Genomic DNA, 132,692 nt, shown 5'->3' with positions numbered 1-132,692 from the left:
AGGAGAGAACCATATCTCACAAGTTGTGCTGTGGCCCCACACATACGATAGATAGATAGATAGATAGATAGATAGATAGATAGATAGATAAAAATAGCATAGTAGGAAACCCTGTAGGCAAAGAGGAAGACTGAACCCCATACCTACCACTACTGGCCAAGGCCAGCTAGAACTGGTGAGAGCCACTGGAGTAGATGCTGGGACACTCGAGAGCATCTGAATATGACCTCTGACTTGTTAAAAACTGCATGTGAGAGAGCATTCGTGAGAAAGCTCATGCTACAAAAATAACTTCCTCAAAGCACACTCTGTGTGTACTGGCTGGTTTTGTTTTGTTTTGTCAAGATAAGCTAGAGTCATCTGAAAAGAAGGAACTGCAATAGAGAAAATGTTTCTGTAGGACTGGCCTGTAGGCAACCCTGTTTTCTTAATGATTAAGTGATGTGGGCTCTATTCATAATAGCCAGAAACTGGAAACAACCTAGATATCCCTAAACAGAAGGATCAATAAAGAAAAAGTGGTTCTTTTAAACAATGGAATAAAAGCACTCATCCATTTAAAAAAAATACATCATGAAATTCACAAATAATAGATAAAACTAGAGAAAAATCATCCTGAGTGAGATATCCCAAACCTAGAAAGTCAAAATTGGTAAGTATTGCTTATATGTGGGTATTAGCTGTTAAGTCAATGATCAAGCTACAACCTGTAGAACCACAGAGAGTGGGTACAGAGTAAGGGAGTAGGGGTTGACAGCTTAGACCCATTGAGAAAGGGAAACAGACGAGTTATGAACGGACAGAGGTACTGGAATGGGAGAATCAAGTGGGGAGGGGGAGAAGAGGGGGATGAGGGAAAGAATGTAGAGAGAGACAGCTAAAACTCAGGGCAATTTGAGAGCAGTATTGAAACCTAATACAGTAGAAGCTCCCTAAAATATATACAAAATATGAAGGTGATCTAAATGAAATCACCAAATAATGGGGAAGACAGAGTCCCAACAGGCCATCTCTTGTCACTAAATAAAGTTTCCAGTGCAGGGATTGGGTTGCATCTAATTGAGTTGTTGGCCAAAGGGGTGTCATGGGACTCCCCGAACAACCCAGGCTGTTGCCAGGACTGTAAGTTGCTCTCCACTAACTGACAGCAAGGCCTCAATACCTACAGAACTCATTGAACATGGAGAAGTTGAGTTGCCGTCTACAGAGGTATCCACCCCTACGTCTGGCATCTTTGGTACGGGAAGATACTCTGCACACCACCAAAAGAGAAACACAAACCCCAAGTCAGCCACAACCTTTTGATCTACACTGGTGTCCTGTAGTGTGCAGAGATACGCTAGGGCAATGGTGGCACAAAGCTTGTGGGGGTCACCAACCAATATCTGATTTGGCATAAGGCCCACTCCACGAGATGGAACCCATACCTTGCATTGCTTGGGTGACCAATAACCAGAGACTAGATAGCCTGGGGTATGTATTTGTCCAGGTTAAAACCAAATACTAATGTTCTAACAACAACAACAACAACAACAAGACAGCAATACAATGACTTCTAATAATATTCTGCTATGCTTACAGAGCAGTACCTTGCTCAGCCATTAACAGAGAATCTTTCTTCTGCAGCAGATGGGAACCAATACAGAGACCCACAAACAGACATTATGCAGAGAGTGAAAGAACTTGAAACACCCACTCCTAAATGGGATGTCTCTATCAAATCTTTCTTCTTAGGACTCAGAGAATCCTGAGAAAAAAAGAGGCAGGAAGAGTGTAAAAGTCAGAGGGGATGGAGGATACCAAGAAAGCAAGGCCCTCTAAATCAGCATGATCAAACGAATAAGAACTCACAGAGACCGAGGCAGCATGCATGGGGCCTGTGTATGTATACACAGGTCTTTTGTGTATCTATTACGGCTTTCAGTTTAGTATTTTTATGGGATTCCTGAGTGTGCAAATGAGTGGATCTCAGATTCTTGTGCCTTCTATTGGGCTCTTTTCCTTCTGTTTGTCTTGTCCAACTCTGAGGTGACAGTTTTTGTTTTATCTGATTATATTTTATTTTGTTATATTTTATTGTCCTTTAGAAACCTGCTTGCTTTCTAATGAGAGACAGAAAGGGATTAGCTCTGGATAGGAGGGCAGTGAGAAGGAACAGGGGTGGGGGTATTATGCGTAGAAAGCAATCTATTTTCAATAAAAGGAAAAAATGGCCTGTAGGCAAGCCTGTTTTCTTAATGAGTGATTGATGCAGAGGGCCGGGCCCATTATATATAGTGCTACCCCTGAGCAGGTGTGAAGTAATAGGGGCGGCAGGGCTGCGTTCCCAGCACCCCGGCCGCCTGCTCGGCTAGCTTATGCCCCGAAATAACAACATACAAACTGTATTCATTTAATCACTGCTTGGCCCTTTAGCCCTAGCACTTACAGGCTAATTCTCACATCCCGATCAACCCATCTCTAATAATCTGTGAGAACCGGTCTTACCGGGAAGATTCTAGCCTAGTCCATCCTGGGTCGGAGCTTCATGCCGGGAGCGGGGCATGGTGTCTCTCTCAGGCGTCTGCTCCCAAGAGAGCTGTGTAGTCTCTGACCTCACTTCCTCTTCCTCCCAGTGTTCTGTCCTGTTTTCTCCTCCCACCTATCCTCTAACCAATAAAATGGGCCAGGGCAGTGCCTTTATTAGCCAATGACCTTCCTCCATCATTTCCCCTTTTTCGGTTTAAACAAAAAAAAAGGCTTTAACTTTAACATAGCAAAATTACATATAACAAAACAGTTATCAAGTAAAAGTTACAATAATCTTTATCATAACTAAGGAAAACTATAACTATAACTAACTATTCTTAACTCCATCAAAGACTCCAGAAAGATATAATATTACCTAAGTAAACAAGAACTAAGAAACTTCAAACTCTAGAAATGACAAAGACATCTCGCTGCCTGGACAGTCACCCAAAGTTCTTTTGTACCGTTGGGGCATCCATCTTCAGCCTTCAGGCCCATGGTATCCAGCAGACATTTCCATAAAGCAGGAAAATTCAAAGTCAGTTCAGTCACTATCTGTTGTGTCCTGCAGAATGTCTCGCAGACTCTTTCATGAATCAGGAACCCCAAAAGATCATCTCACCTTAGGCAAGTTCAGTAGTCCTCTCTCTGTGGGTTCTCTGTGTCCAGTTTATGCAATAGTCCAGGCAAGAGCAGTTTCTTGCCCAAATGGCTATCAAACTCCATAACGAGCCTCTTTGATGCCCATCTTCCTCTTGAAGTAGATTGGTGCTGCCAGGAGCAGAGTGTCTCATTGTCATGAAAAGTCCTCAGTTATTAAAACATTAAATGTCCTATTCTGTAATCTTTGAAAGACATGAAGAATGTCTATCTAACTGAAATACATCTCTATATATCTAGAAAATCTAACTAACATGACTACAAGCTTTACTATTATCGATGATTATCCATTAACAACCTATATTTCTTAATTATATAGTACATATTTAAATGAACTACACAATCACAATACCTTAATCAAAATCAGAAACACTTATACATATAACAAAATTGACCTTAAATCTCTATCAATAAAGCAAAATCTATACTAATGCAAATTATTCATATCTATATCATATCCCCCTTTAAATGTAAAAGAACGTTTATAAACCATATTTGGGAATATGGGCGTAGTTATTTCTCTCCAAACTGCTTCCTGCTGAATGGGGGCGTCTTTAATTAGGTCTTTCATGGTATAACCTGTGTGCTAGCTTCATCTCAGTTGGCAGTTGAGCGAAGCAATTTTTTGAAGGCGTGCACAGGAACCATTCAGGAGGACGTGGTCCATCATACCAAATCGGAATAGAAGAAATGAACAGCGTCTCATCCTCTGTGAAAACAAAATAAGAAACTCCTTTCCAAAGTATCATATCCTTAGATCCAAATTCATAATATCTATGTTGGATTAGTTCAGCAGTATTTATAAATAAATATCTTTTAGCAGTTGTTTGTCCTTCCTCAGCATTCAAACAATTCAAAGAGAGCATAATAGCATACAGTATCAAAATTCTCTGTGTATTTTCCATCTTTGTGCAGCTGTGTTTTAACCTCTATTTTGTTTATTTTTACTTTTAACTCTTTGCTTTTTGAGGCAGGTTCTCTGTATCTTTGACCTGAAGTAACTCTGTAGACCAGGCTGTCTTTGAACTCTCAGAGATCCGCCTGTCTCTGCCTCCCAGGCCTTCAGGATTAAAGGTGTACACTACTACACCTTGAACTCACAGAGATCTCTTTGTCTCTGCCTTCTAGGCACTGGGATTAAAGGCGTGTGCTACCACACATAACAACTCTCTTCCTTTTTTTTGTTTTTTACTTTAAGAACTTCAACTTTTTGTCTGCATATATTTTTAACACACTTTAAACCATTCAGAAATTTTCTTTGTCTTTGAATCTCTCTTTACTGTATATCTCTCTTTTTCTGACCACACGAGCCTTTAAATTACTGAGCAATATGGGTAGGATTAAAGGCGTGGCTTTGCCAGCTAGATCCAGTCCATTCCTTAGCTTTCCAGCCTCATGGCGGATATACAGGCTGTAGCCATGTTTACTGCAACAACTGTATGGCATTTCAAGGTCCCTGCCAGCAAGTGAGCTACAACAGACAACACTCAAGTCCTCTCTCGGTAGCCGGCCCTCCTGCCTCAAACAGTCAGAGTTTGCCCTGGCAGGATGGCCCAGAAAGCCGGCATTTTTAAACGGCACAGCTTTTTTCCTGCTACGGCTGAAAACCGAAAAGCATGCGTTCAGCTTTTCGTCAACACCGTTCAAGTGTTTCGTGGCAGGACCTCTTAATGAGCTGCAGGCTTTGCAGCTAAAGCTGAGTCAGGAAGCTTCTCTTAGAAGAAAGCGCATGCTTGCCTCTAACAAGCAGAGCAGACCCGAGAACACAGCAGAACACAGCGAGTCTAGTTGCCATCAAACAAATCGTAGCACTTACTCCAAAAGCTCTATTCAAAAGCTCTGTCTCCCGCAGGAGCCAGACAGAGATCGCAATGGCGGCACAGCCCCAGGAAGTCACGCTTTAAAAAGACACAGCGTTTTTTCTGCTACTGTTGCCGAATCAGGAAATCTCTCTACAGCACGCCACCAACAAACAGCAAAAATCTGTGTTAAACTCTCGCTCCCTTATTTTTAAGTCTTCTCAGGTTTTTTAAGTGGGTTTAGTCCATCACGTGGGGCGCCATATGAAGTAATAGGGGCGGCAGGGCTGCGTTCCCAGCACCCCGGCCGCCTGCTCGGCTAGCTTATGCCCCGAAATAACAACATACAAACTGTATTCATTTAATCACTGCTTGGCCCTTTAGCCCTAGCACTTACAGGCTAATTCTCACATCCCGATCAACCCATCTCTAATAATCTGTGAGAACCGGTCTTACCGGGAAGATTCTAGCCTAGTCCATCCTGGGTCGGAGCTTCATGCCGGGAGCGGGGCATGGTGTCTCTCTCAGGCGTCTGCTCCCAAGAGAGCTGTGTAGTCTCTGACCTCACTTCCTCTTCCTCCCAGTGTTCTGTCCTGTTTTCTCCTCCGACCTATCCTCTAACCAATAAAATGGGCCAGGGCAGTGCCTTTATTAGCCAATGACCTTCCTCCATCACAGGTGGTCCTGGGGTATAGAAGAAAGCAAGCTAAGCAAGCCGTGGAAAGCAGGCCACTGACTTTCCTCAGCGACAGAGTATGGCCTGAGGGCTATGAGATGAAATGCACCTTCTCCCCAGATGGGTTTTGATTGTGGTGTTTTATTACAGCAATAGAAACCCCAGCGGGGACTCTATGCAAATGACCCCAAAAGCCCGTGTGTGCCATCTCTGTTTGAGCTCCCCAACTTCCTCCGTGTACCAGCCTGCTTTACGTCTTTTGGAAATGGATCATTTCTGAATAAATTCTCTTGCTCTGCTTGCTGCTATCCACATGTCTCTGTCCAACTCCTTGTTTGGGAGACCTGGAACCCCTTCAGAAATGCTGTTAAACTCAACAACATTTTGGCAAGCCATCCAAGAGGCAAGTCTTATGTGTCTAACCTCTCTGAACATGTTATTCATCCTAGAGGTATCTGAGAGGAGCCACCCCAACTGTGGGTATGGGTCGAGGAATTACACGCTACACCTGAAGACTCCCGTGACAGGATAATGTCATCGTGAGCCGCGGTTGTGCGCCAGGACGCTGTGAAACCACAGCAGCTTCCTGCTAAGAGTCGTAACTTGAAAGGAGCCTAAAATGGCTACCATTCTCTCTCTCCTCTACTTTGAGGAGACAAAAAGGACAAAAACAAAGGTGCGTTTGAACCCTCACTCTCTAACAATAAGACCTTGACTGCTTGGAGCCTAAACCAGCCCGCTAGTCAAGCGACCACAGCCTAACTCCTAATGAAGGCTGACCCCTCATACTGAATGGCTTGTCTCTGGAGGGGCAAATGACATCACAAAAGTACCTACCCAAGAAGATACTGAGTTGCCCTCTTCTGAGCAGTTTGCATGTGATCTCCACACTGCCCAAGAGGCAAGGCCAAGTCACTTTCTTAACTGCTATAAAGGGACCCAGTTCCTCCAGGGATTAGGTGGTAATTATCTCTTGAGAATTTCCTCATTGTGATGGACTCCATGGCGTCCGACCTTTACCACACTTCATGTGTCAGTTCTGCCTTTAGTAAAACCTCTGTTCCTTGGGCTCCTACTTTTCAGAATATTTTGGCAGCCTCCTTGGGGGGGGGGTCTCACCCCATGCCTTGATTCTTTAGACGCTGATGTTTGTGGTGGCCAGCTCAGCTGTTCACATGTAATTGGAGACCTGTGTGTGTCTGGGTCACGTCTTCGGTGGTGTGGAAGCTTCTGTATTGTGACTTTGGCCTGCTATCACCCACCAAGGTATTAGCTAAAAAGTTACTTTGACCCCCTGTGGAAAGTTTTTCTTTTTTGCCATTGACAGATCCTGAGTGCTTTGGCAGAACCTGAAGCAGGTCAAGACATTGTAGTCTGTAAGGGCAAGGACTACTTTTTTTCCCTTCTAAAAGTTCCCTCACCCGAAATTTGCGGAACAGGGCGGATGGCATCCAGCTAGAGCAGTGGCTCTCAACCTGCCCAATGCTGTGACCCTTTAGTACAGTTCCTCATGTTGTGGTGACCCCCAGCCATAAAATTATTTTCATTGCTACTTCACAACTACAATTTTGCTACTGTTATGAATCGTGATGTAAATATCTGTTTTCTGATAGTCTTAGGTGACCCCCGTGAAAGGGTTGTTCAATCCCCAAAGGGATTACAACTCACAAGTTGAGAACCACCTCCCTAGAGTGATGTCCACATGTTTTGAGGACCCATTCATTTCTCTCTCCTCGTGGTCCTTTCCTCACCCCGGCATTTGCCCCACCCTTCAGAACAGAAGGGAGCAGAATGGCGGAGGTGTCTGAGCCTGCTGTCTCCTTCCCAGACAAACTGGTTGACTTCTGGCTTCACCAGGGTTTAATTTCTCCAGGATAGCGAGAGTCCCTCCCCTCACCACAGCTATGTGGACAAGTACACTTTGTGATTGTTCCTTTGAGGCTGGTCCAGTCTGATCAACTGAAGGTTTGCCTCTGGAGTGAAATTGGGTTTTACCTCCTTGGGGGAGTGTCAGTATTCAGTTTTGCATGGGTTCATGGAAGAAATTGGGTTACTCCAGTGTAGACCACGTGGCGGGTCACTCAGTCTAGGGGTGTAACCCGCCTGGCAGGGTCAGTTATTCCAGTGTCCCAGAGAGGCGCTATCTGGAAGATATGGGCGGGAGAGAAGAAGAAGGCCAGGCAGATTTGTCGAAGCCTCTGTTTATTAGAGTCATGGTTACAGCTTATATAGGATGAGGAATTTGGGGGGCAGGGGCATGGGCTCTTGCTGCGTGGTCCACGCTGGTCACGTAGGCCAGGAGGTTATGATTGGTCAGGTCACGATTCCTTAGCTAGGAGTTCACAAGTTGACACACCTAGTTCTCTAGATAATTGGAGTGTGGGGTGGGTTCCACTAACAGATAGCTCTCTATTAACAGATAATTGGGTGTGGGGTAGGCTCTGCCAATAAAATAATTCTCAATACAATTGGGAAGTGGGGTTCTCTGCAAATTCCTTAGGACAATGGTTCCTGCAATAATTTTGGGGAGAAATTGGCTCCTGACACTCCAGAATGAATTTTGGCTTAGCAGCACCAGGGAAAAGTTTCTGGTGAACCGACTGCCATTGCTTTGCAAAAGATTATTATTATTATTATACAATTTACACCTTAACAAGACAATTTCCGCATACTAAAACCTCTTATCTGAAAACTTCCCCATCAAGGAAACAAATGCCAAAGCAATTCTCAGTAGCTAGGCCTCTTGGTTATCCAGGTTTTCTCACAGGCAACTTTCCAGAGGCCTTAAACCCTTCAGGAAGAAATCAGGTAAGATTCAAACTCTTCAAACAAAAGGTAGCGATCTCAGAAGTTAAAGGTTGCAAAGGTAACAGTTGCTGAAAGGTAACAATAGTAAAAGGTAACAGTCACAAAAAGTAACAGTCATGAAAGATAGCAGTACCAAAAGGTAACATAGTAGCAAAAGGTAACAGTCATAAAAGGCAATCCAAAGCCCAGGTGCTAACTTGGGAATTCAAGCCAGCTGCAATGCTCTGCAGGCTCTCCCGCTACAGGGGAAGGCCCTTTTCTCCTTGGGGGATACCCAGGAAGAAGACATCTATGATCTATGCGTACCCTCTGAATCAGTACGCATAGATCAACCCACTGCTGTAAGGGATGCATTCAGGGTCTGTGCTCAACCCCTGGTAAGATCATGTTGGTCTCATGATGGCCATCTCCTCCACAGGCGCCCGTGCAGCATATCCTAAGAACTGCTCTGTTTGAGCCTCAGACTCTCAAGTTATTTTCCCTTGTAACAAATTGATTCTTTATATCCACTCTTAGACCAAGAATGCTGCTAGCCTAATGTCTCATTAAGCTATAATTGAGTCTTGCAATTAGACCTCTTTTTCTCATAATTTCAAAAGACTGTGAGACTCCCATGTCCAAACCTTCATGGCCTTGTCACAGGGATGTCATGTTCTGTGGGAGGGATTTTATGTCTCACCAGATTCTCTTACGTCAGCTCCTTTCCCAGAGGACGAGCATCACAATCCATCCAGCCACACTTCCACTTAGCAACTCTGATCCCACATACCCTCTCCCCCTCCTCCTCCTCCCCAACCTCTTCTCCATCTGTTTTTTACTAAACTCAGGTCCTGGACTATTCTGGACAATCCATCTGACTTCTTCACTGCCAAGATAGGGCTTTTGTAGTCTGCACCTCTGCGGATGGCCTTGGATAAGCCTAAACGTGATAGGGAACCACATTACTTTCGTCTGGATACTGGAGCTACTGTTTCCACCCTGGCAACTCTGGCTCATCCTTTCACTCCCCATTCTCCTCGCTGTTGTTTCTGGAAAGCCAGAACTAGCCCAGATGAACCCCCTTGTATGTATATGACAGACACATCTTCTCATTCATCCCTTTCTGCTACTGCCTTGTTGCCCCACCCATTCCCAAGTAGAGATACCATCTCTAAATTTCAGGTCGATTTTTAAAACCCCATAGGCTCTTGTGACATTCCTATTATCAAGTTCCCTGTCCCATGGTGGCCAAGAGACACCTGGAGCCTCAAGTGTCTTTCCTATAGTCTCTACCGTAGATGCCTACTCACCCGACAAGTGACACTGAAGTATGGGGCCTCCATTCCTGGACATTACTGTCACAATTTTTGACAAATTCCCATCACAATTACTTTTTTTTTTTGAGACAGTGTTTCTCTGTGTAGCCTTGACTGTTCTGGAACTCACGCTGTAGATCAAGCTAGACTTGAACTCAAGAGATCCACCTGCCTCTGCCTTCTGAGTACTGAGATTAAAGGTGTGCACCACCATTGCTCGGCCAACAATTACTCTTAAGGGCTCTAACAGTTTTCCTCAAAGACACCCAATATAGTTTAAAGGCAGGCTTAGCCTCTCAATAACTTCTGGTTACTGAGCTAAGGCACATATGTAACCCTCTAAACGCAGTACCCCTATTTTGGCATAAAGAAATCAAATGGATCTTCCAGAATGGTCCAGGACCAAACAACAGTAAATGAAGCTGTGTGGTTCTAACCCATCTTATAGTCTGAAATCCTTTAGTGCTCTGGGATAGATACCTTCCTTCTGTGCTGATCAGTTTTTGTCAGCTTGGGAGGAGGTAATCCAGCTGAAGGATTGCCTCCAGCGGATTGACCTGGGATTATGTCTGTGGGACACTTTTCACATTGCTAGTTATGTGGAAGGGTCCAACCTGCTGTGGACAGTGACTCTCCTGGGCAGCTGAGCAAATCATGGGGAGTAGGTCAGTAAAACAGTGTTCTTCCATGGCTTCTGCTTCAGTTCCTTCAGGTTTCTGTCATGGTGTCCATCAGTGCAAGACAGCAGAAACTAGGGTGTCCTCCAGTCCCCCTGAGTCACAATGTTAGCTGTTGAGGATGCTTTGTGTTCTCAGCCAGCTAGACTTTCAGTTCCTATTTGCTTTCAAATGGTGGGACCTGTAGCGTGTTTCTAATTGGTCTTAATAATAAAAACCCAGATTCAGATACAGGTGTTAATGCTGAAAGATCAGAGAAGCAGAGCAGCTAGCCACTAGTTCTTCTGTCTACTGAATTCTCAGACTACAGGGATGATCCTGGCCATACGAATCCTCAGACTGAACGTCTTGAGCTCCTGTCTCCTCCTGCCTTATATTCCTCTCTCTGCTCAGCTGTATCCCTTTCTGCCTCCATCTCGCTAGTCCTAGGATTAAAGGTGTGTGATTTTAATTCCAAGTACTAGGATTAAAGATGTGAGCCACCACTGCCTGGCTCTGATTCTCCTTTAGACTGATCTTGTGTAGCCCAGGATGGCCTTGAACTCACAAATCCATTTGCCTCTACCTCCCAAGTGCTGGGATTAAAGGTGTGTGCCACCGCTGCTGCCTGGCCTCTATGGCTAACTAGTGACTAGCTCTGCACTCTGATCATCAGGCAAGCTTTATTTATTAAAGCACAAACAAAATATCACCACAAGGACCCCCTCCATCCAGAACACTGAACAGTTTGTCTGGTCTGTCTCACCTTAGGGCTTTGGGTATTACCCACCTTTTTAGATTTTCTCCCCACCTTTTTGGATAGACCCTAGTCCAGGCCCTGTCTTCCCTTCAGTCCTCCTGGAAGCAGCCCCCCTCAGTACATAACGATTTATTAAATCTGCAGACCAGACAAATCCATGTCAAAGGTATCTGCATCATGGAAAAGCTACCCCAATGCAGGACTCAGGAAGGTTGCATTCCTAAAACTCCGCATGTAGCCTCTTGGCAGCAAGGCTGCCCAGCCACCTCAGTGGTTCTGTGACCTCAGGAAGGGGTCCAGACGGCCTTTGCTGCCCCTTTCCCAGCCATGTGAAGTTTACTTCCTGGTGTTTCGGCTTGGAGGAGACTGCCATCCAGCACTAACCCCCTGCTTCTTGTAACATACTTCCCCACAGTGATGATGGATAGGACCCTGGGCTGCTGGCAGAAACAGAGTCTCCCTTCCAAAGCTGATGCTGTAAAGGTACTTTATTATAGCAACAGGAAAGTTACTGAGACCCCGGCTTCTGCTTGGTTAGCCTTCCAGCATGTTTGGTACCTGCGGATTATAGGCCATTAAGCTCTAGCTAGGATTGTCTCAGGGATATCGACTACTATCTACACTGATACTGTGCTCCTCAACTGAGGACCTCTTGACCCCTGGAATGATGTCACAGGTGACCTTCAACCTCCTGTGATAACTATCCAGTGCTTTCTCAAATATGCAGCCCGGTCTCTTCGTGCCTTATGATCCTTCTCTGTCAGGAAGGCAGCATCCAGGTCTCCTAGACCCCAATCAGTTCCAGATAGGAGAGCTTTACTCTTCAATAATTTAACCTTGTTGATCTGTCGGGGGGAGGGGGATGTAGAGATAAAAAAGCCAAAACCAAAATGTGACACCCCCCCCCATGCCCCATTCTCTAAAGATCATATCCAGTGGCTTGTGATGTCTTAAAGGATTAGTTCTCTCCTCCTAAGGGCCCCTGTGCCTTGCCTCAGTTTCTGTCCTAAGAAGATAATGAGCTACGATGGCCTTATCTTTCCAGATTCAACCCCACACGAGAGCTCAAGCTGCTGGTCACACTTTCTGTATGTTGTGTCCTTCCTGTCCATTTACTGCGGACAGTCCCATCTCTGAGGGCGTGCATTTGTTTATTGCTCCCAGGTAATAGGATGCACACTGGAGCAAGAGGTCCAGGAAAGAAAATGAAACAAAACCCTCCCTAACTCAGAGTGGGGAGTGTTTTTGTTGCTTTGTTTGTAATTTTGATTTGCCCAGCAAGATGTGCCCACAGGTGCAATGGTGGCAGGATTGCCATGGCGATTAACTAACTGCCTTCTGATTGGATCTGAGGCCTGTTCTACAGGAAGAAGTTTTATGGCTGGTACTGTGATCCTGGTCAAAAACCCATGACTGGGGAAGTCATGGGTCCTGGGCAGAATCCCCGTTACTTTGCTAATTGGCCATGCCGCCTAAATATTTATGTTGTACCCACAGTAGTGGGATGGTTTCAACTTTGTGTCTGTCTTTAAGGTCTAAGCCCTCTTTATTTCTATTAAAGTCTTCAAAAGAGTAGGTTTTGGATTAAATATCACTCAGTGCTGTGGAAGAAATAATCACATCAACAGTCTAAGTTAAAAACTGGCAAAGGATGAGTCGAAAGCTAAAAAACCTTTGGGGCTTAAATCTGTATATGTAGCCATGTGTGGATATGTGTTGTCTACATATGTTAGGTTTGTATGTTGTTTACATGGTACCCAAGTGGCTTATAAATAAGTGGTCACATGAACTGAAAACTTTCCTTTTAGTGCACAGAGTAAATGGAGTTCTAGTCCAAAATCCTGGTTGGCAGCCTCAAATGAAATGATGGAAAAGAACAGAAAAAAAGAGGTTCAATCAACACGACCCTGTTGGAAAAAAAACCAAACTGAGTAACAGCCCCAGGTCCATATTTAGATACAATTTTAAATTTAAATAAAAAAATAAAACAGAGAGTCAGAGATACACATAATTGGTCAAGGTATTATTTGATCATTGTCTCAATTCTGGTCCCAGAAAATGGTCTCCCCAAAACTCCTATTGCTCCGGGTATGGATTGATTCTCGGGAGATTGTTGCTCCTGGGGGTTCAACTTTGCCATCATCACCTAACTGTCCTAATGCGGGAGGTGCTCCTGCTAGGGACTTGCCCTGTGTTGGTTTAATAATAGGGAGTCCTCACTCAAAAGCTCGGGGACATTTCTTGACCCATGATATGTGAAGACCTAGATGCTTAGAAGCTATAGCAGCCAAAGCAACGCAAAAGACAAGCCTTGACCAGGAGGTAAATATCTTCTGATGTTTATTGGGATCTTCTCAGAGTGGGGAGATGCCTTCTCCACCTAGACTAACAAGGTTAATCACTAGAATACAATTTCTCTCCTCTGGGTCTCTCTGATTTTAAGACCATCTTGAAGGCCACTTATACCTGAAAACTTAAAATTAAACATTTCCTTTAATCAAGAAAATGTATTTTTTTATTCTAAAAATATATCTTTTAAATGTAAAGATGTCTGGTTAATACATCTGGCTAGCATATGTTAACAGCCCTGCCTTGATATTATTTTTCTTTTGGCACTATTCATGTAATACACGCTCAGTGATTACAACATCAGCTGTTTTCCTTTTAATCTGTTTCACAATTGTATTTCTTCTTAGAATTACTTTTTTCTTCCCCACCAGTATTCTGTTTTAAAGCAGCCCAAAGATATAGCCCAGGAGCACACTGGACAAGGATGGCTCCCCTGGGACAAAACACAGTCATAGCTTTCCTGGCTCTTGCCCCATTAGGGATCATTAGTGGGCACTTTGGATCTTATGTTCTTAACCTTGCTATAAAATTTGAGTCTTCTAGGAGAATACAGAAGTTTCAGAGTAAACTCATTGTGAGATGGGGATTTCAGAAAATTTCCTACTACATGGGGTCCAAATCTCTCCAGTCACTGACTGGAACAGGGAATTTGGTGGATCCTCTTAGGTAGAGATTGTGCCCTTCACAGCAGGAAATACTTACTGAAAGATATTAAAAGATGTATCATTGTCCTCCAGCTCTCCCCCAAAGATTTCTGGGACCACTGCTGTGGGATGGTCTTTCTGTACTCTGTGAATATTGGTTGATAAATAAACTGCTCCAGCCTATGGCAAGTCAGGATAGAACTGGGCAGAAAATTCAAGCCAAGATATAAGAGGAAAAGGGCAGGGTCTGGGAGAGGCTGTTAGCCACTGAGGAAGCAAGACATGAAAAAAAAAAATAAGGTAACAAGCCACGAACCAAGTGACAAGCATAGATAATATGGGTTAATTTAAATGTAAGAGCTAGCTAGTAATTAGTCTGAGTCATCAGTCAAGCATTTGTAACCAATATAAGCCTTTGAACGATTATTTGGAAGCGACTGTGGAACAGGGTGGGACAGAGAAACCTTTGATTACAGACCACAGCTCTCAGGAAGGAGTCCAGGTGGGAGAGTTGGCTACAGTGGGAGATCTAAGAAGACCTTACCAAAAACAAACAAACAAACAAAAGGATGCATAGCTAGAATATGAGAAATACCTGTTGGCATAAACAAAGATGGCTAGAACTGCTCACCCACCACCAAGCCTGACTAGAACTGGCTGAAGGTACTGGGATAGGGGTAGAGTTGTTCCAGAACGCTCAAAAGTGAGGTGTAACTCATTATGAGCAACATGTAACAGGGTGCAGGAAATCCCATACTATACAAATGAACCACAAAGTAGGTGCTATGCAAATGAACCCCCTAAAACCCACCCTAGTGATACCAGTGCCCCAGTCCAATGCTTTGTGATTGGACTACACTAAGTTTCTAAACTTTCCTTCTGCTCCAGCACATTTCTCCCTTGGAGGCACATTAAGACATTCATTTACATTATTACTATCTGTGTGTTTCTGTCCAATTTCTTGTTTTGGCATGTAAGAACCTGGACCCTCTCTAGATGTACCCACCACACCCCAATACCCACTGTCATCACTGGTCCACCAATTCAAGAAACAAACAGTAATGCAAGGTCGGAAATGTAATCACTGTGGCTGCAGTAGAAAGAGGAGCAGACATGAGGATCTCCCAAGTCCTCTTTGGGAATACTGACATGAGCTTTAGGTTAAAACAGAGAACGGGTGCAGGAGAAATGGAACTACGTATAATGAAATAAACCCGGCCAAGGAGCAGCCTCATTCTCGTAGATCATTGCCCTCCTCTGGGGAAAAAAAAAAAAAAAAAAAAAAAAAGGCCTCTCCTGGGAGACTTTGTTGCTCCTAGAATCCAAGGTGACCTCAGGTCAGGACAACGATTTTTCTCTGAGATTTCAGCCTTGAAGGTGGATGAGATAGGTTCACCAGTACACCAAACAAGGCAGAGATGCCAAGGTCTCAATCCTGGGGTTTGTGGCTTTGTGGGTCCAAGTGAGGAATCTGTGCTACTCAGCAAAAGTCTCCAAGAACCTGTTATGGCCTCAGCTGTACAGGGACATCTGGGGTAGGGCCAGGGAGGCTGTGCCTCTGCAGCCTGTCCCAGCCCTGAGAGTATGGAAGCCCAAGTTTGCCAATATAGATACTGTTCACCCGAAGGGCAGCTCCCCAGAGGCCTCAGATGGTAGCAGTAACCATGATTACCACCTAAGCACTAATTTCCTGGTTAGTTTTCAGTAGTTCTGTGAGCAGACACTGGCCAGCTTCAGCTGTTCTTACTTCTTGCTCCCACAGCTTGCCTGGGCCATTGGAGGCTGATCCATTTGTGAGTGATCAAGAGGCTCCTGCCCTACCCCCACCCCCACCCCACCCCCACCCCTAGTCCAGCAGCTCATATCCAGGGAGAGGAGAGAAGCTTCCTGCCCTGCATCTGTCCCCTTAGGTGAGAACCGAGAAAACTTTAGGACTTGACCTTATTACCTGGACTCCCTGTTGTGGCTACCCCAGAATAAGATCCTCCTGGAGTGCTCAGGCCAAAACCAGTGCTGGGGGACACGGTTCAGTCCCCACCTGACACAGGTGTGAAATGGGCCCCCCTCCGCAGGCGACCGCTGTGGGCCAGAGGGGGCCAGATGGCATGTCGCACTATCTTCCCAGCTGAGCATGACTCCAGGCTTCTAGGCAGGCCCGAGAGATAGGGACAGAAAATGTATTTGCTTTCCAGGGTTCCTTAAAGCAACCAACCCAAGGACCAGGCTGGATGAACCCCAGCCGGGACGCTGCCTTTGCAATAGAGTCAAACACTACCTACATTGGTGCCTGTGGAACTGCAGGCCCCAGTCCCTCTGTCTTTGTGACATTGTCAGTCCAAATAGGGGACTAAAGTCACCCAAATGATCACCACATTACTGAAAAAAAAAAAAAAAGTAAGGCCAGGGCAGCTGTGCCTCCAATCAGGGGAAAGCGTTACTTAGCAGTCTGTGGCTTGCTATGCATGCACAACTGCCGGCCTTGGGACCTGGGACCTGGAAAAGGACAAACAACCAGCATGGCCCTTCGTGACAGAGGTGATTGTGTCAGGAGAGTAGGGCAGAGAGGTAGGCCTGCATTAGTGTTTTAAAGAAATCCTATTGGTAGAAAAAACTTGAACCTATCCCGTCCAAGACCAACTCATAGCAGATCCTCAAAGAGTGCACTGGCACTATTGAGCTTCTGACCTTTCTTCAAACTCTGGCCCACCTTTTCCCCAAAAGGAGCTTTCTTCCTTAATAAACTGTCTCTGCTTCTACTGCTATTCACACGTCCCTGTGCCATTTCTTTTCCCAGGAAACAAGAACCTGGAAATCCCAGTGAGCGCTGATCACATTTCAGTATCTGTCAGTAGCGTGATGGTCCTGTTACCAGTACCAATGCTCATCAGCAAAGACCACTCAGGAGGTCTTAGCAGCAACAATGCCTTGCTGACGGAGGTATCTGAACATGGTCGAAGGGTCCTGGCCGGCTGGAGAGATGAGCCCGAGGTGCCGCTGACAGAGGAGCTGGCAAAGTCTCTACCATTGAGCCACACTCTAGCTGTGTGAGGCCATTAAAGTCTGAGGAAACTGGTTTCTGCTCTGGACTGAGCACCAGAGTAGGGCTGTTGGATGGCAGGTACTCTGGGGTCTTTGTTGAGCAGGGGGAATGAAGGGACGTTCGAACCAATAAAGAACAGAGGGGTATAGTTATTCCTGTGGGTCAGAGTGGGTGCTGTCTGTGTGTTGTTAACCTTTTAAACGTGATCCCATTGCATGCTGAGGCGGCCTGGGAGGGGAAGTGAAGATTAGGACCACCTCAGGCAAATGGGGAGGGAGCGTCTATCTGGCATGTCAGCTTCCCACAGTGAGATCTGTGCTCTTCCTGGGACCCTGACCGGGTGCTCACCCGTTATCCTCTTGGGTTAGTGTGAGATCACTGGCCCACAAGTCTGCAGACCAGTTGCTTTGGTTCTGGCAGCAGCTTGCCAGGCCGGGGGTCTCTATCAGCACTGGCCAACCTTTTCTGTAGAGGGCCAGATAGGAAAACATCTTGTCTCCTTTGTAACTAGTCGGCTTTGTGCTTGCAGACTGAGAACATTAGTCACAAATCAACAGATGCCTTTGAGATCCAACAGACAGCAACTTGCAAAGGAAGCCAGGAGGAGTCCCCGGGCCGGTCCCAAGGTCCACCGGAGACATCAGGCAGATACCTTTCAGCAGGTCATGGGCTCTTCTACTTCTATTTTAGTGCTGCCAAGAGGTCAAGTTCCTGGTTGCTAAAAAAAGACAAGGCCAAGCCCTGCCTTTATGCAGAACAGCTTGACAAGGGTAAGGGAGGATCAGGCTTGCAGAGAATTTGACCCCTAATGAGGTATGGGATGGGCCTATACAAATTTCACTACTCTTTGGACTGAGGCTAGCACAGGTGAGCTCCTTATCCTAATAACCTCGGCTCTAGAACACAGCTAGGATCAACAGCACATGTTTTGCCCATAGAGGGCAAGTTCAAAGTGTCTTCAATAGAGAGACTGTGTGGAAATAAGAGGTGAGGGGAATCTATGCACGGGCCGTGAACTGTGGGCAGGACAACCTTGATCAGCAAGCTACGTCCATCCCAGGGAGGACAGTGGTGATACTTAGGAAAGAAAAGGCCCTGGGGCATGGGGATGCCTTGGGGGAAGCCAGCCTATAGCACAGGGACAACATGGGAAGGGTTTGGGGGCCCCTGTGCTCTGTGAGCCATGGACCCTCAGATAGCAGCTACCTACTCCCAGCAAGAACTGCTAAGGTCAGGTGCTCTCCAGCTCTTGCCTTGTTAGGGACACCTGAAGGAAGAAAGGAGTCCAGATATGAGTCTCAGCAGGCAGAGGCGTGGGGGAGCTGCAGGGATGTGGGTCTCATAACCTCAGTTACACTTTCTGAAAAGACGGCAAGGTAGCAGTGTCTACAGGTAAGCAGAGGCAAGTGGGTGACTGTGGAGGACAAGGAAGCAGTGATGTCCAGGCCATGACAAGCAGCTTGACCGGCAAATCTGGAGGCCAGAGGCTGAGGCCACAGCCAGTTTAGCCCCGTCGCTCTGGGTTGTACTGTACATTGAACACAGAGAAGTGAGAAAACAGGTGTGGATAGAGTTGGAGGGGGATCGAAAAGATACCTCTCTTGATGGGGGAGGGGAGGCCACCAGTAGCATCAGGGCCTCCCTAGTGGGTCCTTCTTGTGTCCATGATGCTCCTCATGCCTTTAAACCCCAATTCACCCATGTGGGAGCATCAGCGTTATTAGATTTGAGGCTTCACCAGCACCTCCAGAACACGATGCACTGAAACCATTCCCTCGGCGTTAGAGATGAACAATCCTGAGAAGGTATTTAGCCCATGGGATAGAGACAGCTGGGAAGTCTGGGTTCCAAGTAAAATCAAACAAAGGAATGACACCAAGGCAGGCTGGTGGCTCCTCGGATGCCAGGAGCTCAGTGGAGATGGCAGCAAAAGCCTGGCTCAGAATTAAAAAACCAAACCCTTGTTCTGGCAGCTGGGATGTAAGGGCATGTTGTGTTGTGAAGCCCACCAGGATGAGGTGTGGTTTCAGAAGGAAGGGTTTTCTCAGACAGCATAGGGCAACAGAGAACTGTCAGTGGGCTTTGGAGGAACTGCAGTAGCATTTCTCCGTAGTGCTAGAATCTTCCACACGACACTCAAGCCTGTGGCCAAAGTCCTGGAGGAAATGACCAGTCTGTCTTCCCAGGATAGAATATCTGTTCTAAATTGATGGTAGCTCCAGTCAGGTAGTCTCAGTGACCAAACGACAGTGTGAGGCATCATCTCTACAGCAGGGAACTGGGAGAAGCATGCAGACCCCCTCACTCAGAGGCTACTGTCCCTGAGTAATCATTCAGGGAGAAGGGAATGTTCTTCCCACTGATGCGGACTTGGTCCCTCTTGATGTCAAATTCTGACCGCAATGAGCTTATGCAAGACTGTGTCCAGTCTTACGATAGCCTTACCTAACAACAGTATGGAGAAGGTGGACAGCACTCAGGGCGGCATGGCCAGCCAGCAGGGTTTCTCTGTTCTTGTCACTGGACCACAGCGTTAGCCTTGCCTGAGAGGAAGCAGAATTCTAAACGGTCCGCTGTGGGCAGTTGTAACTGTCAGTGGGTGTGGCCAAGCATCGCTAAAGGTGAGAGTGGTGGAAGGGTTAGTGAGGTCATGGGTGGGGGTGAGAGCTGGGTATCTAAAGCCAGGAATGGGCAGAGGTTTGGGAGGCAAAGCACACAGAGCAGGCAAGGACAATCAAAATCTTGGAAAATCTTGGGTGCAGGGCTGGCTGAGAAGGGGTGATCCAACTTGGGAACATCCTGGTGGCCCTGTCCTACCCATAGGAATACCCTGAAGTGTGTTTAGTAACCCTGGCTCTGAGAGCTGTCACTCAAGTGGGAGAGACCAGATGCCACTCAAGAACTCACCCAAGATGAAGTTCAGGATAAAGACCGAGGAAGCAGGGGCTGGAGAGATGGCTCAGTGGTTAAGAGCATTGCCTGCTCTTCCAAAGGTTCTGAGTTCAATTCCCAGCAACCACATGGTGGCTCACAACCATCTTTAATGAGGTCTGGTGCCCTCTTCTGGCCTACAGACATACACACAGACAGAATATTGTATACATAATAAATAAATAAATAAATAAATAAATATTTAAAAAAAAAGACCGAGGAAGCAAAGCCCATGGCCATACCTCCTGGAGTCACCAACGTGCCAGTAACAGGGAATTTTATCATGCTCCCCAAACCTTTACCACACACACCTGATCATGTACATACTAGTCTTGTGTCAGGGGTGAGCCCATCGCTTGCTCCACACGCCCCATGCAGTCATGTCTGCAGCATCCCTAACTGGTCCCAAGGGGAAGAGCCATCACAGCTCACTCAGGACTCCCCTCCAGACAAGCTGCATTTGGAGTTGCTGTCTGCAGATCTAGGGTTCCACCTCGCTTTAGAGTACATGTGTGTAATCACCCCATGTTCCTCCATGACAGCCTTAGGAAGTCAAGTTAGGGGAAAGACATAGTTGGTTTATGAGAGTGGGGACTTCTGGGTCAGTGGACACTCTCCAAACCACTCACACTATAGAAATCAAATAGAACACTAATAGAATTCATATTTATTTTTAAGATTTATTTATTTTTGCCTGGCAATCTTGTCTGCTTCCAGTTTCCATGAGGATCTATATATGTTTTTCTGGGTTCGCCTTATTACTTAGGTTCTCTAGGATCACAAACTATAGGCTCAATGTCCTTTGTTTATGGCTAGAATTCACTAATGAGTGAGTACATACCATATTCATATTTTTGGGTCTGGGTTATCTCATTCAGGATAGTGTTTTCTATTTCCAGGCAAAAGTTGGGAGCATGCCGGGCGGTGGTGGCACACACCTTTAATCCCAGCACTCGGGAGGCAGAGGCAGGCGGATCTCTGGGAGTTCGAGGCCAGCCTGGTCTACAAGAGCTAGTTATGGGACGGGCGCCAAAGCTACAGAGAAACCCTGTCTCGAAAAACCAAATAAAAAAAAAAAGTTGGGAGCATGCACATCTTCTATCTCAACACTTGGGAGGTAGAGAAGCAGGAGGATCAGAGAAGTTCAATGTCACCTTCAGCTATGTTGTAAGTTCAAGGCCAGCCTGGATCATATGAGGTCCACTCTAAAAAAACAAAGCATTTCATATAATGTAAAATAATCCATCAGACAATACCCTAAAGTCATCCTTTTCAGAACTCCATGGAAAGCCTGCATAGCTGCTTAGACCAGAGCAATAAATAAGCAAACAAAACATCAAAATGACAAAACCAAGTTCTCCAAGTTCTCCTTGAGCTTCCTGTTACTTTGTTATACTTATCAGCAACCACAAAATGACATAATCACCCCTTCCAAATAGCATAACATTTAATTTCTAAGAGTCCTATCTAAATTACCCAGCATGCCTAAATACAGAATGCTGTCCTAAAATGATCTGTTAGATTGACTGAGCCATAAAAACTAAAAGGGAAGAACGAGCATTCATTGAGCAGAGAGAGTTGTCCTGCTGTGACTCTAGAGTTCGGCAGTGGGCTTCCTGAAGGACGGGCTCTCTGGAAGAGGAGGTGACACTCTTCTGTGGACAGACCGTGTGGACAGGTCTCTGCTCTCCAGAGTAGGATCTGAACAGAAGAGTCTTGGGGTCATCTGAGAGGGAGGATGAAAAGAGGGGGTGCAGTGGCCAAGCCTTGGCGGCAGGTGAAGGAGGTCAGTATGCGTGGTGAGCCTCAGTTGGTCAAGAGAGATGCCAGACCTTGGACTACTGGTTGGAGTGGTTCCCCGGGGGGCTATGGAGAAGAACGAAACAATCCAAATAGTTGAGAGTTCCTACCTGCCAGTTCTCTCCCAGAGGGAGAGGGAGGAAGGAAGAGAGAAAGAGAGAGAGGTGCACTGAGGTGTCTCTCCTAAAGGGTGACATCGACAGAATTTTCACTAGTATTTTCCACTTTCAAGGAGGCACGGGTGACATAGATGGGTGCCACAGTCTCATCTGTTCCGTTGTCCTTTTCCAAATCCTTCCCACCACGTGCACTTTAATGCCTCGTGGCTCTCCTCTTCGTGTCTCATGGACCCATGCTACCTTGCACCCCATGGTTGGTGGATAATAGCTCATATGGACCTAACCCCAGGTCTCTCATCTCAGAAATCATTGCCTCCTGGATGGCACCGACGCCGCTGTTGGCAATACGGGTGATGCCGTCAGGACAGATGGCCTCCATACTGGTGGTAAGAAAGGCTAAGTAGTGGCATTATTGCAGCCTTCCAAACTTGCCCCATTGTCTGGAGGCAAGGTTCCTCCACCCAGGGCTTCCCTTCTTAACCCGGTGAGCCTTGCTAGTTTTGACAGATGGCCGCCCTTTATGAAGCTCTTTGGGTACTCATAGCAGGCACATTTCTTCCCACCTGTGCATGTGTGTTTCTGTCTCTTCAGCTCATCTGGATGTGCCGAGGGCTTCCCACAGCATGGCCAGGAACACGCAAACATGTCTCTTTGCTACGTGCCAGCTCCACGGTCCCGGAGGTAGGAGGTCTTGCCATATTCTTTGGCTCACCCCAAGGCGGCAAATGTGTGGTCTGTGAAGGCGTAAGTCACAAACAATGCCACACCAATTCGGGGTTATGATTATTAGGGTGGTATTTATTTAAAGGGGAAAAAACTTACAGATCACTGTCCCAGGCAACAGCCCTCTACGCAACCAGGAAAGGAGTCTAGTAGCAGGCGGAGCAGGAAGTGAAGAGAGCGAGGAGAGGGAAGTGGCCGCTTTTTTAAAGGGAGAGAAACCACGCCCCAGTGGGCTGGTACCTCAGCGGTGATAGGCTGGAGGAGTGGGAGGACCTCCCGCAACACCTCCCCCTTTTGTTTAAATAAGAGAGTTCTAAACCTACTATGAAATTATATACAATAAGTACAAATATCCTATTCTAACTAGCTTAGGTCTTGTATAATAAATAACTTGGCCAAGTCATGAGAGAAAGTAACTACATTTATATAGTCTTCAACCCCATCGAAGTTCTGAGAAGGGAAATAATGTTACCTGGGTAATTAGGAAGTTCAGTAAAACAACTTCCAAAACATGCAACAAATTACAGAGACAACTGGCTACCTGGGCAATCACCCAAAGTTACATTAGCATCGTTGAAGCAACCAACTTTGGCTAAGGCCTAACATAACTGACATACCATTTTCTAAGGCAAGCAACTTTTCAAAACTATCTTACCCTGTCTTGGCAGGATATGACAGTCCTGTTTTATCCATTGATGCATGCTCTGTATCTTTGTCAGTTGTTGAGGTATGGGCATTTCTTTGCCCAAACGCCAGTTCTGCCAAAAAGAAAGGCTCCAGGTGGAGTGTCTTTGGTGCTCAACATTCTCTCGGGAATAGAGTGGTGTTGCCAGGAGCAATTGTGTCTCACTACCACAAAACTCTGAGTTAGATTAAAGGCCATTTTCTACAGCTCTTTGAAGAAGTTGAAGATTATCTATCTATACTGAGTATAATCTCTATATATCTAAAGAACCTGATTAGTCTATTATAAATGACAAACTTAGATGACTATTAGTCTATATAATTCTCAATATCTATCTAACTTAAAGACTAAGACAATAAACGACTGTGAAACAAATGAGGACAATGACCTCCAAATATAAACAATGTACAAATATACATTGCAGTAGGTAAATATATATCAATACACAATCATTATATAAGTATCTTAATCAGAGGTAGAAATGTACACTGCAATATGGTAAATATATACAATATATATATATATCAATACAATATATGTCAATACATAAAAAATGTTTTAAACAGAGGTAGAAACATGCATGCGTACAATAGTCAATATAATTTAACTTTGTATCAATATACAAGAATCTATACCAATGTATTTGTCTAAAAACAGTAACTCACAATTACAAATCTATTATCCCATCATCCCTCTTTTTTTTTTTTCAAAATGATCCCTGAGCGTATAAAATTCCTCCCCCAACCCTCAATCGTATACTAATTATAATCAACCCCTAAATGATGTCCCTAAACCCAAGGGCAAGTTTTACTGGGAAAGGGGACGTCGTCCTCTAGAATTACTTCCAGCTGTCATGGGGGCGACATTATTTCTGGGGGATCCTGTGAAAGTGAAATGATGGTTAAATTTCAAGATCAATGTCTTTTAAAATTGCCAATAGTCTCTGAGTATTTTGTGCAGGTCTGGCCCCACGTTGGGCGCCAAAATAAAGGCGTAAGTCACAAACAATGCCACACCAATTCGGGGTTATGATTATTAGGGTGGTATTTATTTAAAGGGGAAAAAACTTACAGATCACTGTCCCAGGCAACAGCCCTCTACGCAACCAGGAAAGGAGTCTAGTAGCAGGCAGAGCAGGAAGTGAAGAGAGCGAGGAGAGGGAAGTGGCCGCTTTTTTAAAGGGAGAGAAACCACGCCCCAGTGGGCTGGTACCTCAGCGGTGATAGGCTGGAGGAGTGGGAGGACCTCCCGCAACAGGTCTGTTTTTGTGCCAGGCTCTCCAGAGTCCCTCCCTCTGCTGTCTTTATAGTAGGGACAGACACCCATGTCGCACTGGGTCCTCTGCCCAGCTTGGGAATAGGAATTAGGGCTGTTCTCTTTCCCACCTGATGTCTCCTTATGTGTTCCATCTATCACCCACCAGATTCATGGAGGTCAAGGTGAGCTCTGTGATGAACTGGGACGTTTTCGATAGTCAGCGCAGGCTGGGAGATGGTTCTGCTTCCCCACAGTACCCCAGACTGAAGTTAATCACCCGGAGGTTTGATGTGAAGGGGAACTGGACAGAATTCACACTGACCAGGCAGTTAAGGCAGTGGGTTTCTGGGTGATCTTGCTGTTGCTATTCTGCTCCAAGTAAAGACCCTGCGTTGGAGCCAAGGTGATTGTCTGAGCATTGGGTTCTAAACTTGGAGATTTTGCATGGGGGGGCGGGGTTCTGCTAACTGACACATCTCTTGACTCTCAACTATTGGTGTCTCAAAGTTGGAGGTTCTGAAAAGTTTCCCAGGGAAATAGCTTGAGTTGTGAAGGTCTGCCCTGATGGTGGGCTGCTTGGGGGTCCTGAAGAGCTGTCGCCCCCTAAACTAGCTGAGGGGAGTGGGGTTTGTTTTTACTGTGTCTGCAGGGTTCACTCCCTCTTTTGGCTGACTCCCTTGCAATGAGCGTCCCAATGTCTGGTTCTCCCATATGTTCCCATGTGTTCAGGTCATCAGGCTCCTGTAGCCCACTGACCTGGAGCATCTGGCGTTGAGAGCTGGTCCCTGATTAAACTGCGTCACTTACGTGTTGCTGGTGGTAGTGGTTGCTGAGTGCCTATCGACTTTGGTACAAAAGGAGCTGGAACTAGCATATGAAGACAGTGAGATGGCAGAACCAATGGAAGTCCCTGAGGTGACATGCTGTGGGCTGCTCTCCTGGGATCCGAACCTGCCGATCGTGACCGCCTGAGAACTGGGAGTCTGGGGAGTCAAGGTACCCTCTGAAATGCTGCTGACAGAGTAGCGAAATAACGCTTCCATTCAGGGCCACTGGTCCCCTGGTCACATACGGAGTCTGTCTGAGAGCGCTTCATTAGCCAGGCCTTGGAGGGGGACGGGACTGGCACAGCAGCGGTGATGCCCCATTTCCTTGATTCCTAGTCACCCTTTGGTTTGCAGCTGGTATGATCTTCATTTGACCAGACCCATCCTGCTGCACTTGGGCCTCGATGGCAGCAAACTGCAGCTGCCGGCTGTCAGCGCAGGAACCGTGGGATGACTTTATACTGAATATTTAGTCATCACTCTGGGTAGACCTGCCAGGACTCGCTACTTCTATAAGCCGGAGGTGGCAGGCACAGCACACTGCCCACCAGACACTGCGATTCTCGGAAGGCTCACTGCCATTGCTGCTGTTGGTACCTGTTGCCACTGTTTCTTGGGGGTCAGGAGTGGCCTCAGAAGAGTAAGAGGTGATCTGTCAGTCGTTGGCACCCTGTGAAAGTTGAGAGGCCGTGAGGTCAGGTTCACCTGTGCCTCTGACTGACCAGATCCTGGGAGTTGTTGTTTGTACTGGATGGTTCAGTTCCGCTGCAGGTTGCTGCCAACAGAACCAAAGATGGCTGGGACTCCTGCACGCTGTCCCCCACCATCGCTGCTACGTGAGCCCGAGGAGAAGGTGCCACCATGGCCACCAACACCTTTTCCCAATCTTCAACACCACAGTGACTTCTTTGATAGAGTGACCTTGGATGTTCATGGTGACAGCTGAAGGGTGAGTTCAAGAGGGTTGATCCAGAGGGAGGGGGTAGTGCTGATGAGGCAAGTCAACTTGTACCCCATTTCAGGAGGGGTGCTAAGCAGGAGGGAGCAACATGCCCAGATGAGACTTTAAAAAAAAAAGGAAGGGATGAGCTGAAAGCTCTGCCTTGGTACCCACTGTGCTGCCTGTAATGTCTCTGTAGAGAAATCTCCAGACAAACTCTGATGTCCATAATTAATAAAACTTCCAGTAAACTAGTCCCGGCGGGGGGGGGGGGGCTCTGTCAACTTGACCAAAGGCATCTATAGAAACCCTAGCACATGCTGGTGATGGAGCAAGGACTTAACAAAGGTCAGGTCAGGAGTGAGGACCAAAGTTCAGTTCCCAGCACCCATACCAGGCAGCCCCCAAGGCCACAGCCCCAACTTCTGGGGATCCAACACTAATCTCTGTGGGGACCTGCATGCATGTGCACAAACCCATACACAGGCATGTAATGAAAACAAAATAAAAATCTTAGATGTGCGGCATCTCCTTATACTGTTTATAATGATGCAAAGATGTGTTGCTTTCTTTCATGTTGCATTTGTTTAACTCTGTAAAGCTGTGTTGCTTTGCCTGTCTAAAACACCTGATTGGTCCAATAAAGAGCTGAATGTCCAATTCAAGGCAGGAGAAAAGGATAGGTGGGACTGGGAGGCAGAGAGAATAACTAGGAGAAAAAGAGAAGACCAAGAAGCGAGAAAAGAAGGGGCCAATCACCCAGTCACACAGCCAGACAGAATAACAAGGAAAGAAAAGTTTTACAGAAAAAGAGAAAGATAAAAAGCCCAGAGGCAAAAGATTGATGAGATAATTTAAGAAAAGCTGGTTGGAAATAAGCCAAGCTAAGGCCAGGCATTCATAGGAAAGAAGAAGACTCTGTGTGTATTTATTTGGGAGCTGGGTGGCGGGCCCCGCAAAGAGCAAAACAACCGACAACACCTACTCTTTGAGTTCCCTAACTTTGACCTCAGTGGGGCCCCGAAAGCTTTTGTCTCTGGGATTGCTGGGGGCCCAGGCAGGTAGGTGTCCCACCTCCATCTGACCCTTCATTCTCTCTATTCCCTTTACACTGGCTCCCCTTTCTGGAGCTGTAGCGGTGTCTTGGGGAACATTGACCAGATCTCCGGCTGATTTCTTTTTTTTTTTTTTTTATCATGGCAACAATTTTTGGAAATGTCTTTTCTGTGGCTGGGGACATGTTATGTCTGGACCTACTTCACCCTTCTCTCAGGACTGGCGTGTGGGGAGGGAGCTGCTTGACCTGCCCTGAAGACACCCCCAGCATCTCCTCTGAATACATACTCATCCTCTTGTTCCATTAGTGTCCCTGTGGTCTCCTATGGCAACCCTCCACCCTAGGACCGTGACCTCTAGCCTTTATGCTTTGCAGCTTGACCAGGGCCCAGCACAGAGTCCCCACAGTGTCCCCAGTTCCTCTGATTCCTCTAGTCCCGAGAGCCATAGCCCACCATATGGCCCCAGGAACATACCTGTCCACAGTGAAAGGGCAGGGTACTGTGTAGGGCACTGTCCCCAGCAGGTAGCACCATGTCCTAATCCTGGTCCAACACATTCTGGGGCAGGTAGCACCATGTCCTCATCCTGGTCCAACACATTCTGGGGTCTGTAGGAAGCAGCAATGCTTCTCAGTCAATCATTTTGTCAAGAATTTCCTCTAGGTCTTTCTTTACACGGCCAGTCAGGAAAACCAGAAAGCACAGCAAAGTGACCCACCTTTGTAGTTCTAGTGTCCTGAAGCCAAAAGCTCCCCACCAGTTTCCTGTGTACGTGTGTGAGGATGGGAGAGGGGGGACCTGGTCCATACAGCAGATCCCAGTAGGGCAGCTACTTCTCAGCTAATTCCAGGAGCAGGAGACAGTATGCTCCCAGCTCTAAGGGACCTTCCCAGGAGTGGACATAGTACAGTCGCAGGGAGATGAGGGGCAAGGTGGGGACAATGCAGACATTGGGGAGAGGTGTTTGTGGTCCTGGTGCCAAGACTCTGGTGTGAGTCACAGACCTCCTGGTGGCTTTGAAGAAAGTGGCCTGTCTCCAGAGCCCCAGACTAGTGAGAGAGGGAAGTGGGGACAGGGTGTCTCAGACCGAGGAGAATACCAAGCAGGGCGGGTCCCCTGTGGGTGTTCCTTGTAGCACTTGGCTTTATGGTGTCAGTTGTGAGGGGCACAGGTGTGGTGTTCCCAGGAGCCAGGTGCATTCTCGTACAGCTCCTCTGTCCTTGGACTGCGGGGCCAGCCAGTCTCCCACACGTCACCAGGTCCTAGCTCAGCAGAACTCCCTGTAGGTCCCAGAGTGATGGCCAGTCTGAACGTATCCCTCTGTTTCTTTTTTACCACCTGTGCCCTGTGTGAGGTGGCGAGAAGGGCATCTAAAGCCCTGCTCCCAGCAGGCACCTATGCTAACTTTTCCCGGGAGGCAGTGGGAGCAGCCCAGCTGGCAGCCTGCTGCCTCGAGTTGCGAGTGTTGGTGGAACTTGGCCCCTGGGCCGGGGGCTTCGGGCCCGACCTGTTGCTGACCCTGGTCTTCCTGCTCTTCGTGGTGCACGGGGTCACCTTTGATGGGGCCTCTGCCAACCCCACTGTGGCCTTACAGGAGTTCCTCATGGCCGAGGCATCACTGCCCAACACCCTGCTGAAAGTGGTGGCCCAGGTCCTGGGTGCCCAGGCCGCCTGTGCCCTGACCCAGCACTGCTGGACCTGGGAGCTCAGTGAACTACATTTGCTGCAGAGCCTCATGGCTGTGGACTGCAGCTCCACCCTGCGCACATCCGTGCTGCAGGGTACACTGGTGGAGGGTGCCTGCACCTTCTTCTTCCATCTGAGCCTCCTCCACCTGCAGCACAGCCTTCTCGTCTACAGGGTGCCTGCCCTGGCCCTGCTGGTTACTTTCATGGCCTACACAGGTAAGACGGGCTCCACTTTCAGGACCTCAGCACCTTCATTGGTACCCTAAGGGGGGGGGGTCTGCTGACCGAGGGGCCCACAAGTCCTTGTAGGCACTTGTTGGGCTCCCCAACAAGGGGGTAGGGGCTGGGAGGCTAGGCCTTGTACCATGCATGTCTCCGTAGCTCCCAACTGTGTTCATTACATCTGGGGCAGCTGAAGCAATTACACCGTTCATGGCTTGGTCCCGGCTGTGCTCTGGATGCTCCTGAGCCCTCGATCACCCCAAAAAGGGCAACAAGTCTTATGATTTCTTTCTCCTTGGGTCATCACACCCTCCTCACTCAGGCCCGGGACAGCAGCAGCCCCACACGCCTGTGATCTCTGCTGTGGTCATGCTGGCATCCTGACTAGGTTTTTGTGGTCCCTCATGTTCTTTCAAGGGGTTCTCTGGGCCCACTTCAGGCTGATTCAAGGCTCCCAGATCTCACTTATCAGCCTAGGGATCTTCCTGGAGGGAGACATCCCTAGATGGGGTCCCAGGACAGGGAACACTACAGGCTGTTGACCTGCTGCTCCTGAGAGCTGCGGGCTCTATGGATGCTGCATCATGACGGATGCTGAGGCTGCTTTTTCCTTCCTTTTTAAAAAAGATTTATTTATTTATTTCTTATTTATTTATTTATTTTGAATGCAGTATTCTATCTGCATGTATGCCTGCAGGCCGGAAGAGGGTGCCAGATCTCATTACAGATGGTTGTGAGCCACCACATGGTTGGTGGAAATCGACCTCTGGAAGAGCAGTCAGTGCTCTTAGCCTCTGAACCATCTCTCCAGCCCCAGAGCTGAGATTTCTAAAGGCTTGTTCCAGAAGGCCAAGAACCCAACACGAGCCAATGCTGAGCCAAGTCAGCCCAACACTTGGTGACCCTAGCAAGACCGTGGTCACCTCCAGCACCCTGGTCAGAGGCGATGAGCTGAGGCCAGAAGCACAGAGAATGCGGGAGGGTGGTGACCTACAGCAGAGCACACAGGAGCAGCTGTACCTTACCCTACCCTGCAGGCCAGGCTTCCCAGCTCCCACCCAAGTCTAGGTCCACAGGGCGCTTGCTCTTCCTGAGCCATTGTCCAGCTTCTTGGCATGGCTTGAAAGGTCATAACTGGCTCAACTGCTCCCCTCACCCCACTTCTCTCCTGTGGCTACTCAGCAGGTGATTTCTCTGTAGTTCTCCCAAGGCCTGCAAGTGACATCTCTGTTTTTATCTCACTCTCCCTGTCTTGCTCTTGCCTCCCGCCCCACCCCCACCCTACCCTGGCTCCTTTCCTTGTTTTATTTTTTTTGTTTGTTTGTTTTGTATTCCCTTCTCTGGCTCTGGCCCTCTTCTTCTCTTTCCCTCTCCATATCCCCTGCTGTTTCTCCCCAATATCTCTGGGTCACCTCCCAGAAGTTGGGGGTGGGGGTTGGATCAGAGGACTCCTGATGTAGGAGTCTCACTCAGGGTGAGGGATGGGGGAGTGTGTCAGACATCCCTGGTACGACCTTGGTCCTAGCGCCTCTCCCGTGACCTTGTTTGGCCTTGTTCCTTTGTGCTCATCAGCCTGCAACAAGGAGAGCGGCTGTCCCCAGTCCCCTAGTGCCAAGAGCCCAATCTCATGTCTAGCAGCATGGTCTCAGCTTCAGTCAGAATCAGGCCATGAGGATTTGGTGCTTCTGTCCACAGCTGGGCCCTACACATCTGCCTTCTTCAATCCTGCCCTGGCTGCCTCTGTCACATTCCACTGCTCTGGGAACACCTTGCTGGAGTACGCTCATGTGTATTGCCTTGGTCCTGTGGCGGGTGAGTAGTGGGGGCGAGGTTGGCCTAGGTGGTGTCCATGGGCAGACACAGACACACAGGGCATTGCCGGCTACAGATTCATGATGCTGCCACCCTTCCTGGCTCCCTGGGACCTTGGGTGTTGGGGCAACAAGAGTTTGAGCTCAGTTCTCCTTCCTGGTGTCTGTAGTGTGGGCAGTTGGAGGAAGTGACTAAGATGGCTATGTCTCGGTTTGGATTGTCACAGAGGAGAGGGGACGGTGTTGGGTGGAAAGTGGGATGTGGAGAATCGGACCCTCCGAAACTCGGTGTGGGCAGCAGGGACAGGCTGCACAAGTTCACTTGTGACTGGGATTCCCTCCTCCCCAGGGCATCTTCACATACCTACTTAAAGCTGTCCTTCTGGGTTCTGCTGCCACAGGGTCTCTGGGGCGCAGAGGTCATGCTTGGATGATCTCATGTCTTTCAGGGCTGCAGCCCTGGGTGGTCAGGGCCTGTAGCTCCCGGTGGGTCTGCCCTGTGACTCCTTGAAGCACAAAGTGAACCCCCTCCAGTCATCCAAGTTCTGAAAGAGGAAGAGCAGTGGAAGTCCTTGGGCTAGAGTAACCCAGGGAAGGCCACCAGATGTCTCTGTCTCTCACTACAAGATCTGGGGAATTCCTCTCTGGCCCTGGGCCCAGGTACTAGGTCTCCCCACACCGTCCATGGCTTTACCAGATGACTGAGGCCCACTGGAACCTTGGAAACCTTCCACTCCTTTCAGGGTCCACACTTGGCAGGACTCAGGGTAGAGCCTCAACCCGAGGGGAACAGGAACAGGAACACAACCGTGGGATGAGGACTGAGATATGGGCTCACCACCTGTAACCTGGTTTCTTTCTTTCTTTTTTAAACTTTATTTAACTTTATTTCATGCACATTGGTATAACGATGTCAGATTCTCTGGAACTGGAGTTACAGATAGCTGCGAGTTGCCATGTGGGTGCTGGGAATTGAACCAGGGTCCTCTGGAGGAGCAGTCACTGCTCTTAACCACTGAGCCATCTCACCAGCCCTGTAACCTGGTTTCTTGTAAGGTGACTGTGGACTGCTTCCAATTTATGTCCTTGTCCCCAAATACACACTGCAGGGCTCCTCTATGACTTTATAGCTTTAACGTGTGTGTAGGTGTGCGTGCGTGCATGTACATATGTTCATGCATGTGAACACATGTGTGCATGTGTGTGGATGTGTTCATGTATGTGAACACACATGTTTGCATTGTGCGCTGTGTACATGTGTTCGTGCATGCGAACACACATGCATGTACATGTGTTCGTGCATACGAATGCATGTGTGTGCGTGTACATGTGTTCATGCATATGAACACACACGTGTGCATTGTGCGCTGTATACATGTGTTCGTGCATGCGAACACACATGCATGTACATGTGTTCACACATGTGAATGCATGTGTGTGCATGCGTGTGCATGTGTTCATGCATGTGAACACACACGCGTGCATTGCGTGCTGTGTACATGTGTTCGTGCATATGAATGCATGTGTGTGTGTGCGTGTACATGTGTTCATGTATGTGAATGAATGTGTGCATTGTGCACTATGTACATGTGTTTGTGCATGCGAACACACATGCATGTACATGTGTTCATGCATGTGAACACGTGTGTGAGCGTGCACGTGCATGTGTTCATATACATGAGTACGCATGTGTGTTCATGTATGTGAGTATACATTTGGGTGTGTGCACATGGAAGCCAGAGGTCAACCTTGAATGTCATTCCTTTGTTGTTGTTTTGTGTTGTTTTTGTTTTAGAGAGAGCTCTCTGATTAGGATAGACTGGCTGGCCAGCAAGCCCCAGGGATCTTATCTCTTTCTCCCCAGTGCTGGGATTACAAGCATGTACCACGACATCTTGCTTTTTTGGAGAGGGTGAGCTTGGGTCTCTCCATGAAGCCTGGCTGTTCTGGAACTCTTTATGTAGATCAGGTTGGCCTCAAACTCATAGAGGTCCTCCACCTGCCTCTGTCTCCTGAGTGTTGGGACTAAAGGTGTGTGCTATACCTGGCTTTTTTTTTACATATATACATAGGTGCTGGAGACCAAACAAGCCCTCGTACTTTTAAGACAAGCACCTTATAGGCCAAGACATCTCTTCAACCCTAATGTTTCAGTTTTTAACATAACTTGGGTAGGCTGCCTCCATGTTCATCCCCCACGATGTGGGGGTCACTTCTGGTCAGCTTGGCCTCAGACTTTGAGCCTCCTGCCTGGTGTGACAGAATGAAAGGCATGTGCCACCATGCCTAGCTCCAGTCACCATCTTCATCTAGAAGTCGCCAACACGAAAACAAAATTTACAAAGTTTAGTTAGAATTCAACGTTGAGGAGCTGGAGCGGTGGCTCTGTTCCGTAAAATGTTTTTGTTGAACACATGAGGAACTGAGATCAAGTCACCACAATCTTCATATGGCTGGGATGTAGAAACACACACACACAAACACACACACATACATAATACACACACACAGGAAAGGGGGAAAGAGAGAGACAGAGAGTCACCGTTAAGAACTAAGGTGAGTTGGCTTTAATCTCAGCACTCAGGAGGTAGAGGCAAGTAGATCTCCGTGAGTTCGAAGCTAGCCTGGTCTACAGAGCAAGTTCTAGGACAGCCAGTGCTACACAGAGAAACCCTGTCTCAAAAAAAACAAAACAGAACAAACAAACAAAAACAAAACAAGACACCTCCACCCCACCCCCGACCCCCAAAAAAAGAACAGGGCAGTTAGACATTAGGCGAAGCACAGGGAATCCTACTGAAGAGAGGGAGGAAGGATTGTAGAAACCAGAGGGGTCAAGGACATCATAAACAAACAAAACCCCACAGAATCAATTCTGGCTCTTAGGGGCTCACAGAGTCTGGACTGACAACCAGGGAGCCTAAATGATACTGACCTAGGCCCTCTGCGTTTTTGTTACAGTCCTGTAGCTTGGTCCATTTGTGGGACTCCTAACAGTTGGAGAAGGGGCTGTCTCTGGCTCTTTTGCCGGCTTTGGAGACTCTCTTTCTCCTCCTGTGTCCTTGCCCAGCCTTCATATAAGGAGAGGAGCTTTCTCTTACTGCAACTTGATATGCCGCGTTTTGATGGTATCCATGGGAGATCTGCTCCAGAGAGGAGGTGGGAGTGGACACTGCAGATTGAGGTCTCTCCTCCTTCCCCAGTCGGCTGGTCCCTCTTGCTCCCTAGTCCTTCCCAGGCTAGGTCTAACCTGTTTTAGGGCTACCATTGCTGTGATGAAACACCATGACCAAAGCACCTTGGGAAGAAAGGGTTTATTTGTCTTACACTTCCATATCACCTGCTTCAGAGTGACAGACACTTCGGAGAGCTGCAGGAGACAGGAAGTCTTTCTCAGCTGGACCTCTGGGCATGGAGGAAAATGGGGCTGGCCGGGGTTTTACTTTGTTTCATGTGCCCTCCTTCCCTCCTGCTTTTCAGCTCCAGGTGCTGTTCATCATCGAGGAATGTCAGGGCAGGAACTTAGCAGGAGAGGAAGGAGAGGAATTCACCCTTGGGATATAAAATAAATAAATGAATGAATAAATCAATAAGAAAAGAAAGAAGATGGGGGGGGCAGTTGTGAGGCAGCGCCCCCTGGTGGGGAAGATCAGAAAGCCATTGGAAGCAGGTCCTGCAGCCCCGGAGTCTCAGAGCAGGGGCTGTCTCTGCTTCTGGACCCAGAATAGCACCACCACACCTGCTTCAAGGGATGACCAAGGTCAGCAGTCGAATGTGGACAAGGCAGGTGTGGACAAGGCGAGTGTGGACCAGGCCATAGGAGACTATCTCTGATGGGAACTGAAGCAGATCACATGCCTGGGACCAAGGGAGTTCCTAGTAGGGAACACTACACAAGTTCAATACTTAAACAGAAAAATCAGACCACTCCTCCTTCCCTGGCTAGCTGGTCCCTCTGAGACCCTGGAGGAGGTGGGGACTGGGGATATCAGAAGAAAACTGAGACTGATCCAGCTGCCCACTCCCTAGTCCCTCCCAGCCGGGTTCAGCCCTGTGCTCCCCCCCCCCCCCGTTTTAGGATTATCATTGCTGTGACAAACACCATGACCAAAGCAAGTTGGGGAGGAAAGGGGCCAATCAGCTTACATTTCCACAACAGCATCGAAGGAAGTCACTACAGGAGCTCAAACAGGGCAGGAACCTGGAGGCAGGAGCTGACATAGAAGCCATGGAGGGGGTGCAGTTACTGGCTTGTTCCCTCTGGCTTGCTCAAGCCTGCTCTCTTTAAAAGAAAGCCAGGACCACCAGCCCACAGATCGCACCAGCCGCAGTTTGGGCTGGACCCTCTTCCATTAATTGTTAGTTAAGAAAATGCCCTATAGTTTTACCTACAGCCCACTCTTATGGAGGCTTTTATAAAAAATACGGGTTTCTCTGTGTAGTCCTGGCTGTCCTGGAACATGCTCTGTAGACCAGGCTGGCCTCGAACTCACAGAGATCCGTTTGCCTCTGCCTTCAAGTGCTGGACTTAAAGGTGTGCACTACCACCACCAGGTGGAGGCATTTTCTTAACTGAGGCTTCCTCCTCTAGATGACTTTAGCTTGTGACAAAAAAAAAAAAACTATCCAGCATATCCTCCCCCCAAACTTCTGCTAACTGAAAGCAGCCTGCCTGCTTCGCCACCCTTAGAAGCAACCTGAAAGAGAGGCTGTAGGAGGGCACTGAAAACTGGTGTGGGACATTTGCATGGGACACCTGAATCCTGAGTCCCCAGAGCACAATCTAGAAGCATCCCAACCTCCCATCTGTGCTCCAAAAGATCTAGGTAGCTTGTTCTCGGCACTAAGGGGCAAGACCCAGAGGAAGGATGTGGCCAGAGCCCAGGTAGAGCCTTGCAGGGAGGGCCTGGGCTCTTCTGTTGGGACTCTTCTACAACCCGACCCCATCTCTTACAGGTATGATCCTGGCTGTCCTACTCCATCAGGGCCACCTTCCCCGCCTTTTCCAGAGAAATCTCTTCTATCGGCAGAAAAACAAGTACCGAACTCCCAGAGGGAAGCTGTCCCCAGGTTCTGCGGCTACCCAGACGCCCACAAAGGAGTATAGTGGCAAAAAGCTGTAGATACTGGGGTCCAGCTGAGCTGTCTTGTTCACAAGGTTTCAGACCCCTCATGAGACTTTTGGGGCTCCCCTCCATGAATCCATTTGCCAATAAACCGTGTCTGTGACCCACCTGACTCCCTGGCCTGACAGAAGCTTCTGGAAGGACAGGTGAGTGTGAGTCCTTTTTACCTGACACATTCTTTCCTGATTCATGTTTACAGAGTGATAATAAAAAATTAAGATTACAAAGACTGGCAAAAGGCCCAGGGTGAGCTAACCTGGGCCTGGCTACCTGGTACATGCCTGGGAGCCCAGAGTCAAAAGAGGCCTAAGACTTTCTGGGGACCCCAAGGACAACTGTGGAACCTTCAGTGGAGTTCAGTGGATGTATTTCAGGGGTCCGGGCCCAGAGCAAGGAACCTAATGCTGCTATCTCTCACATTTCCTACCCTTAGAACACTGGCTCTTTATTCCCCAAAGCTAGGCCAACCCTTCTCCCAAGAAGTTCCTGGGTCAGTTGCTCTGTGATGGGGTAGGACCAGAGGACAAAGCAAGGGGATAGTCCGGGTTTCCTGGATACTGGTTAGGCCACAACAAGGAGAAGATGCTTTCAGACCCTTCCATGCCTGCCCCTTCACCTTCTCTAAGGCTCTTCTGCATACTCATTCTGGCAGAGGTCCCTGTCCGGAACACCTAGCCTCCTTCCCTTTGTTGGTGCGACCAACCTGGAAATGAGTGACAAGGACCCCAGTTCCCTGATTGCTCTTGGAAGGGGCTGGAGAGCCAGTTCTGTGTGGCCTCCTACTTTGGGATGGTGAGGACACAGAGGTGGTGATGTGGGGGCAGTGTGCATGCAATGGAAGGTGATAAGGGCCGTGTGCCTACCAGCACCCTGCAGGACTTTATAACTGCATCAGGCCTGCCGGTGGCATCATAATTGCCGCACCCAAGGCGGCATCCCAGGAACAGAGACAGCTCCTCACGGCCACACCGAACCCATGGAGGCTGGCAGCCTGGGGGCTTCATGGCCTGCCCGGACAGCTGGGACAGAAATCCTGCTGGGATTGAAGTGTCAGGGTCACAGTCTTTTGGCACAATGTGGCAGAACTTGGTCCAGATGTGGAAAGCGAAAAAATAATACATTATGTATAAGGTGGCTGTACGGGGTGATGTACATGGAGGATGTAAGAGCCACACGTGTCTGTGCCGTGGTGGTGAGAGGACAGCTTGGAGCTATTCTAGAAGCTGTGCAAGTGTTGCGTGCATACGCATGTACACACATGTGTGCACATCCACATGCATGGGGTAGAGGAGTGGATATCCACACACAGTTTTTGATAGGAATTTATCCCAGAATACGTTCCCAGTCTTTGGTGTTTGCTGCACCACTGTTTCCAACGCTTTTGAAAACTGACCGTTTTCACTATGGTATGTCTATGAAGCAATACATCGAGAAGTCTCTAAAACTCCATGAGTTAAGATTTGCTGACAAAACAAAATGCAGTGTTTTTATGAAAAATAAATCTATTTCTAGCAAAAAAATGCACACTTGTTTATCAGAATAGTTTCACTTTTGGTTTGGAAAAGCCAGAGCAACACTGATTTCCTCTGTATGGGAGAGGAGGTGGGTAAGGGATGCAGGCAGAGAGGAAGCCTGCCGGGTCTATGCTGGAGGAAGCTGAGTGGCCATGGACAATCTCCTCAGGAAGTACACCCGGCTGTCTGTGGGGACATTCCAACCTCAGAGCCTTCTGCAGAACTGTCTGTGGGGACAGTCCAACCCCAGCACCTTCTGCAGAACTGTGAAATCAGGACCTGAGCTTGGGAAGTGGCTGTTTCTGGCTGGGAGGTGCTCAGCCTGTGCAGTACTCTATCCTTCCGGAGTCTAGAGCCACTGGTCTCCCGGGTGGTACCCTGTGGGTCTTCCTCCTCCTGGGCCACAGCCCCTCCTGACTAGGCAATTCCCCAGCCCATGATGGCTCCTCAATGCAGGCCCCTGGTGGTCAGTCCTCTCAGGCCTTGTTTCTCTAACCCAGGGCATTGATTCTTGTTTCTCTAACCCAGGGCATCTGGCAGCAGACACTCATCTTAAATCAGAGGGAGGACACTGTCAGTCCTGAGTGTAAGGTCATCTTCCTTTTGCCCTGCACAAGTCTAGACTAAAACTTTCATAGCCTTTAGGATATTTGGGGCAGAAGAGCCTGGGATTACCACTCCCAAGCCCCAAGCTACTCAGGCCAACCCAACCAACCATAAGGGTTCCCCTGTCTGCCCCTGCTGGGCCCTTTGCCTTCTCCACAGCCCATGTTCTGCTATTCCAGAGCCTGCTTGGGCTGAAGAGAGCCTGGTCCCCCGAAGCTGGGTCCCAAGAGGGTCCTGCCACCCATCCTAAGCAGGAGCGGAGGGAGAGGAATTCACCCTTGGGATATAAAATAAATAAATGAATGAATAAATCAATAAGAAAAGAAAGAAGATTTGGGGGGGAGGGGCAGTTGTGAGGCAGCGCCCCCTGGTGGGGAAGATCAGAAAGCCATTGGAAGCTGGTCCTGCAGCCCGGGAGTCTCAGAGCAGGGGCTGTCTCTGCTTCTGGACCCAGAATAGCACCACCACACCTGCTTCAAGGGATGACCAAGGTCAGCAGTCGAATGTGGACAAGGCGGGTGTGGACAAGGCGAGTGTGGACCAGGCCGTAGGAGCCTATCTCTGATGGGAACTGAAGCAGATCACATGCCTGGGACCAAGGGAGTTCCTAGTAGGGAACACTACACAAGTTCAATACTTAAACAGAAAAATCAGACCACTCCTCCTTCCCTGGCTAGCTGGTCCCTCAAAGCTAGCCCTGCTCAGTCTAGAGCGACCCAGTCACAAGCTTTCCAGAGCCCGAGTGTCTCAGGGCCATGTTGCATCTCTGGGAATCTTGACCCCAACTTTGGAGCACCTGGTTAGGGATCCAGTCTCATTACACTGGGACACGCCCAGGCTGGCCAAGCCAAATGAACTCAGGGCTAGAATATAACTTAGCTCAGGAAGATGAAGGAAGGCTAGCCCATGCCCTCTGATGTTTTCGTGGTCTCCACAGACCGCAAGCCTAGAGCCTACCAGGCCTGAGACCCAAGACTCCCACTGAGGCAGCTGCTTCTCAGGCTGGGGCAATACCTTCTGCAGCCAGGGAGTGACACCACAGGAGACTCCAGGGCACATCTCTGCTCCCCAGGGCCCCAGCCAACCTGGTGTCCTTTGGAGGTAGCCAGTTAACACTTGGCAGCCATATAGATCCATCCTCCCATGACAAATGGAAGCAAAGACTGTTTTTCCTCTCAAAGGGCTAAATAAGACAGAACTCTACTTTAAAAAAAAATGTAAAGAAGCCACTTGGTAGAAATTCAAACTCCTACAGGACCAGCATTTCTTGAAATCAAAATATATGATAAGTTTCATTTCTTCCCAGAAGTTGTGCAGTTTGGTATTAGCCAATCGCCTAAGAATGTGAGGAAAAGTAATGACCACCAGAGCGAGGCACTGGGCTCTTGACTTGCCAATATGCTGTGGACTGTGTATTCATTTTCTTGAAGTCCGAGACTCATTTCTTATACTTCCGTGAATCACCAGTGCAGTGGGGACTCCAAACTCCCAGCCCATTGAAAGATCAGGACCCCGTGAGTGGGTGAGGCTCTCACATCAGGGAAAGTTCCCAGGCCCTGTGGGTCAGAGCCTTTGAGGCACCGCAACCCAAAAGGCTGCTGGGAAAAGGAGTGAGTAGCAGCTGCATAGAGCCCACTGCACACAGGTAGGGATGCCTGGAATATGTTCAGTCAGTCCTGAAGGAAGCAGACGGGCTCAGAGCTAGCACCCTCTTGCACCCCTCACCCCTCAAAGCCTCTGCCTCTCTGTCATCCAAGAAGCGGCCTCCTCCATTCCTTACCCCAGGGGGCCAGTACCACCTGTGAGCATGTCCAGTCGTAGCCAATAGACAGAGACAGAAGTGAATGGTTGTGTGTTGCATGAGAGCCACGTTTATTTCTTAATTGGACAGAGCCCTAAGAGCACACAAACAGTACAAGAGCCTACAGCTAACACTCAGGTGTAAACAGCAGGATACTAGTCATTACGTCGGATGGTTACGACACGGGGGCCAGGGGGTGCCCACGGCAATCACATATGTACAAGTCGGGGACACAGCCTCTGAGTTGCAGGGGGGCCCTCGGTATAGACAGACTACAGGAGGTCCAGGCTCAAGGAGAGACTCAGGTCAGCCACGGCATCTGTCCATCCTGGGGGACTGCATGGTTCCAATCCCACGGGTAAAGGAATGTGTCTCTTGAGGTTCCCACACTAGGTGGAGCAGAGAATCAACATATCTGTCACATCAGTCACATTCAGTAATCCCAAGACATTCAGGGGTCTCCAGGGACCAGGAGAGATAAGGAGAACAATTTAGTACAGCTGTTGTGTGTGTATGTGTGTATGCACGCGCGCGCACACACACACACACATACACACACACACACGGTTGGCATGATTCCTTAGAGCAGGACAGGAGGCCTTAGACGTGTTATCCAGGCAGTGGCAGGGTTTCACAGGAACCCAGCACTGGGCCGGGTTCTCCCAGGATGCAGAAGCAGCCCAAACTCTCCAGGAAAGATGATTATCCCAAATTAAACTGAGGTCACAGCCTGGGCAGCATCAAGTATCAAAACCAAACTGTCTGTGGAAGTGGTTTTCTGGATCCGTCTCTCTACACTTAGCAGCAAACAGAAAGATGTGCTTGTAGTTCAAGACATGAGTCCACCCCGTCTCCAAGTCAGCCCTCCCTGTCGGCTCAGATAAATGACCTTCAGCTGACATAGTTTTGGGCAGGGAGGGCATGAAGAAATCAGGTTTCCTGGGCTGTGGATGCGGTTCTTGCTCAACCAGTTCTGGTTACTAGACTCTGACTCAGGACTTCCCACAAAAGCAGGGAGCCCACCTTGGTTCCTAGACAATGCCTCTGAATAGTGTATGTGTGTGTGTGTAGGTGGGGGGTAGAGTTCCTACCTTTCTATAACCCGACCCAGGCACAGGGGCTCTGTAGGTTGGCTGGCCTCAGACACCCACATGCTGGGTGCAGCCAGACCCTTCCAAGGCCTCAGCTTCAGGTTGGTTGGCCTGAGCGAGCGTGGCAAGCCTGGCTGCCTCTCTGCCTGCTGGGAGCTGTGTGGCTGTGTGGCCCTGGGGAACCAAGAAATCTAAGCAACTCGCTCTTTCCCTTCTTTTTGTAGATCATGAGTATCAGAGTCAAGCACACAGCTGTCTTCTCTCTACTCTACCGCAGCCTCCAAGGTCCACCATATTAGACAGCCCAGGTCACCTGGTTTCTGGTTATGGTTTAATTTTGGTCTGGGGGTGGGCATCTTGGTCTGGATTCATAGAAATAAGTCTTATTCTATATTTCAAAGATAGGGTTTCCTGAGACCTGATGCTAAGAACAATTACCTCAGGTCCCGGGGATGAGGATAGCCGGGCATGATGGTGGCCACTCATACGGCACCTGACCCCAGTGATAGGTGGATTCTCAGTCTCAGCAGGGCTCACACTGGCTGGCAGGTGCATATACAACTGCCAGCATGAACCCTGCTACCACCTTGAATCTTGATGCCTGGATGAAGGGCAGGGCACTTGATAACTATGCTAAGGGACCTTGAAGCCAGAACCGTCTGCTATGCCTTTCCATTCAGTAGAGATTCTGTGAACAATGGCCTCGGGAGTCTCCATGTCATGTCAGTACCATGTGGAGACAGCCTGGTCTGACAGGGAACTCAGACCCAGCAGTTTATCTGGGGGTGGGGGAGATGGCGAAGGTGGAGAGAGAGGCCTGGAATAGCTGGATGCTGAGTGTAACTGCTCCTGAGGGGCGCTGGGGACTTGAGGTTTGGCTTCAGGTTTCCAAATAGGCCTGTGACAGGGAAATTCCCCAGATGCAGAAGAGAAGAGTCCCTTTGCCGAGACCACCACGAGGTCACCCTCAACTGCCTGATAAGGACACACATCACTCATTGAGTTCTCTTCTCACCGACACCCAAGGCTAAAATCAGAGACCCCATCCTGAATGCCAGCGGGCTCTGCCGCCCACAGCCCTGTGTAAACCTGGCCACTTTACCCAACAGCCTGTGCACAGCCTAGCTGGAGCCAGTCTGCACTGCCAAGCAAGGGGTGATCGTCTTTCATTCCGCTCATCGGACCCTCCCCACTCTGGGAATGAAGCTGCCTGCCCTACCCTTAGCGAGCCATCTTGGGAGCCGTTCCCTCAGAAGCAGCAGACTGCACCATCTGAGTCCCCTAAGTCTCGGAACTTGCAGACCCCTCTCACACACAGACCCTGGTAGGTCCATCTCAGACAAAACTGGCCAGGGCGGAGCATCCCTGGGCCAGCTGTAAGGAGCCATGGCTTGTTCACACCCCTTCCTCTCTCTGCTCCTAGTAGGCTGGAGACATATGTGGGAACCAACAGGGCCTAGGCTGAGGGGGTGAAGGGTGTTGGGAAGAGCTCCACGTGAACCTTACAGCCCTACCTGGAGGCATTAGAAATAAATACTTACAAACAGAACACAGTCTTATAGTTAATGTCTCAGAGGACTGTTTCAACGCCACTAACTAATGTATATTAATTATAAGTCTGTCTATGCTTAAAAAAATATTAGAACAGCGGCAATACCCTGGGTCTTGTGCCCTCTGACCTTCCTGGCATTCCGAACTTTCCACCAGAGCAATTTTGGAAGAAACAACAACACACACAACCTCTGGGGGGCACAATTCGTCATGTGGTGTAGGCCTCCCACCAGAGGTGGGGTTGCTGGGCCCAGCACAGGTGTCCCCTGGTGGGAGAAGGGCTGAGTGGCAGATGACAGGACAGATGAGGACAGGGGAGTGGTCTGGGCCACTGGATGTCCAGGAGGCTTCGGCTCAGACCCGCATCTGCGCAGATCTCCTTCGGGAGAGCTTGGACCTGCAAGGGTGCGGGTAAAGAAGCTGTGGTCAGGGCCAGGAGTCGATCCCCAGACCCTCCAGAAGCCAGAGGCAGCTCAGCAGATCCCCACACCATGCCATAGCCACGTGTCTTATTTGGCCCCTTATACTCATAGATTGAAACCTGCTATCTGATGCATCAATGCTTTGGGGGCAGGGGCACCTTAGCCTGCCTCATCCCTATGGCCCTTCATCAAGTCTGTGGTTTGGGAGAGGTGAGATCCCATCCCAAGGGCCCGGGTTCACCCATTAGGACCTGCATTCAGAAAGTCTTCCAGCTGACTTGTTGCATGAGCAGCCCTGGCACAGAAACAGGTACCATCTCTCTGCCCAGCCCGTACCGAATGGTCCCAGCCAGGAGTGGGTTGAAGGCGTACAGCCAGTCGTGCATGTCCTTGTCACTGTTGGCCTGCAGCAGGATGCCTCGGTGCTCGGTGCACACGGCGAACGTGTTGGGTGTCTGTAGAGGGAAGTCACTGGTGAGAAGGCTCTGGGGCGGCATGGCCACTCCCGTTCCCGAGAAAAAGCTCTTTTGGAAGGTTTGAAGAGTGGACAGGTGGGAGAGAAAGCCAAGCTTACACAGCACAGCACCCGCTTCCCCAGGAGCGGGGCTAGCTTCTCTGTAAAACACACACTTTTGTCCTGACCACACAGGCATGCAGCTCCATTCTGGAAGCCTCTGAGGTCGGGAAGCTTGTTCCAGCTCTGTATTCATGCTGCTTTGTATCCCCAGGGAACGACTCTGACTTTCATGGGCCACACCTCTGCCTGGGACCCTGGCTTAAAGTGCCCCGTTCATCTGTGCCCTCTGTGCTGGTTGTGTATAGTAACTAAGTCCATAAAGCTTGCTCTCACCACAAGAGATAAAATGCCCGGTGAGCACCGTAGCCTCATTCCACAGTCTTGGAGAGCCTTCCCTCTGACCAGCTACAGGCTCTGGCTCCCATACCTCTAGGGCACTGTATGCTTGTGGAGAGCCTTGGCTCGATGCCTTGGGCAAGAGAGCTCATTGGAGCTGTAACCCGACCTGCCAGGATTCTCGGGAGCCCCAGGACAGGACCTAACTGCTGGCCATTGCATGGGCAAATGGCAATACTATCACCAGTTGCTGCTGAGGCTCAGACAGGGCCAGGTCAGGGAGGAAAGAGTGGGTAGCGCCCCTGGTGGACTCAGTACGTCTGAGCTGGGCTCCGGCCGCACCTTGAGCATAGCCTGCTGGTCTTCGCTGTACTCCACCTGGGCCGTGGAGAGGTTGAGCACAAATCTCTCGACCGTGTCCTTGTCGCTGTTATACATGTAGGCATAGGGGCGCCGCACGACCACGAAGCGCTTGGCCCAGCCAGCCGTGTGTGGTTCCAGGAAGTGCAAGTACCCCTTCTTGGAGACGATTGGGCTGGGAGACAGAGACAACACCTGTTGGCTCAGGAACCCTGGGCAGCCAGCTGGGGTAAGGGACCAACACGGGGGCTCACACTCTATGACCCTGCACTAGGCCCTTGGGAAGGAAGGAGACCAGCTGTGAAGGGGTCACTGACATTGCCTTGGGATACCCAAGAGCAGAACCACCAACTACATCTGGGCTAATTCTCCAGTTTTCAATGGGGAGATTCGGGAGGAAAAAAGCTAAAATTTTCAAAGCAATTTCCCAGTGCCCACCATCCATTCAGTCCCCATCTCTGCCCAATTCCCCAATCCTCTACTCTCTGATTGTTACCCCTCTGTGCCAAGGGCCAGAGAGGCCTGACTTCCTTGTACATAGGTGAGGGGGTCCCTGGCACCGAGCTCTGTCCTGCACACACATCAGGGTTGGGTGCCTGTTGCTAGACAGCTTCTGACTGGGGCAGAGACCTCGCATACCTGACTCGGATCTCTTGAATGTCGGGGACCAGCAGGCGTTGGGGCTCCTTGTCTGCCTCTGACGCCCGAGCAGGGGAGGGAGTCTTCTTGGAGTCAATTTCTGGCAGGAGCTCGGGTTCTGGACTGGCGGGCCTAGAGCAGGGCTGGGGGGTCCTAGAGATGGAAGGTAACATTGGCCTTCTGTCATGGTTCTTCAACGGACTAGTGTTCCCTGGGAACGTCCTCCTCAGAGCTGCTGGGAAATGGTTCAGGGGCTGCCTGGTTAAGTCCTCAGGAGTACCCAGGTGTCAGAGTCCACCCAGCTCCAGGGCTGCTGGGAAATGGTTCAGGGGCTGCCTGGCTAAGCCCTCAGGAGGAGTACCCAGGCGTCAGAGTCCACCTGGCTTCAGAGCTACTGGGCTGAGTGAACAGGCTCCATGGTCGCTCAGCAGGGGTAGGCTGCTCTGTATTGAGAGAATGTTCCAGGCCTTCTGTTTGATTGTTTGTTTATGCTTTTTGCTTTTGCTTGTTTGCTTTTTTAATTGGAAAGTCTAAAACATTCTTTAAAGTAAAAAATGAAAACAGCCCAAACTCTTAGTAATCGTTGATGTTACAACGGGCGGTGTTACCACGCTGCACCACAGCCTCTGCCGGTCAAATTACCTTCTCTCCACGGAGAAATTTAGAGCCCTGTCCCTGGAAAGGGGGTGTTTCTGTTCTCTTGTTTCCAGGTTTATTCACTAATATATCTTTCATTTGTGCTAGCTAGGAGCTAGAGGGCACAGAGGTTGTATGAGTAGGATGGACACAGGTACTCCAAGAAGGCCAATGCATCCTTCCACCAGGCCCCGCCTTTCTCTGGGGCCCCAGCACCCACCTTCTCCCTCCCTGAGTCCCAGCAACTGTCACCAATTGGCTTCAGGTGTCAGGAAGCTTCCCCAGGAGCAGAGCTCACTCACCTCACATCCGTGGCACCATAGCGTCCTTCAATCAGAGAGGGGCACGTGGAAGAGGGAGTGAGTGTGGCTGCACCCAGAGGAGACATGGATGGGTCCCGCATCAGGGTGACGGACATCTCAGAGAGCTGCAGGGGATAGAAAGTTTTTCTCAGCTGAACCCCTGGGCCTGGAGGAGGATGGGGCTGGCCTGCATTTTACTTTCTGATTTGTATGCCCCCCTTCCCACTTTTCCCAGCTCAGGGTGCTCCTTTTTTTGTACCCCTGGCTTCCTTCTAACTCCTACAGAGTCCCGACTATTCCTCCCAGAGCTTCAGACTGCCCTGACCCAGGTGGGTTCCCCCTTCAGCGTCTACAGGGTCAGGAGCTTCTGGAGTTGGTAGGAACCTGCAGGATGATGGTCCCAGGAAAAAAATGATAATGTCAAGGGGACAGGAAGCGAGGAGAAGACAGAGCCTGGGTAGACACCATGTGGTTTGAGATGGGCCAGGTCAGGCCCTCACTCACACCCCAGTCTCCTCAGATCCCAGGCCCAGGGAAACCAGCCATTCAGCTATAAGGTATCTCACTGGGCCATGAGAACTGAGATCTTCAGCAAATCCTCCTTGCCTTTGGCAGGCCAGGCCAGGATCACCCTTGACTATAGACATCTGGGGCATGAACCTACCTTGCTCTCACTGGCACTGATGCAGACGTGGCTGTGGGTGTACTCTCTGTTGAAAGTGTGCATGAGGAGTCGTAAGCACTGCAGACGGAGAACGCATGGTTAGAGGTGGGGAGTTGTTGAACAGGAAGCTGAGGAGGCAACACTTCCACCCAGCCATGGGGTGGGACACATTAAGGAGCTCCTCCACTGTGCTTCTAGGGAGGCTGTGACTTAGCATCACCTAAAGACACGAGGCCTCCCTAATGGCCTGTATAGCGACAAGGACTGGCTCTGCGTGGAGGCAGGGAGCTAGCTCCCCAGCAGTTCAGAGACTGCAGAGATGGCAAGTCACTGCTGGGACAGAACCTACAAAAGGCTTCAAACTGGGGGTTCTGAAGGAGAGTGAAGTGGAGCAAGGTAGCAGGCAAAGAACTAACTAGTCCCAATCATCCCCATCCTTTAACTTCTGGCAACTCAGACTAGAGCTTGTCATAGACCAGGCTGGGTCACTGCTGTGGCCACAGCACCCACCAACCCAACCTACCTTGACTGCCAGCTCCCTCTGCCTCTCATTGGGCACCTCCAGGGGTGATGGCTGACCCTCAGCTGACAGTGGGGAAGAGGCACCTGAGGAGCTGCGGGACTCAGAGTCCTCGCTGGAGGCTGGAGACAGCGCCTCGGGGCCAGGCCTCTGGGTGGTCTCCAGCTTCTCCCGTAGGAGCAGGTAGTGCCGCGTCTTCTCCACCTGCCAAGGAAACAAAGGTGAGAGAGGGCACCAGCCAGAGCAGGGGGCCCCTGGTAAAGTGTGGGAAAGTCCTCTCTGCCCGGGTTATGGCTGGTAACCTGAGGGACACATTGCTGGCAGGACTCAGAAGTCCCAGGCAAGCTTTGCGGTCTCCTTCATAGCGAGGATTCCCCATGATGCTCACGGGGCCCCGTTGTGAGCAGTAGGGGACTGTGCCTCTGCATCCTGCTTCCCGTGTGCACCCTGTGGGTAGACCCAGCAGTGGCAGGTCTCTGCAGAGGGCACTTCCCTGGCTTCACTTGGGCTTCCTTCGGGTCACAGCTGACTAGCTACACTTGCCTAGTCCTGCTCTCCTGTGCCTCTTGGTCCCCAGTGCCTCCCACACTCACCTCCTGCAGAAGGCTCAGCTTCTCCAGCTCCCACTGGTGGTCCAGGATTAGGCTGTCACTCCGAGGCCTCCAGCCAGCCAGGTTCTCCTCACCCCGGACATAGGCTACTGATGTGTCCAGCACACGCCGGCGCCGACGCTGCATCCCTGTATGGGGATTGATACTCTAGCGTTCTGACAGACAGACACCAGGTTTCTCCAAAGTTCTTTCCTTTCTGGGTTCAAGACTGGCTCCCCTGGGCCTCACCCACAGACTGCCTAACAGTCCTTCTCCCATGAGACTATGACATAGGTGGCCACAGTAGCTAGCAAACCTGACTCCTCCTGTCTGCCCTCCCATCTGAGGACACTCTGGAGACTGGAGGGAAATCTAGCCAGGAGTCCCAGGGTGCTGACTCTTGTCCCTGCAGAGAGTAGTCAAGACAGTTTCCTACCTGGGCTACCTGCGTCGGCCACGTGGCAAAGGCTGAGCTCATACACACCAGTCACGCGGTTGCTGAGGAAGCAGAGGGAGAGGTCATATCAATAGCAAGCACAGCTTTGAGGACAGATCACCACCGCTGATGCCTTCTGGACACAGATCTCATCACAGGCCTAAGGCAGGTAGCCTGTTCAGGTTGTGGTAATGTCACCTCCTAAACTACATTCTCTATGCAGACTTCCGCTCTAGATCAAGACCCCAAAGGGACTTCGGCTGTGTGAACTAAATGACCTTTCTGGAAGCAGGAGTTGCTTGGGGGGAGTCGGGGTACACAGAGACATGGACACATTTGTCCCCCGCTCAGATCCTCAGCTGCTGTAGAACATTCCTTTACATTGTGTGAAGATATGTCTGTCACTGTGATTGGTTTAATAAAAAGCTGAATGAGCAAGAGCTAGGCAGGATTTGGGGGAGGCAGAGAGAACACTGGGAAGAGGAAGGAGTCGTGGGAAGACATGAAGGAAGCATGACATGTAGGAGAGGAGGTAACAAGCCAAAAGTCACGTGGCAACGTGTAAATTAAAAGAAATGGGTTAAGTTACAGGAGCTCGTTAGAAATGAGCTATCCAGACAAGCTTTTCACAGTTAATAATAAGTCTCCGTGTGGTTATTTGGGAGCTGACTTGGTGGGACAGAGAAAGACTTGCTACACTCAGCACCAGGCACCATCAGTCTCCTGAAGTCCTCAAAGCCCACAGAGAAACCCTCCTATTCTTATGATACCAATGCCACCAAGGTCACCAACGCAACCCTCTCACAGAGCTGGGCCTTGATGGCCACTGAGTCCTAATCCTCAAGCACCTTCCTTTTGGCTGTGCCCAGAGTTGGCTCAGACCCTGGTTCCATGTGGTAGATTAGTGGCCTGTACTGAGCTGCAGAGGGCCTCACTGCCCCCCCCCCACCTCCCCCATGGTTCAAGTTCAGGCCCTCCCACTGAAGCTACAGTAAGCGTCAAGAATGGAGGAGGAAGAGGAGGAGGAGGAAGAGGATGGTCCAGTGTCTGAAACCCAACTTTCTTGGGCCTTCCAGGGTTCAGCAAAGCCATTTCTCTCACCCCACCCCCACCGCACTCATTCAGCTTCTCCTATGAGCTACAAGCAGACCTAAGGGCAGAAATTCCTGGGGTAGAGTTGCAGGGCACCGTGGGGAGGTTGGTGTCCATAGGCCTCTCTGCTTCCCATAAGGAATAGAGGACTCTGTCATGCCTACTTGACATGATGCATGTCCCCTACATGTGCTTCCACTGCCCAGCACGTACACCTGAAGGCAGGGAGATGCAGGGTTGATGGTTGGTCCTCACTCCAGCAGCCTGCGCTGTGGAGCTTATGGGCTTCCTGACACAGGAGTGTCCGTCGACTGGGTGACACCCAAGGCTCCCTCCCCTCTTTGAAGCTCAGGCTTCCCACCTCTGCCCACCCTAGTAAGCTTACCCTTCTGTGGCCCTCAGGCTCCCACTGCCAAACAGGTTGCGAATGGAGCGTGAGGCGGGTAGCTTGGCGTCGCGAGAGTAGAACACCATGCAGAAGTCCTTGGTGATGACAGCTGGCTGGGTGCAGTTCTCCATCTGTGACAGACGACAGAGGTCAAGGCATAGAGACGGTCCAGAGTGCCCAGGCCCCAGCCCAACCAGTACAATGTCCATCCCTATCCACCTTCCTCTAGGACATGAGAGATAGTCACCGAAGACACTAATGCCTGCTCCTGACCCTGGGCAGAATCCTAGGGGAGGGAGCCAGGGCTCTGCCCCCCGCCCCCCATTGCTGAAGACAGAGGGTAGCAAGAATCTCCAGGGCACTAAACCTACTCTGCTCCTGGGCTGTGTAACTGTAAACCAGGGGCAGAGCCTGAAATCTTCTTGTAGCTCAAAGCTGAACTTGGCCACTCTCACTCCAGACTCTAAAAGACCACAGCAAACTCCTTCCTGCGGATGCTTGACAACTCCAGCTGCACATAGTGGGCATCTCACAACAAACACGCTCTGAAGATGGGGCTTTACTGGTGTTTCCCAGGCTAACTGTATCACTGCCCCTGAGGCAGCCCACACCTGATACCCAGAGTGATTTGTCTCTATGGAAAAGCGGTGCCCTGGCTCCCACCATCCCCACACTTCTCCTTTGCTGCTGTGCCCAGGCAGAAGCACTCAGGGGCCACAGAGAAGGGCCACAGCACACACCTGGCCATAGCCTGGCGGCTGCAGTAAAGAGCTTCTATTTTTGTCCTTTCTGGAATATTGATGTAAGGTAATAATGATGTCACGCAGTCCTTTTGCAGTCTCAAAGCTAGAATCCATGCACTAAAGATGCAGGTGTATACTAATTTTGAGCATTGTCATTAAAGGCATATGGGTTTACTCAAGGACTTGAGTCATTCTCTGGGAAGAGAGTTGGGGGGGGGGTCACTGGACCTCAGTGTCCCTCGAGCTATGGGGGGAAGTGCTGTGGATGTGGGTGTCTTGCCTCAATGTAGGCAGAGAGGGTCATGTAGATTTTCTCGCGGTAAGGGGTGACACGGTTGAGCAGGAGAGAGTTATGCATGGAGCTGTCCCAGGCTGCTTCGAACTGATAGAAGGTCCTGGAAGAAAGCAGACAAGGTAAAGGACAACGTGTGGGGCTGCTCTCGGCGGGAACGGGGACGTGCAGACAAACACAGAGAGGGCAGAACTGCAGGGGGGGGGGTCATTGGAGTCACAGGTCGGGAAGCTTGGGTGGCAGATCCCTCCTCACTCAGACCTAGCACCAAGCAGGGGCCTCCATAGGGCCATTTCCTGCCGGCTCCAGCTTCCTCGGCTCCACGGTGTGGACTGGGAGGAAGGGGAGAGCCCTCAGAGGACACACCAAGGGCAAGGAGGAAGGCAGAGGAAGGGGAGGGGGCTGTCCCAGCCTCAGTCTGAGCCAAGAGGCATCACTAGGGATCTCCCCAAGTTAGCTAACCCCTCCTCCACCCACCCCTTTCCATGGAGACTCGTGCTGCCTGGGGAAGGCTCTGGGGAGGATGCCTGGAGTGGAAATGGTGGCCTGTGAACAGCATCCCTTGGGGTCCTGAGAGCAGGTCCATGGGAATAGCAACCATGGCTCTTTCCTCTGTCCCTATCTCCAGCTGGGGGTCATCAGGGCTCAGATTTGCCCAGGATGGCTCAAGGTGGCTACCAGGAGCCCAGGACTTTGCCTCTACCATAGAGACCCCTGCACCACAATCCCCATGGGCTCCTTCTCAGAAAGACGGCTGTCGTGGGACAGTATCTATACTATTTATCCTAACATAAATCTCCAGGGCTTCCAGGGAGAAGATTTGCCTCGGTTCACAGCATGGCCACTCCACAGCCCCATCCGATCCAAGCATCCTCGCTAACACACAGTTCACAGCCCAGGCGGCAGCACACTCTCCTACCACCTCATGGCCAGGCTGTTCAAGGACACCGGCAGGCTCCCTGAGATGCCTGGCCATGTGAGAGTCTGACTGTTGCTGCCTTTCTTCCTGTACGACACTGTCCGGGGAATAGGATACGGGGTCAACGGGTCAGGGGCATGGGACAAAGCAGGCTGGGCAGGGCCACTGTAAGACACGTATCACTAAGGAGAGGTCTAAGGCAAGAGGAGACAGCGGGCAACCAGAACAGGGCAAAGAGCAGGCAGCACTGGAGGAAAAGGGGGAAGGGAAAGAGTAGAGGGGGTGGAGCAAGCGAGGGCAGGAGAGAATGGTGCCTGTACCTAGTGTCATTTCCGAAGGAAACGCTAAGGGCGCAGCCAGGACACACGCACACACACAGAAAAGAGTGAGACGTCAGAACAGGCCTTCCATGGCCAGCACAGCTGCTGAGGGGCCCCCTGGAGACCCAGCCCAGCCCCACAGATGCCCCGTCAGCTTTATGAAACCATTTCCAGCTATGACCACAAGGGTCATGGTGCCCTTCAGAACCAAGGAGCTAACATAGGGGTCAGGAGAGCATGAGGGTTGGAATGGGGGCATCTTAGAGCCAGGGTCACCATTACAACGATGCCAGGGTAGGACCATCACTGTCACGGCTTGCTTGGACCTTGCACCTGCATCTACTATTCTTTGCCTTCAAAGTCTCTGAAGTGGCCTGCAGCTTCTGAATGTGGTGTGTGTGTGTGTGTGTGTGTGTGTGTGTGTGTGTGTGTGTAAAAAGTATGGCTTCCCCAGCCTGGGTTCTCCCACAAGGACTGAGTCCCAGGCCTGTCCTTGTTTCTCAAACCTGAGTGAAAAACCTAGAGGAATGAATCTGGCCAGGCTAGTGGGGTCTCGGAGCTTATCTGGGGTGCCCTGCCAGCTGGGCCTAAATTAACCACCTTAACCCAGGCCCAAGTAAGAGAAAACAAAACGGTGGCCCTTGAGTGGCTCGGTGGAGGATGCTGCAAACCCCAGCAAACTGGGCTATCTCTTGAAGGCCTGGCCAGCAGATGTCTATTTGAGGCAGGCGTGACTCCGTTTGGACCATTTTCTGTAGCAGGACTGGCCTTTTCAGACACTGCCCCATCCTTTATCAGCCAGGTGGCCAACCAGAACAGGCTCCGACATCAGCAGTCATGAGTCTTCTTGCAAGTTACTCCCAAGTGATGCTCGGTCCCTTGCCTTGGAGGTCACCTGCTGTCCTCTGGGGGCTACACACATAGGGCCTTGTGGCCAGCCTTTACTTTCCACCAGCCATGACTTAGGTCATGGGACATAGACTGTGTTGCCCCAAGGATTGGAGGGTCTGGAGCTTCCCAGTGTCCTTGAGGCCTCTGCTGAGGGCGGGCAAGTTGGGGGTGGTTCAGGGGAAGAAGAGGGACTTCCACCAAACATGCAGGCCATTAGGTGGGACCCATAATTTATTACCATCAACAATAAGGCAGAAAAATAGAAGTCAGAGAAGCTGAGGTGTCCTGCATAGGAAAGCCCAAGAAAAGGACAATGGGGAGGCCCGTGGAGGTGCAGTGGACCCTTACTCCACATGGAATTCAGGATTCAGTTGGATCACTGGGTATCAGGTACCCCAGGGGAAGCCTGGATCTCTTCCACACAACCTCTCATTCCTTACAGGCTGACATTTAGCCAATAGTTTGGAAATGGGGGACCCCAGAATTCCTGGATCAAAATGTGTGCCCTATTGTGAGGCATCCGCAGGGTGGAAGATGGTGTCTAGAGATTCGGCCTCTAGACATGATACGGTGGCCAGGGGCTCTCCATGGCTGAACTCTGATGGCTAAGAGGAGACAGAGCAAAACATGAACCTCTTGCTCCTGGTCGCATGAGGACTCCGCGTCACTCTATAACTCTGCAACAAGAGGCTTTCTCCAGATGCAAGTCCACCAACCCACAGTGGACCAGAATTCTGAGCCCAAACACCCTGCTTCTCCTAGTCACCCAACCTCAGATAGTTTCCTAGAGTGTTGGGAAATGGACCAGCCACTCAGACACACTACGAGAGCAGTCCAAACAGCCAAGACCCTACACCGGGACCGCTCGGGAACTCGTTACCCTGTGCATTCTTGAGCCTCACCCCATACCACCGAGTCCGAAACTCTGGCTGGTGTCTCCTGTGAACAGAGAACCTCAGTTGAGCCCAAATGGCCTCTGCTATCTGCTCCGCTTCCCCATCATCTTGGGGACCCTCCAAATACAGCTGAAGAAACAGACCTAGGGCAGGTAAAGTCCCTCCAAGCCGCATCAGCAACTGCTCTGACTGTTTCCCCTCTGGGCCACCTGAGTCTGTGACTACTGTGCGTACTCCCTTGGCATCCCTATAGGTGCAGCATTTCTGGGGCCTCATTCAATGGAAGGGATGTGCAATGGCTAATCTGTACCATGCAGAGTGTGGGCAGGTGACATAGGGTCTTCAAAAGGAAAGGCTGGCCAGCAAGACTCCTTCTAAAGTCAGAGGGTGTAGTAGGTGGGATCTCTAGGAAATGTCTTGCTTCCAACTGGCTTGCTTGACCTGGAGGGACACCAGGAGGCCTATTGTGTGGCTCTCTTCTCTTCTAAGGGGACACAGCCACCCTTGGAAGCCTACGAACAGGACAGCCAAATTCAGACCTATGATACGGTGAGCATAGCGCTCAAGCAGGGTATGAACCATGTGGTGAGTTCTGCCGTCACTATCCAAGGGCTGCCCATAGAGAGGACAGTGGGCGCTGTGGGACACCCACTCTGTCTACCACTGTTATCACAGACAGGCTGCAGGCACCTGGCCAAGTGATCCCACGCCACCACACATTTGTAAATTAGAAACATGCACTTCCCTAGTCCTTGTGGAGGCAGATGCACTTCCTGCCCGGCCGCCAGAGGGCAGCTCATGAACACACCAGGTTCTACAGAGCATCAGCTCCTACCGTCTGTGGTAGTGCAGAAGAACAGAGGACAAGATCGGACTGAAATGGACTCCCTTGTGTCAGCTATGACGGATGAAGGCTAAAGCCAGGAAGCCATGAAGGGAGGCTTCTTATCACAACTGCCTGCAGTGACTGTCACAAGACAGTCAAAACCGCGAGCTTGCCCAGGTGCTGGCTCATGGATAGCTGCCCAGCGTGTCTGGCCAACCTACTACTGACGTCTCTCGGGATTGATCGTTGTGACTAAAGATCACTGTTTCGAAACACCTGATGTAGTTAGTCCAAAAAAAGAAAAACCTCTACAAAAGAGTCTTCCTCTTGCTCATGTTCCCTAAATAAGCCTGTGGGTTACTAGGACACACGTGTTCCCGTGCAAACTTGTAAATAAATGTCGTCACTCTTGGGTGGAGCTCTCTGCCTGCTGCTGATGGTGATCAAAGTGTGTTTGAACGATGTCGTGACTCTGAGGCCTTGAAGGTATCCCAGTCACAGAGAGCAAACACGGCGGGCATCAGTGCAAGGGGATTTCCTGAGGATCTGAACACAAAACTCCAGGCCTGCGACTGCAGCCCAAAATCCAAATGCCCTGAGGAGTATGTTTCCAGGGGGGGAGGCCCAGGTCCTCCAAGGAAGCCCCTTCACAGGCTCACTGCTGTCACAAGTTCCCAGTCTACAAACAGGACAGTTCCTTCCACCATGGGGGCTTGATGGCATGACTGATGGCAAATTGAATAGGGGAACTGTTCCAAAGCTGACCTTGGAGATCCTGTATGAAAGGTCTGAACATGGTGCAACACACAGCCAAGCACAAATTCTACCCGTAGCTCCAGATCTGATGGCCCAGGATGGACAGTGGCCACACGCGGCTGGACCCTCTCCCAGAACTAAAATGGCAGCATCACAACCAGGCTACCATGAAAAACATCCTAGGAGGCTGGACCAGCCACCTTCTGAACTCCAAACCCACCCTGCAGGTTAAGGGTGGCTCTCCACCTTCTCCGAATGGGTCCTGATCATCCTGGCTTACTTTCCTCACTCTTCAAGGTCACATGTGGCTCCTTCAAGGGCCCCATCCTTAGGGGGACGGACAGGGAAAGGGGAGATCCGGGATGAACAGGTGAGGAGGGTGCCTACAGGTGGAAGTGCTGCTGAGCTTGAAGCCTGCCAGGATGCAGGCTGAGGAGCTGGGATGGCAGGCAGGCCAGATAGGAGGCATGCAGCTGCAGAGACCCTCTTCCTGATACATGAACCCAGAAGAGAGTGTGACTCTCTTCAAGATCTATCAGGCAAGGGCTGGGGCCAGAGCCCAGCAGAGGCAACCTGAGCTGGTAATGACTTCTGTACCTGATAGACAACCTTCATTCTGACTCGCTGGCCCACATGGCCAGGCCTAGTCTGGAGAGTCACTGTCCTTGGAAGAGGACCCTGGCCAGACCTACCTTTTGGGAAATCCTGGTCAGTTGCCTGACTCTCCCCTTTTGTATGCATGGAACCCCTTTCCACTCCCAGCCTGGTTTAATCTCTTCTTCCTGGTGCTGTCTCTCCATTGTGCCCATCCCCTATCCCTCATCAAGGAGGTTCAGGAGCTGAATCCCGATGCAAAGTTCTTTGCTACCCCCTTACCCCAACCCCGGGGCCTCAAGGCAAGGACAGCTTGCTCAATCACCAACTGCAGCAGGGATGGGGTGAATAAGTATCCAATAGGCTTTGGGTCTCTGGACCCACAGTTCCTAATGTCAAGCTAAAGACAGTTCACAGGACTGGAGGGACGTCTGAAAGAGTGAATGCTATGGGCTCACAAATACGTCAGGGGAGACAGATAGGAAAATAAGTTTCCATGAGACCCCGCATCTGGCCCTCTCCAGGAGGTTAGAGAACTCTCGGAGCATTGGGAAAATGAGTTCTGAAGCTGGGCAGATGAAGAGAGCCAAGATCCAATTGTATCTCTACTTCCTGGGGACGCTTCAAAAGGACCTGTTGCCCCTTATACCCATCTAGGGGAACCCCGTGACTCAGGACAGGTGAGGTATGAAGGAGCACAGGATGGGCAGAGGTCAGATTGAGTGTCTTTTAAGATGAGGATTAAGCGATAAACACTCAGGCTAACATTCTACAACTCTCTGGAGTCCCTGTGTGTCCCCCACTGTGTCTTGGTGTGGTTTCCTCAGCGGTTAAGATACAAACCACAAATTTGTTTAGGGGCTCTGCATTCTTATACCAAATGCCACTGTCAGTGGCAACGATGGGAGACTCATGTTGGGCCTGAACTGAGAGCTTCGCATGAATCAGCTAATTCACGACAGCACAGCCCACAGCTCTCATTATTCCCCATCCGCAGGGCAGAAGTAACATCCAGAAAGTTCTGGCACTTGTCCCTCTTTAGTTAGCAAGTGACTTAATCAGGCTGCCTCAGGCTCAGCTGTGTGGTCCCAGGATCACATGGGTTAAGACTCTTCCCCTTCATGATCCTGATGGCATTACTGGCCATCAAGATGGATTCCTGTCCTGTAGAACTGGATTTGGGAGGAAGCTTTAGTTCCAACCTAAGGACTTCCTTTCCTTCCTTCCTTCCCTAACTCCCTCCCTCCCTCCCTCCCTCCCTTCCTTCCTTTTCTGCTCTTCCTTCGTTTATTCTTCCTTTCTGCCCTTCGTTTCTTCCTTCCTACTCTTCCTTCTTTTCTTCCTTCCTTCTTTTCTTCCTCCCTTCCTTCTCTCTCAATAGGCCAAGCCCAGGCCTGTTACCAACACATTTATTTTTAGAATGGGAGGGTCAGCTCCAAGGTCAAACCCAGGTGCATAATCAGAGCTTGTGAGAAAGAAGTACCAAAGGGAAGGAAACCAGCTTCCTCCTTTGCACAGAGCCAGTGTCTCTTTGCTCATTCAGAAGTCCCCAGGAGGCACTAGATGTTCGTAGCTAGAGCTATCTAGTCCATCAAAAAGACCTCTCAAACACACAGAGGCTGCCAGCAGACAGAAGCCCAATTCTATTCCATCCCTGCATAGATCACTTGCCTCCACAACCCACATGCCACCTCCTCCTGGAGCCCACCCAGCTGATCTTGGTAGGGAGAAATGCTCAGGCTTGAAAGGGCTATGTCCCCTGATTGAGTGTGGCCACCACTTCAATTGTCTCTTGATGAGGTTTCTGCCTCATTTAGCCCCAGGTCTCCAGGGAGTGTCCACTCAGCTCTTGGCCCACAGTTACTGACCTGAGTCAGTAACTCAGGTGTCCCACATCCATGGCCCAGGGAATATGCTTCAGAGAACCACAGCTCCATAACCCCATAGATCCTCCTTCTGGGGCCCCCACTCCCAGGTACCCAGGCAAGACGGCCAATGAATGCCGTCCACACTGATCATTACAGCCGTGACCCGACAAGGACACAGCCCACTCCGTCCTAGAACTCTATGTAGGGAGTGCGGCTTAAAGGTTTAAGCAGCATTCGTGACTTTAAGAAAGCTGACCCATGAGACAGACAACCACCAGGAAGCTCTGGCCACCGTCCTGCAAGTGCCCAGAAGGTGACACCTTGGCCTTCCCATTCAGAACAGCCCCAAGTTCTCCCTGTACCCGATATGGATGCAGGACTTGGAGGTTGCCCTTTCCCGGTGATCACAGTCCCAGCATAGGCCAGTGTGTTCCGGGACTTCCTCGGACCAGGTAAAAGGAGGCCACAGCAATCCCCCCTACTCAGCACTAGTAAGCGAGTCTGAAATGGGCATAAGCCACGTTCAAAGGCCTGCGAGTCTTCTTGTGGAGTTCCAGAAAGTGAGGCCGAGGCCGAGGCCATGGCTGGGGTAGTGAGGCTAGAGTGAGGTCCTTCTTCCTGACTTGGCCTAAAAAGGGCTCCTGGGCAGCTGTGGCGCACATGGGAGCTCGGAGTCTCCTGGCAGTGGGTCCTGTCTGCCCCTTCCCCATGCTCCTGGCTCTGCCTGCTATGGCCCCTTGCAGGAACTGGCTGGCCCTTGTGAGCTGGTGCAGCCCAGCAGCCGGGTTGTCCAGCCTGCATGCGGGAGATAACCTGCACCCACTGTGGCCAGGCTAGAGGTCAGCAGAAAAGGCAAGGCTGGGGTGGGAGGAGCAGGAGGCCGGCCAGTGTCTACAGAGGCAGAAAACTACAAAAGCAGCCAAAATCAGGAATGAAGGCTAGAGGAGGCGGGAGTTACTCAGCCAGGAAGGTGGGGCTGGGGAGGAAAATTAAAATAAAACCAGAACGCTATCCCGAGGAAATGAAATTAAAAGGAGGGAGAAAACAGGAAGGAAAGGTGAGCAAGTTATGAGTTGAAAAAGCTAAAAAAAAAAAAAAAAAAAAAAAATTAAAATCTTAGGGTTGTGTAGGTGACCAGGAAAGGAGGAGGGAGGGAAAAAGGCTGAAATCAAACCAAGGGACAGAAATGGTACCTAGGTATGTCCGAATCAAGAAACTGCCTGTAAAACACAAACAACCACACGTTAGTGAAGGGCTGTGGGTGGGCAGTGGAACAGCAGGGGACAGCAGCAAGCGGCAGCGGGGGCAGCCGCCTGTGGCTGGCTAACCCGTTCAGGGCCGGGCGGGGGGGGGGGGGCTGCAAAGCAGGGACCGTGGAGCAGGAAGAGGCCCAGATGTGGCAAAGCGCATGGTAGCCTGAGGCCCTGGGCAGAGCTAGCCAGGCCCAAGCCTCAGCCTCTGTGGAGTGGCTGATCTCTGAGCAGCCTGGCTCTCAAAGGCTCCTAGGATGTCAGCCATATCCAGGGAACAGAAAGCTGGCCCCATTGGGCTCTGGGGAGGAGGCCATGGGCTAAGGAGCGTGTCTGAGACTTTTCTGGGGTAGGGAGGGCTGGGGTTGCACCAGCGGGGACAGCGAGGGCAAGAGCCAAGCGAGGGGCCACATCTGTCTTCCCTCCTCCTGGCACCCAGGGCCTCCAGCCTAGGTGTGGGGTTGGACAGGGAACAGGACAGAAGCTAGTCAGTCCAGGGCAAGGCCTGAGCCTGTTTAACCAACGTCCTGTCAGCTGAGGAACAATGAGTCTTGGCCTCATAGTTGCCCCCTACCTAGCCAGGGTCAAGGATAGCTGGGCTGGTGGGGGATGGATGACAAGAAGACACCAGCAATAAGGTCTTCAGCACAAGGAGATAACTAGAAGGGAAGTCGGGAAGGCTCCCACCTACCCACTGACCTCCTGGTCCTACCCCTCCCCTTGGCTCCCAGAATGTCCTGCAGTAGGTGATCAGGGGTCAAGGGGGTTAAGCCACTCCCAGACCCCAAAGCACCTCTTAGCACTCAGTGGCAGACAAGCCCTCCCAGCCCTCACCCTTGCCTGTGGCCCTGAACTCCCATGCCCAGGCACAGTGGCCGACACTAGGGGGCAGCACCCATATTAGGCCTCAGCAGGGTGCATTTGCAGAGCTGGAGGAGATGAAAGACCAGAGGAAGTTCTAGGTCCCCCTCACACAGTAGTCTGGCTCCCCTCCTATCTCTCGACGTGAACTCCAGCCTAGCTCTCATAGTACCACCTTCCTAAGAGAACACCTCCGGAAGTGCGGGGTGAGGACTAGAGCCACATGGGCACACCCGTCTCCATCCTCTCCTGTTGGCTGTACCCAACAGGAAGCTGCCTCTGGTGCTTTGGGGGAGCACCTCTTCTGGCCCCTCCCTATGTGTCTGTGCAGAAGAGGAGCTCTGGATGCAGAAGTCGGAAGAACAGAGGCCACTCCTGGGACTCTGGGTCCATGCAACCCCTCATAGGGATGTGACCCTCCTGTGCTTCTTCAAGGGTGTTGCACCCTTAAAAAATGTTTTACAACAAATAGCCTCAGCTACAGCTCCTGGGTCAGCTTTTGATTCCTTGACCCTGGGTCAGGTTGAGTCACTGAGGAAGACCCGTGTTGAGGCTCAGCCCCTGCCAAACACCTAACAAATCCTTGGGAGACGGTGTCCTGGGCAATTTTGTCCAGCTGGGCATCCGCCCTGGCATGATGACTCTTGCAGGATGACTCTGGCCCTTGGCAGCATTTGTGCGACTCTGTCATACCCAAGCACCCTGGCAAACCCTTCAGGGCTGCCAAGAACATCTCAGGGGGCCCTTTCCCCTCTACTGTTCAAATGAAGATGGGGGTTGAGACTCTCTGGAGCTTGGAAAGTGGTAAGAAGCATGTGTTAAGTGGTAACCAGCAGCCACACCTCTGTTCGAGCTGCCAACTCTGGACTGCCTTCTTGATCCCCACTCATCCTCCCTGCCAGAGTCTTCAGACCTGCTCCTACCAGTGTGGTTCTCAGAAACATGGCCTGCAACCAATCATCTACCCACAAACCCCCAGGCACAGGACAAGCTCACGCTGACACTCCTCAGGAGACAGGATGACGTGAATGTGTAAACCAGAGATGGGGGACATGCAATTGAGGGAGCAGAGAGACTCGGAGGCCACAGGCCACCACTCACTGCTCTGTCCCTTTAGGTGTCAGAAAGAGGGAATGTGGGCCTGGCGCTGGCCATGGCATGAGTGCCTTGGTGAGTAGAGGCCATGATAGGCTGGTGTGGTTGACCTGTGTGCGAGCCGGTCAGCGGGGGTTGTGATCCTCCCACCCTCCTTGTGACTCACCGGTCATCCTGGGCTGGGTGGACATATCCCGATGAGAGGATGTTGAGGGACAGGATGTTGGGGTCGATCAGAGATTCGTCAGTTTCTGGAGTGTTTCGGATGCGACCTGCGGGAAGGGCAGTGGCCGGGTGTCATGCCTGGCAAGGCTAGTGGCCCAGGTATGCTGAGACTGCTAGACAGAAGCCAGGTTAATGAGTGGATTCCCTACATGACTGTTAGCCATGTAAGGGGCACTAGGGAGGCTGTTGGGGACCTGATGGTTCCTGTGACATGGCCAATGCCTCCTTCCTCTGTCTCCCCTCCAGCAGAGGGGCTGCGTTCTGTTTTTCAGCTCTACACTTTCTGGTGGATCTCAGCTGCCTAGCTTAGCAAGCTCAGGCCTTTCTACTTGTGGGACAAGGAGACCTAAACCAGATGAGGGGTGAGTGTACCCCATTTTATGCTTAAAGATAATAACAAAGGGAGAAGCCACAGCGTCCGTGCATACTCTCTTTAGGCACTAACCACTTTTCCAGGCCTAGAAGATGCCTGCTTTTGGTGTCCATCTGTCTGTCTGCAAGAGAGACACTTCATCTCCTAACTCCTCAGCCTGAAAGCAAATATCTTCTCATGTAAAGGAGCCCACGTCTGGCTCATAGGTTCTCTGCCCTGGCAAGAGAGTGACCAGCTTGCCTCTCCTCCACTGCACATTCTGGGCCATCCTGCCTAGCTCCCTGCAGTTCTGCAGCATAAGGATTCTGGGAGGGGACAATCTAGGGTCCTTTCTTGATGCCAAACTCTCCAGTACTTGGGATACCCATGGCAAGTAGGAGTTTAGGGCAAGGAGAGCCTGCCCAGAGCAGATACTCAATGCTAGGGAATTGACCTCCACAGAGCTCTCTGCCTGAGGAGAGACTTGGGCAGGATACAAGAGAGAGATGGGGACTGGGTTAGGGTCATCTCTATCCCTCAAAGGGCCACCTATATGGAGTTCATGGCCACCAAAGTCCTCCATCTTGATGGCCTTTCTCCACAGTGTCCACTTCACAGGGCCTAAAAGGCCCATGCTAGGGATGCTAGGCTTGGGGATTAGCAATAACCTAAATTGGACCAAATTTTCACGGTAGTATCTCCCTCACTTCCTTTAAGTCCCCACTGCCACCCCAAATCGGCAGCTTTTGGTGTCTGCATTTTTAGAAGAAGAGAGGTGAGATTTAAGGCGGTCTGGGTTGTCCATCTGAGGGGGAGGACATAGTGGCATGGGACACCACCAGATGACAGCATAGGCAGAACTTGCCCCACTCCAGCGATAGCTGGGTTCAGAAGCCAGGTGGTAGGTCTGACCTTGGCCTTGGAATGGATTCAGCTTGGACTCTCCCCATAGGATACTTTGATCTCAGGTTTCATGCTTTTTCTGATCCCTGACACACACTTGTAAAGCCCAAATGTCCATCCTCATACCCAGACCAACTCTCCACAGCCCTGTGTGTGGGGACCCAGGATGACAGGTCAGTTTAAGGACACCGGTCCTGAGATCCTGCCTACCCAGGACTGGGAGCTGCTTCCAGATATACCTCGGCCCCAGGGTAGAGGAGCTACGTACTGAGATAGGTATCTACCCATGTCCCCCAATGAGAGTCTAGGGAACAGCTTGGTAAAGGGGAATTCAAAAGACAAGGTCATAGAGAAAGACAGTGTTCTTGCCCTCCCTAGCAAGGTGTGCTAGAGCTCTGGCCCCAAAGCACAGCAGTGGCATTGGCCAAGCAGAAGTCATCACGGGGTGAGTGTGGCAGCCCTACCATCAAAATACACGGAGCCCGCCCTATAAGGCCGAGGACTAGAATAGTCTTCCACAAGCTAACACTCAGGATCACAGCCACCTCCCAAGACCAGACAAAGCAGAGAAGGACCCTGAAGTGTCCCAGATAGTCCCAGACAGCATGCTTGTTGCTGGCACCCTGACTTCCAGAACTGTGACACTTGGTAGTTTCCTAGTGTTTTAAGTTTAACTGTGGTTTCAACAACCCTGGAAGGGCAACACAGATTTGGTAGAAACTTGGGACTATAGCAGATCCAGGGCTCTCCCTTTTGGGCAATCGGCTGAATCACAAAAAGACTTCATGACCTAGCCAGACCCCCACACAAGACAGAATTGTGGTTAGATCCCAGGGTTTTGTCTGCTCCTGAGGTAACCCCGGTCTGCAGCACTCACCCACAACCAGCTCTCGCACTTCCTTCCAGCGGATGTGGCTTCCTGTCTCATGCAGCAGCGTCACGGTTATCCGTCTCTGGATGCCCTGTAACATGCCAGGAGAGGGAACAGTCAGGTGGCAGTGGGGATACAAGGAATTTCAGGGCAGGGCAAGCTCTGGGGAAGGCAGGGAAGGCTTCCCACCTGGTGGAGAAGGAAGGTCCCCATGCAGGGCATGCCGCCACGGTGGTCTACCACAGCAGGGATGTAACTGGAAAAGATGGTGGTGGTGAGATACAAAGCCCCTCCTCCAGCCCACCCACAGCATGAGACCTGGTCCCAGAGTCGGCAGGGCTGAAAACCCCTTCAGGAGAGCAGGTCTATAACAGCTCCCGTATTTTCTCATATTTTCCCATGTACCTTAAAAGTCAGAAATCTATATATCCAATGACCTGGGCACAGCTGTATCAGGACTTCTGTGCTCCATGCCTCAAGACTGGGACACTCAAGGAGAACCTGGTTCCAGGCCTCCCGACACCAGCTCAGGGTTCCCTGGCCCTCTTTTCCCATGTTAGCCACTGTGGATTCTCAGCTGCATTCAGAACACCATTCCCGGTGCCCTTCTCCTCTTTATTTACGGACTCTTAGGCTCCAAGCTGGCACCCAACATGGGCACTCCGGGTAGCCACTCACTCGCCATTGGCTTCCAGTTCGCAGATCTCGAAGTAGACCAGCAGGTCATACTTGCAGTGGCAGGGACCTGGGGAAGGCCGTGTCATCGTGCTGAGCTTAGTGGCGGGCACTAGGAAGACAAGAAAGCAATGTCGTGTGATGGGGCACTCAAGGGGAGAGCAGCAAAGGCTGCACGGGCAACGATTGCCCAGACAAAGGTACCCAACTGGTCTACCCATGGCCAGGTCACCCCCAGCTCTGCATGGTCAGGCATGAGAAACCTGGTACTGGTCTCAGATGTGTGGACACTTACGCTCTCTACACCCAAGTAGGAGCATGTGGCCTTACACACGTGGGTGTGAGGGTGGTGGTTAGAGACTCCACGTACCGCTAGGGCAACAGAGACACTTGCTCAGAGTTCCTCCCAATGTATAGGACTCCTCTGCCTGGACTGTTACCTGATCTACACTTGGACACAGCAAAATGTATCAATCCAAGTATGTCTTGCCAAGCACCCACAACTTGCCTGGGATGCCCTAAACTCAGCCCTGCTGGCTCTCCAACATGTCTACCCCCTGACCGCTTCTACCCACCCCACCCCATCCCTGTATTCCTGGGCCCAACCATGTCTGTCCACACCACCTGCGCTGGGCCCTTCCTCCACTGAGTCCCTGCTGAGTGTTCATTATGCCACCTGTCACTGGGTCTAAATGTCTCCCTTGCGGACAGGCTGGTGAGCACAAAGCCGAAAACTATCTACTCCTCAGGCCAGAAGACATCTGCTGTATCAGCTGCAGCCTGAAAGACCATTACACCCACAGCGGGGTTCAACCACACTTTCACCCATAGTGGGGGCCCTCACTGCCTGGGCCCCTGGACTCAGGAGAACCTCACCTACCTGGCTTGGATAGTGGCATGACCCGGGGGAAGTGGCGACGTGAGGGCCTCAGGGGGCTGTGGAGGAAAAGTCAGAGTGAGCAGACCTAGGCTGGTGGCTAAATCCTGGGGCAGGGCAGCCTGATCAGAAGCCCATTCATGTGTTCCGTAGTTTCCTGTCCCATCAGACCCAGGAAGAACCCAGGTCTCTGTACATGCTTAGATAGGCGAAGAGGAACCCTTAGGGCCTTAGATACCACGCCACAGGCTCCACAAGGCCCCAGGGACTCAGCGCCCCAAATAATCTCTGCTTCTTCCCTCTTCTATTCCCATACCCTGGGCATCCCTCAGCTGTGCGGTCTGCTCAGCTGACGAGAGATAGCATTGGAGAGGAGCAAAGGCCTGTCAACACATTTCCAGACCTCAGGGTGGCTGCCATTCCTGTCCCATCTCCTGGACCCATGGTGCGATGGCTTACAGGTCCCTTAACCTCACACCCCCACCTCCTGAGACTTCCCTCTGTCCCCTCTCCCCAAATACTGGGGGGATCAGACAGCAGTTCCCTTCCTAGAAGTAGCCAGCGGGCAGCAAAACCTGGCCTATTCCCTGGAAGACTCCCATGCTTGGCTGATGGTCAAGGTACTGACAACAGTGGTCCCAAAGGGCAGCGGCAGGCACGGCCCATGCTCTGACTATGCCGGGAAGCTAAGGAGAGGACATCAGAGGTACATGGGACACTTGGGCGACCTAGGTAGATGACCTGAGCACGTCCTTGCAAAGAGGTGGGAATGGGTGCTGCTGGTAGTGGCCGAAGACCTCAAACACAATGGGCTGGCTCTTGATGTACTCAATGAAGGACTTGGTCACCTCCACCGCAATCTAGAAGGAGAGGAGGGAAAGGATGGATCATATCTGAAAATGTTCTGTGTCCATGAAAACACAGTACTCTTGGCCCAGCCCTCTGCACCAGTTCTAGCCATGACATCCCTGGATCTGGTGCCCGTGTCTGCCCAGGGCTCATTTTGAGACGCTTTCAGGGCCTCTCTTCTGACCCCAGGCTCCAATTTTAAACATCACAGATTCCCCTGCTACCTAGCTGTACGTCAGTATCCCAGCATGGCACTGGAGGTTCTACAACCTGGTGCCAGACAGGCCCCAGGACAGTCCATTCAGAGGAGAAAGAACAGATTGGAAGGGAAACTCATGCTTAGGAAGGGAACACCCTTGGTGTTGGGATAAGGGCCAGGACCTACATTTTGGACATGGTAGAATCCAAGAGGGGGTCCCCTGCCAGTGTTCTTCAGGGGCTCAGTGGAGAAGGCCTCATCGTGGCGGTGGATAAAGCTGTGGATCAAGAAGAGGAACTTGAAGCAAGTACTTGCAGCAAGGACCTGTGGTCTCACTGGGTATCACATGAGGCTGCATGGCCCACAGCCTATGTGGGCTGCGCGCCCCTCAGGAGAGCATCCTCCTTCCCAGCAGCCCAGGGTGCAGACAACAGGCTCACTTGAACTGGCAGAAGATGTCGGCATATTCAGCAGAGATACTGGACGCCTGCAGGACTGTCACCCGGAAGGTGAAGGTGCTGCCTAGGCGGAGGTGGTCCAGGGCTGTGTCCAGGGGTCCCTCCAGGGCTCCAGTCTTCTCAGGGCTGTCTAGGAGGCCTTCAGGAGTCACAGCTGTTGGGAGCCAGGGCAGAGGGACAGGGCCTCTAGGTTCCAGGCGCTTCAAGCCCTGCTCCCACACATCTGTGCAGCACACAGTGAGACCGCGCCTACCTGAGCAGGTGTTGTTATTGACCTCATCAGCTGAAGGCCCGGAGTCAGCACCCTGGCCCTGGCCTTCTACAATGCGCAGCTCCTCCTGGGAGGTCCCTGAGCGGGACATCCCCACCACAGGGCAGGACTCAGACTGGAACTGTGAGAACACAGAGTTAGAGAAAGCCCAGGAGGCCGATGGCTAAGCTGTCACAGACTAGAGATCTGTGCACCGGGACCTGGGTCTCTAGGGTCCTGAGCCAGCCTTGCCACTGACGCCTAGACGAAGCACCCACCTGTCTAGGCCTCTCCTCCCACTGCCATGAGCAGCCCACCTTGACTCTCTGGTTTAGATGAGCTGAGGTGTGAACTTCCCGAGAGGTACACACCACCTGCCTCAGTGCCTGAGACATTCCTGGCCTTTAGTTCTACCCCCAGGGCACCAGGGCCTTCCTGGGGGCAGGTCACAGGCAGTTCTTCCATACTGGACATCCTCAGGCTGAGATCTTAAGCCAGGTATCTAAGTAAGTGTGGCTGGAGAGGGGCACTGGATGGATTTAACCCCTCTACCATCTCCTCAGATAGTCTTTTCTGTGGGGGTCAGAGGGTGGTCTCAATGGGGTTGCTCTCATTCTCACAGGTTTGAGGGAAAGCAGGAAGAAGGATGGTAGAAAATATAGTATGCTATGGGAACCCCGAGGAGAGAGAATGGGGGTGCCTATTCTAAAAAGCTGCCTCTACTCACCGTCTCTATGCCTTGCTGTGGGAGACTCGGGAAGATGATTGGACCAAGTGGGTCCTGACAAACTGGGGAAGGGACATTTGTGTGTTTTAGACAGCAAGGGATGGGACAGGCACAGCACTTGGGGAGAGAGAAAAGACTCCACGCCCATGGATCCCTGCCAGGAAATACTTAGAGCCTAGGGTTATGTGGAAAAGGGAATATACAAGGCAAGTCTTCATAATACCTTTTCAAAATGCTGGTCGTCAAAGGAGATTTTAGCAGTCCCTGACTGACGGACCCCTGAGCCATAATCTGGAGCCTCTTCATCAGCTGCAAGAGGAATAAGCAGGGGGTCGATTGGCCAACTAGTTTCCATAGTGGACAGAGCCAGGCCAAATGGCCCTGGGACCGTGGAGAGGGTATAGGAACCAGGTACCAGATTTTTAGCTGCCCTGAGCAGCCAACATCACCACCCGCAGCTCAGGAGTCACCATACTAACCACCAGTCTGTGCTGCCTCGGGGACCCCACAAAGCCCCACCCTGTCCGACCTGCCTGTCCCAGGTGCTCAGGGAGAACAACAGGCTCCTGCCACCTCTCCACCACCCTCTTCAGAGCTCATGGGCCCTACTATGTCACCTCCAGCAGTGTGGCTACTCCTTTGCCACCACTCAGTCAGCCAACTGTATCTGATAGCCAGGACCAGCCCCAATGGGGCTCAATGGATGAGCTGACCCCAACCCATGGCCACAGGGCCGGGCAGGGGTGACAAGACTGTGTTTTTCCTAAATTCCTTTCTTTCATTACCACAGATGGGGAGATATTAGTTATGACCCCAAACATGCTAAAATCCAGTTGTCTCCATAGAAGATCTGGGGACCCCAGATCAGACTTCATCATAGCCTCTTTTCCTGCATATGACTTAGGGGACAGCAGGGCTGTGGCTGCTCACAGGCCTGAGCTAAGCCTCACACACCTTTCTAACTCTCAGCCCTCCTCTGATACATGGGGGACCCACTGAGTCCCACTGGGTTTAGAGTGGAGGTAGACCTCAGCTTAAATTTGGAGATGGGATCATTGGCCAGCAATCCCAATGATGACCCCCTAGAGGGCTCTTCTCACTGAGAACAGAGCAGGTTAGCCACTTCCTCTGCAAGGTGAGTCCCTTGGCCGCAAGGAATATTTGGACAAGATGGAGACATCTACCCAGTGTGGTTGGGAGCTGCTAGATCAGATAGGAGATTAAGGGCCTGGCAAGATGGAGGAGGGACTCCCCAGGAAGTAGGCACCCCTAAACAAGGACTTTCCAGCAGTGAGGCCAGCGTGGTATTGAAGTCTGGGCTCTTTTACCAGGTCATAGTTCCCACTCCTGGTTTTCCTTGCTAGACGGGAGCTCTGGACCAGCGCTGGGGGAAACAGTGACTGTGCTCATCTAAGCGATTATCAGTGCGTCATGACTGGTGATAGGTTGGAACGGGCAGGGGCGGGGCAAGACATTTGGAAATCACAGGCTGACGAGAGTGGCAATACAGCCCACAATTAGCTTAATTAGTAGAACCAATGTCACCTAATGTGGCCAGAATACCAGGAAAGGAATGATTAGACATTTCCGAGTAGAGGAGGAAGAGGCATTGGAAGGTCAGAGGTATAAGAGCCTGGGGGAGAGAAGAACCTGGGGGTACAAGTATATTGGTGGTATTTGGGGTGCAAGAACTTGGGGTATCGTGAATCTGAGAGTATGAGAGTGAGGGGGATAGCTGGGACACGATATCTTAGAGGTAGGAGAACCTGGGAAGTGTGACAATCTAGAACAATATGAGAACCTGGGAGTGTGTAACACACTGGGATGCTGGCCTTCCCAGATCCTCCGGGGCCCACATTGAGCCAGCGCCAGACTAACCATGGCCAACCTGCGGCATCCCACTTAGTTCCACTGGGTTCCTGTCTCCCTGTCCCCGGTGCCTGGGCAGCCATGGTATACAGACCACGGTCTAGGGCAGAGAAAAGGAGGCTTTGAACTGCCAATATAGCAGATGTCACCACTGACCTGCGGCTACCTTCTGAATCATGACCTCACACTGTTCTTGGTAGCCCTACAAACATTCTCACCATACAGGGATTGCATTATAGGACTACAGATGAGCAAACGGAGGCCCAGGGGCTTCTGCAGCTGGCTAATCCTGGGACCTCCCGGCTATTCCAGGGGGATGGGGAGTGAGAAACTGTACACCTTTTACAAATGGAGGACCCTTTGTTTTCAGGCCCACCGATGAGGAGAGTCTACAGCCTCCAGCTTAGGCCTGTGCCTGAGACCAGGACCTAAGGGAGGAACATAGAAGAGAAACAACTGAGGCAGCTGTTGAGAGCCACTCTGGGAGGGGCCAGCAGTCTGCAGGTTCCCTTGACGATGGAGAAAGTGGCGAGTGGGCTGGGCTGGCAGGTAGGCAGTCCATGCCGCTGGGAGGTAACAGGGAAATCTCTGGGCCCACCTGGACTGTGTGATAGGTGGGAATTCCAAGCCAGAGCAGGCTCAGGCATCCTGGGCAGAGCCTGCACAGCTGAGATGTCCCTGTCTAGTCCAGGAGAGCCTAGGAGGCCAGAACCAAGGACTTGGCATACTTTTCCTTCAAGCCCCACCTGCCCACCTGCCTGGTTGGCCACAGGGAGGCTGAGGGGTCCTGGGTAAAGTCAGTTTCATATTGGCTCCTGCACAATATTTTTCCTCCCACCTTTGCTTGCAAAGGCAAAGTCCCCCACCTCTACCAAGGGCCTCAGAGCCACACACACCTGAGATGGCCTGCACCGCCACACGGAGGAAGCCTTTCACCTCTCCCTTTTCGCTGACGATGGCCACGCGGTGCACCAGGGGCACAGGGTACAGCAGGTTGCTCAGGTATACGAAGGCCCTGCAGGAGCAGAGCCATTGTCACAGGCGACCCTCAGGGAGGTGCTCTGAGCTACAACAGTGATACCAAGGCCGGCTCACACACAACATGAAGCTGCAAAGCGGAGCGAAGCGGCGAGACAGCCAGGGCGGACGGACAGACGCAGCGAGGTGGGCTGGGCACAGGCAAGGGGGGGGGTGAGGGAGGAGGGTTTTCAGTGCTCAGAGGAGACAGGAGGGGGAGGTACAGAGAGGAAGGAACTCAGTGAGTGGAGGACACAGCCCAGCTCAGCCTGGACGTGGCTGTCTGAGAAGAGAACAGCTGAAGAAGGGGTTTCAGCCTGCTTCAAGGGCTGGAGGACCTGGGCTGAACATGCTCACAAAGCCTCAGCGCTTAGAGTACGGATGTCTACTTTCCACGGGCGCCATCAAGCAACTCCTCTGTGGAGCTCCTTTAACAGACACCTGTGCCCTCTCCGCTTACCTGGAGGTCAGACACAACCCATCCCTAGGTGTCACCCTTCTCGGGGCAGGCATAACTCCGAGTGTGTGCCCATCACTCCGAAGCCTGAGCACTGCCCTGATCCTCTCTGCTAGACAACATCACCTATATCAAGAGTCTTGCTGGAACTCCCTCAGTTGGCCTCTCCATCACCCTGCCTCTCCCCACTGTCCCTAGAGGGATGTAGGGCACCTGTCACATAGAAGTTCCCACACCTTCAGGGATGCCCAAGCCCCTTATCGAATCATCTAAGCCTTATGCAGTCCAGGACAGCCAACCCCATCTTACTGGCCCATGTGCAGCCTCCACCTGGCCACACGGGCCAATGAGACCCTGTCATCTGCCTGCTCTCATGACAACAGCTCATTTTCGTTCCATCTTCTGACTTTAAGAACCTCTCTGTAGTCTTTCTGGTTTTCTGTGTTTTTAATATATGACAGAGTTTCAGCAAGTCATTCTAGCAAAATCTTCCAAGTCAGGCCTCGGAGGGTGGGAGGCAGCTACCTTCAAAGGGCATAATGGTCCCCCTGGGCTATCTCCCTGGGACCCACTTTCCCTAGGAAGAGTACTAGCCCAAACCCTTTTGTTCAAGACACCAGTCAGGGCATTGCTGTGGAGAGGATGTAGAGAGCCCACAGAGGACTTTGAGGGAAAAGCCACCCTGGGGGTCAGGTGAAGACCCTGTGCTGGCTAATCAGGGACCCCGAGCCAGACTGAAACCTACCTCTGCCATCCCAAGGCCCTGATAACCTAAGTTACCTTTCTAGAGGATGCACAGAGCTTGCTTGGAATCAAGCCCAGGTTCTGAGCTAGACAGATGAGCCGAATTGGTGCTATGGGGATACTCCCAGCTCTGTGAGCACCCATAGGGAAGCTCACCACTTGACCATCCCCCACCGTCCGGAACTAGGGGTCTGGAGCAGTACCCAGAGAGGGAGACTGAGGCAGAGCAATGCTGTGCCTAGGTCATACAGTAAGATGTCAGCAGGCAGCTATCCAGGCTCCCTATGATGCCTATTGTAAAATGGGGTGACCCCAGAGACTGTAGGACCCAAAGAAGAAATACATATCCTGGGACAGCTGCTGCTCCCCAACACCTGGAAGGTAGCTTATCAACTATGTCCTAACAGTGATGCCCCAAAATTTAGCTAGCTGTGCTCTCTCCTCTTTGATGGATGTAGAGTCTGGCATCCCGTTAGAGCTGGTGCAATATGGCACGCAGGCTCATTTCACAAGAGAAGAAACTGATGCATAAAAACATTGGGCAGTACCCAGGGGTGGCAGCAAGGGCCAGAGCTAGGATGGGACCTGCAAGTTACCCTCTAGGTAGCTCTCAGTCCTGCCACTCATTGCTTAGCAGTGCAACTAATCACGAATCAATCTTGCATCTCCATCATTTAGAACTTCCTCCCATCAGAGAGGGAAAACCCAGGCTGCCATGGCCCCCATTCAAACTGTAGGAACAATATTGCCCATATCTAATCCTAACCCTTATCTCTCACTGGAGGCTGGGTCATGTACTGAAAGAGACCCTTTGTGACCAAAGCCCCGACTCCTCCTTGACGTCATGATCCCCACACAGATCACATGGGAACTATGGGTCCAGCTGCAGCTGTGGGGTCAGATGTTGGTGAGGACAAAAATGATGCAATGCCCCCCTTTTCTCTACACGATCTATATGACCAACCCAGCCCAGTTGGCACTGTGGTGGGGTCATTTGGCTAGAAGAGATCTCTGGGCCTGGACTGCCTTCCAGGGGCAGCACTGGTTTTGAAGGGGCTACAAGCTGAATCTGGAAGACTTCTGTGCTCCACTCTGAGTGGAACTCATTCAGCCAGCACACCCGGGAGATGAGGGCACCCAGGCGGACACTGCTCAGGGGGACCACAGACTCTAGACTTCATCTTACCTGTTCTCTGGGCACCAGAAACAACTAGAAGACAGTGTAAGCCGCTACAGGGTCAGAACACAGCCCTTGCCAACCTTAGTGTGCCACATCAGTCGAACACCTGGCTGCTCTCGGTCAGTAGAATACTGTCACAGCCACACCGGCAAAGACAGGAGGCCCGGATAAGGAGGCAGGCCCAGCATTGAGCTAAGAGACTCATGGAGCTAACAGGTGCAGCTTCTTGCTGGGTCAACATTTATCCCTCTAGTACCCTCGCCAGATCCTGGCCCCTAAACCCTTAACTCTTATCCTCCTCTCTCCAGTGCCTGCCTCCCTGCCCCCATCTTCTGGATGTGTGTGAGGTAGAAAATGGGAGCCCCTGGGCCTACTTCACCAGCCAACTCAACCACATCCCCAGGCCCCCTGACACCTAACCATCAGAGACCTGGGATGTGAGAAGAGGCTCCCTGGTTATAGCCATGAGACGACTGCCCAGATCCAGAGTACCTTGAAGCAGACTTAAACACCCAAAAGAGGAGAGGAGGGCGGGGCAGGACGGGCAGAGCGGCACGTGTGGCGAGGCAGGAGGGAGGAGGCAGCGCTAACCACAGATTGGTGAGGTGCAGAAACGCATGCTGGGACCCCGGGAAGCCTTTCCAGAGGGGACGAGAGTGGGCACCCCAATTTTGCTTAAGCTTTGGAGAGAGAGCCAGCAGCTACCAGAGGGTAGAAGGAAAACCAAGGTGGAGCCCTCCTCGGGGCTGGGCCTGCATAGCTGCTGTGCGGAGAAGCCAATTCTTGCCAAACCAAAAAGGTCAGGTTATTGCCGAATGAAGCCTTGCACAGAGCACCCCACAAATACAGGGGCCCGGGCCTCTCATGGATGACTTTTGCTAAGTTTGGTCATTTTGTGAAATCTCAAATCCACAAGAGGGGGAAACAACGTTGGAAGGACCCAGCTCTTTTCACAAGACTGCAGAGCCCATACCCCATGTCTCCTCAATATCATTGTCCTCTGTGTCTTCTGACCCCTTGTCTATCTGACACCTGGAACCACACCCAGGGTCCAGCAGGCACAGGAGGTCTGATACTATAGCCCAAGGCTCACAGAGAGGGGAGCCTGTGCAGAGCTGGCCTGTAATCTGTATCTTTTGCTCAGGCTCAGCGGGGTGGAAGTCCAGACCCAGGGTACCTCAGAGGGAGAGGTTACCCATCTGTGTGCAGCTGGTTAGCTCATCATGGCTAACATCAGCCAACGACAGTTAGGAGAACACATCAGAGACGTTCCTGGCCAGTGATACGGGACCTGCTACCTCCCTAAAGGGAGAGGGGCTCTCACACCATCACCTCCACCATTCAAGGAAGAAAGGAACAGCATGGAAAGTCCATAGTCTGTAAGGGACCAGGCTCAGTCTTGAACTTTCAATATTTGTGCCCCAAGATCAAGAGTTCTGAAACTCCCACAGTCCGAGAACCAATCTTAAACTCCACAAGAGGGCACTCCTAAGACTGCATCCATTCCAAGCAGGTAGGCGACAAAGCCTAGCATGTCTGAAGTTATGCGCCTTACTGCTGAAGCCAGCAAATAGATGGGCCTCCCTGCAGCCCACTCCTTCAACCTCAGCCTCCCTCACCTATTCCAGAAAGTAAGCAGCTGGGGGTTCTCTGCAAAGGGCACGTGGCCATCTCATCACGTTGGCCTGGGTGGTCAGGGGCTTGGAACTGTTCCCACCTGCTAGGCTCCACAAAATTAAAGCAGACAGGTGGAGGCCCTTCCTTCCCTGCCCTGGGAGGCTCACAGCCCGGCTCTTTTTCTCAGAACAGAGTAGCATTGAATACATAGGGTGCCTTCTTTTTGGACAACAGTGGAATAAGCAGAAGGCACCTCAATTGAATAAAGCTGATTCCCAAGACAAGGGTTTGGAGCATCTTTCCTGGGGATATCTTTTTTCCCCTCTCAAATGCCCCTTGAACCCTGCCCAAGGGGTCACAGAATCTTGGTCACTTCTTATAGTCACTACAGGAACCATCCCAGCCACCCAGAGTGGGCACGGGGAGCTCTTGGCTGTAGCTCTGAACTCCAAGCCCCAGCCTCTCTGCCACTGGCCCCAGACTCTTCCCCGCTGAGCCAGAATACCCATCTTCTAGATGTGCATATATCCCGCTGTGAAGACACAGGAGAGCCGGGCTTTCTCAGTTTCCTCAGAAGCTAGCCCTAGCCTGGCTGGCCCAGTGGGTCCAGTGTCTGCCCTGATAACCCCATCGATTGCCACAGCAGTGCTCCTATGCAAAAGAGCTGGTTCCTCCCCAGCATGCGTGCCTCAACCTCACCAACCTTCCTACTAAACTGAACAGGGGAGGCCGGTCGTAAAACGGGTCCCGGCCGTCGCACAGCGTGTGCTCCGGAAAGACGTCGTCCTCCAGGTCCTCCTCCTCCTCCTCCTCCTCCTCCTCCTCCTCCTCCCCCATGCTCTGCTCCTCGGCAGGCTCGGTGGTGTCGGAGTCGGGGCTCGAGAAGGTGGGGGAGGGGGTGAGAGCAGCCATGCGCTCGCTCATGCATGTGTTGAGAAGAGGGTAGCTGTTGCAGCCAGAGATGACTGAACTGAGGTTAGTGCGACAAGACAGAAAGAGGTTAACACCAGCTACTCTGGGGAAGGTGGGGCAGGGTGGGGCGGGACAAGGAGGACTTCTGTTTCAAACCAAGCACCAACCACCAAGAAATGCTGCTTTAAAAGACAACGAACAAAGAGGCGCCCAGTCCAGGGCTGGGAAGAGGAAACAAAACAAAACACCCCAAGCTAACAACGACAACAGAATCCATTATCAGTAGAAGGCTCTGGAAAGCACCACCAACATATATGAGCGAGAACAAGGGCCCAGGCTGGCCGTAGCCAAAGCTCTTTGAGGACCTCCTTGGATGACATGGGAGCGGAGACTAGATACAGATACCAGACTGGAAAATAAGGAAGGAGCCTCTGTGTTCCCACCCCTTAAACACTAGTCACTTAGAATGCCTGCTCCAGGCACCAGGGTGCTTGGGCAACACACACACTCATGTATACGCATCACAGTAGGTGATTGCAGTAGGACTGCAGTAGTGACAAGATGCCACCCCAGGTCTCCTAAAAAAAGCTGGGCCTACAGGTGCATGATGAGGAATGGCGGAGGGGAGGACAAAAGTGGAACATGGCTCTTTCTTGACTTCAGGGCAGGGCAGCTCAGGGTCTGGGCTCTGACCCCACTGCGCTCTCTCGCTTGCTCTCTCTCTCTCTCTCTCTCTCTCTCTCTCTCTCTCTCTCTCAGGACGGGAGGAGGTGCCCACCTGCCCACCAGCCGGAACCAGGGGAAGCGATCATAGAAAGGGTCCCCGCCGGTCACCACGTTGTCACAGTCCTCAACGACGCTGGAGGGCACCTCTGCGGCTCTGTCATACATCTCCCGCATCAGGTCCAGGCGTTGCCTGTTGGGGTTCAAAGACCATGTAGGCTCAGACCAGTGCCCAGAAGCAGCCTGGCACCCCATTGGTCCTAGGGCATCAGACTCGGCTTGGTCCCATCGCCACCGTCCTGTCAGGGTCACAGACTCAGAGGTCTGCCAGCTAGAAACCCATGACAATGGCAGGTCACCCCAACTGCCTTCCAAGTCCTACCCGGTGATGGAAAAGGTGAGCTGAACAGACTTGACAAGGCAGGGCACAGCTGGAGAACTGACAGAGATGTGGGGAGACACTCTACAGCAACTCAGAATCGGGATTGGTAACACAGTCCTGAAAGCTCTTGTCGTGAGGCAGGAAAGGGAATGGAGACCACAAAGCATTTTTAAATCTCACCCCACCCCCAGGCAGGACAAAATGTAGGCGGAAGAAAATGAGATCGTACTCTCTAGAGGGCTCAGAGTTTGCCTTCTAGGAAGAGAAGCATCCACTACGAATGGTGTTATATTCCGCCTGACTTCCTAGGACACAGGAGGGATGGAGAGCCCAGAGGCACATACAAACTGAACAAGAAAAAGGGGTGCCTACTAATAATGTTTTGCTGTCTTCAGGAGGCCTGACTGACCGGGAAGAGCCCTTTCTACCTAGCTCAGTGGTTCTCAACCTTCCTTTTTTTTTTATTTAAATTTATTTATTTATTAAGGATTTCTGCCTCGTCCCCACAACCGCTTCCCATTTCCCTCCCCCTCCCCCGATCAAGTCCCCCTCCCTCATCTGCTCGAAGAGCAATCAGGGTTCCCTGACCTGTGGGAATTTCTCAACCTTCCTAATACTACAGCCCCTCAATACAGTTCCTCATGTTGTGGTGACCCCCAACCATAAAATTATTCTTGTTGCTACTTCATAACTGTAATCTTGCAACTGTTATGAATCGTAATGTAAATATTTGTGTTTTCTTAGGCGACCCCTGTGAAAGGGTCAGTAGTCCCCAAGGTGTCCCGACCCACAGGTTGAGAACCTCTGCTCTAATCCCGAGAGATTAACAACTCATTCGTGAGCTTACCTTCTACATACAAACCCACGGACCCCAAGTCCACACCCACCTCCCCTCTTCCTAAGGTCTCACGCACTTGACCAGTGTTCTCTCTGCCTTCAATTGCCAAGGACAGCGAGAAACTAGGAAGGTCCTTTGCTCAAGGCTGGCCTAATTCAGGGAGCTGGTCCACAGAGACCAGCTGCTCCACATTTTCCTCAGCAGTCCCAGGAACACCCTGGCTTTCTCACTCCTAGCCCGCACTGATGCCCAGTCATGGGCCCGTCTTGTGCCTTCTCTTCCCAGGGCTGTGAGTACATTCTACTCCTCTCGTGGCAGATGCCTAAGTCATTACCCAGTCATCTTCACACATGAAGACTTGGCATGAGTTTGGGGAGGAGTCTAAGGAGGCAGAAGTACTCATAAAACACACAAGCAGTGGAAAACTTCAGTAATGGCGGGTCACTAACGATGCCCTTCCACCTGCCCAGATCCTCAGTCTTCTGGGGGCTGAGGGGATGATTTCCCTCAGGCATGCAGAGTAGAGAAGCCAGCCCCTCCCACCCCCGAACTCTAAGGTCCTTGGCACAGACCTGACTGGAGGCACTAAGCCACCCTCCAGTCCCCTCTACTGCCTGAGTGCTCCTTCAGAAGCGGAACAAAAGCATCACACCCGGAGATACACTGGCATTGTTGTGAAGCACACCCCAGTCTGCTTCTGTCCCCAGGAAGACACCCATCCACCATCCACCTCACTGCCCATCAGCGGCACCTGAGTTTCTCTAGCGTCCAGTAGTGGGTGGCCCCATTCTTCTGATCCTGGACCTCCACTGCCACAATGGTTCGGGGGAAGGGCCGTGTCTCTCGGTCTTTGGCAGCTTCTGGAGGCAGTAGGTCTGGCGGCAGTGGGGAGTAGAGGGTGTCTGTGAGGAGGACAAACTGGAACTGGACCTATAAGGGGAGAAGATGCTCATTCATCCACTCCTTGCTGAGAGGAAGCCAGGTTTCCAGGGAGCTTCTCCCCACGCCACCGAGACTGCAGCTCTATATTGTATAGTTCACCAAACTATTCAACCAGTCACTGAAAAATGGTCGACACTCCAACCCCGGTCCCCACCATGGCTTGTTGATTCCCAAGCCCAGTTCCAGGGCTTCCTTCAACCACCCACACTGGGTACCTGGTTCAGGCAAGAGCCCCAGTCAGCTCTAGGGCTGCCTGAGTGCTGGTATTGAGCTGTGACTATAAGCAACTAGCCCATCACTCATGAAGAACCCAACTCCTATGATGGATTCCCACCTTCTTCTTTAGCTCCACGCTGATGGCATTGGCCTCCTTCAGGAAGATGGCATTGCCCCACAACAGGTCACGTAGAGAAGTGAACTGGTACCACTTCCATTTCCGGAAGGCCCACAATGCCAGCTCACACTCCCGTTCGGTCCACTGGACTATGGGAGAAGCCATGGGTGTCATTAAAGAAAGCCATAATATAGCCTACCACAACCTGAGTCCTGTAAGATCAAGATGACTTGGCAACATCACAGGACCAGCTGAGTGGACCTGGTCCACACTGTAGCTGGTCTATTGAATAAAGAGTAGCCCTTCCGTAGTCAACGTAGCCAGAGATAGATGCTGAAGGGCAGGCTAACTTGGAAGACTGGCTGGGTTCCAGCCCTCTCTCCCCAGATAAAGGCTCCTCCAATCAGTCCCTGCCATACTGGGTTGGGGTCCCCATGCTCGCATTCCTGATTTCATACTAAGCCCTCTTGGTGTGGAGAAAGGAGACCCAAACAGAAGGACCAGTCAAATAAGAAATGTGGAAATGCCCCAGATCACCCAAAGATTAAGTGCCCACCCCCCAATGAGCTTCCCTAATAGGTTGGAAGTCAAAGCAGCTCAGAGACCATATCACCAGTGATAGCCACACCTGCCTTGCGGGGCTGGCAGTGGGGAAGAACACTCTTGGGAGAGGAAGAGGAAGGGCGGAGTAGAGGCTCACACATCCTCTATTCATGAAGCCCTTCTGGAAAGGGGAATCCTTACTTGAGGTGCAGAGTGAGCCAGGTCTTTGGTGGTCTCCACACACCACACAGTAAACATGGAGAGCCCTTGTCAGCACCCATGGTTCTGGCCCACTCCCGTGAACAAACATGTGTCTGTGTGCATGAGATGTGTGGTCACTTGCTCCAGTCCAGCCTCCCAAACCCTGCCTGTAGGATAGTACCCTGAATGAAGGAGGTTTACCTCCCAGGGCAAAAGTTCAGACCTCCAGAGAGCCACCGGGGACCTGCTCTTTCAGGCCTTGTTGCTAGGAGACAAGCCCATCTTGAGTCCTTACCTTCATCCTCTGGTTCTTCCTCCTCCTCATTCACCTCTGGGTAGTACCTGGAATCCATTTGCTTCTGTAGGGCCTCCAGCTTACTCTCATAGTCCTGAAGAGATAGGGAGGGCCTGTGGCTCTACCATCGACTGAGGCAGTCTCACCCTAGCCCACTGGAGTGCAAAGGAGGGACCCGGCCAGCAGAGAGCACGGCCGGAGGGAGCAGAGAGCTGCCTTCCCGGTGGGCTAAAGCATATAGAGGCCTGGAAAGCGGGGTGCACATTCTCACCAGCCTCTGCTGCTCCAGCAGGTATGTGGCTTCCTCCCGTTCTCGCCGGTACTGGTCCTCCAGCTCCTGGAGCCTGCAAGAGAGCATCGGGTGAACACAAGGCCATGAGACTTGGCAGGCAGGCATCTGCCCCTAGGCCTCACCTCTGCTCCATCTCCTGCTTCATGTCGATGCCCTGCTTCTCCAGCAGTTCCCGTTGGGCGAAGGCCCAGTCCACTGGCTCAGCAGGCGTCTCTGCGCAGGGGGTTCGCTCACGCTCTTGGCGGGCCTGCTCGGGGTGGTTAAAACGGAACACGTGGCTCTTGCCCATGATGATGCGGTTCCCTGGGAGATGGAGGCAAAAGCAGCCTTGGGGTACCTGTGGGTTCCAGGTGCCCTCGAGGGTGGGAGAAGGAGAAGGGAGAAAGGGGTGCAGGTACTTCATCTGCCTAGCATCACCCACCTCAGGAAGAGCATCCAGCCCCCCAATCCCTGGCTCCAAATCACCTTTCTCCTTGGAATGGGCCCCTTTGTTGTCTCCCAAATCTATCCTCTTGACTATGTGGTTTAGGTTTTGTAGGAGGGATTGATAATGTTTAGAGACACAGGCTATAGAAGTCCCAGGATGCTATAAGGTGAAGTTCAAAGGATTGGAACACTGATTGGAGATCAGATGTAAGACCATTCATGAGGTTTCAGATGAGAACAGGATTCCATGAGAACTTGGGCTAGAGGTTATTCACACTATGTCCTGGCAAAGAACATGGCTACGTGTTGTCCATGTGCTAAGACCGCATGAGAGGCTGGATTTGAAAGTGTTGGACTAATTAACTTGGTGGAAGGGATTTCAAGGCAGCATAGCATCCAGGCAGCTATGGCATGGACTTCAACGGCTGCTTCTGGCCAGGTTTCCAGTAAGATTGGGGAGCAACAACCAGAGCAGAAAGATTTTAAAAACTTGGAATTTTTAGTAGAAAAGAAGCACATTGACATGCTAGAGCCAACGGAGGTGTGTGCACAGGCTGTCTCAGGAAGTACTTCCCTGTGTCCAATCGTCCAGGCACTCAGTGGCCATTGCAGCCGTGACACAAGCAGGCCCAGATACAGCTCAAGCTGGCAGTGGGTTTAGCATTGTCCAAGTGACGATGATTTTGCAGATATGTGAACCACTAGAGTTATGTAGTTACAGAGGCTTCCGAACAGATTTCAGTGTAAGTTTGGAGAGGTCAGTTTTATATATTTTTTCATATATTTATAATATATAATATATTAAATATATATTATAGAAATTATATACCTCACAGGCAGACCTTGAGAGGAAAGCGTATAGAGCCATGAGAGTCAATGCTGTGTTTCTGTGAAGACCCCAGCATGCTAGAGATGCCCAGAACACAGAACATCTTCTAAGGAAAGCCATGAGCCACAGCAGAGCCTTCCAGATGAGCCTCGTAGGCTACAGCGGGAGAGGTCAGAGGGATGAGGCTACCGAGGCCTTTGAACTTTGCATCATACACCACACGCCTTAGTTTCTAAACATGGAGCTATGGGATTTACTGTTTGCCCTGCTGAGTTTTTGTCTTGCTTTAGCCCCGTTCCTCCTGGCTAATTTTCTTTTCCTCCCCTTCAGTATGGGAATGTACACCCTGACTCATCATGTACCAGAAGTGTGTCATTTCCATTTTGGTGTCACATGGGCTCACTACAGTTTGGCCTGAGTCTAAGAGAACACTACCCTTGGGCTCCTAAGCAATGATGGAACTTTAGGTGTGTGGAGACTCTTGGAGACAGACGGAATACACTTTGCATTGTGAGATGGGCACAGCCTGGGAGACTAGGAGTAGAATGCTGTGGGTTCAGTATGGCGTCTCCCTCAAAGGTTCATGTGTTGAAGGCTATGGGTCCAGCCAGTGGCACTATTGAGAGATCAGATCATGAGAGTACTAACTTCACTGGTCGATTATCTGTGAGTTCACTGGAGGATGAGTGAGTGACCAGGGGGTGGGGCTTGTTGGTGGAAGTAGAGCGTATGCCTTTGAAGGGTGTGTCTGTTTCCAGAACCTTCTTATTCTCGCCTCTGCTTCCAGGCTACTGAGAGGTAAGCAGCTCTGTTTCACCCACCCTCCCACAATGATGCTCTGACTACCACAGTCCCAAAGCAGTGAAGATGGGCTCAAGCCTCTGAAACTGTGAGCCAGAAGCAATCCTTTTCCCCTAAATGGTTTCCTTGGATGCTCTGTTTCAGCAACAGATGGTGACTGGTGCTCCTGTAAGTCAGTGCCTTGAGATGTCTCAGTATACATGTGTGTATATTTCTGTACTCCTCTGCCTAGCTCTGTCTTCAATCCCATGAACATCCATGCCTCCCATTATGCAGGCAAGAGCTACATCATCCAGGGACCCATCTTATATATCCTATATGACTTTCCTGAAAGAGATTTTAACACCTCCATGTGTGTGGTTTTTATAGCAGCAGGGTGGGAATTATAGTATTTAATCCCAGGAAACGGGTGTTGAAGAGGGCGCTCACCTGTCCCACACTGGCCATTCTGTAATACCACAGTTTGGCCAACCATCTGTCTGTCTCTTGCCCTCTCTCCTGAGCATAGCCCAACAAAGTGACCATTCAGGACCTTCCCACTCTGACTTCTCACTCTGCACTAACCCAGTATCCTGTGAGTGGGAACCCCTCTGCTTTTCTAGTCTCAGGTCCAGGCACTCTAGTTCTCAAGTGCCCAGTATGGGGACTAGAGGGTCTCAGGGGCTGCTCATAGCAATGCTGCCTTTCGTTGGGAGCAAACAGTGTCTGAGAGGGTGAGCACCGAGGCTTCGCCTTGTCTACCCTGGAGTCCCCGAGGGCTCCCAGCCATACCTGACCGCAGGATGCTGGGCTCAGTGACTTTTTTGCCATTGACATACGTGTCAGCTCCTTCACAGGGCTCCAGGGTCACCACGGCTGCAAGACAGGTAAGAGGGACACTGTAAGAAGCCGTTACTTCAGTGGCTCGGCTCTACTGGCCCCTGGCAGGCACCAGTCAGGTTCCTCATTTCCGGCTGGCCATAGAACCTGATCATGACCCCTGGATGAACCCAAGGAGTCAAGGAGGAAAAATGTCAAAAAGGAGACACATGAGCCAAGGTCAAAGCTGAGGAGGCCATGCTAGGCTTGACTTCTCATGTTCTCATTCAGGTCTCTAAGTGGAGAAGAGCGAGAGCAGCTACCATGTAAAAGGAGGGTCTAGATTCCTTTGTCTCCTCCGCACAGGAGAGAAATGGGAATCTGTGGACAGGAAAATCGAGGAGTGGCAATTATCCCCAGCACCATTTAGGGCTACCATCCCAAGGCAGGGATCCAATAATAGATTCACAAGTCTTAGGATGGTCAGATGCTTTCTGGCTAGGACTCCAGCCCTGCACACCGGCAGAGGCATGGACCCAGTGTCTGCACACCAGCACACAGGCCTGGTGCAGCACTGAGACAGCACCATGCAGGGTGCTGGCAAGCCGAGAAAACAGAGAGCTGCTACCCAGCCAACAGGGGAGCATGCTCTGAGTGGGCTCCATCTATGTGGCCCGTTGTCCTTCTGACCATACACATCCCTGCCTGCTTACTTGACATACTCAACACCCTCCTTGTCCCAACATCCCACCATGACCCTGGGGTCCAGTCTTCAAGGCAGCTGGCTCCCCAAAGCAACAGCCACATGGCCACAGGAGTCAGCAGGCCTTTCCCGAACACCTTTCTAATCACTCATCTGTCCTCAAGGCTCATAGAGTTCTGTCCAGAAGCATGGTTAGAGCTGAGAAGCTGAGTGGATGGTTAGCGCCCTACCCTTTGAGGGCTGAGCTACTTAGGTCTCACTGATGCCTGATCAGCAATATGGGGGCAGGATAGGTGGTGGGCTGAGGCAGGATGGCACTACCTTCTCCACCTCCCCGGGAGTCGCTCCGGAAGATGCAGTGTTCCTCCTTGATGAAGTGCCCACTCAGGACGATGTCTTGCCGCCTCTCTGCATCTTCTCGGCCCACTCTGTTGAGGAATCACGGGTGGCATAGCATTAGGGCCCCGGCACACCCACTCTGCCCGACTTACTTCTGCATGCAGCTTCCTAGGGATGCCCAGATGGCTTTTGCTGTTGTTTGTTTCGTGTTTGTTTTTATTTTAAAATACCACGATATATGAACTGTGGGAATATGGAGAAATGAAAGTAGGCAAGAGACCCCCAGTGCAGCCCGGCTATAGGGAAATCCAGATGGCCCCTAGAGACACTTAAAAAGCATTATAGGCTACATAGGGCTAATACCCAACTTAGCTCTTAAGGGACAGCACAGGATAGTGGGAACAGGGGACCCGCACACCCCAACCCATTAGAACCAGGCCGGCTGGAGATGTTATTGCTCCCTCACCTTGTGATCCCCTCAGCTGGCTACCCTTCCTCTACCTGACAACCCATCTAGCACCTACCTGGTGACTCCATCTTTGATGTAGTAGAGGAGGCACTCTGACATCAACGGATCCTCATTCAGGTTGACAAGATGAGGTGTCTGGGAAGAAACAAAAAGGTCACTCTCCTGGGGAGGAACAGGGTCCTCACAGTGACTATCCCGCGTGCCCTCTGCTCAGACACCAAAGTACCACCATTCTCAGAACCGGATTTGTTGGGGACGTAATACTCTCCCCAGCCCGGCAGAGAAGAAGAGAGACATGGAGGACAAGGACCCCCCCAGGGAACCTTTAGTAGGGCACCCCGAACCCCAGAGTCCCAAGCTCAGCTGGCCTCACAGATTGGCAGCTCCTCGTCAGAAAAATGAAAGACAAATAAAACTCCAGGCCCAGGCTTAGCCCATCTTGAAAACAGCAGGCTTAGTGGGGCCTAAATATTTTGTGGGGAGCTGGGCTGCAGGGGGCTCTGGGAGACCCAGTTCCCAGTTCTTGGAGGACCCAGGTAAAGCTTAGATGGAATCTGTGTTTGGAAGTCCTGGATGTGTAGGGTGCACGACGGGCTCCAGGGTTGGTCTCAAGAGTCCTAGGCCCCTGACTCTGCACCACACAAGGCTGGTCCAGGAAGCTCATTTCAGAGGGACAACCGAGAACTAAAGACTCTCCAGCGAAACTATCAGCAAGAAGAACGAGGGCCTTAGCCAAGAAGGGTCTCCCCGGAGGCCTGGGAAGAATCAGCTGATGGAGTCACCACTGAGCAACCCAGGACCTGCATGTTAGCATCCCAACTCCAGGTTAAGGTGTCTACCTCCTGTCTCCCACACCATTGACAGCTTTCTTCTGCCTCCTGTCCTAGGTCATTCCTGCCTCAGTCCCCTCCTGCGAGCTTCTTTGGAGCCATCTTATATCTGTGTTCTAAATGAGGGACCTATAACAAGGAAGAGGTGCCAGGACGGGACTGCTTCCTGTTCCCCCTCATGGTACCCTGGGGTAAGTCACTGCCATGCTAAACTATAAATCCAAGTGCACTTTCAAGCATGGGTGTAGAGTTCTGACCATCTGACACGGACCATCCTCAACCACTCTGTGTGTGTGCAGTGATCTGGCGTCCTGGGTCTCTCTTCATGTCCCCCAGCTTGCCACCTCAAGCTGTCATGTGATACATTGTTTCTAAGCAGTCCTAGACCAAGGCAGCACAGCAGAATCTAGGGAGGCTGCACCACGGGTATTTGGCTCTGTCTCTCAGATGCCTAAGCCGCTAACTCCACTTCCCCCAAGGAGCCTTTCTTCAACACAAAGCAGGGCCTAGAAACTGGCTATGACTGGGGACCAGGGCCATCCTCCTGGACTTCTGCCACTTGGCCCTGCAGCCTGTGAAGCTGCTCTGGGAAGGAAAGCCAGAAGCTTCCAGAAGTAGCAGACTCAGGGTGGCGGATAGGCCCACAACACTCAGCTCTGCAGCCTGGACATTACCCCCAAGTCTTGTTTCAGTCCTGAGGGATCCAGTCTAAACCTCAAACAGTTCAGAGCCCGACATGATGTCACCCAGCCACCAGGATGTCCCACCACACAATGGAAAGTGTAAGTAAGGCCATTTCAGGCCTGAACCAGAGCCCCATCCTACTACACTTTCCCCCAGAACCTCCCACTTGACGGCCACCAGCAGTGGTGCCACCCTTGTCCTCACTGGCACTCGACTCAGCTCCTACCTTTTTGGGAGAAAATACACCCAAAGTGCCACCATCTTCCCTCATGGCCACACCCATCTCAGCCAGCAAGGCTTCCCTGGAAGACAGAGCTACGGTCAGCACAAGCTCAGAGGCTTCCAGGACTAGCCCCACCCTGTCTGACCCACCCACCAACCAGGAACTATCAGCAGTGCCTGGGCAGCGTCCACCCCGTGGGACCGGGCTCACCCACAGTTCTGTTCTTCAAGGCCGCGATGGCCAGGGGCCAGTGCCACACATTAGCTGCCTGGGTCAGACAGTATAGACTTGTCCCATGGTCAGCATGCAACCTCCCCCAGGGGTTGGGTTTCCAGGGCTAGAGGCAAGGATTGCTCTCACTCACCCCCAGGCCTGTTCTCAGCCTCCCCCTGCTTACCTCTCCATTCGGATGGCTTCTGTCCGCCGCAGCTTCTCCTCCCAGGTCTCGTTGAGCTCAGCAATGATCTTCTCTGTCTCCTGGTTGAGTGAGACAGAGCATGGTGAGATCCCAGGGAGTGTCTGCATGTATGTGGTGGGAGGCATTCAAGGATGTAGGGGAGTCAGGAAAGAGGCTGCAGAGCCCTGGGGCTCAGACACCCAGGCGCTTCCCAGGCCTGTGAGATTCTGGGGGATCAAGGTGAAGTACAACAGACTTTCCTGTGAACACACCCCATAGAACAAGGACAGCAAATTAAATCAGGAGCAGAGAGGAAGCCAGTGCCCCTGGGAAACACTGGGAGCAGCTCCCAAATGTAATAGCCCCTTCTAAGGACATGGCCTCACTTCTCATCAGTGGCACTGGCCCTTGTTCCCTTCCCACTTACATCCTAGCCACTCCCCCAACTATAACTTCATTTGGGCCCCCAAGTCCCAAACAGGTCATCTATCCCACATCAGGGGAGCTTTAGGCTCCTTGCTTCTTGGTCACCCTATACTACTCCTCACACTAGCCTCTGTCCCTTGTCTCCCTGGTCCCTCAGCCCACAGGGGCTGGGCTCTCTGTGCAGACCACCCTACATTCAGAGGGAGTTTGAGGCTGGAGCTAGCCAAGCACAGTGTTGGGGAGCAGGGACCTCATCTGAGAGGAAAAACCAACAGCCTGGAAGTGGCTAAGAGCCCGAACATCCACCTCCCTTCTTGATGAAAGCAGCTCGGCAGGACAGATGCCAGACGGAGCTGCCAGGACCCACGGAGGCACTATAGAGGTGCTGCTGGGACAGGACACCCCCCACCTCGGTCACCACACAGTCCACTGTTCCCTGTGCCAGCGCCTGCTCAGGCGTGAACCCTGGCCTGACATTCCACACTTGGGCTTCCCTCCCCTAGCAGTCAGGGTCGGGGCCATCCAGAGAGGTCCAAGAACCTTCAAGGTACTCACTGCCCAGCGGCTCTGTTCATTATCTGAACCTGGTTCAGCCTGGTGCCTGAAGGCACTAGCTGTTCTGGCTGCTCTGGGTGGGCTGGCCACATGCCAGAGACTTCCATTATTATATCACGCTGCTCCTGAGAGGTGAGGCCATACCTAAGGGGTGTCCCATAGGTGACAGGCAAGAGTCCGCTCTCACCTCCCTAAGCCTACCTTGTCCTACAGGCTGATGCCCATCACCCACCCAGGGGTACCCTGGATCAGGTGGCCCTCACCTTCAGCCTCTCAATAGCCTCCTCACTGCCTGGAGCAAACAAGATGCGCTCGTGGAGACTGGACACAGAGGCCGCACGGCTGGACAGAGCTGAGAGCGAAGATGAGGGGCTCATGCCCACCAGGGCATTGGTCACTGTGAAGAGATTGTTAGGGGCTTGGCTTAGCTCGGTCCCGCCCCCGTTATGGTTACTGTTCTCAAGGTCAGACATGTCTAAGACGTGAAGGGAAGGCAAGAGAGAGAGAGGGGGAGAAGAGAAAGAAGCAGTTGGAGAAAGCAAGAGGCGGGTCAGGAGAAGGCAAGAAATGGGAAGCACAGGCAAGGCACAGCAGCCTGGCCCAGTTGCCCAGGACAAGCACATGCAAGGTCTCCTGCTACCCTCGGTCCTGCCACTTGCCTGGCCTGACCCACGGGCCCTCTCTTCCCTTAACAGCACCCATCCCCGTTCTGTACATATACCACTCCACCCTCCCTTTGGGGCCTTTTTGCAGACTCTGCACCTGTGTTCGGAGGCCCATGCCTGTTAGCCACCTCACAGCATCCTGCACCTGAGGCCAGGAGCTCACCTCAGATCACTCGGTCACCTGTCCCCCCTACTCCCCAAGGTTCATTGTCATCTTCTGTGCGTGGGCTCTACTGTGAGCTGAGCTGTATTCATCATCCCACTGAACCCAGAATGGGCCCAAAGACTACCTGGAGAAGGTGCAAGGACGACACTCACGAGGGAGCCCCTACTCTTCCACCACCCCAGAATTCCACCACCCTTACAGATGGGAGGCTGGGCTATGGCACCTGGAGGAGACGTGCCAGGCCCTTTCCAGTAGAAGCAGACACACAGCAAAGCAGCAGCCAACACAGGACAGCACGGGGCACTGGGGAAGTGAACCCCAGGATGGAAGAGATACTGTGGGGAAGGACTCGGCAGCAACCATTGCTATATTCAGCCTCAAGAAACTTTCAGGGACACGGATGTGGGGCTAGGTGGAGCAGGAGCAGACAGAGGTAGATCTGGGCCAAAAGCCAGGATAGCATGGCCTTGTGGCCCCCCAAGTCCTCAGGCTCTAACATCCGGCCTTTCTAGGCCCATGGGTGCTCAGAAGTCTAGCCCAGCCACTCTTGACTGCACTCTGCCTATTTATTGCCTCAGTTTCCCACGCAGACAGGGATGAACCAGGAACATTCATGGGGGAGGCAGAAGAGGGTGGTGGGACCTCCCTCCCCACCCGTGCTGCCCTGTGGCCCCCATGGCTGGGATAAAAGCAGGGGTGCAGAGCAGCAGTGGGGAATACACACATTTGGGTCCTCCGGGCACAGTGTTGGCTATGGGGAGGGCAGGCAGGGGAGGAAGAGACAGAGAAACAGAGCAGTTTGTCCCCAAGGGTCCATGTACCCATCTCACAGAGTGAATAGCATCGGGGAAAGTAGGTCTTCAATGTAGGGACATAGGACCCCTCAAAGTCCCAGCCGCCGCAGCTGACCTGGGGGCTTCCAAGAAACATTCCCTGGCCTGCTTGGGCCAGCTCCAAACCCAAACCATGCAATCCATACAGGTCAAGGCCAGAAAACCTGGCTCTGTCCTTGCCCGCCCCGGCCTCCCACCCCAAGGCATTCTGCCCAGGAGCTGGAGGAGGGATGAGGCTTTGGGCAGCTTCAACACTTCGCGACAACTGTAGCTACCGTGAACAGCACAAGGGTAGGAGGCAGCCCCAGGAGAGAGGGCATGAGGCATCTGAGGCCCCTACCCCACCCAGGGCAGACTGCCACGGACACTCACTGTCGGTGATATCGCCAAGACCTTGGGCGTACAGCAGGTCCCGTAGCCTGGTCACTTCATCCTTCAGTTCTCGAATCAGCTTGTTGTTAGGGTCTTCGTTGATAATGGCATTGCAGCGGATTTGCTTGGCCCGGTCTGCGTATCTGGGCAGCAAAGGGATAAAGGAGTTGGGGGATGGGTCCACAGAGCAGACCCAGGGGTGCTCAGAGCTCTGCCTGGTGAGTTCAGCTGGGGAGAAAAATCCTTGACCTAGGCTGGCAGAACGAGAAATCAGCCCACCGCTCTAAAGGATAGCCGTTGGGACCAGTGGCCAAGAGCGTCCTACTGGTGAGATAGTCCAGCCTTTCTTATCTACTTAGGAGGTTGTGGTGTGGGGCACCGAAGGCACAGCACGCTGTCCTACTCTATACTGACACCTTTAGACCTGAGTCTGACATTCCAAGATAGAGAGGACCACTTTAGAACAGGGGTACCTGATGCTCAGCGTGCTATTTGCCATCCCAGAAGCACCCGGGAATTTTCCATGACACAGGCTCCATTTTCCACAGGAAGTGTACACTTTATATAGGCCAGACATTCCCAACCCAGGCAATCAAGCTGTCTCCTGCACCCAGGCTTCCCATCCCAAAATGCCCACCTCACAGTGGGAGATTTGGGGAGAGCTCATGGGACCTTATTTGCTAATTTAAAGTCCTCCACTCCCACAGACAGAAGTATGGCTTTTCCAGCCTGGAGCCACAGGGCTCTGTGCCCCCCTGAAATGTTTCCTAAAGTATATATAACAGGGGCAGAACAGGCCATGAACACCTTAGAGCTCCGGAACCTTACTGCTGGCCTCCGAGTTCCTAGAGAATGTGCCCCAAAGGAACATGGAAAGTCATGTGCTGGCCCCAGGGTCCCCGGCAGAACATACCTCAGGGTGCTGAGGGTCTCATCGTAGTTGATGTCTGCAGGGCTCAGGGCTGCCACCATGGCTGTCCTTGAGTTACCTCCTATGGGAAGACAATCGATTTGTACACAAGGTCCTCTTACTGAAGCTATCGGTGGAGATGATGAAGCCCAGAGAAGACACTGAAACACAGTCCTGTGTGACGGGGACAGTGGCAGGTCAGGGGTTCCTTGGCTGCCCCTTGGCTCTCATAGCCATTTTTCAGTCTCCAGTCATGGGCCCCTTTTCCTTGTAGCAGAGATAAGTTGTGGAGAGTTCGTTTTTGTTTTATTATTTTTGTTTTGTTGCTGTTTATTTGTTTTGAGATTGATTTCTATATTTGTGGCCAATATTTTTTTTTGACTCATTTCTACCATTTCCATTGGAAGTACTCTCCTCAATATGCCCTTGCTCTTGCCTGCTTTACCTCAGAGAACCGTGTCCTTGGGGCCACATTTCTGAGGTGTGGCTCTCCAGTGCATCTCCTACAGAGACTGTGAGGAGAGAAAGGGTTGGGCACAGACCCCAAGGGTCTCTCTATGAGAGGATTCTCCCTGAGGCTCTCCTCTAGGGCTAAAACTGCGGCCCTGTGAGAAAGGCCTGCTTCTGGCTTAGATCTCATCCCAGCTGAAGGGACAGGTAATTGTGGCAACACCCCTGTCCTCTCACTAGGGCCCATGTGGCCCTACATGCTGTCATCTACTTGGGGCTGCCATGACACGATGCTGGCCTGAGCTGAACATCAGCCTAGCCAGTTGTGGGGTGCAGAGTCATGTAGCCAAGGGAGCCAGGGAGTCCCACCTAAGATCTAGCTTATCACTCTGAGGTGGCAGCTTCTCCATTACAAAGGCATCCAGAGAGGACCCTGAGGTGAGTTTGGAAAGGATGGGTTTTATGCTGTACATCCATCAGCCTTCATCTATCGTCTCTCCCCACTTAGAATTAAGGGCCCTCGAATATCAGTCCCTCAAATTGTAGCAGGTCAGCAGTGCTCGCAGAACCAAGGGCTAGGTCCCTGTTACAGACAAAACTAAACTAAAAATTCAGAGAAGGGTGGGAACTTGTTCAGGTGTCATAAATAAGTTTACCCAGAAGGTAGACACCAAGGCATGTGGTCTTTGGGTCCCAAGGGCCATTATGGCCCCTCAAACTTGCTTTGGTTCACCCACCTTTGCCCCAGACCTTAAGGGCTGTACTATGAATCAACTGGCCCTTCCAAGCTTACTTCAGACTTTCCCAGAAAAGGCAAGAGGCTGCATTGTGGCTGAACAATGAAATGGTTTTTTTTCCTCACACAGAGATGGGCATAGCACAGAGTGGAAGCCAGAGCCAGGTGACCAGGGATTTGGCGCATGCTCACCCAGGTTTTCCCGGAGAAGCCAGGTCAATACGGAGTCTCGATAAGGGATGAAGTCTGTCTTCTTTTTTTTCTTGTTCTGTGGGGACATTCAAGGTCAAGTCTGTGTCTACTGGAAGGGAAGAGAAGGGAAGAGAAGGGAAGGGGAGGGGAGGGGAGGGGAGGGGAGCGGAAGTGGGGAAGGAAGCAAGGACCATGTTCTCAGTGCCTCCCTAAACTTCACCTGAATCCTGGGGTGCCACTTCCAGGCAACTCCAATCTGGGCTGAGATCAAGGCCAAGCTAGCACATCCTTCCGGCTCCTCCCTCGCTCTGGTCCACTCACTGGACTCGAGGCCAGGAATGATGACATCACTGGCCACTGTGTCTCCCCCCTACTCCACCAGGACAGCAGCCCCTTCCAGCAGGGGGGAAAGACTTCCCCACAATGAGGCACTTCCAATATCCACACAGTCTGTTCCTGACAGAACACTCTCCTATCCCTAGAAGCCAACTCTGAGCCCCTCCTTTAAATAATTTACGCTCCCGGGCCTCCCCTGTGCATGGGCACCCTCCATATTCTTGACCCTGGCTTCTCATGGACACTCTGTGAGGGACCTAACAATGTTGTAAATTACAGATACATAGTTACTGCCCAATGTCTACTAGTTCATGGTGCATTTGTTTGCAAATCGGTAACTGAGCATCTGTTGTGGCCCACAGACACAGCCCGTCCCCTGAGCCGTCATCTCTCCCCACTCAGGATTCACGCAGCAAGGAGAAGGGTAATATCAGTCCCTGGAAACCTAGCAGGTCAACTCTAAGGGAGGCACACAGGCACCATCTCAAGGGCTGTTCCGTTTCCCCGGATCTGCACAGTTCATCGTCATTCCTAGGACGATTCCTAGGACAAGCTCCACTACCTCACAACCGAATACATTTTGGATGTCCTTACACCACACCATCAAAGTGGGCTTCAGAACCATTGCCCCAACTTCTCTATGAGCAGCCTGCAACAGTGCCACCCCCCATGCCCTCCCAAAGCTTGTCCACACGAGGCACCTCCTGTGTTGCCTCTGGAAACTCAGTACAAGAAAAACTATTTCTGGTTTGGTTTTCTAATCTAGTTCCTGAGGTTGAATTCTCTGCCATATATTGTATTTTTTTTTGTTCCCACAACTGGCATTTGTCACTTCAGCCAAGGAGCCCGAAAGTAGCCCATTATTCTACTGTTCCCATTCCATCCCCTGGGAGCCGGTCCAGCTGTCCAGTCTTCTCTGCCTCTCTCTCTCTCTCTCTCTCTCTCTCTCTCTCTCTCTCTGTCTCTGTCTCTCTCTGTCTCTCTCTGTCTCTCTCTCCCCTCTCTGCTATCTCAAGCCTGAACCACTACCACACTGACTTTCTACTCTCCCGACTACCATGCCAGGCCACCTCACTCGTAATCTACACTCTCGCCTGAGCGTGGACAGCCCTGATTAATCTGACTCAGTACTGCTAAAAATCCACCCACTCCTTTCTACTAAATCACAGCCAGATTCTGATGGTGGACCCAAGACCTCACACCCATCCTCAGGCCCGTGGCCTTCCTCCTCATCGACAGCTGCTTCCTCTCCAGGTTCTGTTCCTCAACCAGCAGCTTCAAAGCTCACTCCATTCCGAGAAGTTTTTCATCAAAGTCCCTCACACAGCTCCTACACTGTCCCCACAAGGTCCTCTGCGGCGTCACTGGCCCTCACTCGGTCTCTCCCAGTTAAACACTGCATTCCTCAAGATGGTCCTCACAGCAGTGCCCCCCCTTCGCCACACTGTGTAGAATGCATTCCAATTTGCAATTACATTTTCATGTTCCTATTTATTGTGCCTCCCTCCAACTGTGGAGCCATTTGGGTTGTTCATCCTAAGACCCGGCTGCTAGCACCGATCCCCAGCTCAGAAGCACACTGTGCTTCCTCATTAAGTGAATGAATGAGGTGTTGAGTTTTCTGATGGAACTTGCACAGTAGGGAGCCGGGGCCAAGGACTTCTGACCCTTCTCCCTTGAAGTTGAAGCACTCAGCTTACCTTGTTGGGTCCAGAGTCCTGAAAAACAAAGAACAAAAAGAGTCTGAGAACCTGGAGCAAGGCTAGGGTCCAAGGGTACAGCGGACAGAAAGGACAGGCTGGTTCCAGAGGGGCAAATGGCAGACGGGAGCCCAAGTTCATGCCAGGTATCTGTCATTCACTGCCCAGGCACAGCTGGCTACCCTGAACTGATCGTAAGAGTGTGACTTCTCAGGCTGTTGTCACACAGCAATCTTTGTATACACTTAATAATTTCAGAATAAGATACAGTCTCTAGAATCTTCCCTGGTGTTTTTTTGGGGGGCGGGGGTAGAATGCACTGTCCTATGGAGACACCTAGCTCTTCACCTCCAAGGACTGTGGGCTCCCTCTAGAGGATGGTTTTACCAGACCCGCAATGGTGGAAGCTAAGCACTGCGTTACCAGTTTATAAGGACTCCAGCCCAAGCTCACAGTTGACATGTGGTAACCCTCAGAAAGGTGCGATGAACGAGGCCCATCGTCCCTTTTTTACAAGTAAGAAAACTGAGGTTCAGGGGAGTAATTCTAGATTGTTATTTCATTTCCAGCTTTGTGGCACTCTCCCCATCTCTGAGTTTTCCATTGAGCCCCAGCTCTCTCTCTAAAGATAGAACCTGGAACATGCGTGAAAGACACCCAGCTTTTCCTCGGGGACAGGTGAGGGTTACTCCTCTGTAGCCCACCCCACCAATTTAGCTCCAGAAGCCTGGAGCCCACTCACCATTTCAGCTAGGGCAGAGATGACCTTCCCCAGGGTGGTCAAAGATTTGTTGATGTTGGCTCCCTCCTGTGTGTGGAGAAGGTGGTCAGGATGTCAGCTGGCACCCAGAGCCTCTTGATCTAGCAAGGTCCTTCTCTGGGGCCTGGTCTGTGGGGTATGGGGCTGAGACCCTGAAGCTGATCTCTGAGGTCACTAGGGACAGAGGATGCTGCGGCAGGCAGCTAGCTGGTCAGAATTCCAGGATTCTTGCTCAACCCCCATCAGGACCTTAGATAACCTCTCACACGTCTGAACCCACACAGAACAACCTACAGGGGCCCTTCCCAGTCAACAGATCACGGGCATGCGCCAAATGCAGATGCTCAGGAAACTAAAAATGCTCCTTCCTGACACACAAGATTGTTTTCAGAGTGGGTACGCCCTCAGGACACAGGCTAGGCAGCTCAGTCCACGGCTGCCCCACAGCCTATCTCCCTGGGGCGGGAAGCAGAAAGTCCTGGAGATGAAGTCCAGTGGTAGACACTAGGAGCTTACTCTCAGACTGGTGTCTGTTCTTGTTCACTGGAGCCGGAGTGCCAAGACTGATATTCTGTCTACTGAAGACCAAAGGCTCGGGCCCATGTATCCCACCATCTCTGTTTAGGCTTGCCTTTGGTGGTGGCCCAACCTTGTCCATCCCCAAACAGACTCCCTTTCCAGCCCACCCTGGAGCAGCAAATGCTTGGACACTGGACCTCTGAGCAGATTTACTACTCTCTCTGGTCATGATACCCTGGCCCTACCTTGAGTCGTGTGCCCTTGGCTCCTGTGGAATCAGCGCGTTCACTGCCAGCCAGGTCCACCAGGCTGATTTTGCTCACCTGAAATGGCAGATGCACCGAATGCAATCTCCTGCTGCAAGTCCCTGATTTGAGACTGTTGCAGGGGCATCTTGTCCCTCTAGGGATAGTCTCATGAGCTGCTTGAGGAGCTATGGCCACACTCCTTCCCTGAGGTCCCCCCAGTTTCCTTCTGCACCCCCAGTCACAGCTTTTTTTTTGACGTTCTATCCCAGCGAGATACCACACTACCCCTTCAGAGGCTGCACACACCTCCCCCAGTCCTGCCTCCTTGGGCTGGGCATACTGTACAGCAACACAGGAGGCAGACGCAGGGCATGTCACCCATTTCCACAGATGTCTCTAATCATCTGTAATAGATTTTGAACCCAGGTTCACAAAAGGCCATGGCTGTCGCTTAGCTGCCTCATAGGACACTGGCCAGGCTCCGTGCAGGGAAGCAGTCAATCACATGACCCCAGGAAGGCACAGCCTCTCCTGATTCGATAGTGATGTAAGAGGGACCCTCTCAGAGAAACCCTGGCAGTAAAACCTTGCCTTCTCCAGTGACCTCAGCCTTCCTCTGCCTTCCTGAGCCTCTTCCTATGTCATGGGACGCAGCTGGGAGCATGGCACCAGGCCTAGGTGACCCCAGCACTATCAGGGACCCCACAGAGACCTTAGAGGAGACTTAGCTCCTCTACAGAGCTCTTTTCTGAGGCGTCTGAGAGAACGTTTGCACAGGAGGACCTTCTGGCAAAGGGATGGCAAGAGGCCCGGAATGATTCTGCTACCCTTCCAGAAGCCCACAGGTTGGATAACTAAGACAAAGACCGCAGGAAACAATACTCAGACAATGGTCCAGACCCACTGAGAAGGCCAACGTGTGGCTTGGAGGAGGGGCATCTGGAGCAGGAACTGCCAGGACTGTGCTCCTCAGCACAGGCACTGTGCTCCCTCAGCATAGGCACTCTACCTAAGAAGACACTGCTCACCACACGTCCTGTTCCCGGTTGGGACCCCACCACTCCGGGAGGAGTGGGAGACCCTGCCCTACCAGCCAGTATCAAAGGCCCGCAAATAACACTGTAACCCTCCACCCTAGCCCTGTGGCAGCTACCACCCGAGGTGGAACCTGCCCGCCCAGACCACGCTTGCTCACTTTCTCCGTGGTAATGTTTGTCTCGGCATCATGGCGCTTTTGGGTGAAGATGATGTTGAAGACGGCGTGAGAACGGCTGCTGGTCTCGTTCATGTTTGTGGCCGCCACAGTCCTGGGAGCAGGAAGCTGAGTGAGGTTATCTGTCCTTTACCCAGGGGTCAGACGTGAGACTTAGGTAGCAATTTGCTCACCTAGGTCAACGGCAACGGGACTCAAATTCTGCAGTCTGGCTGTGACCACACCGCCTGCCAAGACTCAAGCCCAGTTTCTGCCTGCTGGTCCACCGTGGAGGTGCTCAGCCCTCAAATGGTGTCTCATATATGGGGGGGGCGGGTGGCTACAGAGTCTCTGGTGCTTCCTGTTACTGAGGCTCAATATCACCCAACTGGACAGAAGTCTTCACAAGTTTAATGTGGGAAAGCCTCTTGGAAGGGACCAATACCCACCACTCATTTATCTCACGCCACTGCAGGTACTCTGGGGGTCCTAGGAGGGTATCATGTCCTCAGTAGCCATACCCCACAGAAGGTAACATAGGCCAACTATGTGGCTGTCAGGTAAAATCCCAAAGCTGCCTGGGACCGGTGGGGGTTGGTTCCAACACTGCCCCAACCTGCCAAGCACCTCACAGAATCTCCCAAGATGGAATTCACTGCAAGGGCTCAGAACCTGGCATGCGAGGGTCACACTGTCCCTTACATGCACTGAGGGACTTTATGTACAACCCTGAGGGTCTGTCGGGGTAGTTCAGGACACACACACATACACACTACCTCAGGAACTGACAGCAATCACCTGAGCAACCTGAGGCAATCAATGTATGCAGAAGAACCATCATGACACCCAGTGTCCCAGGCTAAAGGGGGTGGATTGCTTATGGCCACCATGATGAACCTCACAGTTTCTAGGCTTAGGCTTGATAAAACAGCTGCCCTTGGACAAGACTGGACCTGTTGGTATTGCTATCAGAGCCTAGTTACCGGAGGTGGCAGAGTCACACAGCCCATTTGCTCAGCCCATGAACAGCCCTCATCACGTGGGAGCCAGGGCCTCTCTCAGGCTGAAACAGGTCCTCAGTGACCTGGTACACGAAGCCCATGCTGCCCTAGGAGTCACCACACAGACCTATCGGGAGGTAAAATCAATAGTCCCCCCAAAGACCAGGTCAGAGGTGGGAGTGTGGCTAAAGAAGACAAGTCATCCCACTTACCTAGCCTTGTTCCCTGAGTCCATGAGGTCCTGGATATCATTGTAGGAGGTGACAGCCAGTTTGGAAAGGTCTTCCACATAGGGCCCCAGCAAAGGGTGCTCCCTCACACGCAGGTTGCCTTTATTCTTGGGGTTCAGGAGGTCACGGACCCGCTCACAGTAAATCTCCATGTAGCTGACCTGCAGAGCAATAGCATCAAGACCCCCAAGTGAAACCAGGCTGTTAGGACCCCAAGTAAGGCTAGGCTGCAGCATCAGGACCCCAAGTGAGGCTAGGACACACCATCAGGACCCCAAGTGGGGCTAGGCTGCACCATCAGGATCCCAAGCAAGGCTAGGATGCACCATCAGGACCCCAAGTGAGGCTAGGATGCACCATCAGGACCCCAAGCGGGGCTAGGATACACCATCAGGACCCCAAGTGAGGCTAAGCTTCACCATCAGAACCCTGTGGCAAGGAAGAAAGTTGATCCCTGAGAAGGGCACACAGGGCGTCTAGCCTGTGGCCTCTACGTGAGGTGAATGTCATCCCACCTCTAGCTGTCCAGTCCTCCCTCTATGTAACTGACCAACAGGACCAAGCTATGCCATCAGGGACTCCAAGGCAGGATAGTGGCTGCCTGCCTACTGGGCAGGGCACACATGGGTACTCAGCCAGGGTCAGCCTACTTCCCCCTGCCCTGCCCTCTCCCACTCAGAGCCATCTTAAAACTAATGACATGGCACAAGCCCCTGTGGTCACCCTGGGGGCACCTCAGCTTCAAGAATGGAGCCACAGTATAGCTCAGGCTCTGTGGTGTCTGCCCCTACATTGGGCTGAATAAACAGCTATGTAATAAACACCTGCCAGGGGCCAACTTCCCATCACCCCTCCTTAGCGCTGAGAGTCTCCAAGTCCCATGTGGGCATGCTGACACAGTCATAGTGTGGATAAGTAACAGGAATAGATATTCATTTTAGGTCAGAAAAGCATCACCAACCACACCTAGAACTCCCCAGATCTACACTCAGAAACAGGCAGCAGGCAGGAAGTCCTACCTCCACTGAGTAGGACATGTTGTCATTGGTCGTGTCATTGATTCGAGAGAAGAGGTCTTCGCAGAGCTGCAAGGAGGGAGAGAAACACGTTAGTGATGAGGGCTGGTGACTCAGAGCCCCGCCCTCACGGTGCTGTGGGCAGATTGTACCCAGGCAGGGGTGCTCCTTTGCCCGACCCCTCTGCTTCCTCCAAGATTCACATTCCAGTGTAAAGACTTGAATCCAAGCACCCCACCTCCTAACTCTAGTGTCCCCTGGTTAGTATCTGACCCTTTCCTAAATCACCTGTCACCCCATCCTCATCTGCACAGAGGCCGGGGCCACTGTTCCTCAGCTGACCCAGCATCCCTCCTTCTCTGAGCAGGACAAGTATGGACCCAGCTTGGATCCAGAGACCTCCTTCTGGGAGGAGAGAAGTGTTGGAAGATGTCAGACTTATAGTGGCTTCTGAGGAGTCGTCTATAAACATGTGGTCACCTCTTGTACGGGCCACCTGATATCTATCCCGGGTCCTCACAACCCCCCCATAGAACATCTTCCCAGCTGGTGTCTTATCTTGTGGCTACACCCCCATTGGGTACTGTCAAAGGCTGACCCCCTCCTGCAGCCCATCCCAGGCCCTACTCCTTCCCCCATTGGGTACTGTCAAAGGCTGACCTCCTCCTGCAGCCCATCCCAGGCCCTACTCCTTCCTCCTCTTAGGCCTCCTCCTGCTATCCTTTCTAGGCCCCAACCATGCCTGTGGGATGATGCCTTGTTGGTCCTTCTCTTGCTTGCCCATCATGGTGTAGGACTTGCCAGCCCCTGTCTGCCCATAGGCAAAGATGCAAACATTGTAGCCCTCGAAGGCATGCTGTAGCATCTCTTCCCCAATGTCTCTGTACACCTGCTTCTGAGAGGCATAGTTGATGTCCTCAGGCTGCAGAGAGAAGAGGCATGGCTGTAAGAGATTGTCCCTGAGTCGTTGGAGCCCAGATGGGGTCAGAGCCTTAGGGTGAAGGGCTACGCATCCTGTTCCTGACTAGGAGACAGAGGGTGCCTGGACAGCGGAGGGGAGCAGGGCAAAGAGATCACAGCCGAGTGTAGCATGTGCAAAGACCCAGAGATAAGAGCTCAACCCAGCCAGTTCCTGTGACTGTGGTGGGTTTAGGGGCTGAAAGAAGGCAGGGCTCCAGAGATCAGGGACCATGTAGGCTGGACATTATCCTGAGAGCAGAGGGTTCCTCAGGCAGAGAAAGTATGGCCAAGCCAAAGGGCAGAACTGTGGAGGAGGACTGGATATGGGGGAGGCAGCACTGAGGAACTCCAGGGCTACATCCAGAGATCCAGAGGCCAAGGAGCTTGAGGGCACAGACTGCATGCTTCTAAAAGAGCCAGAAAGAGGTGGACTGTGACCAGGGCTTGATGTGGACAGGATGCGGGGGCTGGGGAGGGCGGAGTCTAGAGTCCTCAAGTCTCCTCGGGCTTTCACGAGTCTGGAGCTCCCGGGCAGGGCTCAGCTTTGGGATTTCTGAGTTTGGAATGTTTGGGAAAGGGGAGAAGACATAAGGGAATGGTCACAACTGTGATGCTGGGACTGTGAACAAGAGGATCTTGTCCTTAGAGGTTGGTGACCAACTCAGGGTGACCCTCCAGGTGAATAGGGTAGCGCCTTCATTCCATTTTATAAGAGAACATGCAGCTTAGGGAGGTCTCGGGACTCCCGAGGGTCACACTCCAGTCAGGGCTGGGCCAGTATTCACAACACCATCCTGCCTCTCCCCAGATGCAGCTCACCGAGGTATGTGACCAGTAGGAATAATCGAAGCTGAAGCTCTTGGGTGTCTCCTTGGGCTGTTTGGGGTTGACAATCGCTGCAAAGGACACAGATAATGAGGTTGGTTAATTCTATGCAATGGAATCCCAACCATCCAGATGGCATCCTAAAGTAGAAGCCTAATCCTCAGAGAATCCCAGGCAAGCCAGACCAACCCTTAAACTAGATGGGACAAGAGCCCCACTTACAAACATGCAAGAGTCTCTGCCCTTCTCTCTGGGGTGGACTCATGGGTGTCAGAGAGCATCACCAGGCCAGGCCTGTCATCTGGTGACTTCTTCCTGAAGACAGTCACACTGCAGGCTCCAGCTCCCTTATGCTATGGTTCTACAGCCTACTGGTCTACCTGCCCTGCCTGGCACACTTGTACCTCCAAAGCAGCTGACGTCTAGAGCACCCTGGCACATTGCCAGTCCTACCTCCTGCAGGCACACTCTCATGCCTGCACAGCTCATTTGGGTGTTTGTGGGTGGCATGCTCCCATTCTTACAGGGGAGGTATTCACTGCCAGGCATAACACAATCCCCTTCTCTCTTGTCAGTAAATGTCTTCTAGCCTGTTGTTACCACCCAGGCTCATGGGCCTATCCCCTGGCTTGTTCCTCCTGAGGTATCACAGTGTCTGCCTCCTCTCTGCTCCTCACAGAGGCCCTATCCCAACCCCAGAGACCCAGATGACTGAGGCAGCATCTTAGTCCCACAGCCAGGGGACACAGTCTGAGTGAGCACTGATGTGTCACCAACAGCTAGGGCCTGAAGTTTCCCGGGAGAGACCCCCATTAATCCGGGAGGCCCACAATGCCACACCATAGCCTATGACATCCATCTCCAACAGACCTGACCAACAGCACCAGTAGCCATAGAGAGGGGACTTGGTTCCCACATCCTAAGGCTGTGCTCTCCAGGTTGTCAAAGACAAAATACCTAGGGCTGGAGAGATGGCTCAGTGGTTAAGAGCATTGTCTGCTCTTCCAGAGGTCCTGAGTTCAATTCCGAGCAACCACATGGTGGCTCACAACCATTTGTAATGAGGTCTGGTGCCCTCTTCTGGCCTTCGGCATACACACAGATAGACTATTGTGTACATAATAAATAATAAATAAATATTAAAAAAAGACAAAATACCTGTGTATGATAGAGACTTGAGGACCCCAGGCCGGATGCACACACTGCCCTGAGTTCTCACATCCATAAAGGACATGCGTCCATCATAGTCATCATCAGTTCTGGAAAGCAAAGCTCTCTACCGCCAGGACTCTGTCAACTTGGGACTAGTCTTCCTCAGTGAGAATCACAACAGAGCCCTTAGAATCCCTGGTCACCTACCAGTCTGCATCCAAGATGACTTCCTGCTACAATATGAGGAGGGCCCAGACACCTGTTCTCAGTCATAAATAAATTATTTTCTCAAACCTGCACCCACTTCAAAATGACGCTCCTGGTATGTCAAGGTGATTTTGTTTGGAGATGGGGGGGGGTCACTGCAGATGGAGTGTATTAAAGTGACATCATCAGAGGGACCCTCATCTAGTATGACTGATATCCTTACAAAACGGAAAAATTCGGGGACACACACAGGGAGAACGCTGCATCCTGTTAAGACAAAGATAAAAAGCACAACACCAAAATCCATCTGCATTCCAAGAGCTCTGCAGGGGCCTGGGGGAGATCCTCCCTCCCCACCTCAGGAGGCCTCAGCCCAGACTATAAATCTGCAGCGTGGCTGGCTGTGTAGTACATTCCAGAAGTTAAACTAACCTTCCATGATTTGTCATGGCAGCTCTACCATTGTAACAAACTCAATGTCCCTCAAGGCTCTGGTCAAACATCCGGCCCAAGAAACACAGGGAGACCTCTCTGCTCAGACCTTACCTGGGTCCCTAGACACAGTGACTGACCATTTATTTATGCCCTACCACAGCACCTCAAGTGGGCAGTGGTGCAAACTGACCTAGTTTCATGTTCTGGGACCCAGGATCAGTGGCCTCAATGCAGCCAGAACCCGAGCCGTGGAAACGACTGTGGTGCCTTCTTCACTGCAGCCTGAACTGGGCCTCTGAAACCCCAGTGAGTAAGCCAGGACCCCTTTGTTTCATGCCACCATCGCCCTACCTCTGTTGGCTCTGCTCCTTCACCCCTTGTCCTGTGGATCAAAGCCTCCACATAGTCCCAGATTCCCTATGGCTGCCCCATTCTCATTCCCGGACAGGCCTGAGCTCCGGACTCCATGTTCCAACCGCCCCATCCTCTCTGGCTCTGATGGGGTCCTGGTATTAGAGGTATCAGTGTACCCCCATATGGGCCCTAAGCTCCCCGGGGTTGGAGCCTCCCAGGGCAGAGGAAGTATGCAAGCTCATGGGAATGGGGCAGCAGACAATGAATGGGGAGGAGAGGTCTTCATTTCAAGCTATAAGTGGTCCATGGGAAGAGTCTCCTGTGGGGCCCACCTGGCATAGAACCCTAGGCTCAGACCCTGCTTGTTCTCGGCCCCCCACAGCCTGTCTCCTGGATCCTGCAGTATGTTACTAGAAATACCTTCTTCAGTCATTCCCCGCATTTCACATAACACAGAAGGCCTAGATCCCATAATGCACCAGGCCTGGCTGTCCAACCACAGCTCCCTCCCCCATCAGTCTGATTCTCATAAAAGCAGAGCCCGTTAGGCCAGAAAGCAACTGGCTGTTCTGTGGAAGCAGGGGGAGGGCGAAATGGGGCCACTTAGGCCTGGAAGCTGGTCCCCTGGACCAGCTCAATAAGGCTTCAGCCCTTCTACCCTTGACTCTGGCTGGGCCCCCCGGGCGCCAGGCTCTTCCATGGAGGCAGCCACCTGGTGAGAAGGACAAAAGTGAGGGTGGGGGCAGTGTGCAGAGTGGCAAGGGGAAAGAAATTAATCCAGCGGTTTTCTCAGCATCAGAATGTCCCCTACAGCCAGGAACACAGCAGAAGGAGGGGATGAGTGTGCTGTGCAGAGGCAAGAGCAGGTGCCTCCTGACCCCAGGGGTTTTCTGTGTGGCGAGAAAGCTCAGAGGTGGCCTGAAATTGGGACTGTAGGGAGGACCCAGCATCACTTCTTTGCACAAGTGGGGAAACTGAGGCCTAAAGAGATGTTCCACCGAGGTTGGTCCCAAGTAAGATAAGAGAACAGCAGAATCCCTCCCTCTCATGCTCTCTATCCCTGGCTCTCCAGGAACTCGCTTCAGGGCTACATCCTGGGCTGATCCCTTAGTGTGAGACTTGTCACTAGCCCACCCGGAGTCCTGCACAGGAACATGGCTGAACCAGAGCCCACACTCCTCTGAGACTAGAGTATGACAAGAGGAGAACAAAAGGCAAGAGGCACAGACTGCCCCATTGTGTAGGAGACAGACCACGAATAAAGCACACAAAACATTGTTTGCCCTGATGGCAATTACAGAACAGCAGGACCTAAAGGTGCTGGGAACACCCCACAGTGATTCCAAGGTCCTCCTCCTCCCTCAATAGGCCGAGAGACTACCCAAGGGGGCATCAATGGATGCATCTGAGACCCTCAACCCCAGCAGACACCCGTGAGCTAGGAAACGACCGGCCAGGTGTTTGCACAGGTGGTGGACACTGTGATGTCATCATCTGACACCCTGAGGAAGGACCAGGTATCTGTTGGTGCCAACCACTAGGTGCAGTTTGGACCAGCAGAAGCTTGTAGAAGGCAATGGACAGAAGTCACGTGAGACCCAGGCTCACATATCCACCAAGCCCAGACAACCATAAGCAGAGGCAATGACCAGTTCTAATCCAAAGATGAAAGCATTTTAGGGTGGACTGTCATGAGCCTAGTCCACTCAAACCCTGGGCCATTCGCAGAGGACCCCAAAGTGGGCCCAACCAGCCTAGGAGTCAGAAGATAGGCCGACAGCTCCCCTGGTGGAGGAATGGGGGAACTACAGCAGCAGCTGGCCCTGTTGAGCACTATTGCCCATCTGGGTGTGGCTGTCAGATCCTGAAAATTCCAGCAAGACTCCCACTGTGATCTGCCTACCTCTCTGCTGGTCTACCACAGCTCATTAAGAAATCTTCCCAATAAAATAATGAACAGACAAGAGCCTTAGAGCCTGGTCTCTCTCCCATCCCAGCAGTCAAATCCTGTCTTTGATGGAACCTTTAGGGCAGGTCTATGTCCCTGGCCTTATGGAAGGGCTGTCCCCAGGCTTACTGCTTTCTATTCCCCAAGACCAGACCATACCCCACACCCCAACTTGTCAAAGTTTGACATGACCAAAATGAGAAACACAGCAAAGAACAGACAAAGTTACAACCCGGGGCTGTAACCATGAAAAAAAAAAAAAAAAGAATGAAATTTCTGTCCTGGCAATGCTGAAGTATGCCCGAACAGCCTATATACAGTGGTTCTGTTGAACTTGTCCGTATTGGGTTTCATGGTCTAAGTTGATGAGGATGACTGACCAGGTCTCTTCCTCGAGAGAGCACCAGATCTCATTACAGATGGCTGTGAGCCACCATGTGTTTGCTGGGAATTGAACTCAGGACCTTTGGAAGAGCAGGCAGTGCTCTTAACCAGAGTCATCACTCCTGAGTTAAATAGTGTTGGCTTCCAGCCTGAAATTCATATTCCTGGAACCTCAGGGTGTGATCTTACCTGGAAACAGGTTTTTTGTTGTTGTTGTTGCTGTTCTATTGTTGTTTGGTTTGTTTTTTTAGGTTTTTCTTTGTTTTGTTTTTTTCCTTTAACATGACCTCACTATGGTACCTGAGTTGGGTCCTCCTAGTCCCAGGTGGTACTCAGCCTGAGCCTCCTGAGCAGCTGAGATGACAGGCTTGCAAACAGGATGGTAAAGATGTGATCAACTGTTAGTTATGCCTAATCCTTGTAAAAAGGCCAGAGATACATCCAGGGATGACACACGCCTGTGTCTCAGGCCAGGCTGTGAGACTGAGGAAAGAGCATGCAAATGGATGGAAATAGAAAACACTATCCTGAGTGAGGTAAGACAGACCCAAAAAGAGGAACATGGGATGTACTCACTCATATTTGGTTTCTAGCCATAAATAAAGGACATTGAGCCTATAATTAGTGATCCTAAAGAAACTAAATAAGAAGGAGAACCCAAACAATAACATATAGGCATCCTCCTAAATATTAACCTTCATCAGGCGAGGAAAGGAGACAGAGACAGAGACCCACATTGGAACACCGGACTAAAATCTCAAGGTCCAAATCAGGAGCAGAAGGAGAAAGAACACGAACAAGGAACTCAGGACCGTGAGGGGTGCACCCACACACTGAGACAATGGGGATGTTCTATCGGGAACTCACCAAGGCCAGCTGGCCTGGGTCTGAAAAAGCCTGGGATAAAAACCAGACTCACTGAACATAGCGGACAATGAGGACTACTGAGAACTCAAGAACAATGGCAATGGGTTTTTGATCCTACTGCACGTACTGGCTTTGTGGGAGCCTAGGCAGTTTGGATGCTCACCTTACTAGACCTGGATGGAGGTGGGTGGTTTTTGGACTTCCCACAGGGCAGGGAACCCTGATTGCTCTTTGGGCTGACGAGGGAGGGGGACTTGATTGGGGGAGGGGGAGGAAAATGGGAGGCGGTGGCGGGGAGGAGGCAGAAATCTTTAATAAATAAATAAATTTAAAAAAAAAGAGTTCAAGGGTAGCCTGGGCTATAGTGTGACTAGTAATCCAGGGAGCCTGAAATGGCCCTATCCTATAGCCATACTGATGAATATCTTGCATATCACCATAGAACCTTCATCTGGCGATGGATGGTGATAGAGACAGAGACCCACAATGGAGCACTGGACTGACCTTCCAAGGTCCATATGAAGAGCAGAAGGAGGAAACATGAGCAAGGAAGTCAGGACTGCGAGGGGTGCACCCACCCACTGAGACAGTGGGGCTGATCTAATGGGAGCTCACCAAAGCAAGCTGGACTGGGACTGATGGAGCATGTGATCAAACCGGACTCTCTGAACGCAGCGGACAAGGAGGGCTGACTGAGAAGCCAAGGACAATGGCACCATGTTTTGATCCTACTGCATATACTGGCTTTGTGGAAGCCTAGTCTGTTTGGATGCTCACCTTCCTAGACCTGGATGGAGGGGGAAGGACCTTGGATTTCCCACAGGGCAGAAAACCATGATTGCTCTTTGAACTGGAGAGAGAGGGGGAGGGAAATGGGAGGAGGGGAGGAGATGGAAAATAAACAACAACAACAAAAGAAGAAGATACAATCTGAGACTCTATCAAACAACCAACCCGAACACAGGGACACGGATAGCAGGGAGACCAAGTGACAGCAGTGTGGCCACAAGTCCAGCCAGACATTTGGAGAGATCATAAAAGATGGTCCCCTGCGTGGAGAGGAAGCCCCTGCACATGCCTTGGGGTTGAATGTCTGGCTTCCATCATTTGTGCTCATCTGTTCCCTGGGAGCCCTCGGCCCCCACACGTCATGTGGCTGAGGAAGGCTCAGGGCTCTTGAATGCAGGCTAGGTTGGCTCTTAAATCTGGCTAGTAGGCATGGTCCCACGGTCGCATGTGACCAGCAGTTGTTGGTAGCCATCATGGCCAGTACTCACTTGTGGTGCTCCCTGACATCTGGATGATGCACTTGGAGTCGCGGCTCATTTCCCGGGAATTGAAGGGGCGGACACGGACCGCCACCTTCACAGAGGCCCCGGCCATTTCTGTGGAGTTTGTTGGTAATTCAGCAGCTGCAGTTGCCCCAGAGAGGGCAGAGTCACCTGGAATGGGGAGAAGACACAAATTAGGAGCAGTGTTCAAAGAGGCAGTACAAGGGTACCTGGCCGTACCCACAGGACTTCTCCGCCCACTTCGACCACCCCAATGACACAGTGTGGTGACCAATGGACAGGACACAGAAGTGGGAGCAGGTAACTGATTTTAATAGCACAGAGCTAGGCTGAGTGTAAGGAGCCCTCCAGCCAAGAAAACTGGCTCCCTTCTCCCAGCAGCTATGATTTGCAAATGGCTTCTTGGTGAGGGATGGGACTTTGTGTCCACTTCCTTTCCTCAGTGCTAGGATTTGTCTGGGTTGAGACTGTACAGATTTTGAGCATGAGCCAACAATGGGTCTATCAACCACACCCCAGGGCAGTATACTCAGGAATAGTTGACCAACATAGAACAGATGCTGCGTTATTAGTTTGTTTTGTTTTTGTTTTCTTGTGTGTGTCCTGGGTGGGGTGAGGGGGTGTATGTTTTTTTCTTATTTTCATTTTGTGCTGTTTTGTTTCTAAGAAAAGAATATGAAGTTGAGCGGGTAGAGATGGGGAAAGAGGTAGGAGGAACTTTGGAAGGAGAACAAATATAACCCAAGCTAGGTGCTGGTGGCACACGCCTGCCTTTAATCCCAACACTCAGAGGCAGAGGCAGGTGGATCTCTGTGAGTTCAAGGCCAGCCTGGTCTACAGAGTGAGTTCTAGGACAGCCAGGACTGTTATATAGAAAAACCTTGTGTCCGAAAACAAACAAACAAAAATTAATATAACCCAAGTATATTGTATGAGAAATCTTTTAACTGAATTAAAAAGAAGAAGAAATTGGTAACCCTCACACCTACAGGGCTCCTTGGGCAAGGGTCACCAGCTGTGTGATTCACCCCTGGGCATTGGCTTATGGGTGTGCCAGAGAGCAGGGTGAGAGTGATGAGCCTACACACAGGCTGAAGCTGGGGCGTGATGGCTTCCCTCGGGGAAACAGCTCTTCCAGAGGCTGCCGGAGAGGGACAGACCGCCCTACGGCTGATGGGAACAGAAACTGGCGGGGACTGGATTCACGCCTTCATGGCAGCCCCTCAGCTCCAAGGCGTAGTGCCAGCCACTCCGAGAGCAGGTGCCACCTTTCCCAAATCCACGAGTGGCCACCCAAGAAGGACAGGTGAAGCGTGTTTGTGTTGAGATCCTAGCCAGGGATGAGAGTGGGGTGCAGGCAAGCCCACGAAGTCGCTAGGACAGGAGTCCTAGGCAGTATTGTGCAGCAGCACACCTCACGCCCTTTAAGGTGGTATACCCTGCGACCGAAATAGTAAGTCATTAGCAAGGGAGAACATGTTTGAGATACACGACGTGGTAAGCTTCTCCTGCTCCCCAAATTTAGCTGTGCAGATGCTCAATTCCTGTCACCCAGATATTTCCACAGGATTTTCAGTGAAATCTGGCAAGATAAAAATCTTTGGGAAATGAGGACAAAGAACAGCCACACACCTCCCCCCAGCCCCGGCATACACTATAAGCTGTGCTCATTTCAAGGCTGGAATGGCATCTGGTCTAGTTTTATTTCTGTTTCTGGGATAATACAGACCAAAAGCAACACAGGGAGGAAAGGATTTATTTGACTGAGACTTCCAGGTCACAATCCATTGCTGAGGGAAGTCGGGGCAGGAACCTGAAGCAGACACTGTGGAGGAACACACTTGATGGCTCATTTGTGGATTCATATCCAGCTAGCTTTCCTATACAGCCCAGGGCCACCTGCCTAGGGATGGTGCTGCCCACAGTGGGCTGGGCCCTCCTACATCAATTAATAACCAAGGCAGCTCCTTATAGGCGTGCTCACAGGCCAATCTGATTCAGGCAATTCCCCAATTCAGATTTTTCTCTCGGATGACTCAAGGCTATGTCAACTTGGCAATTAAAGCTAGGCAGAACTGCACCCACATGGGAGGTTCTGTGGAAAAGACAGATTATATCCACAGACTGACACACACACACACACACATATTACTATATATGCACATACATACATATATACATACATGCATACATATGTGTATATATACATATTGTGTTGTGTATTTATGAAAATAGTAATGTTTTACAAGCTCAGCACTAGGGCAGCAGTTGAGAATACTGGCTACTCTTTCAGAGAACCCAGGTTTGAGTCCCAGAATCCACACAGCAGCTCACAAGCATTTGTTGTTCTGATATCCTCTTCTGGTCTTCGTAGACACTGCACACATGTGGTACACAGACATACACGCAGGCAAAACACTCACACACAGACAGTGAAAAATAAATTAAGGTCAGCATTGAACAACTGGCCTCTTTGAATCATAAGCTGGAACTTTCTTTTTGGAAGCACAAACACACAGGTCTATTCCCTGGAGAAAAACAAAAATGCCGCTTCAGAAAGCCGGCAAAGCAGTCCTGCATGCAGGTGGGCAGCTGGTGCAGATAAAATGTTCGATTTTCCAAGGATTCAGAGTTACTGAAGCAGCTAGAGTACCAGGCCAAGATTCTAGGGCAGGGGGTGAGAAGGGTGCAGGAACAGAAAACACTAAACAGTGCTGGCTCCCAGCCCAATTTGCATTCTGGACACGGGGTGAGAGGCTGAGAGACTGGAGTCTTTCCAGGCAGAGAGCTGTTGCTGAGTGACAGAAAAACCTGCAGAGCTGTGGTGGAGAAACAAACAGGGGGCCACGATAAGGAAGTGGGATGCCAAGGTGGACACACAGGCAGCTCTCCCTGGAAGACATCTGGCAAGTTCTGAATCCCAGGTAGAGAATTTCAGAGCCCAAGCCAAGAGCCTCTGAGAGTCAAAGGAAATTTCCACAGCGGTAAGCAAGCACTACAAACTGCGGGGGTCACGTAGGCCATTCTTGGAACTCCAGAGATGCACAGCAAAGCCCAGTCGACGAGGCCACATTGATGAACCCTGCCACAGCCTGGCCTCAACTGATTGTGACTGAAGCTTGTAGGGGAGGTGAATCACCTGCAATTGGGGCACAGCAGTGTCAGGGTTTGGATGGCATCTCAGTTGGTAGCGTGAGCCCTTATATCAAAAGTTACAAGGCTTGAGGCTGGAGAAACAGCTCAGCAGTTAAAAAAGCTTACTGCTCTCACAGAGGATCTACGCTCAGTTCCCAGCACCCACATGGTAGCTCGTGACCAGTTCCAGGGGATCCAGTGCTATCTTCTGCTGTCCTTCAAGGGCTCCAGGCATGCATATGGTGCACATACATACATATGTGCAGACAAAACACTTATACACATAAATATTTTTAAATAGTCTGAATAAATGTTGCAGGTTATAAAGGGACAAGAAGGGGAAAATCAAAAATTCAAACAGGGGAAAATAAAACTACACACGATACAGACCTAGGAATTATCAACATGGACTTTCAAAACACAGGACAAAGGACAGAGGACTTCAGCGAAGGGGAGAATTTTACCAGAAGATTCGTATTTTTGTTTGAAATTCAAAAAAATTTTTATCCTATGTGCATGAGTGTTTTGCCTGGAGCCCAGGAGGCCAGAAGAGGGTATCAGATGCCCTGAACCTGGAGTTATATATAGATGAATACACACACACACACACACACACACACACACACACACACATGCTGTGAACGGCACCCAGGTCCTGCATAAGAGCAAATGCTCTAACTTCAACACACACACAAACACACACAGGGAAGAGATGCTGTGAATGGCACCCAGGTCCTGCATAAGAGCAAATGCTCTAACTTCAGATCCATCTCTCCAGTCCCAGGACTAGAAACTATAATGCATCGAAAGGAAATTCTCAAACTGAAAAGAAAAATTCCCAAATAAACAACAACAACAAAATGCAGGTGAAGACACTGAATAGAATCGTGGATGAACAGGGCAAGCAGCAATACGGAAGCAGATAGAACGAGTGCAGTAGAAATCCAAAAGACAGAGATGAGAGCTCAGGTTGTGGAGGGACGCGGAGTCTGAACGTCGCTCTCAGATTCTAACCTCCAAAGTGTTGGAATGTCTGCTAAGCAACTGAGTCAAGAGGGGGAGACCTCCAGGGTGGCCTAGCTCACTTAGGAAGGAGACCTGAGAGAGAACCCAGGCTCCATCGTCCATGTGAGGACACAGCAAAGATGGTGCCAAAGGGGGCCTTCGTCAGACACTGAGCACACCTCAATACAGCCTTCTGGCCTCCGAAATGGCAAGAAATGAATTACTGCTGTTCTAAAGCAGTCCAGAGACCACGGAAATGAGACACGTAGCATGGCCACGAGCCTCGGAAGCGGCTGCCGACAGAACCACTTGCTGCTGCCCGCTCTGTCAGTTGGGGTTCCTGATTGCTCTTGCTATATAGCAACTAATCCATCTACCTATCATTACTTTTGCTTCCTGTATTTTGGGGTCTTTCTTCTCTGAGAACTCCTTGCTGATTACAATTGTCCAGAAACATTCCTCCTATGCCATCTGGTACTTTCACACTTCAAAGCTCATGTCCTTGACCTGTTTGGAGTTGTTTATACCAAGTGTGAGGCGGGGTCTAGCCCCATCGGCACGTGGACAGCTGATGATTGTCTGAGCACCACTATGCAAGACTGTCCTTTTCCCAGTGTGTGTGTTCCTTTTGTTGTTTTGGTTTGTTTGTTTGTTTGTTTAAGAAAGGGTCCCTCTACATAGCCCTGGCTGTCCTGGAACTCACTATGTGAGATCACCTACCTCTGCCTCCCAAATGTTGGGATTAAAAGCGTGCACCCGTATTCTTTCTCAGTCCAGTATGCATTCGTACACTGGCTATATCAGAAAGCAGCTGGCTATAGGTGCGGGTCGCACGTCTAGCTCTCTGTTCTGTTCCATTTGTCTGTGTGTCTGTGTTTATGTCACTGTCATGATGTTTTGATGACAACAGATATGCAGTACGTTTTGAATTCAGACAGTATAATCACTTCTGCTTTGTTCTCTCTGCTCAAGATAGCCTTGCCGATTTGGGGTTAATTATGGCCTCATGTAAATAAGTACTATTTTTTCTAGTTCTTTGAAGAATATCATTGGCGGGTTTGTTTTTGAAGAAGGGTCTCTTGTAACCCATGCTGTTCTCAAACTTGCCCCATAGCTGAAAATGACCTGGTCCTCTTGCCTCCACTTGCCAATGCTGGGACTTGGGCATGTCCCACCCCTCCAGCGACCTTGAGCAGTATCCTCCTGGTCCTCTTGCCTCCACTTCCCAAAGCTGGGACTTGGGCATGTCCCACCCCTCCAGCGACCTTGAGCAGTATCCTCCTGGTCCTCTTGCCTCCACTTCCCAAAGCTGGGACTTGGGCATGTCCCACCCCTCCAGCGACCTTGAGCAGTATCCTCCTGGTCCTCTTGCCTCCACTTCCCAAAGCTGGGACTTGGGCATGTCCCACCCCTCCAGCTGTCACTGACTCTTAGATTGGAATTACACTGACCTTAAATGTCTTTGGAAAATATGGTAATTTTAACAATAGTGATTGTTCTGGTGTGTGCATGTTGGGGGGTGGGCAGGTGTGGGTTCAGGGATGTTGATACCGTGTCCTCTTCAGTTTCTTTCATCAGAGTTTTGCAATTGTCGTGGTAGAATTTTTTCCCCAGCATTACATTGCAAATGGATGAAGATGAGGCGGAGGGGAGGTCTAGAGAGATGGCTCAGGGGTTGAGAGCACTTGCTGCTCTTGCAGAGGTTCAGGTCCCAACACCACACAGTGGTTCACAACCATCCATAACCCCAATTCCAGGGGGATCCAATGCCCTTTTCTGACCTCTGCGAGCACCGTGTGTGCACAGGGCGCACATGCGTACAAGCAGGCAAAATATTCAAACACCTAAAATAAATATATAAAAAAAGGAAAGTGGTAAAGACAGGCCTTGTCTAGAGCTTAAACAAGACCCACTGTTTTCTGGTCGAATGTAGTCAAGTTGCAAGCTCATTATTAAAGATCTTTATCGTGTTGTTACATTCATTATGCATCTAATTTGTTCATTTTTTTTTAAATGAAAGGATGTTGAATTTTATCAACTGCCTTGCTTTGTCTGTTGAGACAACATTTTGTCTTTCGTTATGTTGACGGTGCCTGGTTTCAGTGACTTACGTGTATCTAACCATCCCTGCATCTCTACAAAGGATGTCACCCGATTCTTTCCAGTGCTGTTGGGTTTGGCTCTATAGAGATGGATATTTTGCTGAAGAGTTTTGCTTCTATTTTTATCAAGAATTTTTTCATTCTTTTTTTTTAATTTTTAAGGATTTTTTTTCCTAGTGATAGTTTTCTCACTATCACTGTGTACTGTGTTGGGGAATATTATGTTAAGGTGTGTGACTTTTGTTTGTGTTACATTTGTTTAACTCTGAAGCTGTGGTTCTTTGCCCGTCTAAAACACCTGATGATCCTAATAAAGAGGTGAACGGCCAATAGCAAGGCAGGAGAAGGCTAGGAGAGGCTGGCAGACAGAGAGGATAAATAGAAGGAGCAATCTGGAAGAGAAGGAGCAAGAAAAGGAGGAGAGAGAACGCTAGGGGCCAGCCATACAGCCAGCCACAGAGTAAAAGTGAAAGTAAGATATACAGAAGTAAGAAAGGTAAAATAAAGGAAGGAAAAGGTAGTTGGGACAGTTTTTAAAAAGCTGGCAAGAAACAAGCCAAGCTAAGGCTGGGTATTCATAACTAAGAATAAGCCTCCATGTGTTTTATTTGGGAGCTGGGTGGTGGTCCCTCAAAGAGTATAAAGAGAGAAAAACCAACAACAATATTGTAGCATACCAGCGTGGGCCTGTATTTCCATGTAGGGCCTGAGAAAGCTGAAAAAAAAAAAAATAAAACAGCTCCTTTAAAAAAAAAAAAACCTGCTGTACAGCAGAGCACTTAAACAGCCTTTTTCATGCTAACTAAGAATTAAAAAATGAAGTTAAAAAAAAAAAAGAAGAAATGCCTGCTGCAGGCAAGTATTGCCATTCTAGTGCTCAGGAAGGTTGCTTTTGTTTCCACAGGAAACAAGAGTCTATGAATTCATTCCAGGTTGATTTGGATCTGGTTTGATCAAGGGAGATCTCCTGAACCTTGACAGGTGATATCTATCAAAAAAGGTTACAAATGGTCTTCCCAGGATTTGGACATCAACTCAAATTTTTCTCGGGGACCCCCAGGATGTCTTAGTCCACATTCAGCAGGAAGCAGTCTAGAGAAAACAATGTTCACATTCCCAAGAGTTGGGATGTGAAAGGCTTTGGATTATGTGGTGAATCATGGATATTTGTTATATTTAGGGAATATAGGATTAAAAAGACAACTATTAGCCGGGCAGTGGTGGCATACACCTTTAATCCCAGTACTCGGAAGGCAGAGGCAGGCAAATCTCTGTGAGTTCAAGGCCAGTCTGGTCTATAAGAGCAAGTGCCAGGACAGGCTCCAAAGCTGCAGAAAAGCCCTGTCTCAAAAAAAAAAAATTAAAAAATACAACTATTAATCTCAGATACTTTTGCATTGGCATGGATTTTGGTATACTGATACAAATTCAAAATCAATTTTGTTACAATGTATATATGTTTTTACTTGTTTAAATGACTTTTGTATATTGATACAAATTTAAGATCATTTTTGTTGCAAAACACTGTATATGTTTCTAAACTTGTTTAAAGGATTTTTGTATATTGATACCAATTCAAAGTTTTTTGTTACCACTTATTGTATATATGGTTTTTTTTGGTTTGAGGTATTGGGCCTATGCAGTTCATTTGGAAATGTAAGATGAAGTTTTAGTTTTTGAAAGCTCTCATTATGAACTACTTAGAATAATGAGGAAACACAGGTTAGTGGTTAGTCATTTATAGCAATCAAATTTGTAGATATGTTAGGTATGTTTTCTAGATCATACAGAGATATATTTTTAGATAGATAAATTGTCTTCAAACACTTCAAAGACCTATTAAAAATGTTTTGTTAATTTAGGGATTCTCATGAAAATGAGACACATCTGCTCCTGGCAATACCAATTTACTTCAGAGATCATGGTAATTGGAGAAAATTCTTATGGAGTTTGCTTTCAATGTGGCAAGGCTAGCCATTTGGGCAAGAAGTTGTTCTTGCCTGGACTGCTTGACAGTATGTTGCATAAACTGGACCTGCATGATCCACAGGAAAGTGACCATTGAACTTTGCCAAAAACAAGGAAGGATGGTCCTTCACAGTTCCTGCTTCACAGAAGAAACTGCCAGACCTTCTGCAGGACACAGAGGAAAGTGACTGGCAAACTGCCAATGTCGGCAGGACAGTCTTTCAAATTTCCTGCTTCATTGAAAAGTCTGCTAGAAACTATGGGCCTATAGGCGAAAGATGCATGCCCCAACACTGCAAAGGAACTTTGGGTGACTATCCAGGCAGTCAGATGTCTCTGTCATTTCTAGAGATTTTGGAAGTCGTTTGCAATGCAGTTTTTGTTTACTTAAATAATATTATATCCTTCTGGCATCTTTGATGGAGTTGAAGACTAGATAGTTATAGTTGTAGTTTTCCTTAGATATGATAGAAAATTAGTTAGATATAAATATTTAGATTTACTAAAATAGGATAGATTATGGAGCAGTTTCTTTAAATTTATCAGATACAAATGAATTGGAATTCAGTACACTGTGAATGTAATCTTTTTTGATAATTGTTTTTATTGTATACAGTCTTACTATGTTAAAGTTAAAACTTTTCATTTTTGTTTAGAAAGAAAAGAGGGGAAATGTTGGGGAATATTATTTTAAAGTGTGTGACTTACATTTATGCTGCATTTGTTTAACTCTGAACTGTGGTGCTTTGCCTGTCTAAAACACCTGAGGGTCTAATAATGATCTGAATGGCCAATAACAAGGCAGGAGCAAGGATAGGTGGGGCTGGCAGACAGAGAATAAACAGAAGGAGAAATCTGGAAGAAGAGGAGCAAGAAATGGAGGAGAGAGAACGCTAGGGGCCAGCCACACAGCCAGCCACAGAGTAAAAGTGAAAGTAAGATATACAGAAGTAAGAAAGGTAAAAGCCGAGGGGGGAAAGAGCTGGGTGCCCCTACAAGCCAAAAGAGTAAAACATCACACAACAGTACTGATTTGGTTGTTCTGTGTTCTTGCCTGTTCCTTGTCCTCATGGAAAGCCCAGTTCTTTTCTTTAGTTTACTGTCTTTTAATTTCAGAATAGAGAGTATGAATGAATGAATCTCAAAAGCAAGGCACTGAAATAAACACAACACAAAGGTTAAATACCTTAACTGCCTCTCCGTACAATGCTTAAAATATTGAGGACTGACAGGGTAAGCCCACTGTTTTACTATAGAAAGAAAGCTTTAGCCGGACGGTGGTGGCGCATGCCTTTAATCCCAGTACTCGGGAGGCAGAGGCAGGCGGATCTCTGGGAGTTCGAGGCCAGCCTGGTCTACAAGAGCTAGTTCTGGGACGGGCACCAAAGCTACAGAGAAACTCTGTCTCGAAACCCCCCCCCCAAAAAGAAAGAAAGAAAGAAAGCAAGCTTTAAAATTTTTACATGGGCCAGACTGTGGTGGCACACGCCTTTAATCCCAGCACTCGGGGGGCAGAGGCAGGCGGATCTCTGTGAGTTCGAGGCCAGCCTGGTCTACAAGAGCTAGTTCCAGGACAGGAACCAAAAGCTACGAAGAAACCCTGTCTCGAAAAATCAAAAAAAAAAAAAAAACCTAACTCACACATTTAGAAATTTTAAAAATAAATTTTTAAATAAAGGATACACCAAAGGAGTCACAATGGAGCTACAGAAATTCTTCGTAAACAATAACGAAAATACTATCAGCAACCTTAACAGGGCTTCTCTTCCAACCAGCACGGAGTCACAAGGGCCAGACTCAACTCTCAGGGTTTGGGTAGGTGGGGAAAACTGGATAATTCTGGGAGGGAAGAGACTGCTCATAGCTCCGGGTATTTGCCAATGATGCCCCTGAGGTTTGCAGAGCGTCAGTCTATGGCCATGCGATCCAGAGACAAATGGACAGAGCATTCCAGGCTAAACAATCTCCAAAGGTTACACCGACTAAAGAGGGGTTTGTGGACAGAGTACCACTGAAGGCACGATTTGCTCAAACCCTTTCTGAACAAAGATGGAGAAGTGGAAGGGGCGGGGGTACATGGAAAGTGGGGCAGGACGTTGAGGAGAGGAAACTGTGGTTGGTATGTAAAATAAATGAAAAAAAAGTTTTTTGTTTTTGTTTTTTGTTTTTTTTTTTTTTAAAGATTTATTTATTTATTATGTATACAACATTTTGCCTCGATGTATGCCCGCACGCCAGAGGAGGGCGCCAGATCTCAGTACAGATGGTTGTGAGCCACCATATGGTTGCTGGGAATTGAACTCAGGACCTCCGGAAGAGCAGTCAGTGCTCTTAACCTCTGAGCCATCTCTCCAGCCCCTTGTTTTTTGTTTTTTTTAAAGAGGTATCTGTGATCCAATCAGTCAGGAAACAAGAGTCTTCTCCATCCCAGGAATTCTGTGGAGATACCAAAGAATCCTGTTGTAACTAGGTAACTCAACACACTTCCCTGCAGGAAATCTACTCTAGATCTACCCTGGAAAAGCTTCATGGGCTTTTTACTGACAAAGCCGCCCCTCCAGAGAGCTGCCAGAGCAATACCCAGTGCGCTCTAGAGGTAAAACCTGTGACTCGGACCAGAGTGGGAAAACCACACCTGGTGTCCAAGAAATTAATTCCAGATGTGCTGAGAAGCAGGAAAACCTGGAACTCGAGAAAAGCCAGCCAACAGAAACACTCATTTTTCTACATTAATTCACCCACAAGCCAGGCGCGAGCACTAAAGGGACTGAGGTGGGAGTCATTTGAGGCCAGGATTTTGATCCCTACCTGGGCAGCAGAGCAAGACTCCACCTCAAGGAAAGAACTAAAGTAAATAAGATAAAAAAAATCAACAAACTAGACAACAAACTAGAAGCACTTTATAAATGAGGTCCACTAGACATTTTAAAAATAATAATTTAAATTTTATATAGATCTTGATAGAAAGTGGGCGAGAGAGAAGGATGCAGAAAGGAAGTCTATATTTCCAATTTATTCACTGAAGCTAGCAAAACTTTGGTGACAAATTGGTGAAGGAGAATTAGAAAAATGGACATTATAGATGGATCTCACTAATGAACATAGACGCAAGAGCCCAGAAGAGTTGGCACTGGAGCTCCCACGGTGGCTCAGAGGATCGAGGTGCTGGCCACTAAGCCTCGTGTCTGACGTCAGTCACAAGCAATACCTGACGGGAGGAGAGAACCAGCTAACACAGGTTGGCCTCTGGCCGCCACAGGCGTGGTCATGGCTCTCAAGTTCACAAACACGCATGCAATAAAAAGCAAATAAATGTCATTTTAAAAATTTAATTAGGAAACAAAAAACATGGAGCTCCTGAAATATTGGTGTAAAGTACAACAGGGACATCTGTCACTGTGACTCATTACACAGCTGGGAAATGGAATATAGACATCCTCAACAGATATTAAAAAACAAAACAAATAACAGTAAAAAATCAGTTGTCTTCCCAACCCACATATGTAAATCTCTGAGTGATATTTGAAAAAAATAATGACTTTTAAATCCCAGAAGACATCGCTGAAACCCACCCAAACGTCATACTTGTCAGTGACTTGGAGAAAAAATGTTCCATTTATAAAAAATTTAGGACCATCCCAGAATGCCTGCCACCACTTCTGCTTAACTGTTACAGAGGTTCCAACCACACAGTAAGACAGGAAAAACAATAAACAAAGGGTGGGGTGTGGGGAGGGGGAGAGGGAGGAAGGGAGGGAGGGAAAGAGGGAGGGAGGGAAGGAAGGAGGGAGGGAGAGGTTACCACCCACTCTGTTTGTTCATTTACATAGATGCCAATTTATTTCCCATAAATCATGAATAAGTGCAAGGTTTTGGCACTTTGGAAATCTATGTGTTGATGTATACCAGGTCAGAGAATTAGAAACATTGTATGATACCATTTAAAATAATAACCAAATTACGAAATACCTAAAGATCATCACTAAGGAGTTTATAAAATTTTCATGAAGAAAGGCTTTAAACTTTACCAAGATCTAAATAAAGAACTCTGACCTTTTCCTGTTTATTTTAGTGCATACGTAGTGTGTGCGCATGTCTGTGTGCATGAAGCCTGTAGGTGAGTGGGAGGGCTGAGGTCTACATTAGGTGTTTCCTTCCACCTTATTCTTTGAGGTAGGGTCTCTCACTGAACCTGGAGCTCACCCATTCAGCTAAACTGGCTGGCCAGCACGCCCCAGGAGCCTTCCTGCCCCATGTCCCCAGCACCTGGATTGCAAGCAAGAGAACTGCCCACTTCCCAATGGTGCTGGGGATAGAATTAGAATTCAAGTCCTCATGTTTGCCTGACACCAGCTTTACCAGCTGAGCTACCTCCCCAACCTGAGCTATGACCTTTCATGAAAAACAAAAATCTCAAAAATGCTGACTTTTATGTAAATCGATCTAAAACATCAGTGTAATTTCAAGTGATAGCTTAATCTCTTTTATTAAACTTGGCAACTTGCTTCTAAAAATGTGTGTGGGAGAACAAGATACTAGGGATGCCAGTGCCAAGTCTGAAGGGAAACAGACCATGGATTCACTGTTCCCAGGGCTACGAATTGGATCCGGACTTCCCACATTCAGTCCCTGTGATCCCTGCTTACACTGCTGGGAGGTGATGTGACCTTTAGAAAAGGAATGGGGGGGGGGTCTTCCAGTTCACTGGGGAGATTCTTGACAGGAATAGAGGGACCCTAGCCTCTCTTCCTCTCTCCTAAACATGAGGTAAAAACTGGCTTAATTCACAGTGAACTCCTATGGTGATGTCTCCACACAGGCCCAAAGCGATGAGGTCATGCAACCCTGGAACCAAATTGTGAGCCTCACAAAACCTTCCCCTTTGTAAGGTGATTCTCTTAGATGTTTGTTATAAAAACAGCTAACACATTTGGATTCAGCTACCTGGGAGCAACCATGACCTAAAAATATTAAATGGAAATTTGCAAAACTAAGCAGTTTCTACGTTGTAAATGTTGTAAGGTTTATTATTATAACAGCTTGAGTCCATATTTCCAACATCTATGTAAGAAGCCAGGCACACCTGTAACCCAAGCAGGGATTGAGGAGGCAGGTTACAGAGACAAAAGTGTCACAGGGGCTTGCTGGTCAACCAGCCTAGCTAAACCAACGGTGAGCCAGAGTCGGTGAGAAACTCTTGTCTTGATAGAGTCTTGGTGGAGACTTTAGAGCCGGACACTCAAAGTCCTCCCCTGGCCTCTGCATCCTCTCTGCATGTGCAAACATGGGCACAACACCTTCACACACACATGCACACACACACACATACAAAAACTCTTAAAATATGTTTAAGAAAGGGTAGCTAAGATAACATCGTCATCACACCATACTCCAGAGGGGGTGGGGGGTGGCGAATTCTCTCAGAGGCCAGGAGAATGGGTCATTGTGCACTATGGAAGGGATGGCTAATGTGGAGCATGGCATTGACACAGACAAAAGGAAACTAGGCTGTCCTGGGGGCTCCTGAGCCAGGGGACAGGACCCATGTTGGGGCATCGGAGACATTGCTTGCTATCGGTGTCTGAGGGAGGCATGGGCCAGGATGCATCTGTATATTTCAGGCTTCTGCGTCAACATGGGACAGGACTGTGCACAGCGAAGGCAAGGAAATGTCAAATCCCTGTGGACATGGGTAGGAGACAGCCATGATGCAATGCCTGAGAATGCAGCCATGGATCTAACCTAATCCCCGGAGTCGTGTGCTAACAACATCTTTAGGATGAAGAAATGGACCATTTGTGGATTCATGGTTTAATGGCTCATCACAGGAGTGACTTCAATATAAAATCAAACCCTCTGGTACACCTGTTCTGTCTTAAATGGGATAGTTTTGGCTGTCGGATACGGTATAAGTCCTTCACCATAGCTAAGCAAAGGCAGGCACCGCGCTCTTTGACTAGGGGCCAAATAAGACCATATGTTTCATGAGTTACACGGTCCCAGGTATTTCATGAAAGCTACAGAACTCAGATCAAGACACATGCAGAAGGCAGACAAATACGTGGGCTAGGCATGAGCAGCAGGTGCTCTTGGCCACCAAGGAAGGATGAGACTCTACAGAGAACCCACGAGGGCCTCCCTGGCAACCGAGCAGCCTTTACCTAGGGATCTGTCTACTTTTCAGATAGGTCAGTGGGCTGATCCGTGTATGCACAACCATGCCAGGGACACTGAAGAACATGGCATCGCCAGGTTTTTCTTCCTTAATACGAGGGGGGGGGGGAAGACATCTGGAACGGGTTTTCTTCTTAACACAATTCAAAGCCAGTTCACACCCGTGACTCCCACAGTGTATGGAGGGAGCCCTCAACCAATCATCACACCTGCCAGTCACACTAAGACAACGAGAGAAAGGGCACAGCAGAGTCACCCCAATGGTGAGAATAAAGGACCTGGATGGCTTCAGTGGTGCCGTGGCTGCTTGTGTGGTACTCTTCCCAGGGCTTCCCAGGGTACCCAAAGAATCCTGAGGAAGGCGGGTGTGAGGCATAGGGCTAAATCGGAAACTTTGCCCAACACCCACTGTTACCATCCGCCTCAGAATCAGTAACTACTGGGACCATCAGTAGGCGGCTGACTGCTTTCTTTTTCCCCCACAAATAGTAAAGAGCACAACCTTCAGGGCAGAGGCAGAGACCAAAACTCTGGTACTGAGTAGGTAACTTGGCAGCAGCCACCCCATCCCCTGGACCAGCCTGCAAAGGGTCCTTACTCCAGTCAGGGTCTCGCTCAGAGAAAGCAGATGGATTGCACGTATCCTCTGACGCTGGGCCTCCCAAGTCCTGCATGTACCAACGAGAGGACTCCTGGGTCTCTGAGTCCCGCGGATGAGCAAAATGGGGAGCTGGGGTAAAGCTGCAGGAAACTGGCCACAGACAGAACAAGCAGACCAAACTCAGCAACGAGAGCAGGGTGCTCTGAGACAGAAGCAGTTAAAGCAGGTAAGGTGTTAGAGGCGAAACATGGGAAAGGGAGTACGCAGGATTCAGACCAAGAACTGGAAAACGAACTCTAAGAATCGTCCGCGAAGCAGAAAAGACAAGGAGATGAATGTGGGGGAGAAAAGCAGCAACATGGGAATTAGAGGAAGAAAGGAGAGAAAAGGTGGGAGGACTGTGAACCTACAAATGAGGGACCTGATCCTCCATCCAAATGGCCCACAGGCATCATTAAAAACAAACACCCACTGAGACCTATCCAAATGTATGGTAGATTCCCGTGGAAAACGAAGATTCAAGAAGAAGAGTTACAGGTGAAGGCACAGGGATGCCCAGGCCTGTGATGTCATAGCCTCCCAAGTTCAGAGGAAATGACTCAGCAGGGGGTGAGGATGGAGCAGAGCCCCTCACAGGCTCGCTCAGAGTCATGCGTCATTTTCATTAAATCTTGAGAGGATGCGCCCCAGCAAAGCAAGAGAGAAAAGCATAAACAGACAGCCGGGGGGGGGGGGGGGGGCAGAATCAGAGACTCAATTAATGGGAGGCAGTAGCCAACGTCAGCCAGAGGGAGGTGGCTCCCAGGCCTGTGGTGTCAGGAAAGAGGGGACTCAGCAGAGCTGCGGAACCCTGGAGACAAAAGAAAGCCATTCAACTTTAAAAAGGAAGAAGGGGGGAGGGAGGGAAGGAAGGAAGGGGGGAGGAGGGAGGGAGGGAGGAAGGAAGGAAGGAAGGAAGGAAGGAATCTGAGGTCTAGAGAAAAGAAAATGAAAACCTAATCAAGAAAGTCTTGCCAGGGCTGTAGAGCTGGTTCAGTGATTAAGAGTGCTGGCTGCTCTTCCAGAGGACCTGGGTTCAATTCCTAGCACCCACACGGTGACTCACCATCGTCTATAACTCCAGTTCCAGGGACACCCTCTTCTGGCTTCCTGAGGTACCATGCATGCATGTACAGACTTACATGCAAACAACATACACATAAAATTAAATTTAAAATATATGTATATGTATATATATATATATTTTTTTTTTTTTTAAAAAAAGGAAACCCTGCGGAAGCACAGAAGTAAGGCACAGGCAGCAAAAATCCAGGCCAATGTGTCTCCATGCTCCTCCATGCCCTGTCCCGTGCTGGGACCTGCAGCCACAGTGACTCTAGACCAAGAAGCAGCCAGAAAGTGAGAGGCAATCACAAGAAGCAGCTGAGTCCCCACCCCCAGGGAAGCAGCCTCAGAAAGGTGCCCACTGGCCAGGTCTCTTACTCTCTTACTTTGAACGGGTAACAGATGGGACAGGCAGCTGAGGTCCCCGGGAAGGTGAGTAGATGTGGGAAGTCTGGGCACCCCTCTAGCATGTTCCTGGGCATCATCATCCCCAGAGGCCAGCTCAAGGAGAGGGGACCATAGGGACAGCCAGGGGCTGGGTGACCGCTAGAGTTACACCCAAAGGGAAGGATGTCTTCCCCAGACAGCCTCAAAAATTCGCAGACCTAAGACTACCCCAGTCCAGTGGACAGTGTAGCAGCTGCTTACCCTGGGCTTTGGTGATCAAAGATGGTACTCACTGAGTCTTACTGAGGGGTAGGAGGTGACACTATGCTGCCCCCTGAAAGGGACAAGGAATAGGGATATAAGAGAAAACGGAAAGACAGATGGGAGGGGTGAGAGGCAGGCAGAAGGAACTAAAAGAGCAGCAATTGTTGGAGACTGGAAAAATCAAGCATGACTTCTCAGGAGCCTCAGTGTCTGCATCTGAGTAATGGGCATGCTACCACCTCCTCACTGAGGAGTATCTGAGAGTATCTGAGAGTATCAGATCATGGAATTCACACAATGACACAGTGCTGTTTATGTCAAATAAATGTCCTCTGTTTTCTTCCCAGCCCCAAGCCTACAGCCTCCCTTCATGCTGGTGACCTACAGCAAACTTTCTGAAGGAGGCGGTACCAAAGAGGCCTTTCAGGAAGATCTAGGGCCCGGAAGAGGACGATTCAGAGAAGAGTCAAAACGAAAGCAGGGACCCAGGGATGCTGAATGTATGTATGTCTACACACGTGCATGTGTGCACGAGTGTGACCTGTGCAGATGTGTACATATGTGAACATGCCATAGTGTGTTTGTATCTGGTGTGTGTGGCCCCGGCCCCAGCCACAGGAGGTAAATGTGGAGAAGATAAAACCCTCAGGGTCTTGATGACCCTGACTGCTCCTGCGGCCCCTCCCCTTGAGCTGATCTCTGGTCTGTCCCAGTGTAAAGTTAGTGGTACCCAGGAAGTCCTACATGGATGCCAGAACTCCTACCCTGTCTCTTCTGCCAGAGACCCTTAGATTGGCCACAGTTGCCTTCCTTACCTATTTCCAGCTCAAGCCAGGATGAGGGGTCAGTGGGAACCAGCACTGAAGGACACTGCCAATCTGAGCAAGGGATACACAGCTACTTAGTGTCCCTGATTCTAGTCCCCCACCTGCTTCTAGGACCAGGGCTGCCACTGCTGCCGGTTCCTGGCCTTGGGCGGGGGCTAAGAAGGATACCCAGGTAGGTAGATGTGAGTCCTGAAATCCGAGCAAGAGATGGCACACAGGGGGACCTCCAGGCCATCTGGATGTCTTGGCCTGCCCATGCCACACCCAGGATTAGATTGAACGTAGGGTATAAATTTAGGCTTTGCTGAGGGCAAACTCAAGAACTTAGTGCCAGCGGGCAGGACTGGGGTAGGCACTCGGAAGAGTCAGGAGGGCCTTTGCTGCTGGCCTCAACTGAATCTTCGAGCCCTGCGATGTCCCCACCTTCACCATGGCAGGCCTGGCTCAGCCAACCTTGAGTCACCAAGACCTGGGGGGAGGGGCAGTCAGCGGTCAAGTGTGGATCCAGGACCCTGGCTGGGCTCAGGTGTAGAGCAACAAACACTACGACATCAGGAGGGCCTAGGGAGTCTCTCACTGCTCCTGCTGATGACCGTGGGAAGCTCTGTCCTTGGGCCTAAGAGCCCTGGTTTTGCCCATAGGGAACACGTGGGACCTCTGCACACCACAAATCACATGTTCGTTTGCCAGCTCAGTGACCCAGGCCCGTCACTCTCCACTGAGTCCCATTCCCGTTCTTGGAGAGATGAGCTCTGCCCAAAGGCTTGGCCAGGGTACCGTTTTTTGTGCAGAATGATCCTCCTTGAATAATCTTTTGCTGCGGCCGGTCAGATTCACCCGCTACCCTGTCTTTGCTGCCCCCCCCCCCAAACCCAGCACAAAGCCCATAGGAGTATTGCCCAACATTCGCAGAGCACACAATCAGCCTAAGAGACAGAAAACTGGGCACAGAACAGGCTGGATCCTGAGACACCCCCCTCACCCCACTGGCCTGGACCTGGATACTGCTCAGCCATTCATCAGTTTTGGCTTTGCGGAGAGCCCAGACCTCCACCTGTCTGAGGCTAGTGCAGTCTGCAGGCTCCATGCTCCATCTGAGTAGGGCATCAGGGGGCATGGCAAGAGAGGCATCCAGCCCAAGCGGTGCCCAGTGGAGGAGCCCCCACGGTCATAAGGCAAGCTCCCACACAGGGACCTCCTAAGGCAGTCTCTCTGACTCGTGGCCCACAAACCAAGAAGGACAACCTGTCCTTCAGATCCATCCTCACTACAGGAGGAAGCAACTAGTTGGGATCCCTGCCTTGGAAACTGGGCCCTCCCAGGCTTCACACCCAGAGGACACAGCCCTCTGCCAGAGAAGACTTGAATGTTGACTCCACCCACCAAAAGCAAGGAACCTCCAGGGGACCAGATTTGTGCAGAGCTAGAGCCGACTTGAGGTCTACCTTGGACCCTGCAGCACCCCTCATGCTGGTGCCCCGCACGTGCCCTGCCCACCCGCTCCTCACAGCCTGACCAGGGCAGGTGGCCAGCCACACCTGCAAAATGGCCGCCGCAGGTGCGTCCCCAGCCCCCGAACCTCACAGCTTCCCTGCAGCCCGCGCTGCCTCCTTAGACAGAGGCGCTTGGCACGTTGCTCTGACAGCCGCCTTCGGCCAGCTCGGTGTGACCGTGTCTTCCGCAGGAGCCTGCGCTGAGTCTGTGGGTCCCCGGGATTGGACTAGCACCAGCCCTGAACGCAGCAGGAACTCTCCGCACCTCCTCCTCCTCCCGCAGCCGCGTGACCCAATCCGCTTACCCTAGCAGGGCTTTAATCCCAGCAATGCGGTCCCCTTTTAGGTAGGCTAGCCTCTGGGGGACGGGTATTCTGGCCTCTGGGGAAAAGTCCCCATTCCTGGGGACGTGGGCGCGCATCGGGTCCGCGCCCGGGCGACGTCGCGCCGGCGCCCAGCAGGCCCCATGACTTGGCAATCCCTCTCTCCCCTCCCCCTCCCTCGCCTGCGGCCCCCATCAACCTGCACCTCACTGCACCTCAGACCCTTCCTCTCCCTCTCAGCCCAAATGCGGTCCCTGCCCCTTCGGGAGCAGAGGGCGGTGGCCTTCCCCTAGGAAGCAGTAGGAGCAAGGAGTGGCTTAACGAGGGAGTGCGAGGGTCTTCCCTGGCAATGTTCCTAGAGTCAACCAATGCCAGACGCCTGGGGACCTCTACTAGCCCAGACGACGCGTCCCTCGGCCCCCTTCCTCCAGCCGGGGGCCACACCTGTTACTGGGGCGCCGGCTTAGTAGCCTCTAGGCGTGTCTACGGGTGGTTCCTCCCGCGCTGTCTTTCTGGAAGGGAAATGGGGTCTCTGGAGGGAGGGGCATCGGGAGCAATAGGAGTGATGGGCAGTCACCAAGTGCACATTAAGCCGGTGGCCTGGCCGTGGCGCCGCATCCCCCGCCCCGCCCTCCCGCCCGCCTGTTTTGCTGTCGCCGCCAGCATCTGCCCTCCCCCATCCACCGGGGACCAGAGCGGCTGCCCCGCGCACCTTCCCCTAGGGCCTAGATCTACAGCCGCGCCCGGTCCGGACGCCCCGCAGCCTTATCCTGATCCCTACTCCCCTCCCCTCTTCTCTGCCTCCCCTCCCCCGCAGATCCGTCGCATCCCTCTGGGTAGCCTCTCTGCAGTGCAGGAATACAGGGGGAAAGGAGTCTGAATAAATCTGCTGGTCCCTCTCGCTGGCGACCTCCGCCCACATGGGCCAAGGATCGCGCGACAGCAAAGGAGTCTTTTCTGAGGGCCTTGAAAAGCTTCTCAGGGAGCACCAACACCCCTGAATTCGCCTCTTTGTTCTTCGAAGAGGCGGAGGAAGGTCGGGGGAAGGGAAGCCACAGCTCTAAGCCCGCGCTTCGGGCTGCGACAAGGACATTGGCGTCGGCCCGGAATCCACCACCCGATGCACACTTAGTGTGGGTGCCGGATGCTACAGACAGGTGCAGGATGATGAACGCGGAGGATGAATGAGGATGGTGACAAGCCGGCGGGCGGTAGCCTTACCTCTCAGGCGTCACTGGCGGCGGCCCCTCATGGGCATCGGCATCGGCGAGGGTCCCCGAGCCTGGAACTAATGCTGCTTGCTGGCTGCTCCTGGTGCTGTGACGGTGGCGCCGCGTGACGAGCTCAGTGCCCCCCGGCCCGGCCCTCCCCGAGCCCCTCCCGATGCGCTGGTTGGCTGCGCGCTGCGTCCGAGCCTCAGCCGCCAGCTGGTTTGTCGCGCGCGGGGAGAGGGACGGGCGTAGCGGCCGCAGAAGAGATGAGGTTGGAGCGGGAGGGGGCTGGGACTGAGGCTGGGCTGTGACATCACCAGTGAGGGGTGGGGGACAGACGCCCGGATTCGGATGCAGCAGCCCCTAGCTCAGCACTGCCTTTCACTCTCAGAGAGGGGCTCGGTAGCGCCCAGCGGAACCTGCCTGCAGACTCCTTACTGTTTTCAATTGAAATCATAAAAACTGTAAAACATCCACCTGCTGGGCCCGGGAACATCATCACAGGTGCCTCGTAGAGGGACAAGAAAAGAACCCACTGGGTGTGGGGTTGGGGTGCTTCTTTCCCTAAAGAAGGTATGTAGGGCGGGCTAGGGTTCTGGACTCCAGAGAATTAACAGGTGAGTCTTAAAATCGCTTCTGGTGCCTGGGCCAGATCACCAGAGGGAAGTCAGAGCATTGCAGGGTGTGCTGCTAATAGGATGACGCCACAGGCGGCGGACTGACCCGCATCTCCTTCCCTCGGGTGGAGACCTCCATCCTTGACTCCCTATTCCATGGGTCATAGGCTGTCATCACACACTATCACTTCGGTCTGAATTCCCTGGACCTCAACCCGCATGCTTCCCTAGATCTTCAACGGCAAACCCGGCCTTCAAGGACTCGCCTCTGTTTTCCTATTTCAGTCGGGGTTGACTGGCAGCTTGATGCACATGGGGCCAACCGCAGCCCAGGATTGAGTAACTCTGACAGGGCCTCTGGTCAGCTCACCCACCAAGACTCCCCGCACTGCGGTGGTGGGTGAGATGACGTCATACGACCATGAAACTAGGGCTCCAGGCTTCCTGGCCAAAGAGCCCCTGCCGGCAACATCCCCTGCTCCCCGGCAGTTGCTGGGCTCTGTAAATTGTTAGCCATTTAATCCACAGCAACCTGAGGGAGGCGGTGCTCCACCTTAGTTTGCAAGATCCCGGTTGGTAGCCTGGGCCCAGACCCTCCATCTTCTGGTAGATACTACCCCCACTCCCACCAGGCCCCTCAAAAGCCAGGGGAAAGCTTCCCACTCCCCTTCTTGTTCTCCAGTATTACCCAAATAAGATACTGGACAACTGTAGACAATATGGCTAATAGGCAGTTGATCTTCAAGGAAGTCAGGACCAGAAAGTCATGGTGATGACGACTCAGTTTTCGCTTGTTAATCCCCGCAAAGTCTACAGCTCTCCAGGCAACTGAGCTTTTTCTAAGCATTCATTTCTTTGAGTTTTTGAGTTGCTAACATGAGGTTTAAGAAGGTATACTGTTCATCACAGTGGGAAGATGTTCTCCTGGGAGGACGTGACCAGGAGCCTAAGGCAGCCGGTCACATGGTGTCCACGGTCACCGTGAGTCCACAGTCACATCGTGTCCACAGTCGGGAAGCAGAGAGAGATGACTGCTGGGACGGATTAACGTTCTCTGTTTTCCTCAGTTCGGGACCACAGCCCATGAGATGGTGCTGCCCACATTTAGGGGTTTTCTCCCCTCAATTAAGCCTTTCTGGAAACACCTCACTGACAAAGTCCGCATTGTGTCTATTGGTGATGTTAAATCCAGCCAACTTGAAGACTGACCACCACACTGTTGGTTTCTGGATCTCTTTTTTTCCATATATATATATTTCTTCCATTTGGGTGTGTGGTATGTGGTATGCATTTATGAGTGAGACCACATGTGTGTGCAAGTACATTGTATGTGTGCACATGCATGTAGCAGCCAGAGGCTGACACTGTGTCTCTTTCTTGGCCTCCCACCTTACTATTGAGGCAAGGTCTCTCAAGCAAACCCTGAGCTTGCCGATTTGGCAAATCTATCTATCCAACTCTATGCAGATATTCCTGCCTCCATCTCCCAAGCAATGCCATTGCAGATGGTCTACCACACCTACCCAGTATTGACACAGGCCCTGGGGATCTGAACTCTGGTTCCTCGTGCCTTCAAAGCAAACGCCCATTGGGCCATTTCCCCAGGCCCGTTTCCTCTTTTCAATGTTTTTAAATATTGTCAGAAGTCCAGCTTTAGTTTTGTGAATCTTCACGGTTTCCCCTTTATTTTACTTATTCCTGTCCTCACCTGTTATTCCCTTCATGGGTCTTTAGATTCTGTTTGTAGCTCCCTCTAAGCCTTCAGTGTTCTAAGATTTCAGTTCTATTTAAAGCTACAGAACTTCTAAAGTCCTGCCTTGGACTGACATAACAAATTGGATCCTGTTTTTATGATCATTCTGATCTAAAAGTTCGTCTCCCTAATGACCTCTCGAATAATTTTACTTTCCAGAAGTGTTTGTAATCTTTTGTTACCACCTTCCAATTAAACCTCATTACATTACAAAGTATGTTTGGTCAAAGTTCTGGCCAGAAGTAAATGTATGTTTGTGTGTGCATCATATGAACTCAGGAGCCCAAGGAGACAAAAGGGGACATTGGATCACCTAGGACTGGAGTTTCAGAGGGCTGCAAGCTTCCATGTGGGTACTGAGAACTGAAGCCTGGTTCTCTCTACGCAGTCAATGCTCTTAACAACTGAGCCGCTTCAGACCCTGGTAGTTTGTTGTTGCTGTCATTTGTTTGTCTGGGGCTTTGATATTTTTTGAGACAGAGTTTCTCTATGAAACCTTAGTTGTCCTAGAACTCACTCTGTAGACCAGGCTGGTCTCAAATTCACAGAGATCCACCTGCCTCTACCTCCCAAGTGCTGGGGTTAAAGACATGTGCCACCACTGCCCAGTCAATTTTTGGAACTTTTAAGTCTGCTTTGTTTCTATCTTTAATTCTAACCTAATTCACTGTAATAATCACTTTTATCAAAAACCCGGTTTTAACACCATATTGAAAATGTCCATTAATTCAGTGGTGTTCTACTTTTTCTCACTGACTAATCTGAGTTTTCTTCTACTGAATTATTATTACTTTTATTTCATGGAAATGGCTTCAAACTTAAGACTCATTTTGATTTATCCCATATCCCAGTTTAAATTATTCTTTAAAAATTATATGTATATTTGAGTGTATGTACCTATTTGTGCAGGTGACTTAAGAGGCCAGAGGAGGGCATCGGATTCCCCGGAGATTACAGGCCATTGTGAGCCACCCAGTGTGGCTGCTGGGAACCCAGGTTCTCTGCAAGAGCAACAAGTGTTAACGGCTTAGCCACTTCTCCAGCCCCAACAAGTCTGTTTTGTGTGCTTGTTTGTTACTATAATAAAATATTTGCTGGGTGGTTGTTCATTTCCCGACCGCCCAGACCCAAAACAATCACCTAGAAACTCTATTAATTACAATATTACATGGCCTATTAGCTTATGCATATTTCTAGCTAACACATCTTAAATCAACCCATCTCTATTAATCTCATCACCAAGTTTCCAGCAGGCTCCACAGGGGCATCTGTCTCCTCTGGTAGCTACACAGCTTCTCACTGATTCCACCTTCTTTCTCCCAGCATTCAGTTTAGGTTTCCCACCTAGCTCTACTCTGCCCTATCACAGGTTAACGCAGCTTCTTTATTCATTAACCAGTAAATAACATATACAGACGGACTTCCTACATCAGGTGGGGGTGGCACACACTTTTAATCCCAGCACTGGGAGGTAGAGGCAGGTGAATCTCTGTGAATTAGAGACCAGCCTGATCTTTGGAGTGAGTTCTAGGACAGGTTCCAAAGCTACACAGAGAAATCCTGCCTCGAAAAAAAACTAAAAATTAAAAATAAAATATTTAAACAATGGACTTATAGAAGGAAAAAAATTCACTGTTAGCGGACAACTCTGGAGGTCCCAGGCCCAGTTATGGGGGACTGACTCCTGAGCCTTGGCCCTCTGGTGAAGGATGCAGATCCGCGTGTTGGAGCAAAGTGTTAATCCCACTGTCTTAAGGGTTTCCCACTAGGCTCCACCTTCTAGAGATCCATGCCCTCTCCCCACAGTGCTACCGGGGTCAGGTGTTTGTCTGGGCCGTCCAGGTACAGAGTACAGGACTCCCGCACCTTCAGAGGATGCATGTTCTCCGTGTTCACTTTCTGGGCATCACCTTGGTCTCTTCCCCATCACAGACACTGTTGAGTCTGTCTAGACTTATGGTCATGGCAAAAAACACATTTTTCCCCTGACTTCTTGCTTTAAACAGCAGGCTCACATTCTGAAATACTTGACCCTCTCTTATCGTCTCATTCTCCGTGTTTGCTTTGCGACTGGGTTTCCCTCAGCCCTGGCTGGTCTAGAATCTTCTATATAGCAGAGAGTGACCTTGAGCCTCTGATCTCCTTGCCTGGCTCCATACTTCTTGAATCTTTTTTTTTTTTTAAATCTACATTACTCATGAAATGTAAAGCACTCTAACATGGATCCTGGCTGGAAATTATTCTGAAGCCTCAGGAGGCAGGGGGATTGCAATATTTCCAGGTCAGCTTAGACTATACAGTGAGTCCCAGGCTAATTTCTCTATGGAGTGTGACTTTACCACATATGCACACACAGACTTTTACAAAGATGGAGGCAGGGCAGAAATACTGCTGACTGGATACTCAAAGAACATAGAAACATAAAATTAGAACAAAAGAGAAAACAGATTTAGAGTTAGAGAAACACGCTACACAAATAACTTGAAAATACATATGAAGTGAAGAGTTTTGTGAATAAATCAACTGAAGCCCAAACAGATGAGCCTCATGGAGGAAATGGACACATTCACAGAGAAGCACCCCCACAGACTTGGCCAGGAGAATGTCA

At 50.8% G+C, this 132,692-nt stretch overlaps 2 protein-coding genes and 1 pseudogene across 12 annotated transcripts; 1 reads left to right on the top strand and 2 right to left on the bottom strand.

Moving 5' to 3' along the window:
* Positions 1-25,022: 25,022 nt before the first annotated feature.
* LOC121433393 lies at positions 25,023-26,471 on the bottom strand (annotated as a pseudogene).
* A 2,361-nt stretch (positions 26,472-28,832) lies between these two features.
* LOC121433392 (aquaporin-12) lies at positions 28,833-36,379 on the top strand. Its single transcript, XM_041631756.1, has 3 exons — positions 28,833-29,439; positions 31,141-31,257; positions 36,213-36,379. The coding sequence occupies exons 1-3, from the start codon at positions 28,833-28,835 to the stop codon at positions 36,377-36,379; spliced, it is 891 nt and encodes a 296-aa protein (XP_041487690.1).
* Positions 36,380-40,350: 3,971 nt separating this feature from the next.
* Positions 40,351-127,870, bottom strand: LOC121433523 (kinesin-like protein KIF1A). 11 transcript variants are annotated; one of them, XM_041631975.1, is made up of 50 exons: positions 127,725-127,870; positions 107,106-107,270; positions 100,476-100,552; positions 99,439-99,618; positions 98,700-98,765; positions 97,663-97,841; positions 96,453-96,564; positions 95,255-95,332; positions 94,473-94,538; positions 93,731-93,748; positions 91,695-91,770; positions 90,320-90,398; positions 89,407-89,549; positions 88,926-88,952; positions 87,634-87,767; positions 86,390-86,469; positions 85,996-86,071; positions 84,311-84,390; positions 83,769-83,875; positions 82,718-82,801; positions 80,013-80,193; positions 79,870-79,942; positions 79,599-79,692; positions 78,560-78,708; positions 78,035-78,213; positions 76,119-76,256; positions 75,132-75,398; positions 70,310-70,428; positions 67,768-67,853; positions 66,821-66,959; positions 66,550-66,721; positions 66,296-66,386; positions 65,803-65,921; positions 65,065-65,120; positions 64,188-64,296; positions 63,699-63,765; positions 63,516-63,600; positions 61,325-61,430; positions 59,146-59,172; positions 50,871-50,985; positions 49,845-49,978; positions 48,368-48,429; positions 47,935-48,080; positions 47,345-47,545; positions 46,822-46,899; positions 46,158-46,282; positions 45,220-45,372; positions 44,563-44,755; positions 43,704-43,822; positions 40,351-43,342 (listed from the first exon to the last, which is right to left on the bottom strand). In XM_041631975.1, exons 2-50 carry the CDS (start codon positions 107,209-107,211, stop codon positions 43,300-43,302), a joined length of 5,394 nt encoding a protein of 1,797 aa, XP_041487909.1. In that variant the 5' UTR covers positions 107,212-107,270; positions 127,725-127,870; the 3' UTR covers positions 40,351-43,299. The 11 variants fall into 11 exon arrangements, with proteins under 11 accessions (XP_041487909.1, XP_041487910.1, XP_041487911.1 ...); XM_041631976.1 differs by lacking the exon at positions 59,146-59,172 and adding an exon at positions 52,122-52,145; XM_041631977.1 differs by lacking the exon at positions 59,146-59,172.
* Positions 127,871-132,692: the final 4,822 nt, after the last annotated feature.

The sequence above is a fragment of the Microtus oregoni genome, unplaced genomic scaffold, assembly GCF_018167655.1.
Source record: "Microtus oregoni isolate MIOR12 unplaced genomic scaffold, Mior012 000038F_ref0000394, whole genome shotgun sequence".
In the NCBI taxonomy this organism is placed as follows: Eukaryota; Metazoa; Chordata; class Mammalia; order Rodentia; family Cricetidae; genus Microtus; species Microtus oregoni.
Note: the sequence above shows the minus strand (reverse complement) of the source record. Positions and strands in the feature narration are given on the sequence as shown.

What these genes read in the sequence shown, in the direction of transcription:
- LOC121433392 (XM_041631756.1), top strand. Translation starts at nt 28,833, where the DNA reads ATGGCCAGTCTGAACGTATCCCTCTGTTTCTTTTTTACCACCTGTGCC. An exon ending in TACTTTCATGGCCTACACAG is followed by an intron (nt 29,440 to 31,140) that starts GTAAGACGGGCT and finishes TTCTGTCCACAG; the next exon opens with CTGGGCCCTACACATCTGCC. An exon ending in TTGCCTTGGTCCTGTGGCGG is followed by an intron (nt 31,258 to 36,212) that starts GTGAGTAGTGGG and finishes CATCTCTTACAG; the next exon opens with GTATGATCCTGGCTGTCCTA.
- LOC121433523 (XM_041631975.1), bottom strand. Translation starts at nt 107,211, where the DNA reads ATGGCCGGGGCCTCTGTGAAGGTGGCGGTCCGTGTCCGCCCCTTCAAT. An exon ending in ACATGTCCTACTCAGTGGAG is followed by an intron (nt 97,842 to 98,699) that starts GTAGGACTTCCT and finishes ATTGCTCTGCAG; the next exon opens with GTCAGCTACATGGAGATTTA. An exon ending in CTGTTCAGTTTAGTAGGAAG is followed by an intron (nt 70,429 to 75,131) that starts GTTGGTGAGGTT and finishes CTGCTCCTGCAG; the next exon opens with GGCCTTCGTATACCTGAGCA.